We start from the raw sequence: 121,896 nt of genomic DNA, 5'->3' as shown, positions 1-121,896 counted from the left end.
TGAACAAAAATTTTCAAAAAGTGTACTACAGACTATAAGGATGGTGTTGACAAGCCCAGAGGAAAAATGATACTGCTTTAATGCTTTGGGGGGTTTGGAAGACTGCAGAGTATAAACTGTCATGAAGCCAACTTAATATAACTGTTTCTTTTATACTCTAAGGATTCACAAGGGACTTCACTGCTAGCATACAGGAAATAAAGTCTGTTGTGCTAGAACAAGACTTTGTTTCTTACAATTTAGAAAACTACACAAAGTTTCCTTACAGGAAATGTTACAATTCATACAAATTCCCATATTTATTTGTAGACAAAAATTGCTATTCACATAGCAGGAAAACTAGATGAAAACAGATGGCATAGACTTAAGGCCATTATGGGTATTGGTGAACAGACCTATATGATGCCAATAAATACAACTACACAAAAATGTACTTTAATGTAGAGAGATCTTTATTATTGTCTGCTTTTCCAGTAATGGCCGATTTTTTTTTCTAACAGGAATCCTTGAAAATAAATTGTTACATGAATGAATTTCTTCAGTGAGGAGCTTTCAGAGTTTATTTTAGGTGAAGCCTGTCTTCTGTTGTTACACTATTCGACCAAGATAGACCGACTTGGGATATTTTTCCTTTAGAGCAGGCCACTGAACAATGAAGTAATCTGAAAAGTAGTAAAGAATCTTTCCAGACAGGGATAAAGTTTCCACGCGGCAGATGCTTTCTACGTACACAATGACTGCTCTTTTTATTCCTAGAAGCCCAAGAAGAAGAGCAGATATACAGACAGGAACACATGTTCCTGGTCCATTGCACAGTATCTAAAAGAGAAACATTTTATAGAAGTAAACCATGAGTTTTTTTCATATAGTAAAGAATTAAAAATGCACATATTCTAGTAACATTAAATGTTACACACAAAAAAAGAAAAAAGATTACAAAGATATTTTAAACAGAAGAGGCAATTGAATATGTAAAAAAAAAAAAGGGGTGGCAAACCCAAGACATTATTTCAAAGTAGCTGCCAAAAGAGATCATTACTTCATTCTTCAAGGAGAAGAAGAGCTCTGAAATGGTACAGTCTGCCTAAGAAGGAAGCAGAAAGGACTCCTGGGCTCTTGGATTTACAACTAAAACAGCTTCCATTCTCAATCACAGCTTTGTGTTGTATCACTCATGAGATTTATGCACAGATTAAAGCATAATAAGGCCAAAGAAGTTTAATTAGGATTACTAAACCTTGGATTCAGTTATAAACCCCTTGAACTTTGGCTTAAGTCAGCAAAACACTTGAGAGTTCAGCAAAAATGTGCTGACGAATTAGGACTTTCATCAAAACTTACTAGCTGATCTGCATGACCAGAATTCTTTTTATTTTAGTAAACACTAGTATTTACCAAAATGCCTTCCTTAGGTAGGCTTATTTCTATGTATGTGTTGCATACTTGTAGTAGAGGGTCTCAAATTCACATGTAAATGTTAACAGCAAAAGAAAGTGGTCTTTCAAACTTAGACATTGACAAACTGACAAACAGCTTGCCTAAAACTAAAAGCTTTAAAGCAGGGTATGTATCAGGCATACTACTTGAGTATCAAAATTGGTTTCAGGCAAGGAATTTCTTACTAAATTTAACTGCTACCATGTAATCAGCACTTTTCTGCACAGCTGGGGGTTATATGGAAATAGAGTTCTTTTACAAAATCGTGGTCCTGTATCCTATGAACTTACATTTTTGTTCCAAGTTCAACAGCTTGTGAAAAACGTTATATTGGTGGGGAGGAGAAAAAAAAAATAGAGTTTCTGTTTCAGGGCTGTAACAAACATTTCAGAATGTTTCCTTCCCCGCTTCATGGTGAGATCCCACTTATAAACTGGATGACAGCACCTTGCCTCGGTTAAAAGTAGACGCTTTTGATGTTACTGACCTGCTCACGTACACTGTCCTTTGCCTCTAAAATGGACCCAGAAATCTAGTTTGGGGATGTGAAGACCATAAGGTAATACTTTCTTATCAGAATCCACAAAACTTGATATTATATGTAAAGTTATTCTGATTTTACTGTTTATCTTAATTTAATTTATCCAAAACTTGCTGGTATTTTCTGGCAGACCCTTTGAACCAACATACTGTATACTGGTTTTGTCTTGAAATACTTGTATAAGAAAACTGCAAGAGCGTAATTCTTTTGTTAACAACTACGTAGCAAAGAAGTGATTAAGCTGAACACATCCACTTTGCATATGATATTTCTGAAATCAAAGTCATATTCTCCGGTTTCAAACCTCCTGTTGAACTTTCTTTCAAGTGAATCGATGCTGGGGCTTAAAAACCTACTCTACAATCTGATGAGAATGAAAATCCGTTTTTTTATATATTTGGCTTGGCAAGCAAGGATGTAAGCCAACCACACTTGGCCTTTTAGCATTTCAAAGAAACTTCCATACCTGTTAACTAAACCATGCATTTTGCCCTATTTCCTGACAAGCTTGATTAATTTGCACTGATGGTGATCCTGCTATTGGTATATGGTTCCTGATACCTAAATTAAAGCATGTTTGTCTATCTCTGTTTAGTAATAGCATTTGTTACTGTAGTGTAAACATAGGTGTATGAATCAACCTGGAGTGTTTTTCTAAGTTTTCAGGGAAAAAAAAAAAACAGAAACACAATCAACCAGGAAATCTGCTGCAGAACCTGCTGTGTTTCAGACAAACATATAAGAAGCACCAAAACAGTCCAATTATTTACTGCTTTTTCTTGTGAGTTGAATATTCAGTCTGACTACTGCTTTCAGTTTCAAAATTCCACTTTAACTAGATAGATAAAAATGTGTGCTGCTGCTAAATAGAAACTCTATTTTATCCTTTCCTTGAGTAGAGCTACCTGGAGTACAAGTACTGCCTGCCTCGTTTTCACTGCTCTCCAGGATCTTTTTCTGCTTCATTCGAGTCCCATCCCCCTCCCTTGTCCTTTCCTCATTGTCTTCCATTTCAGTGTTTCTCTGCTCTCTGCCCAGCCCTCTGAGAGGTCTCCACCCATCCTCTCCTTCCTCATCTTTGTGCTCTCAGTACTCTCCTCCTTCTGCTACCCTATTCCCAGGCATACTTCCACCTCTCTTCCTTCTGGACTCGCGCTGGCTCTGCATTCTTCTTGCCTCCAGCCCCTGTGAAAGCTCAGCCCAGCTAGCTAAAGCAAGGGAAGAGTTTCACATCGTTTCCTTACCTTCTACAGTCTGACACAAAAAATAACAATCACTGATGAGATTTATGTCGCACAGAAATCCTAACATTCTCCTCATCCCAGAAGCTGAGGACGGTACGACAGGTTTTATAAAAAGCTGAATTAATAATAAACATGATGTTTATCAAGCCACTGTGCCATATACTTCGTTCTACTTCCCTCCTTCATTAAACTTGGCTAAAAGCTCTAGTCTTTTCAGTACTTTGACTGGGTGCAGCACACAGCTAGAATGAATTCCAAGCTAAAGGTACTCACAAAAGATTCTGTAATGAAATAATATTAAATTGGTCTGTTTGTGAATATATACATAGATCTAAAGGCCACACTGAGTTGGTGCTATTACTTTGCTGAGCTACAAGCCAGAAAAGCAATAATCAAAAATAAAATCCTAATAAACCATCTTTACTATATACAGATTTAGATATGACATACTCAATTTATACCTTCTACTAGCTGTTTATAACTTGTGATCTGCTTCTTAGATGCTCTTTGATTCATGGAAAACTCCTTGCATGGGGAAAAAGGATCAGGAAAATTATGGAATAAGCATCTCTAAAAAAAATTATCTGATCATAACTCATGCCCTTTCACACATACCCCTTCAAACAAGAGACAGCAGATGTGACGCCACGGGATCTCTGTATTCAAAATGTCCACTAGATACTCTGGCTATAGATGTTCACATTCTAAAATCCTCTGTTTTAGGAATTCTGCCCTGAAAAAGACTCTGGTACAAACTTGCTGAACCCAACAGACAAATAGATCCCTGTCTGAATTTGGGGTTGTGATCTTTAAGTCAGAACTATTAATCAACCTTTCTGATCATTAAAAATTAACCTTCAGTTAACCTTCAGTACGTGTCTAGAGACATGTCATACCTGGAACTATTAGGGCAATTCCCCTCCAAAAATCTTGTCTGACCAGCCCTACTTACTCACTCCCTCTCCCGCTGTCACTGGGAAGAGACAGCAGTGCTTCCACCATGTGCAATGCAATGCTAGACACTCATCAAGAGATACAAGGGAAACTTCTGAGGAAAGGAGCATGCACGCCCTAAGGACGAGGACCTGTTACAGACCTTTAAGCTAGAAACGCTGCCATTTACTTCTTTCCAGCCAGCAAACTTTTCGTGAAGATGGAAAGGAGCTGAATGATCTGCAACCTTCCCAAAGCTTGTAAGAGAAGATACGCTCTCCTTCTTGGGAATTTCAAAACACTGTGCCAAAGTAACTTTTGGAGAATGATTGATGTCTTCCATCTTGCAAAGATCAAGGCTTTTGTTTTTTCCCCCCCAGCAGAATCTGTTGGGGAATCTTGTGGGAATTATTAGTGCCCCATGCAGCAGACACAGGCATCTATTGGGCAAGAAAGGACTAGGGCCTCTACAAGGTTGATCAGGCTATTTAGGGTAAGTGTTTCCCAATGTCTATTTACTTTAGCTACAAGGCTGCTTGTAGCATATTTGCCTTGCATGAGATATTTTTCTGATGGTTTCTGGTTTATTTGGTTCAGCCTTCCTCAAAGAAGCAGCAGAAAGGGCGAAAAAAAAGTGTCAAAGACAATTTTTGTGTTGTTGCCTTTCTGACCTCTGCTGCAACTGCCCACGGACTTTCTTGGTCACTGGTCCATCTCACTTTGTTGCCAGCAAGCTGTAAGGGATCATTCCAGAAACCAGCACAGCAGGTCTCTTTACACCCTTTGTGTTCAGCTTTAATGCAAAGAAATTCCCAGACAACTCTTAAACTGGCTGCCTGTCTTCACAGCGAGGCCTGTAAGCTCAATCCTACATACTGAAATCCTCTAGCAAGTCAACGGAAGCTGTCTTTTAAACAGTGAACTAATCAATCTGCTTATTGATGGAGGTTTGAAAGTAAAGCATCAGTATAAAACATTTATGCTTAGTGATTCTACAAATCTAATTTCATAATAATCACTTTCCCATAAAACTGGAATAGTTCTTGCCTTTGTGTTTCAGATATTTTCTACAGCCATTGAAAGAAAACAAGCTAAGCCAGCAGTCTGGTACACAGGGAACTCTGGCACGTGGCACCATTGCTGATAAAAACTGCTTTAGAGTTGGTGAATGCAGCACTGTAGCAGAGTGACATTTACCAGCTCAAACACTGAAACCATAGCTCACAGATTCACTGGGACTAAATGTCAAGCCACTGGTTAGAACAAAAAGTGAGAAAAGCAGAAAACTTGTAGATTTTCCTGTAACTATGTAAACATGTATTTGCTGTAAATCTTTAATGAACACGTATTTGAGTACTGATTACATTTCCAAATTACGATAATCAAATGAGGGCAACATCAGTCCCTCTAAACCTAGTCAGAAAGTAAAAAAAAAAAAAAAAAAAAAAAAGTGAGACTTGATTTGCATAAGAAACTGTTAACACCTGCTGTTCGTAATGATTTCCACAGAGATTGGCCTTTACCACCTGGACAAGAGCAGAGCAACTCCTCACAGCCTGGGGCTGGGCAGCTTGTAGCATGGTAATGCTGACTGTGGGGCAACGCACACACCTGAACCCAACACCTTACAGCTCTGCAGCCCTGCAGCTAGCTCCTGGCAGGCACGGGGTCAGGGCATTGCTCGTGCCTCCCTGCTGCCCTGGTAATGCCCCTTCCCCACGGGGCTAAACAGCCAGGGACATGAATAAGGGAGAGGATGGTGGGGGCAGAGAGCTGCTAAAAGAGGTAAAGGAAAACAGGAGGATACAAAATTGGGTTTGACCCAAATGGGGTTAATTGTGTGACCTTTGTTTATCTATGCCAGTAAACAATGTTTAACAATGTTAAAAAAAAAAAAAGCAGCAATTAGGTATTTTCTGCTTCCTAGCCTAAAATGCTTGCTTATAAATTTTATTTTCTTCATATTTTTGCTGGACTGCTAAAACTCAGCTTTTGTTGATAAATACTTCATTTCAATGGCTAATTAACATTTGGGAACAAAAAAGTAACTGTTCAGCTTATGAAAGCCCACAAGATATCTCTGAGGTTTGTCGGGAAGGCCAAGGAAATCTGAATAGCTGTTTCTGATATTTTAAGGAAGGCAAAGGAAAAGGAGAGGGCATTTAAAAATGACAGACCCAAATGTGCTGCTGTTGGTGGCTGGACTTGCATAACAACAACAAAAAAGAAACGCCCTAGCAAGTTATAATGTATGAAACCTTACAAAAAAATAGCTTTAGAAAACTCTACAAAAAAGGGCAGACAAAAAAGCAAGCCTTCCACAAAAGCAGTAAAAGTAACAGTAAACAAACACAATTCAATGACACATAAACAAGAAACTAACAGGGAGCAGAACAGGCTGTCTTGATACAAAGAAACCTCACTCCTGAAACCACAAATCTGACCGTTGAATAACCTGAAGATATTTCAGAAACAAGGGAAATGGAACCGAGAATGGTTACGGTGACAGGGAAACTGAACAGCTAGATTTAGTGAAAGCTCTGCAGAAGTCCTTGGACATGGAGAGGACAATTAAAAGAAAAACCATAATAACATACTCATTTTTATGCATGGGCTGTTTTTGGACTTCTGCTTTTGTTAAGTAGGAGCTAGGGTTTTTAACATTTCAGGAGTTTATTACCTTTTGTGATTTCAGAGTACAATAACGAATTTGTGTGTTTTGTGGGTATTTTGCTGGGGGGGTTATTCCTTTCTGTGGCATGAGAAGTAAGAGAGAATCTGCAATGAATTCATTTGTATTCCACCATGCAAATTACAGCATCTCATGAGCTCATCTCCACTTGCTTGTTTTTAATATTATCTTACTGTATGAAAATTTCACATTAATGCATTGTAAAATGAAGTATCCAGTTGAACAATTTTTTTTTTCACCCACAGAAGTACTGAGTGGCTACAAAGGTAGGTGTAATGGGCTTCTTGGTCTCAGCTGTTACCATGTCTTTTCCCAAGCTTCTCAGGGACCTGATTCAGCTCAGGGGATCCCAAGCAGCACCTGCAGTCTGCGAGAAACACAACTGTGAGCATTACAGCCCTGTAGTTGTGGTACCAGCTCTCTTAATATGGGAGACTCTTCTAATGAAAAATTAAACAAACAAAAAAGTATTGATGAACAAATATCTCAAACTTTAATTGGAAATTTATTTACATTGTGAGCTCATGATCAAGATGCAAGCATGGAGAGCCAAGAAACCCAGGCTGTATTCATGACTCTGCTGTGATGTCAGCATGGGATTTGGGATCTGGTACTTATTTTCTCTCATATCAATATTTTCTACTTTAACACCAGGAAAACAGTAATTTACTGCTCAGAGGGGATGCATCAAGATTCCTGTATACCCTTCTCGGTGAAGATCTCCAGGTATGATGAGTATTGCTTTTATTAGCATGCATTTGCATTGATGGCAAACACAGAAAATTTGTGACTTTTTTCATAGCAACTAAATTTAAAAGGCTTCAAAAGATAAATTGTCGGTGTACATGGAGGTACTGCAGTTGTGACAGAAATCAGGAATTCTAGGGAATACAAGTCCATTTGGTAATCAGGAGAAAAAAAAAACAAACAGAGAACCGCCTTAATATTTTTGGTGTTTTTTGATGTTTAAAATAAGCAGGATCCTTCTCCAACAATTCCCTGTTATTGTTGTTATTGGTGGGGAGGAAGAAGAAAGTCAGGTTGAACAATATAAAGGTCATTAAACTAGCTACTGGCCTATTCCTTTTGAAAAATAAAGATCTTGCCCAGTTCATTTCCCTCTAAAACCTCTGTATAAACAGCTAAAACTTCACACTATTTCTTGCTTGAATATACCTGCATTCTCAGGCCAGGACAAAAAATCTAGATATGTAGTCTGATGTAAATCAGGTAGTTAAGGTAGAATTGAATCATACCTAGATACCCTTTTATCTTCTACTCTCCAAGCCCTGGAATGACCATGAGTACAAAACAATAGTTCCAGTGTTCTATAGCAGGAGCTTGTGTTCACGCTAGTCACCAGTTACAGCTTGTAGAACTGCCATGAAACATTTCTAGTCCACTCCTGGGCATTTTATTGCTACAGTTCCATTGTTATTATCACATAATACCCACAGTGGGTGAGGTGCTCTTCAAAACAAGCAGAGACTTGTGTGGTTCTAAGGCAGATTACCCAACAAGGGTAAATAAGAACAGTGAACGCAAGAGAGATGTGGGAGAGCAATGACTTAAATTAGAAAACTGTGCAGTTGGTTTCCTAATGTGCACTACCTTTTTCTGCTTTCGATAGGAGTATTATTTTCATTAAAGAATAAAAATGTATTAGGAAGCATCATCAAATCCCTCATTTTCCTAGCTCTCACTTTAAAAAAAAAAAAAAAAAGCTGGAGAGAGGGAGACAAAAATCCTACCTGGTGGGTTTTTCTAGAGGTGGAAAACAGTAGTTCCATAAAATACTAGGGACCAGATACAACTGGATTTAATCATAACAGCAATAAGCATTGTCACTTCTGCCTTCTAGACACTTAGTTGCCTGGCCCTGAGTTACTAGCCAACTGTCCTCAGAGGTAAGAGACAAGGCAAGGAGCACCGCTGACGTGCCATGCATCAGTCTCCATGTGCAAAGTAGTAGTAGAGAAACTCCTGGTTTCTGGACCTCAGCAGAGTTCAGGAATGTGGCTACTTGATGCCATCAAGCTATAAACAGCTCAGGTCTGTTTCTGGGTATGCCTAAGGGCTTACATGTTGAAAAGACAGATAACTGGGGTCATGAAAAGTCTCAGGAGTTAGGCAACAGCTTAGGAAGGTAAGTTTGAAAATCTAGATTTGGATGCATACAGAAATGTGCAAGTTTGACTTTTTGGGGGGGTTAAACTAACCTTAGTTACCCTACTTAACTGCCCCTGTAATCAGGCAAAAGGTAGCAGGTCTGTGACTGGAAAGAAAAGGTCTTTGGAGTGATAGTTTCCATCCCCATAAATGATGCTGCAGATACACGGAAGCAGAAGGGGATGTGAGCTCAGCATTCTCCCCAGCCTAGCTACCAAATGTAAAATGAGAATCATAGAACCAATCAGCCAAAAACAATGCTGAAGGACAGGCAAGAAAGCTGTACTAATACTCAAGTCTGTTGGAAGGTTGGTGCTGGTTATTAAAACTTTAACACCCAGGCTGTCAATGAGACCAGCCAAGCATCATTGTCTCTGCCAGACATCTGTGTGAGGAAATAGTGGCATGAGTGAGCCTTGTAAGAAAACTCAGAGATGGATAAAAGGTTGCTTAAAAAAGAACAAGCTCACCATGGCAGATGCAGGCTGGAGAATAAGTTAACTCCCTGTCTGCATTACCATGGAGTACCAATGGCCTGTTCTTTATTGCTGCCACTTCTAAATTTGTGGGAAGTAAAAGAAATTTGACATTGTGTAGATGAAAAAGTTGGTCACAGTGCAATTCAGCAAAGGGCCTGTGCCAAGCACATGGAATGGCAGTTACCAAACCACACCTGCAGCTACAAACACTAGGTGCTGGATGTCTTTCAGCAAGCTGTTATTGCACTTACTGTCACCTTGCCTGAGTGTCAGCCTGACAATGGGCTTGGTCAGAGAGCCACGAGAAATACTATCAAACCTTCTAGAGCCTGTTTAAATGTAAGAGAGCATCTCATCTCCTCATGTCAAAAAGTAATGCTTATTATAATAGCCTGCTTTTACTTGGAAGGAAAGGAGAAATGAAATCCAAAGATTAAATTAAATCATACATACTAACAGTGACTTGAAATGGGCCTTTAATTGCAAATCTCAATGTGTCTTTCATTAGTCAAGCATTCATTTAAGTAGTACTTTAAATAGGCACTTTAGGTTAGCTAAAACTTACATTTTGTAGTATATTAACATTTTTGAGGCTACTACTATACTAACTGTAGTTGCTATAACAAGAATCAGCATCAAATACCTGCCTGAAACTTCTTCACAATGCAAAACCTAGAGGTGTGAGCAGTCTGCGCTGGATGGCAGGGGCCTGGTTCAGCTGTCAGGTTTAGTGAGACTGCTCGCTTGAAACAGGGCTGTATGATGTATGTGGAAGTAGTGTGACCAGGGTGTGCATTAGGCTCATGACAGAGCTAATGAGTTAAGACTGATCAGCCTTTAGTTTAAATTGGACTTAAATCTAAGCTAAGATCTCAGTTAATCTTTACTGCTATTGCGATCCCCCTTCTGAAATGTGGTATCTAGAGGCATGTCTGACTGGTGGTAACAGAAGACACAGCTACCAAGCTAGCTTTAAAGCTGCTAACCTGAATGGCTTGAGATGTTTATCTCTGGTCAGCAGAGGGTAATTCGACATAGTGGCCGCAGGGTAGCTGTGCACAGCACACAAAATACAAGGTAGAGGAGGGGCAAACATGACTCATTTTCATTAACACTAGGAAGTTACAACACAAATTTGGATGTCTTCGCTTTGTTTTCTTTTTAGACTATACAACTTAAATCACTGGTCTTAATCTGATGTTCTCACTCATTGTTTTGACCGTTTTGATCTTAGAAGAACAACGGTTGATCAGACATTGTAAAATCAATTTGATCCAAAAGAACTATAAGCAGGGGAGAAGGATTCAGTAAACAAAAAAAGTGAACCAGCCAGTCTTAATACTGTATTATACAAAGTTCACTTGTTATGAAGTGAATAGAGGAAAAAATGTCACCACCCAGATTTTGTAGTTTTCCACCAAGTTCTAATAAGAATCGTGATATACGGGACAATAGCTTATTATTCATCATAGCAATTTATCAAAGCGCTATGAACTTCAGACATTTTAGGCAGGGTACAAAGAATGGAAAATCTTAGCTAAATGAAATAATGATTTCCTTTCATATAGCTTGCTGTGAATACTTCTGTAACAACTCCAGAAGCTTGCTGTAGTGAATTTAACCAGCCTGGGGACCAGCGCGTGTAATGGGATGTGCAGGCCTCAGATGAGTCATACGAGAATCGGTAGGCTGCTAGGAGCATAATCAGCTGTGCAGATTTCAGGCTTCTATAAAAGTTTGAAAAGGAGAGTCCTATTCAGCTGACAGCTGGTGGGGAGGGAGACAGCACAGCTTGTTGTACTTGCTGTGCAAATGTAAACTTCTTACTGGAGACTTCCCACGGGAAGGAGGCTCTAAAGTGGAAGGACTGCCTTCTTTGCCTGATTTAACCCTGGCTTTTCCAAACAGCAGTGGCCTGAAAATATCTGCTTATCTCAGGCTCTGTAGAGCACTGAAGCAACAGACACTGCTGAGGAGCGTCCCCAAAGTTTAGGATGCACGATGCAGTAATGAATGGAGCTGCGGAGCTTTGAAGGAGAGTCCAGCACTGACCCAATTACACATCCCATCTGTGGCTGAAAATGAGGGCTGGATGCAATCTCTGTACGCTTTTCTATTGTGCGGTGCGTGTGTATCCTTTGTTTTCAGCTTGACTTTGCGGTATGCCAGAATGCCTGGAGTAATTGTGATCCAGCCAAAGGGCTGGATCACCTGAAGACCTGGTTTCAGGGTTGGCAGATTGGCCCAGAGACTACAAAGACAATAGCTCTGTGAGGAGCAAGAAAACTGAAGACTAGGATCCTCTGAACTCGTAGCTACTGCCTCTAAGCACATTATAGAAAGGCTGTAGCATTATGCCTTCTTGGACAACAAATAATATATAAAAGATTCAATAACTTTTCTCTATCTTTGGGAAAATCTCTGTGCAGCTCGTCTATTTTTCTGTATCCGTCTAAGCAGGATTTGCATCTTTCCCTAGATAGCAGATCTTCTAACACTTTATTTTGGGTTTAAGTTTCTTCTCAACTTTTCTCTCAATGAAGGCAATAAAAATCTTTTCTCTGACCAGCTGCCTGTTTTCATGGTAGGATTTTGTAGTCTTTGAGTCTATAAGTGCATATTAAATCTGGCTGCAGCTGATGGTGTTAAGTTTTTTTTTTTTTGTGGGGGAAGGAAGGTGTAGACAGAGTGTGCTGCCACGAGCCTTGCTTTCCTGGAATTTTAGGTCTCTGCATAGGAAGCCCATATAAGGTTGACATATTGTAAAAACTGCCCAGCATAGATGTGCCTGCAAAACATTTTGATACCTATATTTCTATAATTCTGTATTTGGCTATAAGAACACAAGACAATCATCACTTCTGACGTCTTAATTCTGTTACTTGCTTTAATACCTCTAAAGGGATTTAACTTTGCACAGTGCAGATGCTCATAACTCAGAAATGGGCCTCTTGAATATGATCTCAAACTGAACAACTCAACTAACTTTTACATTTCTTAAACTCTCTGGGGGCCCATTTTAAGTGCGGGTCAAGTCCTGCAAGACAGTAAAGGTCTCCTGGAAGTTGTTCAGTTCTTTCTGAACTCACTGTCTTGAAGAAGGGTTACATGAAACTGCTTTCTCATGTAAAGTAAACTAAGAAGCTTTGCCAGAAGATCAGTGTGAGACGAAAAGGGGACACAGTGCTCATGTAAATAAGTACATATAAAGTAACTCCTGTGCTGCTAGGTTTGTTGTTTTTCCCCTTGTAGCTATTTTGGCTGGATAGTTTTGCGAGTTATGCCAGCCTAAGCCTATCTGCTCCAAACTTGCCTTTGTCCACCTAATGGTTTCTGTCTCCCTTTGCACTACTTCTCTTATCCCGCATTCCTTAAAGTGAAACTGCAACAAATCTGCTTTTCTCTAGCTTTTGGGTGTCTGGAAAAGACTTCAAAGGATATAGCTAGTATTCCTTCAAACAACAAGTTTGTGACAAGCCTAAAAGCAAGTGTAAAGATTTGGGGATCACATGTATGTATAAATGACTTAGAAGCAATTCAAATGTGTCTTTCCTTCTTGCAGTTCAACAAAAACAATTGCCTAGGCTGAAACGGTACTCTACTCATAAGCTCTACTGTTCAAAAATACGAAACTCTCAGCATGATGTAATAGTGTGCTTGCTTCTATATTCAGGTGTTGGTTTCCATGCCAAAAGTTATAGATTAATCCTGTAAACTCCAGCATTTGTTCCACCCTTTTGGGGTCTTTAAACTACTAATCATTTATGTTCTGCCAAGAGTAGGGGGAGTTGCAATTCACTGAGAACATTTTCCTCTAAAGGCAATTAAATATTACCAGTTGCTTCACGTACCACACAGAATCTTTTCACTGGCAATGCGGGGCATTTTAATCCCCATACCGCTTTACTTTGATAAGTGCTTTAAAATCTTTACAGCTCTCTGACTTACTGTGTTTTGAAGAATTCCTAAGCTATGAGATACATACATACACAACTAGTAGTATAGTATGCAAGTAGTATGCAAAGCTACTTTGAAGTGGTATAAGATTAGGCATAAAGCCAGAAATATTCCTGCCAGTGGCAGTACCAGCTGATGTTGTGGCCAATGATAGTACCTGGCAAAAAATATTTGGGAACTCCTTCCCCTCAAGCCCTTTTCTAATCATGGATAAGGAATCTTTGGATAGAATTTTGAACTAGAGTTTCCCTTAAACACTGCAAAGGTCTTATAGGCCTTGCTAAAATGTATTCTTAATTTTATGAGGACAAGTGTTTTTCAAAAGCATTAAGCTTTTGACATCTTATCATAGTTTATCAACTCCAACCACATTTCTGGTAATTCTACATGTAAATCCCACCATCACTTTAAATTTCTCTTGTAAACAGAGGAACCATGGAATTAGTAACTTGCTGCTCTTCTCCTAGAATGTATCCTATTGACACTTTTGGTAATATATTAAGCTACACAGTGGGATTTCCAGTCAGTTTCTTTTGCAATATTTAGTTTAAAAATCTATATACATCAAATGAAACCAGTGGTGTAGCAAGGTAATTCCTAAATATCTGATACCTTTCCTGTAAGATATCTGCTTCATGTAAACTACCCATTAATATTTCCCCCCCAAATTAAAATCACTGTAGAAAGAAAAGTATCCCCTCCTCCGTCCCAACTTAATAGGCTTGAAAAAAAGGACTGAAAAGAAACTGTGTTGTTCTGCACATTAAACTGTTCTGAAAACTTCAGCAAGCAAGTAGCTTTTGATCTAACAGGAACTGAAAAGTACTACTGAAGCCCATGAGATCATACAATTCACAGCAGCTTCTCTAAATGTTCAAAATAACACAAATATATTTGAGCCTCTTTGGAATGAGCCATACAGTTCATAACAAGAACTAAAAAAGTCTGTTTACAAACATCCTCTGTGGGTGTATATACATTGTTACTAAATTATGAAAAATAACTTGCAACTGCACAAGTTTATACAGGTATCATTTAAATATTAAAAGTAATAATAATTTGAAATTCTGCTAAAATGTCTTTTAAATCCCAAGTTTGGATATCTGATACCTTAATATGACAACTCTAGCAAGAGGTCAGATTTTACCAAAATTTTTCTTAGAGAATGGTAGGAGTCAAACCAGGGAGTCCAATGCACTACCTTCTGAGTTTTGCATTAACAAAAATCTTTATCGATCAGATATGTCTTACTATTTTGTTTATTTCTATAATCTGACAACCCTGAATGCTTCTGACTTGATAAAATGTGTGGAATGTTTTAAAATGCATGTTGTAATTAGCATGGGATTGCGGTTTTGTGAACAGCTAGAAAAAGCTACTAGAAGTGAGAGGCTCTAGTTGGTCTTTTGGCAGTGATGCTTTTTGTCATCAGATAATTGTTAGCCTGCCATAGACTAAATACATATGTATCTAGCTGAAAATTCCATGTAAGCACAAGAACTGAATTTGTATACATTTCTGCTGGTCTGAACCTGTCTGTTCCAGACTGGTCATACCATTTCTGGAGCAAGACCAGCCAACAAGATAACCAGGCTTTCAGGCATAGTTTGTGCTGTCGCAATCCTGAAGAGATATTATCAAGAACCTGCAAACCTGTTTGTGGTAGCTCTACTGGCATTCACTCCCTAATGTTACCTGAAAACTTTGAGAAAGGACACTAGTTTTGCTGGTCTAATTCCCTTGCGTGAAACCATTCTGTTTCTTGGTGTATTGCTACAATATCTCTTTCAGCTTTTAATATTCAAAAATGTATGTCCTGTGAACTGTAAAACTAAGCACACATATGTGATACAGTCTGCAATGTCTCGATATTCCAAATGCTTCTACAATGAAGATTAGCAAATTCTCAATACTTTAAAATTTACTTTACCTACCAAATCTGGTTTCAGTTTGTAGGTCAAAGGAAAGGAATAAAGTATGGAGTACAGGGTTGTTACCACGGAGGAGGTCCAAGATTGTCTAACCTCGCGGCTTCTGGGAATGCGATCAAGGGTGAACTGTAAGAGAGCATGATAAAGCTGAATTGTTATTTTTTCTAAGAATGTTGTTGTTCCTTCTATAGAGTTATTAGACCTATCTGTGCCAACATTTTTTTTTTTAAATCTAGGTTGGAAATATTTGGGTATGAAATCTTTTCTTAGATGCCTTATTCACTATCATGCTTAGCACTCTTTGGAATGAGGTTAAACGAAATACTAAAACTATATATTTATTTTTTAAATCGTTTCCAATATTACTTTAAAACATTCCTAAATTTAAAAACAACTCAGCTGGAGCAACTTCGTCTGCTGTATGTTAACTTAGTGCCCCTCCTAGTGGTCACCGAGACACATTTCTAGGTTTCATAAACTAGTCCAAACAAGGTGACTCTTCTTTTCATTGCCTGCTTAAATTCGTTGTGGATTTACACTGCAGAAAATGTAACGACATTTCTCAATTAATGTCCAGTGCATGCTATTAAAAATGTAATAGCAAATATCACTCTCCTTTAAGCGAGTACTCGATGAATATTCAGAAGAATATGCAAGACATACTCAAAATGCAAAATATTTGCATTTTAAAACAGGAAGGAACATAAAATAAGTTTAAAAAAATACTATTCATTGTTTTTTACTTAGGCAAAATTAGAGATCATCCAATGTGTGTAAAAGGTATCAAATTAACAAAATATGGATGTTTTCTGTTTGTCTCAGAACACTGTATGCAGCCAACAGTAATCAGGCTTCGTGCACTCTCCCCCGATGTCTTTGACATAGAGGAACCACACCTAAGAATTATTGCTACAGCCGAGGGCAGTCCTGATGCCAGCTCAATTTGTCATTGTTGAGATGAAAAACAAATACATTAAGTATACTGTATTGTCCAGTGATGTTAATATATTGTTTAGATCTGGACAGTGGTCACTAACTTCATGTGGGACACCAGATCACTAACATTCTGGCAGAATTCATATTGGGAGTGAGGGACTCTAAATATCATTATACATATTGAAAATTCCCCATTTACTTCAATTACACCATCTCTGACTAACACAATTTAGCCCTGGTGATTTGTGACTAGGAAAGATGATGTTACCAATAGTTGCACATTAAATACAAACTACGAATCAGTCTTGAATAGCTGTAACTGAGGTCTTTTTTATGTGAAGTGGAAAGAATTAAAACAAACAAAAAAGAACCCTTACAAATGCACAATATTAAGTTAATTTTCTTGACTGAAATTATCTTGTTTCATTGCAATAAGGTTCTTTAACTGTTGTAATACTGGAAGGCATTAACAGATGTTACAAACTGGCTGTTTTATATTTTATTTGAAGGTGTTGAAACTGATTGCATTAGTCTGATAACAAAATATGGAAAAACAAATGTGCCCCCTGCTCCCCATTTAACAGGATTCTGGTTATCACTATTTCTTAAAGCTTTGGAAGAGATCAGGTGATAAAAAGAAATGCTGTAAGTGGAGTTTAGACTCTTTCATAGTATGCCATCCTGTAAGAAATATGTATTGACAAGGTAGTTTCAGGCAGATCAAGTTTTAGTAGAAGTATTCGGATGTTCCCTTCACTGCAAGAATGGTATTAAATAATAAAGTTCTTGCCAAAGAACTGCATGTAATTTTCTCCATCATTTAAAAAAAAAAAATCATCAAAATTTGGCAGGGACCCCAAATAGTATCGAAGTAGAAATTTAGTTGTAGAATTGGAGTAAAGATCAAACTGGTTTTATATATGTTCTATATAAACTATATTCTTCACAATACATGCTTGAAACTTTGCACACTGACGTCTGTATCGTATGTTAGAACTTCAGCCCATGCATCAATTGACTCTTGAATGTTTAGCTGGGGAACAAAATAGAATTCTGTTTGTTTAAAAGCCACTGCCAGGTGTTTTTCCAGTCTCTCATCTAATGGAGTACTGTTAGTGTTCTGGACAAAGGCACCTCCTGAATCTTTTGTTGGAAAACTGCATAATATGTCTGATATCAGAAACAGACAAACTCTTCCCTACCTTCTATGGTCTCATACTGTTGCATTTATTTTTCTTACTGCTGTAGCAGAATCAGAAACCTTTTCATTATTTGAAGACAAATGTTCCAAACTGGCAATTCTATGATGTTGACAGAGTACTGCAATTTTAAAAACCAGTGATGTAGTCCTTACCTATTTAATAGCGTAGTTTTGCAAGCGTGCAGGGAAAAGTTGCATGCATGCATCATGGAAAACTGTCATTGCTGTGAATTGTTATAGTATCCTCAACTGAATATACTGCAGTTTTTCCAAAGAAACTGGTTTTATGTAGTCCTTTTTCATGCTGACAAACAGGACTTCCTAGCATGATAACTTTCATGAAACATAATGGAAAAGAAAGTGGTCAAGTGAGCATTATGTAAAGGCAAGTTAATCTGGCTTGTCCTCTTAGACATGGTGAATGGGGGTACAAGATCCCTTGAAGAATGTGTGTTATTCAGTCAACATATGTAAGTTGTCTTTCTGCCGCTAGACTAAGTCAGCAGGAGCTGAAGCAGGTTCTCTGTGCTGAGCGCAGAAGATAACCTGGCTATCAGCTGTGGGGGCAACCAAGTAGAATTACTGTGGTTACAGGTCGGGAGCCAGAGATAATAAAAGTGATAGGATGACCAGGGGCTTCTCTTAGGAGGCTTTTTGGATTTTATTTTCCGGAAGACTTGGTGGGTAGGTGTGCAGCATTTTGTTTCTTGTAAGCAAGATGTTGCTTTTAGCTTCTTTTCCTTCTGCCTGAATGCTGCAGCTTTTAGATCTGGGCTAAACCACATATCAGAAAGATAAATTGGTTATATTTGTGGTTTTTACATGGTAATTTGCTACAGAAATACATTGATTTTCTCTTAGATCATTATTCTAATCTGTCTTCTGTCCATTCCTTAGTTCTGGTAAAATATACTTCCTTGACAAGAAGAGGAAGGTAATGATTGTGGATTGAAGCTTTCAGAGTTTTCCCCTTCATTTATTCAAAGCTGCAAGAAGCCACTAACGTGATTTTTAAACGGGTATGTACTCTAGCACCCTCAGTGCCAAAACACACATTAGTTGAAAGCATACTCTGAAAGTTGGCAAATATATGCTATAGGCACGTGACCTTCACTTTCCAAAATGTATCTTCTATTTCACTCTGAATATTTTTGCTCAGTGGAAAAAGAATGGCCAAAGTAAAGCGAGCATCTGTTATCCAGACAGCAAACTCAGATGCAGCCAAGTACGTTCCTCTGGCTTTCAGTGCTCAAGGAAAATGTAACTACACGATGCGTTAGCAGTTGGCTGGGGGTAGGAAAGGGAAGTTGCTTAGCAAAACTAAGTGAACTAGTGAAAAATACATCATTTTTTAATACTTGAAATATGTATTTTTTAAGAAATTTAATAACTTAGGGTTGGACATTTTTCAGATAAGTGAATATGGTTCTTGATGCAAATGACTAATTACCAAACAAGATTTCTCTGAATTATGAAATACCTCCTGCCACTTAACTAAACTCATCCTCAGTACACAACAAGAGAAGGGACAGACACACTGAATTGTAAATGAAGTCATCCCCACTCGATTCAGCCATTTGTGGAATGCAAGGAACCTTCACCTTTAGAGTTGAAAGTGGGGTAGACAAACTTAAAAACTTCATTCCTAAGTGAGCTTGTTGCTCACCTTAGCAGCAGTTGCTTTACAAGGAAAGTGTCTATTCTGAAAATCATTAGTACTTAGTCCTAGTTTTCAGTCCTATCAGTGTTGCTGAAAAAACAGAAATACTGTAAGTGCACCATTAGAAATCAATGTCACATAAATAAGTTATTTATGACATGTTGTACAGCTTGCTCAAAAGGAATAAGATTTTTGTAATTGAAACACTAATTTCCATTGTACTTGTTCCATTTTCTAAATAAAAACGTAATCTTTCTACTAATTCCACTGGACATCAGATTGCACTTTACATCAGCAGAAAGTCATACTGCTGGTCTGTTAGTGATACAGTCAACTGGCTCAAAGCAAGAAAACATTTGATAAAAAGATACTCAGGATATTTTCATGATTTTTCATTATTTTTAGGAGTTCAGTGTTTGCTCAGTCTTCAACCAGAAAACTACTGACATTAAGATGCATTAAATACTTTTAAACACTTGTGTAACTAATGCTCAGTTTTAAAAACAAAGTAAAACACAGTCTAGAAACACAAAAGGAATACAATTTCAATCAAGGTTTTCTTAGATAAAACCTTAGATAATAATCCTTTCAAATATACACTTATGTCGCTGAGGGAAATGCCAAAGTAAAAAATAAAATAACACCACCAAAAAAAAAAAAACAAAAAACCCACACCATATTTCTATACAAATATTTTTTTATAGCTACAAGTAACGCTTCTGTGACTAACTAGTTTAGAGAATTAAGAGAGTTTTTTTTCAGCGTGCTTTTCTTAAGCAATAGATAGCCTTCTTTCTACAGTCACTTTTGCTACAATTATGTTCCCCCATTGTTTTAAATGGATTAGCATGGTAACCAGTGGTAAAGACCATTTTAAAAGAAAGTAAGGAAGGTAGGAGTGAAAATTGGAAGCGATAATGGCATTTGCTATTTTTAAGTACTTTGCATTTTCAGGGTCTCTCTAGTACAACATAAATCAATTTCATTTATTTAGCTCACTTTTAGCAACATAAAATCCAGTATGTACAGAATGGCACTTTAGCTGAACTTTAGTGAAAATGATTATCAATAGCTAGAAAATCAAAGGCACATGCTGATCTTAAAAATAACCTTTTAAAGAATCACTTCTAAATTGCCTTGAATTAGAATGTCATGTTGAGATCAATTTATCTTATAAGAGCATATTTAACGAGTTACCTGGGAATTGGAGAACTTTTCAGCCCTTTTTTGTTCAAAAGAACGTATTTTAGCTTCACTCATCTTATCTGAGTCTGCAAAAATATAATGTCTAGGCGAGTATGACTCTGACAAACAACTAAGTAACCTCAGGATTTCTGTTGTGTGCCCTCCTGTAAAAACAAAATAAACTGCTGTTAGTACATGAAATATTATGTAACTTTCCATTTCTTCAGTTGAATTAGTCGCTTTCCCTTTTAAAATTTTTTAGTACTAATAGTATCAGTCACACTCTTCTGAAAGGAGAAGATTCAATTAAAGGATGATTGAGACTGTTTAAGTAACATAATGGCAATTCAGGTCCCACTGAAGCTATATGGATGGAAGTTCTTCAGTTAAATGAGATTGAAACAGGATCATACAGAAGTGAGACATGTGTTTAATGTCCTATACATCACGCAAAAATAATTGGGTAGAATTACGCTGCAGTCCATATTCAGAGACCATACCCAAGTCCAGCTGTCAAAATAAAACTGAATAGGAGCTGCACCTTGGATGTGTAACTCTCACTGACCCGCCCGAGTGTTCAGCCTATGGCCTGGGAGACCAGATTCGGGGACTGCGCCGTCCCAGCTTGTAATGCTGGAAACGAGCAGGCAGCAATTTCACTCTGCAGCTAGGTCAGCGCAAAAGCTGAATGCCACGCACCAGACAGTCCAGCCCCAGCCAAAATGCCTCACCTACTGCCCTCGCGTGGGTGTCGAGCTTTTAACTGCAAGGTCACTTTGTTCGGGGAGCTGAACTGGCAGTAGGCTGAAGAGAAGGGCATGTTGTTCTTTTTTTTTTTTTTGTCAGTTTAGTTTCTAGAACTGGGGGTATATGAATAACGGTGAAGTGGGGAGGGGGAAGATGGTGTGGCTGTGTAGAAGGAAGTCTGCTCACCTGGGGCTGGATCAGCCTAACATCAGGCTGCACCCCGAAGTATGTACACGAGCGTTTATGGGATGTGTTGCTTTGTGCGCTGCTGGAAGTTGCAGACCAGAACAGTGAGCTGGACGTATCCCTGCTGCCTCCTGTTGTCAGCTTTCATCAGCCTCCTCTGAGACCTTTGCTATTGAAGCCAGGTGTCCCGGCCCAGCAAGGATCTGACGCTGCTGGACGAGGCGCAAGAATTTGCCCCCTCCCCACATGATTTTATGCACCAGTTTTCAAACATTTTTGGAGGGATTTTCTCGTAAGCGATGGCTTGTTGAAGCTTTCACAGATTTTAATAAAGTCGTCTGAGCATTCAAAGAAGTCTGTAATAATGGGTCTGAGCGTTGTGTGAATCTTAACCGACTGATGAATTTCTTCACCTGGGAAACCTTTTTATTTATTTTTTTAATATGTGCAAACTAGATTTGACAGGACTGAAGAAAAACAAGCACATTACCAGTCCTGGCCGGAGTAAAATCACCTGACGTTACAAAAACGCCGTCAAACAGCACAAAGACCGGCATTATTTTCTCGCCGGTCAGCGTGTAAGAAGCCCAGGGCTACGGCTCCACCGCGACTACAACTCCCGGCACGCACCGGGACGCCCAGTGAACCCCGCAGTCGCCCTCGCTCCGCGCTGCATGCCGGGAGCTGTAGTTCCCGCCGTCCTCCGCGGGCTCCCCGCCGCGCGACCCGCTGGCGGCGACCCCTACTCACCGGAGCCGGCCACCACCAGCAGGCTGAGGGGAGGCGCCCGCCGCCCACGCCGTCTCCTTGCCAGGAACGCCAAGGGGACGAGCAGGAGGAGGAGGAGGAGCAGGATGGCGGCGGTGCCGCTCAGCAGGGGCAGCGGCGGCTCCATGGCGCGGCCGCGGGCGGCACCTCCCGGCCTACGGCAGCCGGCGCGGCTCAAAGCTCCCCGCTGGGCGGGAGCGCGGGCACCGGCACGGCAGCCCCCACAGCCCCAGGGCAGGCAGACGCCGGCGTGAGGTGAGGGCTTCTGTGCCGCTGGCCCTCCGTGCGGCAGGAGGTGTAGCCCCCGTGATTAAGTTATACGGTACGAAATACCCGCGTGGTTCCGCTGGGTCTTGAGGGAGTTTGCAAACACACGCAGACATGACCCCTATCCAGGTATGTATGCGTACGTGGAATTACCGCTCACATACCGTACAACGATGCATAGGCACAGGAACGTCGGTGTTCTGGAGCCTCTCACGAGCCCTGTTTGTATTTGTTCTAACGCTTTAGCCTTTCGTTCCAATAGGAAATGTGAAGCACCACACCGGCATTCATTCCATCCCTGTCAGCAGCCAGCCGTTGGCGAGGAGGTTGTGATCATGCAGCCGTTGGGACTAATTTCAGATGAGGTGTGCGTTTGCTAAAAGAGAGTAGGACATCAAGAGAGAGTAAGAGAGTAGGAGATCTGGTTGGAGGCCGGTCACTAGTGGTGTCCCCCAGGGCTCGGTACTGGGGCCGGCCCTCTTTAATATCTTTATCGACGATCTGGATGAGGGCGTCCAGTGCACCCTCAGTAAGTTTGCAGATGACACCAAGCTAAGTGCGTGTGTCGATCTGCTCGAGGGCAGGAAGGCTCTGCAGGAGGATCTGGATAGGCTGGAGCGATGGGCTGAGGTCAACTGTATGAAGTTCAACAAGGCCAAGTGCCAGGTCCTGCACCTGGGGCGCAACAACCCCAAGCAGCGCTACAGGCTGGGAGATGAGTGGTTGGAAAGCTGCCTGGCAGAGAAGGACCTGGGAGTATTGGTTGATAGTCGGCTGAATATGAGCCAGCAGTGTGCCCAGGTGGCCAAGAAGGCCAACGGCATCCTGGCCTGTATAAGAAGCAGTGTGGCCAGCAGGTGTAGGGAAGTGATTGTGCCCCTGTACTCGGCTCTGGTGAGGCCGCACCTCGAGTACTGTGTTCAGTTTTGGGCCCCTCGCTACAGGAAGGACATGGACGTGCTCGAGCGAGTCCAGAGAAGGGCGACCAAGCTGGTGAGGGGTCTGGAGAACAAGTCTTACGAGGAGCGGCTGAGGGAGCTGGGCTTGTTCAGCCTGGAGAAGAGGAGGCTCAGGGGCGACCTCATCGCTCTCTACAGTTACCTTAAAGGAGGCTGTAGAGAGGTGGGGGTTGGTCTATTCTCCTACGTGCCTGGTGACAGGACGAGGGGGAATGGGCGAAAGTTGCGACAGGGGAGTTTTAGGTTGGATGTTAGGAAGAACTTCTTTACGGAAAGGGTTATTAAGCATTGGAACGGGCTGCCCAGGGAGGTGGTGGAGTCACCACCCCTGGAGGTCTTTAAAAGACGTTTAGATGTAGAGCTTAGCGATATGGTTTAGTGGAGTACTTAGTGTTAGGTCGGAGGTTGGACTCGATGATCTTGAGGTCTCTTCCAACCTAGAAATCTGTGATACTGTGATACTGTGTGATATCACACTTTATGGTTAGGAAAGAGCAAACTCCAGTGGTGTCTGTTCATCGCTGCCCTTAAGCCACCTGCCAGGGAGGAAGGCTCAGCGATTGGCCTCGCAATGGGGATCGATGAGCTCGAGAACTTCTTCGAGACTTCACAAACACAATAGACCAGATGCCTGCACCTGTCTGTTGTGGTTTCTCTGGTTGTTGTATTTTTTTTTTCTTGTTCATTCTTAGCAAGTTTTTGTATCCCCATCAGCCTTGGAAGCTGAACATTTCTTTCGCATTTTTAATGAAAACTTGTGTCAGCCATGGATTCAAGTAATTCTTGCATAATTTATGAGTAAATTGTATAATTCCTAGCTACCGTTTGCCGTCTTAGGATCTGAAGTAAAGTGAATTTTTCCAATTCATGTCTTGCAGTTCTACACGTTATCCTCTGTCCTTCTTTTTAAAGTCAGTGAGGTATGTAAATTGGCAGTTGTCTGAAGCAGAGACTATTAAAAAGTGTTGCCATAGTAAGGTCTTCCACCCAAGTGAGTAACCTGTTTGTAGACAGCCTCACAAAAAATATCTCACTACTTAATCATTACTGACATTTGGAAGCAACAAGGCTTTAATTAATAGTTACATTGATGATGCACGAATCTCAAAAATTAGTTTTGCTTTCCTCTTAATTAGCTACATAAAACTAATGATTAGGGACAATAGAGATACATGCTCCTAAATTACAGAAGAGGAAGAAAGCACCACAGTCCTTTTTCAGAAAATAAACTACTGTGTTAAAACAAGTTAGTAAGCTCTGTAGGCAATGTAACTACTAATTTTGTCTGCAGTGGTATCCATCCCTCTTAAATGTTCTTCAGTGAAATATGTGTTCCTTGGACTACGAAACTGACAAGCTGACCGTTCAAAGCAAAGGTCCCGACTTTCAAGGCGTCTAGAAAGCTGACCAGTGAGTTTGCCTCATAATCTCCTAGAACAAGTGCTGGAAGTCCTAATCATTGGGAATTTTGCTTGAATAAGGAATATAGCTTCCAAGGAGTATCCACAGCCAATTGCAAGGCTGGAGGGAAGCTTCAGAGTTTGGTGAGGCTGGTTAAAGGAATTTCTTAAAGACTGAAGTGACAATATGCAACCTGCAAACCTGAAGCTTTTCAAGGTGTTTTCATTATTTCTTTTTGTTTTAAAAGTTGAGTAGAGTTAGCCCACAAAGATGTCATGTGCTGCCAGTGAATGTAGAACCTATTTGTTTGAGAGGAAACAGTGCACTTGCCCTGAGTCATTTGACAGAAAGTGATGTCAGTGCAGTAATTACAAGGGCTGTCCCTGGTACCTGTGCTGCTTATGCAGGAAGTACCTTTGAACTGCTTCACTGAAGGAGAAATAAACCACCCTCATTCCGAGCAATTGGTCACTGTTGTTCAAAAGAAAACTTTTAAACTCTTGAATAGGAAAAAAATAGTTTTTTTTTTTTTAATGTAAAATGGTATAGTATTTTTTCCATTTACCATTTGTAAGACAATGCTCTGAAGAAAAAACTGCTGCTGTCCTTTTTATATGTGACTATTCTCTGTGGAAGCAAACTAGTACATCTGGTGCATGTCTCCTTTGAAAGTTACACTGGTGAGTATTAAATTGAATTGAAAACTCGCTATCTAGTTTCATTTTTTTTTCTGTCTTCAGTAGGAAAGGCTGCAAATAGACTGTAAACAAAAGTATTTTTTTCTTGAAAAAAAATGTAGGCAGATTTGACTATCCAATAGTCACTAACTTTCTGATGTTCAATTTTTAAGTGATCTAATTTTAACTGTTAAAAAAGAAACTTGTTCCATGTAACTAAGCTATACCTTATATTCACAATTTCTTAACTGGAACTTTGAATAATTACTTTTTTCTTCTTCTTCTAATTATGAATTCTAGAAGTAGACATAAAGCTATTAATATGAAAGTTTAAAAACCAATAGGAAAATTAAGTACTTGTGCTTTTCAGATAATGTTTTGCTTTTGTTGGCTTTCTAGATGATAAACAATTTTTAAATTCTAGATCCATTTGATGAGGTTTGTTCACGTTTGTCAGTCTAGGATTTTTACTCCAAAATAACTTAAGGTGTAAGTTTACGTAAAGCTATCTATTCTGGATAAAGCCTCCATGCAAGCATTCCCAGAGCTTAATTACAGTACATTACAAATTCTCACATTAGAGACCTTGTTCAAGAGATTCCTGCTATCCCCAAGACACTTACACCCCATACTTTTTGAACTTGTTGTTTTCTTAAGTGAGGTCATTTTGCCTTGTTTGGACTTCCACAAACTGCTGCATCAGCACAACCGTGGGGTGAACTAGCAAAATGATACGAGAAGGGGTGAGGAAAAGGATAGGAACCTCTTAGCCAGTCTTTGCTACTGGAAAAATTGTACTGTGGAACTGTTTGCGATGTTAAAACGCCAGTTATATATTAAATGCATCTAACTATTTTTCTTAGTTTCTGCAAGATCTTTTTATAAGAGAAGTGATTTGGAAAATAAAATGTTACATAAGTAAATGTGATTTCTGCAGAAAACACTTTTTATGTGCTTCCAATTGTTCTTCGAAACATAAAGAGAAGTGATATGTTCTCTGATTAGAGGAAACCTCTAATTAGAAGGCTTCTGACTGGGCTTCTAATGCTTATTCTTTAATAATAGAAATTCAAGTTGCATCTGGAAGACTTCAGAACAATAACATCATCACAGATGTTGTAAAAAGCTCTGCTGTTGGGAGGAAAAGGGCTTTTAAATTAAAGCAGTGGACTAGGCCATTTTGGACCAGCTGGGGACAAGATGGAGCAGGCACCTGATCAGCGTACAAGCTGTTGGCTGATCTCACTTGATGGCAGAATTGGGATATGTCAGAGCCAGTCTGTGGCAAAATTTGTCCTTTTTCGCAGCAGTTACTTTGGATTGCTTTGTTTGGGCTAAGTGCAGTTTTATTTCTTCATGAGTCAGGAACTTACAAAAGATGCTGTCATTGCAATTACAGAAATGCAGTCTTAGAAGCCCTGATTTGTATCTGTAATCAATAACATTTGTAATATTTATGTTAACATTACAGTTAGTGCCGTGTTTCCTAGCATAACGGCACTTCTCATATATATTTAAGATGGGTCTTGTTTGTTTAAACACAAAGATACAACATTTGCAAACACTTGAACAGTGCTTGTCCTAAATAACTGAAAAGCTGGATCCAATTCCCCAAATAATGGGATTTGTTCTCCATTAAGGTTGTATTAATTCTCCCAATTACACTTGCTATTCTTTCCACTTTAATTTTCACTGGTGTGCTTTGGTGTGTAACTCTGCCCTAAGTGACGGAGAGCAAAGTGGTCGTTAGTTTACACCAACCAAAGAAATAAGGTAGCCTTCCCTACAACTGCCTAAAGATTTCTGTCTTTCTGGCCATGATAAATTCTCTGTATATAGTCTGAGGAAGTGGAGGAGGAGGGAAGAGGTTGTTTTCAGAAATCCATCTTGGTCTAAGTGCAGTGTATCAATTTACAATCAGTAGCAATTTGTAGGGAAGACATTTTTCTCTCATAGGCATGAGCTGCACTGAGCAGATGTTGCTTCAGCCTGCTACATCAGAGAGCCAGCCCGCCTTGCTTTGATGACACAATGCTTTGTAACAGTTTGGACGCATTCTGATTGCAATTTTATGAAGCAAGAACGTTTATAGTAGGCAACACCAAAATTACATATTGCTATTTGCTCTAATTACCAGGTAGCATGCTTAGAGAGCAGTCCCTGTAACATAATGTAAACTCATGTTCTCATCTATTCCAAAAGCCAGGAGAAAGAGACTTGTTTCATAACTTAAAAGTAGTGAGCAACCTGGAGGTCACTGGGTGCCTCTGGCTGCTCAGCCTGTAAAAATAAGGCTTTTTAGCTTTGGAGTCTGATATTATCTTCCTGAAAATGTGTTTTCAAATCTGCTTATAATGCAAGATGAAATTTTGCGATGTACTTGGGGGTCAAGTTGTGGTGTTCTGTACATATTTACTGCTTCACTAAGACAGGGATTTCCTGAGCTTTCCCTGGATCTGGAAGGAGACTGTGGAGACATGCAGCATTTGCTTGGCCTTCCCTGATCCCTGCTGCCAGGAGAAAACTGGCCAGGGCAAATGCTCCTTGTGAAGGGAGACAGCCTTGTCTCATCTATCAGCACATTCCTCTTCTTTCAGACTGGAAATCAGGCACTTGGGGTGATGCTGCTGGCATCATGGGTCTTTTTCTAGGTTTCAGTACTCCACCCTTAGCGTTTTTAGGCTTAAGAAAAATGCCTAACCGTTTTTTGCTCTCTCCATCCCCTCCTTATGAGGATACAACATATGTGATATCTTCTCCAGTAAAGATGGGCTCCTGAGTTGAAAGTGAGGACAGTTTTCTGAGCTGTTCAGGTTTCTGAAGATCTAGCATTGAGTTAGTGAAATGCTGGAGTTGATGGTATACTCTGGTTTTGCTCTACGCTGTCCTTCATTTACTTTTCCCTTCCTCCCTTTTTCCTTGTGTCTTTTGCAGTAATATTTTAAAATGTCATTTATTGACTATTGTTTTGGGGATACTGCCAGGTCTGGGGATTTGTCAAAATCCTATTAAAGGCAGCTGAATCTTACAGCTCCTCTAACTCTCAATGGAGATAAATTGAATTGTTTGTAGAGTTTGCAAGGACTGGTCAAGTTATGTCAGTATTTTAATTTGTGTAAATTTGCGCATAACCCTTGCAATACAATATATTAAAAAATTGAAATCTGACATTCCTTCTATTGCTTTTATCTGGTTTGTTACAAATATGTATAATGTGAAATGCAGCAAACTGGTAATAAAAAGGTCTCACAGCTAACAGTCTGGATAGAACACAATGGCTCACCTTCTGCACTACATTTTAAAAGTCCTCAATTGCGTGATCATGTACAATTTAAAGGCAGATACCCCCTCACCTTTTTTTCATCAACTTCAGGTAATGTGCAACACTGTTCTCTCTCTGATAAAACGAACTTTAGGAAAAAATACATGATTTGCATCAGCTGGTGTGAGTTAAATGCATTGTTAAGGTGTCATGAGGAGTTGGTCAGTTCCTGTCGTGAATTAAACGATGATGAGACAATTGCTTAGAGTTAAGTTATGGTATCAAGTATTTTGCTGACTGATGATGAATGTATTAGTGAAAAGAATAAAAATTTATGCATGTGAAAACACGAGATTTCATGGTAGTTTCTGATTTACTAATGCTGGACCAAAGACAAGTAAAAAATAGAGTTTCCAAATAGAGATCTTAAAAGTGATTTCCTGTTTTTTTTTTTTTTTAAATACTTTGAAGACAAGCTATGTTGTCTTTTTGACTGGACCTTTGTATCGGGAGGGCTGGTATGATTGTAGGTACAAGCAGTTCTTAAGCAGGAAATAGTCACACCAAGAGTGCATATATGCGTTGATATATTTATTTGCATCTAACTGAGAAACTGCAAGGAAAGCTGCAATTTCAGTTAGAAGGTTCTGTCCATAGAAAGAAAAAATAGTTTGTTCAAAATGACACGAAAAGTTACTGGCCCTGTACTTGTTACCTTCTCCCTACGTTGTTTATTTTGGTGGTTAAGAATCAGATCATGAGAAGCTTGTATTCCTGCAGCTTCCACAGTGGTTACAAGGGGAAGAAGTACTGTGTTCTTTTCTGGATTGTTTTTTATTGTTATGGGACACGGGAATACTTTGGGACAGGCACAATATAAAAGAAAGGTGAAAAGACTGTCCCATTTTAAGGAGTATTTTTTGTTTAAGATAGATTAATTATGCAAGGTGCAGAGCATTGCCTGCCCTGGAACCTGGTTTCATGTTTTTCCCTAGGATAACCTGACAAATAAGTTTGTTCAGCGCCCAGATGGCCTGTATACGTAAGCATTGGATTTGCTGAATTGTGAAACTTGTGAACTTGCTGCATGGTAAGTCTGGCACATCCAGTGAGTCAGAGATGGCCAGCCCAACACTCCGTGCATGCACGTGGAGCACGGTACGGCCAGAACGTACCTGACTTGTGCATAGCAGAGCACAGCACACGGACCACAGGACTGGGTCTGCGTACGCGCAGCGCTGCTGCCCCAAATACCTTGAATCTGAAGGTTCCTGCTTTCAGTGGGGAAGCTCTTGTTTCTGCTGAGGCATAATTTCCACTTAAAAAGAGGACATCTCCAGAGGAACTCCAGATGTGTAATATCCATAATTCAGCAAATCAAATGAACGAATGCTGAATTTCTTTAAGAAGTTCTTTAAGAAGTTCCAGTAGAATTATTATAGCAAAATGTACATGAACAACAAAATAAATGTGCAGCGCTGGAAAGAGATCAAGCTGTTGTAATTAGTAAATATCCAATTCCAGAAAAATTGCATTTATACAGTGTATTTGTTGCAATTCACAAAGAGACTTTTCAAACTCATTTATAACGTTTGCATGATATATTTTTATGGTGAAAGTTCTACCGTAGCATTTTTTCATATATATTAGATAGACGATTAGGTTTATTTTTGCATTTTTCTGAACTTATTTTTAATTATCTGTGGGTTTTATATTATTTCCCTAATCTTTGTAGACATTTGAGTAAGTCGATCAGAGTGAGTGTTGCATGTCTGTAAAAATATATCTGGCGTTGACTAGTGTTGGTGTGAAAAAGATACCTAAAAAAATTCTCCACTTGATCTGAAAGGCAACCTTTAGTTCTGTGTTTTAGCCCCAATGGATGTAAAAAGAGCTTTTTTTCTCTTTTAAATCTTTCTTACCAGGACTGCTGTTTAGATAATAGGTTTGCAAGTTACAGGACAGAACGTGATCTCCTTCGAACAACTAGAATTGTGTGGAGGCTTGTATGAAATAATGTGCAGATCAAGGCTTTAGAGAGGGGCAAAATCACTAGACCTGCTGATAACAACAGAAACTAAGAATTAAACTCTAGGTAAGAAGTTAGTAATTGGTAAGAGTGCCAATACAAAAATTTTAAATAAATCACAGTATTAACAATTAGCACTTCTAAAAGCAGGGTCTTTATTTTATTGATAATATCTTTTAGCAAGGAAGAATAGTTCATTCTGAGGCTCCTAAGCAGATAAATTATACCACTTTAATATCTACCCCAAAATATGAAATTTAAAAGTTTTAGTATTTAAGAGAGAACAATGTAAAAATCATGTTGTTCTCTGAAAAATATATCGTTGTTGCAAATATTAATGAGTACTGTATTTGGGAACTGTGTGGAAAACGATTTTATTTTCTGACTCAAGATTTTTCAAATGGATTTCAACAGTAATTAGACATACATGATGTGAGCGTGCAGGAGGTTTCATTGTTTCTTTGTGCCACTAATTTTCCTTCCTTGTTTCCTCAAAACTTTCACAGAGCAGCAAAGGAGGGAAAAATCACTAAAAGTGATAGATAAATTTTTGTAAGATCTTGAAAATTGACAGAGACATTCATAGCAAACTATATTGTCTGAGGAAACTACGTAACCTTTTCGAATTAATATATCTGACATTCAAATATCTAAATAAACCATTCTTTCTGCACCATGGTACATTCTGAAAGAGGCATAGTTGAATGCTGTGCAGCTGCTATGGCGTGTGCCAAAGTTTAGACTGATCTAAGCAAGGCTTGGAAGCTGTCTTTAGCATACAGATGAGTGATACACTCCTAAGTGTGCATTCTGTCTTGTTACCTGATGTGCTGCTTCTGAAAATCTGATGCTGACGCGTAAAACAAAAAAAAAACTGGAGTCAATGTACGCTATTTTGTTCACTATTTAAATTATGCTAATTTTTAATTGACAGTCAATAAACAGATATTGCTTTCTGGCCCTTCGCACATTGAATATTTGGGAAATAATTTGGTTTTAGTACAGTTTGGCACCAATTTAATGCTTTTCAGTTGTATGCCTTTACAAAGTACATCTTTCATTTTCTGCTGCTCTGACATTACCAAATTTTAGTCACTACCCAATTCTACAGGGCTCTTGTTGTTAAGAGTCTCAACTGCCACAATACAAAAGGAGATATGTGCATGTGAATAAAAAAGTCTTGTATTATTTCAGGCTTCCTCCTACTGTTTTTGGTGTGCTCCATCTCACACATCAGGGAACCGAGAAGTCATGTTACTCTTGGAGCTGTCTGGTTTAAGCCTTTGGGAATGGAATGCTTTCTAGACCCTCAGTTTGCAGATCCCAAGGATGCACCCAGGTGCAGCATTGTTTATGAAAGAGCAAAGGACACATTTAACAAAGCTGCAGTACTGCCTTTAATACAGCCCTTTGTATGGGCGCATCAGAGGAAAGAAAATGCATGCAGGAGTGTGAGGTGGCCAGTCAAGGAAGCCGGGAAGGATGACTGTGAGGAGGAAAAAAATGTGACATAAAAGGGAAAGGTGCTAAGAAAATAGAGAATAAAGTAGGAAAGGCAAAAAAAAGGCAAAAAAGAGTGACCTGGAAACGGAAAAAAAAAAGTGTTATTCTTGAAAGTTCTGTAGATCACATTCAGCGCATTTGTCTTAATGCAGTTTGATGTTTTGTCATAATGCTGACAAGGTGCATCAGTGTAATGTTTGTAATGCAGAATAATAAACTCACAATGTGCAGTTTTACAGGTCCTCAATAGCTTCTGGATGGTTATAATCAGGACAATAACACCAACAGAGAGGGTAATGCTGCAGGTGAGGTGTAACTAGATGAAAGAGCGTGTGATGAGAGAGAAATGGAGAAGAGAAGACAGAAAAGCTGGAAGAAAACTGAAGAAGGGAGGCTGAGATACGGGAAGAGGTTAGTGACCAGACAGCTTTCCAGAACAAGCCTTTGTTTGATCACTGAGAGTAAGTACTGCTGTCAGAAATGCTGTTTCAAATGGGGAGGTGACAGGAGCTGAGAAAGCTCAACTAACCGATCTGACATGAAAAAAAGGAGGGTGTGTTTGGAGGAAGTAAACTAACACGGGGAAATTAAGATATTTAGTGCACTGTTACCTGAAAATGTGACAAGGTATGATATAGTGACCTGTGCTGAAAAGGTAAGATTCACATTCTATAGCACTCAGTCTGAGTAGGTATAACAAAGTATGTATCAACATACAAAAAGTGGGAAAGTGAGGATTACACTTTTCCTTCAGGCAAACATACAACTCAACAGTTATTAACTGGGAGCATGCAGAGTGTTTAAAAAAAAAACAAAAAAACAAAAAAACATACAAACAAACAAAAAGCATGCAGAAACAGTCATTTTTTTATGCAAATTTTTTTTTGGGGGGAAGGGATTTTTTTTAAAATGCAGTGGGTTTTTTGTTTTTCTTTTTTTCTTTTTCCATTCACTACTTCCTTGCTATTTTTCAGCTATTTTGGCTAACACCAAATTCAGATCCTTTCTTTTCAGTGTCTTTTCAGTCATGGGTTGTCTGAATTAAATGCTGTAATACTAGCTGCCTACACTTCCTGTGATTGGACTCCAGGGGTGGCATGAGCAATTTTCAGACAATGGAGCTGGCTCTTTTCTCACTCACACCAGTGTAACTGTTGGCTTCAGTGGAGTTGCTCTTGATTCACAACATTGTGAAAGGAGAATTGTGCTTTCTCTTTCATACATTCCTTCTTCTCCATGATATTTTTGCCTACATGTATAATTGATTTTCTGGGAATATCTCCTGCTGCTGACAGGTAAACATAGGAACTTTCTAAGGTGGAAATAAATAAGAGCACTTTTTAGGTCACTGATTTCAATCCACTGTTGCTACAGCACAATGTTATATAATTTGTTTCATAAACTGATTAGGTTGTTCTTTAAACATTAAGATTCTATTCTTTATACAGTTGGTAAATTCAGACAGAAAGGTTAGTTATGTTTTAAGTTCAAAGCTGCAACCAAAATATTTTTGACTTCTCTAGAAGTATTTTGCTTTCTCACATATGCCTCACTTTTCAGTACAGCAACCATCATAAAAGTTTGATTCTTGTCAGAGGTAAGTTCAGTTCTGAGAAAGCACAGTTCTGAAATAACAGGCATACTTAGAAAAGGGTGCCATGTAGTTTTCTATTTGTGGTCACCTCTCTCACAGATTTTAGTAGGAGTTACAAGCAGTCATCTGACAAGAAATTTTTACCATGTCTGAAATGCTACCCTGAAAGTCAATTACAGAAGGAGAAGGATATGGAACAGGTGTGTGCAACTTGGCTGAGGATGGGTTACTACAGACTTCAACTTACGTTGGACTGCCTTCTCTTTACCCCCCCATCTTAGCAGACCCACTCCATTTCATCCAGCTTTGTTCCTCGTTTATGGAATATTTGGGCCTACTTGGCATGAAGCTTAAAATTATCAATATAGTCAAGAATTTTCATTGTAATTAAAGTGTAGATGAAAGGCAGAGCGCAGTTTTCTCTTACATAGTGTAAATAAGATGATCCAACTGAAGCCACCAGAATTATGCTGTTATCTGCAAATGTACTGTAGTACCTCCATGTCCCCCCTGTGCTCTCTCAGCATATCTGCCCTTTTATCAACATGTGTGTGTGTGTGTATATATATATATATATATACACACACACATATTTCCCCCGTGTTCCTGTGTCTTTGTTTTACATCTCACCATAGCAACCCTATTGCCCTTCCCTTCTGAAGCTTGTCTCCAGAAGCTGTATTTGTTACTGGGGAACTTCTTGACGGTTCCTATTTATTGGTGGCAACTCTTCTTTACAACGGCTTGAGAATGATGGCTGCACATCACAAGGGAGTGAGGAAAAGGTGCATAAGCTGTGAAAGCTGAACCATGGTTGCTGTATAGCAACCAATTGGCTGTGTTACTACTCTGGTTATTGCTTACCCCACCCTTGGGCTACTGTATTTTCAGTGCAAAGGTTAGGTGCACAAGATACATCAATAAGCCTCATACTTTTAGGACTTACTGTAAATGCTGAAAGTAATTGTATGGTAAGTTCGTAAGTGACTTGGATGCAGGGCTCAATGGTACACTAAGAAGTAAGTTTGTGGATGATGCTGAATTGTGAGGAGCTGTTGACTCCCTTAACGGTAGAGAGGCCTTGCAGAGAAATCTTGCCAAGTTAGAGGACTGGGTAATCACCAGCTGCATGAATTTCAACAAGAAAAAGTGCCAGATTCTGCACCTAGGACAGGGCAACCCTGGCTATATGTACAGAGACTGGAGAACAGCCCTGTGGAAAGGGACCCGGGGGCTCTGTTTGATGGCAGGTTAAATATGAGTAACAGTGTGCCCCGACAGCCAAAAGGGCCAGCCATACCCTGGGGTGCATCAGGCACGGCATTGCCAGCTGGTTGAGGGAAGGGATTGTCCCACTCTGCGCAGTGCTGGCGCGACCTCACCTCAAGTACTGTGTGCAGCCTTGGGTACCGCCAGTATAAAGACGACATAAAACTATTAGGAAGCCTTGAAAGGAGGGCCACAAAGGTGGTAAAGGGTATGGAGGAGATTTATGAGGAGCAGATGAGGTCTCTTGGTTTGTTCATCCCAGAGCAGAGCAGGCTGAGGGGAGGCCTCATGGCGGCCTTCAGCTTCCCTCACGAGGGAAGCAGAGGGGTAGGCGCTGAGCTCTGCTCTCTGGGGACAGCGACAGGACCCGAGGGAACGGCATGGAGCTGGGACGGGAGGGTCAGGCTGGGTGTTACAGAAAGGTTCTTCACTGAGAGGGTGGTCGGGCACTGGGACAGGCTCCCCTGGGAAGTGATCACAGCACTGGGCCTGCCGGAGTCCAAGGAGCGTTGGGACAACACTCTCAGAGGTGTGGTTTGATTTTGGGATGGCCCTGTGTGGAGCCAGGAATTGGACTTGATGATCATTGTGGGTCCGTTCCAACTCAGGATATTCTGTGATTCATGCAGCACCATATAAGAGTATGAGAACACTCTTGATTTCATTGGAATTTCTTTGCCCATGCAACATTGGCATACTGTGTTTGTGCTGAGACCTCTTTGGCTTTGCTGGACGTAAGACATCCAAGTTGAAGCTGCCACACTTATGCAGTAGCATCCAATCTGGTAGGATTACTAGATACAAACAATCCCAGATATATAGGCAGTGCTCAAAATCCTCCTGGAGAACATTTCTGGCTGGAAAAGAGGACAGACAAACAAAGACAACCTGGGCTTAAGGTAGCTGTATTTAAACATGTCCACAGCCTTCTACTACGATGCCTTTGTACCTCCTTAGCCAGTTCTCTTTTATCTGCAAGTTCTCTCCTTATCAAAAAGCTGAGAGAGATCCCACTATATGCACATGGAGAGCAGCTACCAGCCAGAAATTCTCAGCACATCACCATCTCTCAGCTTTCCTTAGCTTTGCTCAACCGAGCACGTGTTGTTGGGCTGTTGAGAGACAGCATTGCCTCTGGTCATCATCTGCTGCGTGCTCAACAACGTGCTTATCAAGGGCCAAGGTGAGAGTAGTGAGGCAGGTCAAACTAGTTTCTTTCACCCACGCAGCATGCTGGGCCAGAGGAATTATTTGGTAAGAAGCGTGCTATGCTGGCCTGATGCAGAGGTTTGGGAAGAATCTGGTTTGTCTTCTGGATGCTTCCTAGCCTTGTAATTGCATAATGGTGATGGGTTATTCTGAAGCTTAGAGCTCTGACAGTTATCCGTTCAGTTTAAGACATTACCACTCTTAACTGCCTGCTTTACCCTGCTGCTAGGTACAACCATGCTTCTAAGGTAGAGGCTCCAGGTCATAAACAGGTGTATTAAAAAATTGCCTACTTAATTGTTGTGCTCTGCTGGAACGATCATGACCTCAGGCAGTTGGGAGAAAGAACATCCTAAAACAAGGTTGCTGAATGTGCCAGAGCTTGTTGGTCAGAGCCTCTGGCTCTGAATTGCGAGCAGAAAGAGTCCTTGCCAGTCCTTGCCGGTGCCTGCCTGTCCCAGTGTACCTGCGGGCCTGAGAACAGCCATTGCAGCCTTCCCTGGCACCACAGGCCCTCTGTCATCCCCAGGGGCTCCTGCTTGTTCACGTGGAAGATGGTTGTTACAGTTGTTATGGCTTGAGAGAGCAAGAAGTACGTATAAAGACATTTTAAATTTGGTGATATTAGACTAAACAAGAAGTGAGGCCTGCTCTTTGGAAGGTGAACTGTTGAAGAAAACACTCTCTTAAAACATTCTAGTTTGTCATCTTGGAAGTGGTTTATGATTCCACCATGCTGTTCTTAGGTTGTAATGACTGTTCTGTTTCGCCAGAAACTGCAGACATACATAAAAGAAAGTAGGTTGAAATCTTTTCGTTATATGAAGAATGAAATGATAGGACATCAGAGTAAAAGATGAGGATTTTATCCCAATTTCATTAAGAAGTTGTGTTTATATTCTATTGCTGTCTTTATCCATCTGTTTGTTTCTGGAATGGAAGAATTTGGGAGCAGGATTAGGATCTCCTGCTTTACTCAGCTGAGTGTGCCTCGTGGTTCAGAAAAGTCAGTCAGCCATATGACACAAGTCCATTGGAAGTCAAACTTCAGTAGTTCTCATCTTTACACAACTATTTATCTGGCAGATGATTTATATGTTTAGCAATGGATTAAGCTGAAGTAGCCTGAAACAATGACAAATGCTGGGGGTGTGCCCTGCCCACCTCCTACAGGTTGCCGTTTCCACAGAGCTCAATGGCTCAATATCCATACCTGCATTCCAGCCGGCGGCGGTAAGGCAGCATCAGTTTCTGCTCGGGATTTAAGCCTTTGCATTCCTGCCGTGGGGGACATCTCGCAAGAGAGATCAGTGTATGCAGTTGGGGGAGATGGTTTCTTGGGCATGTGCAGCTTGTTTCATTGCAAGGTGTATCTGAATACCTTTAATGTTAATTGTTTTAGAGAAGAGAACTTAGACATTCTTGAAGATCAGGCATCCTTAATGGAAAATGGAAGCTGAAGTGGTTTGGGATGCATATGATAGTAGAATTATACAAAAAGAAATGGAATGATGAGCGTTACGCTTCCTAGTTCATAAAATTTGCCATTTCCTGGAAAAAGTTAAATAAGCCCATTGATCGTCACAGTATTTCATTGCGTTAGCAGAATTTTGCTTGGTTTTGTAAATACGTGACAATTCAAAAATGTAAAATGAATTCGCCAGAAACAGCCCGGCGTTTGGTGTCAGCAGTAGCGAGTGTCAGCAGCGGCAGTTCCCCGGGCAGCCCGCTGCCGGAGGAGCTGCGCCCCCCGTGCAGCGGTACGGGGCAGCCCGCTCCCGGCCGGCGTTTCGGGCCGCGGGGCCCCGGAGGCGGGAGCGCCGCGGGGGGTGCAGGCGGCGCGCTGCCCGCAGCAGCCCCCCCGCCACGCCAGCCCTTCTCAGCCGCCCGCATGTGGCAGGATTTGGGGTCCGGAGTCCAGCGCGGTGCACGGGCGGCCCCGGCAGCTGCAGCGGGCGGTGAGTGGGCTCCCGGGGGGGCAGCGGCAGCCCCCGGCCCCGCGGGGCCGCCCGGGGCCCGGCAGCCGGTGGCGGCGGCGGCTCGGCCGCTTTAAGGCCCCGCCTGCCGTAACCCGAGCCCCGCCGCCGCCGGCGGAGCATCCAGCGGGGAGGCACGGCGGGGGCGGCCCCGGCGGCCCCGCTGCCGGGCGCGGAGGGCGGGCCGGCGGCCTCCGGCTCTCCTCTGCCCTCCCCTCCCCTCCCTCGGTCCGGCCCCGGTGCGCGGAGCTGTGCGGCGGCCCCTGCCCGCGGGGCTGCCCCAGGAGCAGGTAACGGGCCGCCCGGGGCTGCCCCCTGCCCCTCCGCGCCCTCCCGGGAGCCGGCTGGTCCGGGGAGCGGCGCCGCAGCGCGGAGCTGCCCGGGCCGGCGGGTGGCCGCCGGCGTCGCTTCGGTGCTCCGGGATCCCGGCGGAGCTCGGGGCGCTGCTATCCTTGCGGAGGAGAGGAGGGGATGGCTTAGGCTGTGGTGGCTGTCATTTGTCTCGGTGTCTCCGTGGGGCTGCCGTGCCGTGCTGGGGAGTCGTCCTGCGCTTGTTCCGGAGCCAAGGCACAGAACGAGTGCGGTGCGACCGACGTGACTGGGGCGGCGGGAGCTGCTGGTGGGGACCGGCAACGTGGCAACACTGGAGCGTTGCAGGTGTTGTGTTATTAGGTTTGCTGTAAAACGAGCCAACAGTTGCTAGTACCAAGCTGATGGATATTATCGTGGCAAGTTTTTTTACGAAGATTGGGTTTAGCTTTCAGTTTTAAGCAGATCAGGAGAACTTAGGGCTGGATGGGATGGGATGTCCTGATATCGCTAGCGGCTTCACCACCTAATACTGGCTGGGAATTGATCACCCTAGTCGTAAAGAAAATAGGGGCTGTGGGCCACGCACCTTGCTCTGCACCTCCATACTATGTCTTGTGGTTATACAATAGCATGTCTTAGGTTTGCGTTGTGAAAGATTGATATCAGCAGGGAAAACGTAAACACCAAATGCCATGGATGGTACAAACGCTTGGTAACTCTTCTGCTCCTTTATACTCTCACTAAGTGCTGACTTCTTTCTATTAGAAGTTCGTAATGGTTTCACACTTGGGTGAATGAATTTTGAGTTGTCGTATGCATATACGTAATTTTAGTGCTCTTATTTATTTATTTATCCTAAAGTAGAAACAGAATCTCAGGAAAACCACAGAATGTTAATACCGGATGAAAAGACTGCGTTTTCAGTGCTTTCTGAATACTATTGAAAAGCTCTGTTATTAGCTTTTTCAAAATTAGTGGGGTCAACAGAGCAATCCGATACTGTGCTAGACACTTGTAACTAATACCTTGCTGAAATTTCTTAGTTTCAAGCATTTGATGATGTTTATTTACATGAAGACTACATTGAAAAGATGCAAGAGTGAAGTTCGGACCACTTGTACTTACTGTCTAGCTGAATGGTTAAGACAGCAATTTTGGGTTAGGAAGGGAAAGTCTGCTGTTAAATAGCTAATGGTGAAGAACCAAGCCTGATACATTACTTTTTTGCTGAACTACAAAGTAGTTACACTAACACCCCCTTCCCCACCTTCCAGTAGCTCAAAAACCGCATCCGCTGACTGAATGGTAATCGATGACTATGCAGTTTGTGGGATAAAGTGTCAGCTCATATATAATCCATGAAGTTCTGTATCTAGACTGGACTTTGCTGGACAGCCATGAGAAGATACTGGGGCAGAAAAACACAGCATAGTTGAAACCCACTTTTGACTTACGTTAGGGATTTTTTCGTCAGAACAAAGAAATCATATGTAATCAGAAGCATATTATGTTACTTTTAAATGATAAAGTTTAGTTCAGCAAAGTGAATGACTTTGCTTATTTAAAAATGAAATCTGGTAAGCAGCAGTTGATTTTGATGTTAAACAGGATATAGCTGAAAACAACTTAGAAATATGAGAAAATGTTTATAGTTGAACTGTTCTTTCATCTCATATAAAACATTGTGTCCTAAAACCTGGTTCTTGAATTGAATTAAAATGCAGCACTCTTAATTTGCCAAAGTAAAATATGAAATTATTCCTGGACTTTGGCACTTTATGTGCATGAACAGTGTGTTGATAAAGCATGTATGAAATCCCCTTCTGAAATCAGTATTGCAAAACTCTTCTTAGTACCTGTCAGACCAACCGTAGGGGCTGGGTGACCACTTTCTTTGCTGCCATGATACCTTCCTCCCTTGCTGGCATCGTGGTTCTTTCTGTACTTGCTACTAAAAGTGCTGAGAGGTGTATGCACATAATACTTCTGAAAGTCAGATCATGTACTTTCCACACAAGTGCTTTTTCTTAAAACAAATTCCATGTACAATCTCCATAGAAGAAAAAGCAACTCTTTTAATTCATTTCTTGCAAGGGATGGTTGGGAGGTGTGGTGTTTTGTTTTTTTTTTGTTGTTTTGTTTTGTTTTGTTTTTTTGGTGTGTAACTCCCTAATCTCCTGTACTGAAATGAGCATCTGCCATGCACTGAAATACTACTTACTTAATAAAATCTTCTGGTGCTAAGGGAACAAAAGAGAACGTGTTTCTTTTGTCCAAGAAATTGTTAGTGTCTTTCAAAGTCAGAGGTACTAGTGTAGTCATGGCAGATGAATAAAATTGGTGGCATGAGAATTGTTAATATTCTGGTCAAAAGGATAAAGTAGGTGTGTTTTGTGTTCACTGCCTTTGATATTTTTCTGAGGAGATTCGGCTTCAACATGCATTTTGGCTTCTTTCACACATGTTGGAAATCAAGCAGACTTACTTTTTCTTTAAGTGGTCCAGGAGAGGACTTTATTACTACAAATTAAAGATGTGACAACAAAGTTCTGGCCCCAGGCGCAGCTTCTGGAATGGGCACCATGCGATGTTTTTCAGTGGGCTTAAATTGGAGGTTATAAAACTTAACTGATTGTTTTATTCCTTCAAATTGAAAAGTTTTTAGAAAATGAGACTTTGAACCCTTGTCTCCAGTACTAAAAACTGCATTGCAGTGTATTTTGTGTCCTCTTGGCCAGTGGAGGCAAATGGAGAAGTATGGGGAGAACTCTATAAACATAATCGAGAGACTGCAGAACTTTCAGGATAGTATTTGAAATATATTTGGATACTTTCAGATGGTATTTGAAATTGAAAGTTTCAGGTAGACTAGCATTAAAACGTACAAAAGGCTGGTATGCTGCTAAACTAGAACAGGTCATCAGATAAACAACTGGAGTGAACCAAACTTCGTTGCAGTGCATTGCAGTGTGTGTACTTTCAAATCTTAATGTGGAGTAAAAGTGCTCTTCACAAACTGAATCTTTGCATCGTGCCCACTTACTGCCTTTTGGTTTGTGTTGCATAGTAGTCCCAGAGCTTGTAGGCAGGTTTTCTTCTGCATTGCTCTAAGCAGGAAGATGCACCCAGAGAGCACATCGAATGCAATCTAACAAGTGTGGGGTCCCTAAGACTGGATTAAAGCTGGGCTGAGGTACACTCCTGAAATCCATATGATATGGGTGTGGGTTTCACTCGAGAGATCTGCTTATGTCTGAGCTGCACTCTGCTCACACAGCTGTAGCTTTTATGGTAGGTGTTGCTCTGAGAATGTTTTAGGTAATTCACTTTTTTTTGAAAAAAGAGAAGGGGGGTATTTTGAGACAATTGAACCTTTTACTTCTAAAACTTTGAAGACAAAAGTGCATTCTTCCTTATTGTTTAGCTCCTATTTATAGATAGTACACATTTGTAAAGTTTTCAGTTTAAATGCAAAACGTTTCCATACACTCACTCACCAAGTACCCCACATGCCTACGCTATTGCACTTATTTTTTTTTAGAAGCTATTATTGTAAATAATGGACTTTTATTTCTTTTTGTCTCTCCCTGAAGCTCAAGTTTCTTTCTATCTGCAATGCAGATATAGTTTTAAAACTCTAATACACATTCCCTTGTTGTATAATGCATGTGAACTGAATGTGGACATAAGTGTACTGTATTATTGTATCAGTTTTTGCTACCACTAATTGTTGTAATAACATCAAATTATGCTAGCCTCTAAGTCTTCATTCTATTTTTAGATGTTTTCTTCAGAAAAAAAATCAAAGGAGTGACAGTAGTTATATTGTTATTTAACTAAAATTATTATTTTAGAGCAAACCATTTGTTTGTGGCTTTCTTCCCCTTTTCTGTTCAACTTAATAGAAATTGACTTTTTATGAGTTTGTGACCTTTGTCAGTCATGGAATATAAAACACTTCTCCACACCATCAAACCAGAGATATATGTCAGAAGTTTGTGACTTCTGGGAAAATACCATGTTGCCTTGCAAAGTACTGGAGGCTTCTGAGAAATGACTTCAAGTATTTACAGACTGTTATTTGTGTTTGGAATTGTTCAGCTATTGATTTAGGCCTCATAAAGTAGCTAAACAATACAGATCTGAAAAATGCATTAGCCCTGATGATAGGAAGCTTTTCAGTGTGCTCAGAAATTGCACAAAGTTTAGCTTTCCGTATAAAGAAAAAAGCTCAAATGCCATGATATGGCAAGGAGAAGCCCTCAGCTGTGAACAAAAGTGTAGTGAGAGCTCCTGTCCCTATAAAGTACAAAAACAAAGCTGCAGTGAGGTTAGTACTTCCTGAAGCCTTCTCAGCTGACCTAGAAATCTCTCTACTATGCTTATGTGATTTCATTGTCGCTTTCAAAATCCTGTTGATAGCCGTCAATCTGTTAAGAGTGAGATGGGTTTTAACTTCGGAGCTTCTTGGGACAGGAGCAGAGGCTACTGAGCCAGCATAGTTCAGGGCAGGGAGGATCCAGTAGCAGAAACTGGGAAGCTCGAGTTGGATGCATACCATACAAAGATAAACAAAAATCCACAACACCACAACTTCTACAGTAAAAAAAAAAAAAAGTTTGGGGATACTTCTATATTTTTAGTGAATAGTATTTCTGTTGGTAAGTTAGCTGTCAGTAACACACTGTGCCTGATTAAAACAGTTAAACGGACAATGGACTGAAATTACCTGATGCTTCTCTTTGCAGGCTGAAGAACAATGGCTTCCTTCAGCAACCTGACTATTGGTATTGCTCTTGCCAGTTTTACCACGTTTCAGCTCCTGTTCCACGTTTTAAGTTCTTGGCTATCAACACAGATAACACCTGGTTTTAACAATCTCAGCCAAAAAAGGAAGATCGAATGGAATTCAAGGTAAAGTGTTCAAAACAAACTACAGCTAATGAACTATCTGCTCTTTTCAACATTTGAACCACTGTGTGTTTATATGTCTAAAACTGCTCATAATGTCATTTAGTTAAATGTGCCCAGTGATCAGCGGGACAGTTCTACACACATGACAAGTTCTGCTGGTAAAATGCTGAGGCCCCTGCTTAGGCACAGAGCATTAACACTTGTATGATAAACGCTTCTTTAGACAGTGATACACAAATGACAAAATAAGTTTAAAAAAGAAAACAGTGACCGCTGACAGATATTAAGCTAATGTGGATTAATTTTAAATGGTTTCTCTCTGATGCTTCTAGTTAGAGAAGTACAGAATTCCTTTTCCCCAAACATAAATGAAAATTAAATGTGTTTCAATTTATTCTGTGATCTAAATGCAAGTTGCTCTCTGTTCTCCCAGAGCTACTACTACAACCTGCTTTGGGTAAGTTAGGGTTCTCAAAGAAATTTGCTGAGTCATCAGTGTAGTATTGCGGTGAGGCAGCGTTATGCTATAGTTACAGGACAGCTACGTGGGTATTTTGGTGGGGAGGGGGACTGCGAGAAGAGGAGGAGGACATTACGAGACACTGGGTAAGTGTTTGGAAAGGAGTTGTGGAAACTTGCTCTAAAACCCTTCCCCATTCCCTTTGTGTTTCTTCAGTCCTGTCACTGGGGTATATCCTGGTGTATTACACTTGTCCTTCAGACAGAGCGCTGGTAGCAGCTTGTTCAGTCCTGTGAATCTTTTCGGGATGGGTGCTTTCCTCACTTTTAAGCCATAGAGGAAGTATAGGGTAGTAATTGCAAACAGGTCGCTGAGGTTGTGTTTGCAATACGCTACTCTGAAAGGTTATACATATATAGTACACAAGCTTCTACAGTTGAAAGGAATTGATATAGTATAACTTCATGCTTGAGTAGCCTATTATAATGTTCATATGTTTTTCAGGTGTTTCTCAATTTCTGAGCTCAAAATTTTGTATTGCACTGCTGTAACTGCATTCAAAATGCATTAGTCTTGTACTCTTCCTCCCCTGTGCCATTCAGAGGCATTATCAGGTAGATACTTTTAAAGTTACTTCCACTGGTCTATGAAGCATTAGTAACTCAAGTAGTCTTGTCCTTCCATTTGGCAAATGTCCACTTGCAGTGCTTTTAGAGGCACCATCTTAATTTCAGTTCGATCTTTGAATAATTGTTTATCTGCTAGAACATCTCTTCTAGGTTGCCAGTTCATGATATCAGTGCAAGCTTAGGTTAATCTCTGTGTTCAAAATCAATAATAAAGGTTGACAAGGAAACTAAACTAAACTTTTATCATGTTGGAGCTGAACCTTTGTCGCAAAGCCACATCAAGTGACCCTTGAATTGCATAATAGGGTTTCTGAGGACATATCCCATGCCTGGTAGCACGATGCTAAGTTGCAGTGCTTTGCATAACAACATACAAATTGTTTCACAGATCACAAGTCTGCTGGAAATAAGCTGTTCTGTAATCTCTGGGCTACTTTGCAGTAAGGTGTTTAACTACTCAAGTTGGTAAAGCACCTTGGGCTGTACCCTTTTTTACTTCTTTCTGCAATTTTGCTTGGAATTTGTAGCAGGATGTAGATGTTAGCACAGAGATGAGTCATGGTCCAGAGCCACACTGAGTTCTGGAGTTAGAAGGCATGAAACGCAGAGCATGGTTCAGCAGCAGCTTGTTGATTTTATACCTGAGGAGGGTCTGAAGTGAAACAACAGCTAATGGTGCTTGTGTTTCTATAAGAGATGGACTGTTAACTCTGCTAACCAAATGCGGTGTTTTGTCAAACTGCTTCATCACTCCAGCGTTTCACTTAAATCAGAAGATGCCCCTAGGGGTATTCTGTGTATTCACAGAATATAGATGGATGCATATGTATTCTGTATATAGCTATGCAGGTGGAGAAAGTTAACTATCTCCTGTTAAAATCAGCTAACCAAAGGTTAGCTTAAGTGATTTAAAAGTAGGTGTTTGCTCTTTTGTCTTACACTGAACTGATGTAGGGAGCGCTCACACAAATGGTTCTGTTGGCAGTCCTGAAGGAAACTGGCACAGAGGATGGTTCTGCATTTTTATCAGCTCAGCTGGGTCTGGAGCAGGGCATCTGTCTGAAATGAGCTGTAGCATTGAAAATATATTGTTAGTTTGGAGGGTTTTTTTGAATTAAGCATTTGAACTGCAGCTCTGGTTTGTGTTTTCCATGCTGTGGATTTGTTCATTCTGCCCTTCCAAGAATTAAGAGCCAATAAGTAACTGAGTATGGGATCTTAAGTATGCAGATTCTCAAACTGAGTTAGAAGTTATAGTTTGACACAGATGTAGTATAACTTTCTTGTTTGTTGAGCATAAATTCCTGTCACCCCTTCTACAATACTTATTTGTATTGCTATTATGCAGTTGTAAAAATATGTATATTCGGTAGTAAAGGAATAAGCATACAACTTACCAGTGTAACTTTTTTTTTCCTTTTCAGTTTAATGAGGAGTTAAAGGATGCAAGCTTTGACAGTAATTTCAAGGAGATGTACTGAGCTTGATAGCTTGACCTAGATTCCATGTTAGAATGGAGTGTTGCACTGTTTCCCTTCTGTCTCTTCTGTGGAGAAACTTCAAAGTGCAAAGTTAAGGAGGAAATCTGCTTTCTTCTTTTTTCTTCCTTCCTTCCTTTCTTTCTCTCTCTTTCTTTCTCTCTCTCTCTCTCTCTCTCTCTCTCTCTCTTTTTTTTTTTTCCTCTTTAAGTGCTGTGTTTGTGTATGGGTTGTAAGCTTATCCAAACTAAGGTTTGAATAAACAGCCACTCCTAAGACAAACTGCAACTGCAAACTAATAAACTATCTGCTAGGGCAAATTTTACTTCTTTCAGCATTTCCTCTCCTAAAGTTCAAAAACCTCGGGTATTTCTTAAATACTAATCTTATATGCCATGCTTTGTTAAAGCAAAGGATATGTTAAACAAGGATACAAAGTTCCTAGCCTTTTTTAATTCTGTGTTGCAAGAGTTGACATTTTAATTATACTATTAATTATCATTAAGGTTCTGATAACATAATTTTCTTTCTTCGGGGGAAAAGAAAAGAAAAAATCCTGTGCTATAATGGTTAGTAAATGTTTTCATCCAGCATGCTACACGTGGATATTCATATTGTATTAATCTCCATTCAGTTTTTGGAACACTTCTGAAAAAGCTGCTGAAAATAGCGTGATACACTCTTTAAGCAAATTGTAAATGCAGACTTCTTTCATGAAAAGTGATAGAATCTTCTAATGCCAGGAGAAGATAATACACCCCCTGGAAACAGACTAAGGGTTATAAACCCTTCTTTCTTTGGAAAGTCTTCTACGGGAATTGAGGTGTTTTTTATATCTTGCGTGGTAGTGTCGAGACTCTGGAGAGTGATTTACGCACATTTAAACTATGAATAACTTCAAAATACATTTATTCAGTACGTACAAAGACAAGACTAGTAACTAACAGCAGCTGTACGTTTGTGTGTACGTATTGCTGTGAATGTGGTGTGAAGGCGTTTCTGATCGCTCAGCCCTAACTCAGAGTTCTCATCTTTCAAAGACCATCCATCATTCAGTAAAAATACTTCTGCGCTTCATTTTTTCTTCCTAGTCACGCTTAGAAAGCGGGAAAGCAGTCTGTAGCTGCACACTTAAGTGCAGCTTATAGCAGTGTTCAACCCCGGGCCAGAGGAACGAGGCTCCTGTGCTGGACCAGCGCCCACCGCATTGTTCTGCCTTCCAAGAATACATTGGGGCTGCACAGGGGCGGCATGGCCCTGGCCCTGTGCCGGCAGGAGCCCTCCTGTGCCCCAGGACAGGCAGTTCTCCAGGCGTGTTGGCCTTCGGTGTTTATCTGCGTTACACCTGCAGCCTGTATGCTCAATGTTGACGTCTTTGGACATGGGTATTTAGTACTAGAGCATGGGGCAGGCAACCCTGACTACTGCAATTCTGTGTAAGAGAAGAGGAGTGTAAAACAGCGCAAGGAAGGCTGCAAGCTGCTGGCTGTAAGAACCTGCAGCTGTTACACATCACATGTGCAGCTATAGCTTGTGGTTACATGAGTTTTCTCTTGGAGGGCCGGAGTCTACTTCAAGTGCTCTGGCAATTCTTTCTGAAACTTTCATTGATAGGACTTTTAATTTAATGCCCCTCTTTCCAAAATGTGGTCTCAGGAGATGTGTGTTGGGCCATCTGTTAACTTAGTGCCAGGACGGAGAAGCCAGCTGCTGTGGCACTCATGGGCCAATCTGAATATAAAATGCAAGGTGCTTTCCTCTAGTTTTTCCAGCAAGTGGTGCAATGCAGTAAGTATTTATTTGAGAACTGGATGTCGTATTGTCTGTAAGGACTCATTAATATATGGGATAATCAGGGGGAAAAAATGTAGATCTCAGTTACTGTACTTTAAGACCCCACTTTCTGTTCAACACATCCCTTCCTTTGTCATCCCCCCCCTTTATTTAATAGATATTTTCTGCTTTTTGACTGTCTTTCCCACCTGACATCAAATGAGTCGTTGGTAGTAGCATAAAGAAGAGATGCAATTGAGCATGACTTTGGATGTATCCTACATGAAGTACAGTAAGGGAAGTTGTGAATGGCAGTATCTCCTTGTGACTGTGATCTCTTTTTCAGGACAGTGTCCACATTCCATGCCTTGGTGGTTGGTGGGTTTTGTCTGTATATTTTGTTGTACGATGACGCTGTTAACGCTGACCATCTCTGGTAAGACATTTTACATATATGTTGCACTTATGCAATAAAATAACGTGACTGAGAATGGAAAACAGTTTTGCTGTTTATTAATTACTGAAATAATTGCTTTATTTTCTGTTAAAATACGCAGTTGTGATGCGTCCGTTTTTGTCTGTACTACATGATAATTCCAAATTACTTGTCAGTGCTAATCCCTTAGTTTATTGTCTTTATTGTTTCTATGCCACTTCACAGAGAGGCAATTGATTTGGAATAGCAAATTGCATTACTAATCCATGAAACTGAGTGTGTAAGTGTAAGCTGACAAGACTGAAACTATGCTGTTTAGTATAATCATTTTAAAGCAAAATTGAAATGCTGTTGATAGTCTTGGAAAAAAAAAGACGCTGGTGGGGCCTACTATATATTTTAAAATATATGTAGAAAGTGATGAGTTAAGATGTTTGTATTTCAACCTCTCAAAAAGCTTCTACCAATATTTGTTTAAGAAAAAGAAGATGAAAATAATGCTATTTTCACAAGGAGTTGGATTGTTTAATAAATTTCTAACATTTTCTCTAGTTATAAAATACTCTATTTTCAGCTTAATCTTTTAGTGATTTCTAGTTATATTGAGTTACATTGTTTTTTTTCTTCATGCTTATTTTTGAGGGGGGGGATATAAGATGCCTCTTGTGTTAGTTAATTATAGATTGCAGTTGGTATTTTGACATCTCACTCTACCCTCTGAAAACTCTTGCCCCCTGGAAGGAAGAGGCCGTATTTTTCCTGAAGAGTGATTACCTACTTTAAGTTTAATTTTATATGTCTGTCAGAGGCTACTGTTTTTAACCTTGTCAAAGGACTGTATTATGAGTCAGTTTAAACTTAGATAAATGTAACATCTGATGCTTGTTCTGCTCTTTTGATATTGTAAACTAATGGAAATGCAGTGTGGACTAGACAGAATTGGATACTTGAAGCTACGAATTCTGATCATATCTCTGCCACTGACTTGTTATGTGGCTTTCATAAATGCAGCACTAATTCATAACACAAATTTAATAACATTGGCCTCTCACGTATGTAGTGAAACAGGATTAAATTGCTGGCTGTCTTGGATTTTTTTCTTTATATACTAGTATCTTTAGAGAAACCAAATACACTGAATATCTTACGAGATCTGTTAACCATGATGAAAAGGAGGCTGTTATAACTTGCTCAGTGTATGTGTTGTGGTAAGCTTTATCAGATACAAGCTTTTATCATGGTTTGTTTGAGTAGGCTTTGTTCTAAGCAGTACAAAAGAAATCATGAATGGCAGAAACGAAAACCACTTTGTGACGATAAAGTCTTCATACTTACTAAATTATGCTGGTATAAATCCAGTAAAAAATCAAATTAAATAGAAAACTAACTTTTTTTTTTCATTTCAAGCTTTTTTTTTTCAAAGTTTGAGAAAAGTTATGTTAGATATTTTTGTATTCTGATCTGAAAGCTTATTGTTTATGGAGTAAACTCTAGTTTTTGAGTAAATGCCCAGGAATCCTTGATGCAGCTCACTTGCACTCATGTAGCCTGAGAACATTACTCAGGTGCTCCAACGTTAGACTGCTGGGAAGGTTTTGATATGGGCACTCTTTCCCTGTAGCTATTGCCACCATCTTTGTGCAGTCGTTGACTGTATGACCATGTCCAGTTATTCTCTGCAGGGCTTATATCTATCTCTACCTATAATGGAAAATCACAGGTTCTGAGTCTCAACCTGTCAGCCCAACTTCAGAGCTCATATGAAGCTTAAATGTATGCTGCTGATGTAGGTCTGGAAAAGGATCAGGACTCCTGCTAAGGCTTTGGGTGCAATGCAGAGAGCACGTGCTATTGCTCAGAGGTAATGCCTGAAACTAGATACTGTAGATCCTAACAAAGGATAATAAAGACTAGAGCATCCATAAATTAGAGAGACTCATTAGCCTTGTGTATGCACACCTTTTTTGATGGTCTAGGACTTCCTGTAACGCTTTGCCTTGTTTTCTGTATGTAACACAGAGTTGGTAACATAGGTGATGTAGAAATTGTTTTTGAGGTGATGGGAATAACATGGTAGAAAATGTGGAGGTGGCAGAGATTAGATAAGGAGAGGGAGACGGTGTAAATAAGTGAATTGAGTTGTAGCTTCACAAAAAGGCAGGTTTTTTCATGCAACTGTCCACTTTAAAATCATTAAACTTTGTGAGGTCTGATGTTCAATTAGCATTTTGTTTTTATCTAGCATGATCGTATTTGCAGAAAAGTTCGAAGAAAGTTGGTCATGTGGACTTTTGTTCATTATATCTGCCTGTGCATGTTCCTGTGTACTCATTTGTCATGCACACCTCCTTAGCAATCGCAAGCGAGAGAGCTCTTCTCTTCTTGTTCAGGTCACTCCCTGCTTGTCATTCCTGGCACTCGCATCAAAACTTGGCTGCAAACATCAAGGCTCATAAGCTCTGTTGCACTTCCCATTCAAACATATCAGGAATCCAGAAAATTTTAGACTAAATTCTGCATTTTCCATTAATTGAGATTAATTGGCAATCTGACATGGACTGACTTTTCTTGAAGGTATTGGAAGGTGACAAATGGGTAGTTCAGCAGTGTACGTTGTTGAGGTGATTTAGCAAGCCTAGAGAGGGCTTGTTGCAAGGTGAGCATTCTCACGGAAAGGCTGAAGGGAGGTGTCTCTTCCAGTTAAGTCTTGTTTACCAGTATCGGGGAACCAATTTCATACGCTCAGACCTTTGTGTCTTCTCTGGATAAGAAAATGAAGGATATTGAGTGCAGGCTCAATCTGGGTGATTGTGCTGAATTGATCTGGGTGTGCATGCAAGTTATGGCTTGGTGTTGCCACTGCTGCAGCTTGGAGTTCTAACAAAGGGCTGGAACTATTCAAACACTGCCTGAAGTTGTGAGAGCACATCTGTCTGTGCTCTGCATCTAGCTGTGACTTTCTGAAGAGTTACATCTGAAGAAGCACTTAGCCCACAGCCTACATGAAACCAGGTTTTGAAGCCTGTGAAAAATGCTCCTGTCTCAGATTGTAGTTAAGAGCACCTGTTGTATGGCCTCTGTTAAGAGCTGGACACAGCTCCAGGCTCTCCTGGTAATGTTTCTCCTCAGCTTATGGCAAAATTCTGTTGTTGTGAGTCCTTCCATTTTCTTGTAAGCTACCCTCTCACTCAAGCAACCAATTAGTTGTAGACACCAAGAGAGACTTGAGATGTGGAGAAGAGATTGTAATACTACTGGAAGTCTCTCCCATTGTTTCATTCCGGTAGGATTAAGAAGTAATAGCTAAGTAATAGCATTTTACTGCTTTCTAGCTGGGCTGGAGTTTGTATTGAAGGTTGATTTAAACACATTTATCTTCCTTTTTTTTTTTTTTTTTCTTAAAAGGTTTGCAACAAAGATTGCTTTCATAGCCTGTCCTGGGCAGCCCACTTTCTATAAATCTGTAGATCTGTCCCTTGAAGCTCAATTCATACGTACACAAAACACATCTAGATTAGATACACAACTTAGTTTAATATATATATGTGTGCATATATGCATATCTTTATGGAGAGAAAAAGAGAATTGCTTACCAAACTCCTCAAAGTAGGAACGCATGGAGGACAATGGAAGAAAGAACAAAAAAGTTATTTACTGTGATGTGAATGCTTCCTCCCCTTGAGCAGTGTTCACAAGTTTGGGTTTGTTGAACATCCTAGAGGAACTGAAGTTGTATGTTTGCTACTAAGAGCTTTGCCTGCTGAACGTTTGGCACCAAAATGGAAGGTACAGGAGGTGGGAAACTACGCCAGAAACATTTCTGCTGGCAGGTTCCTTGGCTTCAAAGAGCAGGCACATAATTCCTTTCATGTCTCTTTATATTCTGTTTATTTCTATAAGCATCCATCCTCTTACAAATGTGAAAAGCATCAGCTGAGCGAGTTATTTTTGTCATCCGCAACAAAGTTTTAATACTGGCAGAAGAACAAAAATGGAGATGTAGAGTGTCAGTTGAAGTGCTAAGAGACACTGCCTGGGCTGTATGCTTTTATTCACTTTGGCTGGAGAAGCCAGCTCAGGGTACTTGCTAGGTTCTAGTCTCCAGCAAGGCTATTGGAGTCTCTACCCCAAGGCCAGGGGTAGTCCCAATTAGGGTAGCTAGTAGATAGATGTCTTATATCTGGGTGAAAAAGGAATCCATTTTTGTGACGAGAATGATCTTTAGCCAAAAGTCATAATGTTTTACTGTTGGGCCAAATATTATGTGACCTGTTGGACGTAATGATGCTTGATATCCATATGTTCTCTGCAAATTAGCTTGTTATAAAGGCTATAACTGCATTTTTGGTGTGTTTACAGGGGTGACCCTTCAATTGTGCAACTGAATATTGCTATTACCACAGGCTACCTCATTTCTGGTAATTATGCAATGTCTGTATAATGCACTTAACCTATATATTTATATTAAGTCACTATGCTGGAGATGTGATATGTATATAGCAATTTTAAAAGCCACAGCAGAAACTGTATTGTAATGGGGTTGTGGGTTGTGGTGAAATCACAGGATCTTGCCTGTGGATGTGCAAGATGGGAATGATGTCTCCCCAAGCCCTAAGGAAGTGCCGTAGTGTGGCTTTGTGATAGTTTGATACATAGCCACCAACTCCAACTAATTTTTTGTACTTCAGCCAGTTCAGAAGGTGTTAAAGTGGTTGCCCTTCACTCGCTCAGAGTGCCTAGAACTTAGAGCACTTTTATTGTATGTTTCTTCTTATGACCTGCAAATACTGGCAGAGGAATTTTAATAACCCTTAATACAAGCTGAGGCAAATGATGTCGTAGGATCTCACCTGCCCACCTTCTAGTCTCATTTTAAGACAAAATTTAATTGTGTATAAAACTTCAAAATTTTAATTATTTCTTAATACTGCATTAACCCTTAGATATGTTAGAGTTCTTAATTGTTTACTGTCAACTAAAATTGTCATGGGAATTTTGTTACAAAATTACTTGGAACTTGAATTGTGTCTGGGGAATACTGACTTACCAAAGTGAAAACTTTGTAACTTGGACTATTTTCAGGGAAAACTGCGTACTTGGATGAAGCCTTTGATCAGAGGCTGGCCTGTACACTTGATTATCTTACACACTAGGTTTCTCACTGTAATGGAATTGATAATCTGGTAATCAGCACACTCTGTTAAAGTGTGGCTTTTTTTTAAGTCTCTGGTTTGTCTGTGAAAGGAACTTCATCTTCTGTGTTTAAATTCATTGGTGTCTATTTCTGAATAATTACACACCAGAGTTTCATTATGAATTAATTAATGCCTTTGAACAGAGACCTGAACCTGGCCACTCATTCTCTTTTACTTCCTTACATAGTTAAATTATTAATAGGAAATGGAACAGCTGTATCAGATAATATAGAGTCCTGCCTGAGGACAGCCAATCTAAAAGAGATCAAGGCATTCACTGGAGTTAAGAAAAGCATAGGGGTAAGGTCTTTGATTTTGAACCTTGATCGCTAGTATTCCATTCAAAGTACCAAGTGTTTGTTTATTTGGAGAAAGTAGAGGCAGAAATTGCTTATTCCAGTTTAGAACAGAAAATCTTCTGAATTATGCCCAGGGCAAGAAAAACTTGGTTGTCAAAGCTTTCTTTACACCATTAGCTCAGGTCCACAATATCACTTCTGCAGTAATTGGAAAAGTCTGATTAAGATGAACATGCTTCTCGTTCCAAGTGTCTCTTGCAAAATATTTTGGTTAATGGTTCCCTGTTTGCTAATACAATTTTTTGATTCACAAGTTCCCCTGCATTTATTGTATGCATTTGTACATTGGCTCTGCCCCTTCCCTCCCCACCCCCCTTATTTTTTTGGGGTCACTTCTTCCAAATTTGTGGATTCATAAGTGTGAAGTCTTGCTATGAGATTTTGGATCCACTTTTTCCTTCCAGAATATTTCAGCTAAAGGTATTGCTCCTGTACTTCCACTGATACAGAAAATAATTCATGGCAACTGTTGGAAGAACATTGTTGCTTAATGCTTTGTCAGAACTTTTACTACGTAAAGGAAAGCCTTTGGGATAAAGGTGTTCTCTTCAGAGATAACTAATTACTGGTACCGTGTATTTGCATTCATACCTCTAAAAACTTAAAGAAACATTATTCTCAGTTAAATGGTAGTATACTAACTTGTTCTTTAACATGATTCCTTTTTTCTTGTAGATTTGTTGCTTATTATTTACTACTGGAGGGCGATTGGTGACAAATTTTTTGTAATACATCACTTGGCGGCTCTGTATGCTTACTATTTTGTACTGGTGAGTACTGTATTTTCTAGCAACATAACAAGCAGATGAGATTGAAGACAATGCTTTTATGAATCTCATTTGCTTAATGTTTAAAAAAGTTCTTCACTGGTTGGTATATTACCTCTGAAAGGCATATTTATATTTTCAATTATCATTACTTTATAAATGGTTTTATCAGTCATTTGGAAGCTCTTCTCAGTTTTTGCTGTGGAGAGACTTAGTGAGGGGCTTTTACATGGTTACGGAAAGGGGTCTCAAATAAAACCACAAATCTGAACATTTATTTAGAAAATCAGAAGAAGATGGTTTCAATGGGTAATGTTCTGCTCGTTTCTGTATTTGTAAGGCCATAGGTCAGTGACCTCTAACTCTGGTCAGCTGGATGTGTTTTTTTCAGTGGGTTTTTCTTTTTATTTAAAAAGAAAAATAAAAAAAAATGTTATTACACACAGTTTTGTCACCCAGACACAAACACTTTACTGTTTTGGTAGGTAGGGTTCTGAAATGTATTCCACTTTGAGTTATTGAACAGCTGACATGTTAATATGTAATATTAGTACACTGACCTGAAAAATGTACTATTATATGAAGTTCATGAGTATCTGATAAAGGGACCATATCCATTGTTTAGTATAGGCTAACTTTAAATTTTGTTATAACTGAGATTTCTCATTAAGTATTTTTTATAAAGATTGCTGTTGACTTTCTGGGACTTCTTTTTTAAACTTGCTTTGTTGGGGAAGCAGTTGATGATTATTAACTCTCTATATCCCTAAATATCTGTGGCGTACATTAATGAGAAGAGGGAAAGAGAAGGGTACTGTTCTAGGCTGAAGACTAACTTAGTTACTCTGCTGCTTTCCTGCTGGCATTTCTCAAAGATGCCTATGTGATTTGGTAGAAATCCCACTGAACTCCAGAGTAAGACTGCTGAATTTCTTCTGAAAAGCTCATTCAATAAATAAAGAAATGCTATAAAATACCATTTATATCACTTACAACACTTCTTTCCCTACCTACTTCACGAATCCTACACTTACAGTATTAGAAATGCGTCAAGACATCAGATTACTGTCAGATTTTCCATGTAGCGGTTTAAAGGGAATGAAGTACACTGACAAGTAAATACTCTGTTTCTAGTTAAAAATAATAAGATCTGCTACTGTTATCGTGGATGAAACTGAATTAGAGCTGAATATTAGAGAAATGAAAATATCACTACCAGGGGTAGTCCCTAATGCAGAAAATTCAGTAGTTGTTTCTGGAGTTAATACTGTAGTGTTAGTATAAACTTTTTTTAAAGTAGTTGTTATTTGTGTGTAACTCTGCCCTTGGATGTCTATGCCTTACTCTCATTCTGTTACTCGTATGTATCTTATTTAGAAAATTGCTCTTGCAGTTAGGACAGATTTTGATTATGAACACAGTTTTTCTGTTTGCTGTGGTGCTAACTTATGTGAAATGCCTGAAATAGTGGGTGGTAACCCCTTCAATGGGGGAAAAAGCAACGATGACATATGCTGTGGGTTGTTCAGTGGTATGGCTGAGGGGTTTTGTTTGTGTTTGTTTTTTAAATGTTTTTATCTTTCTACCTGCCAAGTAGTGCTTACCTAGTCATTATGCAATGAGATACTATTTCCAGCACATAGCCCAACCAAAAGATAAGACAGAAGATTCTGTACTTTGTCACTTGGAGGGAAGTGTTCAGTTGCAACGTGTATCAGTGTAAAAGTACCATGCTGTTATCTGGATACCAGCATAAAAAAAAAAAAAAAGACATGCTCTTCTTCCAACCCAGGGGATATGGCAGGGACTACAACAGAACCGGTGGAATAGGTTTTCCCTGAGATGAGGGGAGAGAAGAATTAAGGGCTTTGTGTGCTCTTTCTGCTGCCAAATGAGAGCCAGCAATTCATCTTCATGTTGGCAAATCTCATTTCTAAAACAATGCAGGGATGTTTTTCTTCCATTTAGTGTTTCTGTTTGGGTTTGTTTAAACATGAGAAATCCAAAATATTTATAATCCTCTTGGGCAGTGCCATTATAGTTATAACCTATGACAACTTGTGCCAGTCTTCTCTAGATAGCCTTCTCTAGATTTCCTTTACCACTTATCTGTAAGTCTTTTAAAGATTTATTTAAAATAAAAAACTACTCTTTAAGATACCTGAAGGACAGTTGCATCTTCTGTAGAAAACTTAATTTTGAAATTTCAAGGAAGTTTGCCCCAGCTATCGAACTTGCTTACTGTCAGTTTTAATAAAGCAGTTGAGACATTTTATCACTGTGTATACTTGGAGGCTTTAATCAAGGTTTATCTGCTAGATTGTTGATTTTTCTGTGTCTGTTTTGTCTTTGCCTAACTAGAGCAAAGGTCTGTTGGCCTATTTTGGAAACTTCCGTCTGCTTGCAGAGTTCTCCACTCCGTTTGTCAATCAGCGGTAAGCAGTTGTGGAATTTTTTACACAGTTCTTAAAATTTTGTTCGGTATGGTTATTTCTCTCACTTAGAAAGATTTTTGTCGTTGAACATCTGCTAAAAGGGAACTTACACAACTAAGGATTACTACCTGGAAGTCCTTTTTGCTATGAAAACTTTTAGCTGCTATAGCTGCAAACAGTATAACTGGTGTATTCGCTCTTGAGTTCCTTTTTAGAGTAGACCATCCTTCATATCAAATGCTAACTTTTCGTGAAACTACAGAATGACAAAAATTCATAAATTCAATATTGTTTATTAGCGTGGGTGTTTATTCAGTTATTATGGTAGAAGCCAGCGATTTCGGTAGGGTTTTTCTTCAATATTGTGGGTCAGGAAAAGAAGAGACATGGCTTCTTTTAAGCTTATTTTAGTGATACAATGAAGAGGAGAGTAAGAAAATGGGGCGGGAGGTGGGAGGGGGGGGAAGATGTCCTTGTAATCTGAAGGGAGTATTATCCTATAGATTTCTATATTGACACTCATGTCCCAGTCAGTGTTCTCCAAACTGTCTTATTAAGATAGATTTCATCTTGGAAGTGTTGAAGTGGTACCTATACAGCTGCTAACCTTTCAGATTAATTAAAAGCAATATGTTATAAAGTGCCTGTGGTGAGACCGTGTCCTTGAAAACCCACATTTACCGCTTTCTGAGAAAAATGGAAGTCTCTGTAGGAGATGATAAAGTCCATTGCACTAAGGGATGTCCTCTCATTAGTGCATGATTTTTTTTTCTTTGAATTTGAAGAGAACCAGATCCGTAAGACAGCAAGTTGTGGATAATGATTTACATTATGTTTTTTGTTTGCATTCTTAGTGTTACCAAAAAAGACCCAATATTAACATATCAAATGATATTCTGATCCCAGAGCTGAAGTATTTTCCTTGTATTTTCTGTCTGTGTTGTTAGGGTTATCTAATTGGAGGTTGTCTCCATGCCAAACATTCAGATCTTTTTATGTTAGTGTCAGCATTTATGTAATTAATTGTGAACTGGGATGGGTAAAATGTTCATGATCACTGTGATTTACTGACTTCTATCTTTTTGAATTTGCTGGGGGGGGAAATCACTAAGCAGATGTCCAGTTACCCTTTTCTCCAACAGTTACCTATATTGGCACATCGCTGTAGATTTTAAAAACCTTTTAAAATATCACTAGTTGCCTATTGGTGCAAATTATAGTAACAAGTAATAAGTTTGTATTTATCATTTTAAAAATAAATTTGCATTATAGTGTAATAACACGGTAGTCGTTGAAATGCATACTGCTTGTGAACTGGTTTACAGTTTGAATCAGAATTTTCTACATGTTATTGCTGTAATGTTCTCAATATCGTGCAGTTCTCAACTAGGGAAAAAAATGCAGCCAAGCAGAAGAATTTCATAAAATCATTCATGTTGGAAGAGACCTCTAAGGTCATCTAGAGACCTCTAAGGTCACCACCTCCTTTAACCTAGTACTGACAAGTCCACCACTAAACCATGCTTCTAAATTTTACACTTAGGCATTTCTTGAAGACCTCCAGGGATGGTGACTCAACCACTTCCCTGGGCAGCCTGTTCTAATGCCACACAACCATTTCATTAAAGAAATTTCTCCTAATATCCAATCTAAACCTCCCCTGGCACAACTTCAGGCCATTTCCCCTCATCTTATCATTAGGTGCATGGGAGAAGAGCCTGATCCCCACCTTGCTACAGGTGCGATTTGCAAACAATAACTTAGAAATACAAGCTAGAAGCAATTAAAAATACACGATTAATTAAATAAATAAAAATCATTTTTGCTGAAATGGCTTTAAGTCTGCCTGGCATCTGTGTGTACGCTTCTTTTGCAGGTGGTTTTTTGAAGTACTGGGATATCCCAAATCTTCAAAGGCCAACATCATCAATGGTGTGCTGATGACAGTTGTATTCTTCATGGTGAGGATTGCCGTCATACCTATGTATTACAGCCGGGTAATTTCTTCATTTGGATCTGAGGGTTTCCAGAGATTAGGGTTTGCAGCCCAGAGCGCCTGGATTATCTCAAGTGTTGTCTTGGATATTATGAACTTGATGTGGATGGTCAAAATTACAAAAGGATGCTACAAAGTTATTTGTCTTGTTGGACAGGAGGAAGCTAAAACTCACAAAAACGGAAAATCTGACTAGAGATCATATGCATAAAATGAAATTTCTGCTATGAAAATAATCTGGGTTCACTGAACCAGTGCACATTTCTGCCATGAAAAGCTCCTGTTAAGGAAACAAGGTATTACCTCTGTACTGATCTTATCTTTCCCTAGCCACACTGCCTGTGCACCCAAGGCCACGCTTTAAGGATCTTACCCAGTGAGGAATGGAAGCAAAAGTTCACAGAAATGAATGCTACATGTGTTCTGAGCACTTAACAAACTACTGACATGAGGAAGGAGCAGACTGGTTACTTGGTTGTTGTCCACCAGTGTGTTTGAAGTGTTTCACTCAGGTTTCTCAGATTAATGTTTTATAAAACTAGTGAATATTGACGTCTCTCTTTTTTTAAAAAACAGAAACGAAATGCCCCAAACTCTTATATGGGGCAATTTTCCTGGCACGTTTCTATGTTTTCTTCCAGGCATAACAATCAAGATTTCATTCTTGAAAACTTTTTAATTTTTGCAAGGAAAACAAAATCTAGCTTTGATTCTGTGAAGTCTTTTACTGCTTTTTGTTCTGCCTTGTATGAATGCAAACCATTTTGGGAAATTTATGAAATAATTTTATGTAAAATGCTGTATTATAAGACTATACAAGATACCGTAACAATGGTTAAAATTCTCTGATTTTTTATGGAAAGGATTCACTTTTGCTGTTTTAGACTACATCTACTAAATCAGTCATGGAAATTATTTCGTAAGTTAATATAGGAAATGTTGTTTGGAAACAGCATAATTCTTACTGGAGTGCTTTTTCCTTTGCTGCTGCTGCCTTTGAGAAACACTGCAACTCTGCTGAGAGTATTTTTAACCATTGACTTTTGGGATGTGAAGTTTAATTGTAAAGAGATAAAATTCTTCTGTATATGTGCCATGTAATGTACAGTATGACTTATATCACAGAAGTGACCCATCTGATGTGATTGCTGATTTTTTTTGTCATGCTTTCCTTGCTAATCACATCTGAGCTGTTGACTAAAAAATATTCTTGAATTAACTGTGCCAAACTTCTTTAAAGCTGTAACATAATTCTGTACAATGATAATTCACATCTGTAGGCACGTTTTTCAGAACTATGTATTTGTCATAGATACTCACTCTGTTCTCCTGCAAACCTAAAGGCTTGGAGGACATTGGAGAAAAATCTTACCATCTAGGAATGCTCCAGAATCTAAATTATAATATTAGTGGATTTTTCAAAAATGATTTAGAACTGTATTTATGTATAGTTTTGTTTTTGTTTTGCTTATTTGAATCATATCTGAACTGTGACTGATTAACTTAGATTTGTTTCCTTTTTTAAAAATTATTATTACTACTTTTGAACATCAGTTTATTTATTATATCATCTGGTAAGGTGTGCCAGAAGTATGCATTTTCACTCAGTACTTTAGTGCACATACCAACTATTGTAGCAGACCGTGTAAGCAACTTATGTTTAAACAAAGATAGAAGGTATTTACCATGCATAGGATATTTTGTTTTCCTTTGCTCCTGTTCCCTTCAACAAAGTTGTGTGAAATAGTTAGCTCTTACCTCTGCAGACCAAGGTGTCAGTGCACCAATGCTATGATGCTTTTGGGTGAGAAGCAGAGTTGTGGTACCCCCCCCCCCCCAGGAATCTGTGGGATGTCGTGCCTTATAACCAAGGCAGCTGTGCTGAGTTTAGTTCCCAGTGACAATGATGTCAGGGAGTATTGTTTGGGGTAGCATAATACTTGCTTTTTTCTGCCTGTGGTTTTTTTTTTCTTTTTTCCCCCACTGGGCATTTTCCCATACTGTTTCCAATACTGTTGTCTTGAGGGAGATGTCAAGGATTGCCAATAACTCTATTTTGGGGGTTCTGTTTTTAATAATACTTCACAAACCTGTCAACAAAAATCTGCTTATGCCTTGGGAAAGCTAGCAATTAATTTATTTAGCTGCCTTTTTTTTTTTTAATGAACTAATGCAAAACCTTATCTGGGTACCAATAAATTTGTAGTCTTTGTGAATTGATTCTGTGACCCATTTTGCTGAAAGAAGCGGACTCCCTTTATGTTCATTTGCAGAACATGGTATCTTTTAAAATAGTGGTTTTGGTGTATCTAATGCAAAACCTAGGATACGTACAAACGTTCTGTTTGTATTACCTTTATGATTTAAAGGCATAAATGGAATACCTTTTCATGTGCTGTTAGAGTCACTAGATCAGGGCATTGTTTTTAATAGTTTGTTCCTTTCTAAAATAAATTTCAAATTAACAAAATTCAAACATCTTGGAGAATATGTTTGAAGGTAGAAGTATCCTTTTTTCATTCTGGAGGTAGGATGAAAAATATTGATAAGGAAGATGAGCTGAAGCAGCTCTTATGATGATAACTCATGAAAACTTTTCAAATTCATCTTTTCTTTGCATTCATCTTTAATATTTCAGTATCTTATTTTTTGTTTTCAGTGTAGAACATTAATTGAAATGGTCAGTTTTCTTCACTTCTAGTTAGATTTGTGTATCATAGGAAAAAGTCAAGCTATAAGAAGATTGTGCTAAAACTAGATTGGGAAACAAACAACAACAACGAAAAAAACAACTGCCCTGCATAATGCACATTGGGCAACAATCCAGAATGGACGGGTAGTGGGATAATTATCTTAGAACATGCAGTGTTTTGGAATGCTGCACACAATTAGTGTAATTAAAACAATATTTTGCAGTACTTTTGGTTTCGATTTTCTATTTCGATATTTTAATGAATTATGGTTATGTTCTGATGCATCTACTGTGTGTCAGAAGGCACCTTTCTAATGGAAAACAATATTAAATACTATTGCTTTTGTTGTGGGGATTGTAGTAAACAGTTTGCAAAATTGTGCTGTAATGAATACATTAGCATAGGGCACTGCTGCCTGCTGTTAAAAGCTTATAATACAGCAAATTAGATGGCCTTGGCACCCATTTTTCAATTGCACTTTCTTAGTTAAAAACTGTTAAAATATTGACAACATTTAATGTTGCAAACTTGTCTCTCTGCTTTTTTATGCAAAAAACTAAGTGCATGATTAGTAGCATTGTAATAAACACTATCTTTAGAATGTAATATTACTTTATTAGTGGCTTAAAACTTCTATTTTAACATTTATGTTGCAAAGCAGACCCTTAGTATGTCACCAGGGGTCTTTGCCATGGGCATATTGAATGGAAGGAATTAATCTTGTAAAATGTTCAAAAATCCTGTTTTTCTTTTCTTTTTTTTTTTTTAATCTTCTTCAGTACCAGGTGACATTAAATGAGCACGGTGACCACGGGAGAGTCTGTTTGTACCAGTAAGGCTACGTGTAGGAATATGTTCCCCCTTTTTATGGCTTTACTTTTCATCAAAAGATGAATAAATACCATTTTCAGAACTACTATAGGGGAATGATAGGTCAGGTTTTGCTTTTATAATTGATTTGTGGAAGCAGAACTTGCAAAGTGGAAATGTACTACAAATACTCATCTTCGTGGTGAGTGTTCCAGTGGATTTCAATGAAGTTGAGAGCCTTACACTACAGGGATGCTTAATGGGTATCTGTACGCATACTTCAGTGATGCGAATTCCATCTCTGAAGCCTACTCTACCTCTATAAATACATGCTATTTTGGGTGAGCTCAATGCTTTCATAACCTAATTGCTTAAAAAACAGAATCTGTTGAATAATGAAAAATATTCTATGAGCAGGAAAAATGAGAGGAGCTGACTTTTATATAAATTCTTAACAATTCCAAATTTTGTATTAAAGTTTATTAAAAATCAAATTAATTGGTGTCTAGAAGAGAATTATTTCCATCTTTACATTAAAAATTATGGCAGAGGATTAGTCATACTGTAAAATTAATGTCAACCTATAAGTGAAAGCTCACACAAGTGAGCAAATGTGTTCAAGCAAGTTTAGAGAGGAGAGGCAGAGGAGACTGAGAACGCACAGTGCAGGAATCCAGATGTCTTCCTGCTGCTGTTGCTGAGACAATGGTAGAACGATAAGTAGCAGAAAGGGTTAGGTGTTTCTATATCTCTGTACACAGAGCAAAATGAAACTTTAAAATTTATTTTTGAGCTGTATAAAATAGCTTATAAATTGTTGATTGCTGTATGAAGAGGACTTCATGGACTCGTGTGTGTATATGTACATACAAGCTTTCTGTGAAAGATCATTTAATAGAGAAGTTTGTTAAATTGTTTTGTAATGCTTCTGCTGAGCCATTCAGAGGAAAATAAAGGGCTGCTTGAAAATTACTCCAGCTTAGGATCTGTTGCACTGTTCACTGCTGGGGAAAGCCATCAATAAAGCATGTAGAAAGGGACTAGAATTGTCAGATGATGAATGCAAATGTAGAAGATTTCAACAAGTGTGTGCAGCCCTCTTTCATATTTTTAATAGCCTCCTGTACAATTTCGCTAACCGGTTACAAGGAACTTCACAAGGCAGAGTTTCTGTAGAGTGTCTCTATACACGGAATGTATCTGACAGCTGGAGAAAAAACAGTACTTCATTGCTGAGATCTGGCACCAGTCAAATGGAAATAACGATCAATATTTACAAACTTTAACATTCATCCAAACCCGGGTGAAATCTGTTGGACAGGTGAAGATCATACGATTTTCTGAAAGCAACTTGTTGAAAGGTCTTTTTATGGGAGAGAGAAAGACAGATGTGCTGCTTGGGATGTTTAGAGCTCTGGGATTAAGCATCAAATAGTACCTTTACATGGTAACACTTGATAAGTTTTCTTATCCATTACAAATCTCTACTAGCTACCTCGTTTGGCATTCTTACTCTATTTATAATAACCAAGCACTTTATAGCTCAGTAAAGAATGGAAGGTAGCTATAAAGAATAACTTGTATTGTTTTGGTATAAGAAATACTTTGTCAAAATTAGTTCTGAGATCAGTTTCATCATGTAGTGTCCTGCACTGAGAGGGCATCTGATGATAACAATGTACGTAAATTTTTAATCTTGTTGTAAAGGAAATGTCTTTAAGGGAGTGATTTATGAAGAGTTCAGCATGCCTTGGTATCAACCATATAATGATTCAGTGTGCTATTTATAACTCCTTAGTCATTGAAAATATAAAAGCAAATAAAGTATTCTGTAGTGTATCTTTATTTTTAATCTAAGCGTGGGATGTCAAAAATTGTACTTGTCTTGTGGACGGGACATGCTTTTATGAGGCTATAAATATTTAAGTGTATGAGGATCTGCACCCAAGTGGAACATGTTGCATGTAAATTGTCTTCTAAGTTGTTAAATTTTGGTATTTAAAAATTTTTGCTAGATTGAAAGCAACATATTAATATTAAACTCTAATACAGAGCATAACATTTTGAATGCAATGCAAAATATATTGTTTTTTTTTTTTGTTGTTATAACACTATTCCAGATTCACAAGAGAAATCCATCATATGGTAGGGGGAAGGAGGACAAGGGCTAATCATGAGCTCTGATATATATTTTATACACTTAATATGCATACATCCAAATATTCTGGGTTGGTTTCTAGCATGCTTGTACCAGACAGTGTTTTCTTTAATATATATGGATACCTATATATGGAGAATAATTTAACGTGTAAGCACAGTAAAACTGATACAAAAACAAATTACAATCTGTTGGGAACAAATGAGTTATCATTTAAGCATGAGTAATGGAGTCTGTACTTCAAAAATGTTTATATAATCTTGTGTCTAAAAAGAAATTTGATAAATATGGTATAGATAATTTATACACAGAGCAAGGATGAAGAGTGAAAATTCTGCTGGACTCATTTCTGGAAAGTCATGACAATCTGGTTTGCAGTAAAGACTAATACTGTCACAAAATATTAGGATCACATTATTAAATTAAAATAGTAATGTGGCCTGATTGTAGTAGCAATCCTTATCGCTGCACAAAAACTTTAAAAATGCAATATAATAATTCTGAAGGTTGATTATAAATGTAATCAGTTGTAGTAAAGTGAATGATTAAATATTATGGGTTTGAATTTACTTTTTACTATAAAAGTTCTGAATTTTGTTTGCATTTCAGTGATATTGTAGAGCACTTTATTTTGTTTGAACAATTTAGGAGCTCGCATGAAGTTAAATCGGCTGTTTTTTTTTCCTTTGATATATGCAATAATGTCAATGAGCAATAAATTGCATGTTGTATGCAAGGTATTGGTACTTCATAATAAACAAAAGAAACAGTTTCTTATTTTGTGATTTTTTTTCTTTCTTACTATGGTAGTAGTTTATGTACCTATAGTAATAAATGGATCATAAAAGGACAATTTACCTTGGGTTCAGTTCAGAAGCAGCTGGCTCGTTAGGGTATCGTGAAACTGTGTGCTGCGTCTTCATTTCTTTAGAAGAATGTGGGGAGTGAGTATGAGCTCTGAGCCAGACTGGCTGGACTTCTGAAGAGTGAAATTCTGTGTAGGACCTCACTGGGGCCAGGAATGTAACTTGAAATTATGCTGCGTATTGAGGAAAAACTTACGTTTGTATCAGGTAGTATAATTGTATTGTACTGTACTGTAGTACCACGTTTCAGGACATAAACCAAACACTTTTCTGCAGGCTGTTGGGATAAAGAGCTACTGTCATCTGTGTATTATAGGTGTGATGCATTGCACAGTCCTTTCCCAAATACTAATACAGGCAATTAAGCTCCTTAATATGGCAGTTCTAGATTTTATATGTGTGCCTATGAACCATTAATTGCATAGTAAAGCTTGGAGCTTCCTCTTAGCATGTTCAGAGGAAGTTGCTGTCTTATATCTTAGCCATTGACTTCCAAACACAAGAATTGCTTGTGTTTCTCTAAGCTTTCTGTTGTATTACGCAGTGGTTAAGTTACTAGAAGAAGATACAAAGCAGTGCAGTGACTTTTACTCTTTTTTCCCCCCTCATATTCTAAGGGGAATTTTGTGCCATTTGTAAATTATATTCTTAGAGTACTAATTTTGCACTGTTAGTGTAGAAAATTACTCATTAACTAGTCGATCTGTCTGGAAGTGACTCAGGCTGGGAATATCTGGAAACCTTATTTGGGGTCAGATGCTATATAGGTCAGATTTCCAACTGTTTTGAGAACAGACAATGGGGGCTTGGTGGGAGGCTTTAGTTTGGCACCGGATGGCTTTTACCACTGAATGGTAGAAAGGAAGGACTGAACGTGGCTGGGAACAAGGAATGCCTTTTTCTGAGACATTCTTAACTTGAAAAATTCAACAAATCTTGCCTGAAGTCTGAGAAACCTCTCCTAAGATACAGAAAGTGTCTTGTGTATCCACTTCTATGTAATGTTTTGGGGCATAGCTGCTCTTCATTTTCTCCCTCGTGTGTTTTTTTTTTTCTTCAGTCTTTTGTGTTCTTGCTGAAAGCTTTCTTTTGTTTTCAGTACTTGTATTGGTGTGATACTTCTGAATTAGTTTATTATTTTATTGTCTTAAATTTCACTGTGGGTATCTAATTTTTTAGATGGTGCACTTCTGTTGTGAGTGTATTCTGGTTTTGCTCTGCTTTTCTGAAGTTGAGTCCACAGTGTAATATACTTAGAGTGTATGCTTCACTGAGGTTGTGATCCTGGTTGAGTGTGATGGTGGAAACTGGGGAGACAGCAACTTACTGATGTCAACAACACACTGTACTTCGAGAGAAGTGGAGAGTCCGTGGAGAAATGTGCTTTATGGTAGAGTCCTCCTGCCACTAACCTGAAATGGTTGGGAGCAAAGATGTCAGTTAGTCTACAAGAGGCTGTTATTCAGCTGCCTTGTGAAGTGCAGCACGGGAAGACCGAAATCTAGTTCAGTGCTGTTTACACAGCTGTTACTGAGAGGTTTCAGCAAATCCAAAACTCAGATAACATCAGAGGTAAAAAATGTTTTTGAAGGCATATAGAAACTCAGTTACAGACATAGTGCCACTTTTCTAACTCCAGGCTCTCACTATGCTGTGCTAGTGAATTCCTATGTGCAGAAAGGCAGACTAGAAACAACTTCCTCTGACAGTAGACTACAAAAGCACAAAAATGAGTGAAAGGACTAGTATCTGACAGAGCTTCATACTCGTGTGGTGCTCGCAGCCTGTGGCAATGACCTATTTAATAAGGAAGATCCTGTTTTGAGAGCTGGTATGTGAACGCTTTCTTAAAAGCACTCAACTTTGAGAAGAATGCATAAAAGCTATTTCTGCGTTAATTCAGGCACTTGGAAGAACTTTCGCGGCCTTAGCAACGGAACGTTAAGCCCTCAGACGTAGAGGGTGCCCTCGGAACCGCCTGTCTCGGGACCGACGGCGGTGTAGGTGCGAGGCACAGCCCGCCTCTTCCCCCGGCTCGCCGCCGGCCGCTGCTCCCGCCGCGGGCGCTGGGGTGGGAGCGGGGCCGCGGAGCGGCGCTGGCAGGGAGCGGCCCCGCTCAGGCGGCGCGGCCCGGCCCGGCCCGCGGGGCCTCGCAGCGGGCGGGCGGCGGCCCTCAGCTGGGCGCAGGCGCGGAGCGGGCCGGCGGCGCCGCGCTGTTGGCGGGCCCGCGCGGGGAGCGCTGCCGCGGGGGCACCGGCAGGGCCGGGCCGGGCTGAGGCAAGGCAGCGGCGGCGCTCGGGGCCGCGCGGCGGCGGGCAGCGGGAGCGAAGGGCGGGCGCAGGCCGCCGTGCGGGGCCGGTCGGCGGCGGGGGCGGGCCTGACCTTGCCCGGGGGCGGGCGCGGCGTGGTACCGGGCACAGGGGTGCGCGGGGGGCACCGGGCTGCAGAGCCGGGTATCGCCCGCGAGGAGACGGAGCCCCCCTCTGCCCTACGGGAGTTACTTCGCTGTGAGCCCTGCTGGAGGCTGCGGGCTTACAGTTAGGCTGTTGCTTAAATCGTTGTGTTTTTTTTTGGACGTTTTGTAAGTAATCTGCGGTGCAGCGATACACCTGTATTTGTACTGTAGTAAGTAATCATTGGGGTTTTGTTCTACAGATGTTTGCTTTTTGTTTTTTTCAGAAAATTGCTCTAGAAAGGCCTGGTGTGCAGAGGCCATGGGTTTGTCTGCATCGTCCCCAGCTGCTGCAGGCCAGCCACCCACTGACCCGCCCAAGCAGCATCAGGCAGCGTCGCCACCTGCGGAGTGCCCTATGCACCAGGAGAAAAAGAGCGGTAATTGTGCCTGAAGCTTAAGTGAAACTAACTCCTTACACTGAACACTGACAAATATTTCTCAGAAAGGAAGATGACTCTACAACAAAAACTTGAGTTTTTCCCCTACCTTGCAAGTAGTTTGCAAGTAACCATTCATAAAAAGAGGTCAGGTGTTCACCAGAAGAGGTGCCTGCTGTAGAACCTGTGGATTGCTCCTGCTTGCCATGCTTCAGAGGGGGCAGACCCACCAGGAAAATGCCCAGGTCACTGTGGATGGTTGCTGGGAGCAGGTGGTTGTCGCTGGAGAACATGCATCTGGGAAAGGGCAGCAGAAGGGTGAGATAAGATAAATGTCAGTATAAGGAGAAATCAGCTGTTTGTTGACAAAATGAACACGCGTTGTGTTAACGTTGCCATGGAAATTCTGGCTACAAACAGCTCAGTGTAGGGACCAGCATGGAGCAGGATATAAGCTTTCAAGGACTGTGTAAGAAGCTTAGATCTTAACATGGTGTTGGGTTTTAAAATAGGAAAAGTTGGGAACTGTAATAGAGGTCAAAAGAAAAACTGAAATACCAGTTTAATATTTACATTAGTATTCAATGAACTGTTTCCCGTGTCCTGTCATGTTAGAGACTTCATTTTGTAGCAAAACATAAACTGTTTTTTTCCTGTCTTTCAGGTTGTCCAATGCACATGAAGACTCCTGAGCATAGGACTGAGAACACAAATAATGTTCCTGCACATCAAGAAAGAGCGTATGAATACGTAGCATGTCCGGTGAAGTCTGGTGCATCTCAAGGGAATGATGACATAGATCCTAGCAATATGGTAACTTTCACTTAGTTCACATGTTTTCTTCAGTCTTGTTTCTCCTGAAATATTATCCCAAAAATGTAAAAAGTGTTGCTGTGAAGATGGAAACTGGCAATTAATGTTATTTTTTCATTTTTAATTTGCTTTTTCTGATTGTATATCCAAATATTCGATAAAAACATGTTAGATCTTATTTAACATTCTCTTCTTCAAAGTTATGTCTGTTTGATAAAAGGTGTTTTTCCAGTTTGTAAGTATTTTATGCCGCATATTTCTATTTGTTAGTTGCATGCATGGTTTTTATATTACATTAGTGGTTTCCAGGTTCTGTGTAATAGTGGTATGCATAAGTTCTGATTTAGGTCTCTCAGAGATTTCCTCTGATTTACAAAAAAGCACTTGTGATTTGAAAGATGTTTAGACAAATGGTGTCCTTTAGTCTTCAGCTGACACAATTGTGCAAAGAGTTCTGCAAAAAAAAGAGAAGTAACTTCAGTGGACTTATAAAGGCTGAACTTCTTGATCTTTGTAGCAGCTGATTAATTATGCTTATTTTTTTCTCAAACACTTAGAAAAACCCACCCTTTTTCTAGTTCATTGTTGTTCCTGTTCAGATGATTCTCCTTGTTTTCTAGATGCCTCCTCCTAATCAGCTGCCATCCCCAGGTCAACCATTTCCATTGTCAACTGTTAGAGAAGAATCTTCCATTCCTAGAGCACATTCTGACAAGAAATGGGTCTATCCTTCAGAGCAAATGTTTTGGAATGCCATGCTAAGAAAAGGGTAAATACACAGAATTACCAGATGAAATCTGTGTGAGCCTGTAATCCTGAGATTTATGAAACAGTATCATTAGTTGTTATTCATTAATAATATTTAAGAGTTTGTGGCAGCGTATTCCAAGCAGCAAACAATTGAATTTCTAAAAATAATCATTTCTATAAACAGCTTTAAAATAAAGGGTGAGCTGGTCTCAAAGACCACACCCTCTTCAGTGATCTGCAAGATGGTAGAGAATGTCAGGCAACTGCCACTGTCAGAAAATGTTCTTAAAAGTCATGCATAGGTTTGGAAAAAACCTTGTATGACTGCCTGCTTTCAAATGCATTTGGTTTCAGGCTAATCCTATAAACTGACAGGAAAAGTTCTATGAATCCATGAACTTTTATTTTGACTATGTAAAATTGCTAAAAAATTGAAAATAAAAATTGACTGGTAGATGTTTTCTGTTTATACAAAACTTCAGTGTAGGCAAGATCTAACGGATCATTGCATTGTTTTTACATTCTGATAACTTTCTGATCCAGAAAAGCTGTTAACTTAATCTATTGACTACAGTTTGTGTATCTCTGTGATGATAACATTGACAACTATGCATTTACACAGAAAATGAAGTTGTTCTCGAGATGCTTAAGCAGATGAGCGAGCAGTTACCGTTCTAGCGCTGTCTTTGCATAAACCCTTAAATCTCTTGATTCAAAAGCCCATCAGATAAAATGAGGAAAGTGGAGGAATTACTCAGTTGTAAATTGTTTTCAAATTCTTATTTTTAGGTGGAGGTGGAAAGATGATGACATAACAAGTGAAGACATGACTAACATCATTAAAATTCACAATCAAAATAATGAGCAAGCTTGGAAGGAGATTTTGAAGTGGGAAGCTCTTCATGCAGTGTACGTACATATGAAATGAAAAGCAAGTCCTTTGGTTTAGCTCATGCTTTTGTACTCTTTGGAAGTAGGATGTCTTTCTAGTTTTTGTGAATATATTCTGGTGCTGATACATTTAAAAAATCACGATCTTGTAGGATCCCCCATTTTTATTGCCGGTTAGGAAGATTATTCAGAAGAGCTTGACTAGAACTAAACAATTATGGTGACAAAACTGATCAGCCTTTTGGTGGTGTGTATATAATGTGGATTTGGAGAAGTAAAGCTTCTTACTGCATATGTTTATTTGGGGACTACTTAGTTTCCCTCTTTGTTATGAAGAACATGAGGAATGTAAATGTTGTTTTATACTGGTCACTTTTAAACTACGTCACTTTCTAGGTCAGTATAGTCCCTGTTCCTAGAAGACACAGACTAATTAAATGTGATGTATGTAGAAATTGTTTTCTGAAATTCTATGACCTTTGTTCCAGAGTGGTTTGGATTATGATTTTTTGTTCTTTAATCATTTTCTATTCTCTAATCCATTAAATTTGTGGATTAGATTTGTGGATAACTACTCTGTTGATGAGTTAGAACAGTTGTGTGGAGCATATCAAAAGTACTTTATCACTAAATGCTGTCAAAAACCGGGGGACTTTTCAAACCTTAAAAAAATAGCTGGCTTAGATCACTAATTAATTTTTTACTGTTGCTATTTCTCCTATTCCATTTTTCTTTTACTAAAATAAATTACTGTTGTGGTTTAAACACTTAAAATAAGACCTTGTTTTTTAAAGGTAAAAACCATTTTCTCTGTTCTAATTGGGTTTGTAGGGAATGCCCGTGTGGACCATCACTGATGCGGTTTGGAGGCAAAGCAAAGGAGTACTCACCAAGAGCCAGAATACGTTCATGGATGGGGTATGTGGGCATGAAAGTAGGACTTCTGGTGAGGTGGGAGAGTAGAGAGACATGTCTGAAAACATAGTGTAGAAGTAAGTTAAAGATGTCATGCAAATAAAATTGCAAGTTATAATTACCAGAAGATTTATGTAGTAGTGGGGGATCTTATACCAGCATCTGGATAAATAAATTCTCTTAAATACAACTTCCACTCCCTTTCCCAGTTTCATACTATCTACCCATTAAACTGTCTGCACTGTCTATTATCTGTCTTCCAGATATGAACTTCCCTTTGACAGACATGATTGGATTGTTGACCGATGTGGAAAAGAAGTGCGATATGTTATTGATTACTATGATGGTGGAGCAGTAGATAAAAACTACCAGTTTACTATCCTGGATGTTCGGCCTGCATTTGATTCTCTCTCAGCTGTATGGGACAGAATGAAGGTAGCTTGGTGGAGGTGGACGTCATAACTACTACACTACTCCTGTTGCGTGTAATCAAAAAGGAAACCACTGTCTTCTTAGACTGCGGATAAGTGGACAGTAGGACTTGAAATAGAAGTTGACTGCAACTGTGATTTTCATCATCACCACTGTTCTTTGGGGGGGATGTGATGGGTGACAGGGGTGTGGGGAAATGCCTTGTTAAGTACACCAGTGGTCTATGATACATATTGAATTAAATAATAAAGTTACAGTAGCAAAAACATGTATCTTAATTTCTTAAGAGTTGAGATTTGTTTGTTTTTTTTTGTCACAGATACTGTGTAAGCTTTCTTTCTTTAATTTCATGCCTCCAGTGCTGCGCCAAATACATTAGGTTTCTGGTTCTTCTGACTGGAGTTTTGAGGATTACTTGAAAAATAGTGAAAACTGGAAATTTCATGAATGGTTTCACATAGTTACACTATTTACATACTCAGATGCTAAAGCATAAAAGATTTGGTCTGTTACAAACTGCATAGTTTATTAACTATAGAAAACCACATAATTGTTTTTACATGAGCACTTTACCTGTTCAAACGCATTTTCTCAGAAAATTTCAGTCAGATCTAGTCTGTTAAAGGAAATACAGTATGAGTATTTTTAAAGGTATGTTAAGTTGAAAACGTGGAGAATATACTCATGCTTTAATTTGCAATTTATCTTGAACAGAAGAACAGGTGATTTAGAGGCAGGAAATTAGTATATCAGTTGCTTTTAAAACAATCTAAAAGGAGATAGGGTTGATCTTTAATGGATATTTATGTGAGTATTTAAAGGGTTTGTTTTCTGATGTAAGAAAATTGTATTATTTTAGTATGCTTAAGTATTTTTGTCTTTATTATGTCTTGTAATTTGTTCAAGACAAGCTGTATTTAAAGAATGTTTCATGTATTGCATCTGGATTTTGCATCTCAATTTCATCAACTACAGAATGGTGGTTTTTATATATATAATACAGAGTCGCACAACGGTGTATGACTGTGTAGTCATGTTTCTGCATGGTGATTATAGTGAGGCATATTACAGATGTGTAGATAATTTGGCTAAAAGAATATCCGAAGTGCCAAGAAATAAGAGTGATTTGAATGCTTTCTAAGACTTATGCATGTTAATGCTGTGGGGCTTAAATGTTTGAGTGATGTTTGTGCTTAATAAGGGAAACTAACATTTTTTTAGTCTTCCAGTGTAATAGCTTTATTCCTCCCTTTCAGCATACCCTACTGTTGAGAATGAGACCTCCCTGCAAAACATTTGGGAATAGAAGGAATAACCAAGTATTATGTTGTAGCTTCTCAAGTCAGAGTTTCTTCATGAAACTTCAAAACTTTTAACTGGGAATCAACTGTACAATAATTTTCTGAAAGTAGCTATTTTTAACTGACAAGAGAGGCCTTTTTTTTTTTTTTTTTTTCCCTCCTGACAGGAAAACACCTTCGTACTTCAGTAAAGTAGCTCTTCCCATTTAGGAAAATTATTCAGGGAAGCCACCATACTTTGTAGTACCAGCAAAGACAAATGGCTCTTACTTCAGAGGCAACTGTCTTGCAAGGTAGAAATAAATCTTAACCAGAAGTCAAAAATACTAAAAAAAATTAACCCTCATTCTTATCCCTTTCCACTTTTTCACATTCCTTTTCCCTCTTTTTCAGTGAACCATATATATATAAATCAAAAATAGTTTGGAGAAAAAAAAAAGTAACCTTCAATCTGAGTAGGCAATATATATACTAGATACGAGGAATGTGTGAGCTTGTATGAAGCATTGTATCTGATAAAAGAGATGTTCCTCTCAGTTCTAACAGAAAAGACTGAGGGCCACAGCTTTTTGATTTTTTTTGATTGTTTGTTTGTTTTATGTATGCATTTGGTAACAATATATATGGAATTCTGATTCTGTATTTCTCACAAATAAATATGGAAAAGGTACAACAATAGAGGGAGTGCTTCAGAAGCTTCAAACTAACCTGTACTGTTGATTTTGGAAGCTTGACATTAAGTGTGTTACAAAGACTGTAATTGCTGCTAAATCTGATAAAAGATATCTCATGCCACTTCATGAGTTTACTATCTTACGTTCCCCATTTCCTAGATTCAAAATTGTTCTGTTCTGTGAATTTGTTCTGTTCTGGAATTCATTCAACTATTAATAAAATGCAGTTCTTTGTCATTCAAACAAAAAGGAGAATCAAATAAATATACTTTTCTTAATGTTGGTATTCGGTATATATTTCTAGCTTTAAGAATTATTAATATAAGCTCTTTTATGTATTACATGTGAATTTTTATAGTTTGTTACAACACATCTTTGAATATGTACTGCTCATACACTTAAGAGAAGACAGAAAAAAAAAAAGTAATTCAAGTAATAGCCAACCAAACCAGCAGATTTCAGAATAAGAGCATATGACAATTATTTTCATCCTCAGTCCATCTAACTTCAGAAGAGAGGAATTCAAGTTGTTTTTTTTTTTTTTTAATAATCATTGGAATATAAATTAAATACTTTCTACAAGACTTTTCTAAGACTTAATGAAATAAACATGCAATTTTTCCCTTTTAGGTTTGGGTTACTTTGCATGATGTTGTCAATTCACTATTTCTAAGATAGGTGTCAGTGTGATTGGAATTCAAATATAAAACTTAGAAAACAGTGATTTAAACTAAATTTTTACCCTTCAGGGGGATGGTTTAACTGTAAAACTATTATCTAGGGTTGCTGAAAGGTAATGTGCATGTGCGTGTGTGCGCGCAAGTAAAAATACATATATCTATATCCCTCTTATGTAAGTTTAGAAAGATATGTAGCATTGATGAAAAAAAATATGAAAAATGATGAAAAAAAAGGTGAAGTATCCTGATCAGGCCCTTTCAGGGCATTTTCGAGCACTGTCAATCGCAGTTAGGCTGAAAGAGAAGTTCAGAACCTGACTACTTTTAAACAAACTTAGCAGGCAACTTCAGCATGCATTTTTACTCTCAGTGAAAGAAAACACATTCTATTTATTACACTGTCTTAACTTTGTTCAAGGTAAATTACAGGCAAAGATCTATATGCAGTGAGTCAAGTAAGCATTGATTCTTTTGGCATTGTCAGTAAGAATCTATGGTCATACTAGATATGTCATTTTGTAAAATCATCCTTTCCTATTTGTGTTAGATGATGTTAGATCACTTTTATGTGCATCTTCAAGAAAAAATGGCTTGTCAAGCTCCTAGAGAAAGAATCTGAAATTCTTTTATGAATGTGACAGTTGCTTCTATTTAGTCTTAATACTTGTGTGCCAAATTGTGCAGAAACTTGTGGGTAGAGTACTAGTCTTGACTCCAAACCTAGATGTGTGGCCTTGAACACATGTGAAAGGACATGTTATATACCCTCCTGAACAGTCCCGCTGATTCTGTTCAGGGCTACTCACAAGACATGACTGCATCTTTGCAGCATGCATACATATGTTTATGACTGGACTCTGAATTAATTCAATTTTCGAAGGATAATATCAAAGTATTGGAAGCATTGGTACTGTTTTTAGGCCTCATTGAAAAATTTAAAATAATACACTGTTTCCTCTGTGACATTGCAGTTTGGACCATAACCTGTATTAGAAAATAGAAACTGTCACATTTGTTTTCAGTGTAGTTAGTAAAAAGAAAATCAAGGACTAAGTCATGATTTTTGTTTTCTAGTGTTTTGCCAATTCTGTGGTAACTACATCACATTTTAGCAGTTTTTCTTACAAGCTGCTGCTCTTGCCTTCAGCTTCTGAAGACCACAACCCCATAAACCTTCTGTATAGAGATAGTTAAAGCTTTAATTGATCATTAGTAGACTTTCAAAATGAGTTTCTATCTGCCAAAAGATTAAGTGTCTTAGGGAATTGACTTGAAGCAGTACGATTAATAGAGGATAAATGCAAGGGCCTTCAAAAAACACTTCTAGACCACAAATCCTTGAAAAATTTCCTTCTAAAATACTTAAAAGGAAAAGCAATATATGTATATATATTTGTCTCTCAAATTGGAGAAGCCTTTTTAAAGATATCAATGAGAATTTATTAACTCTACTTTTCAAAAAGTAAAGAGCAAAATGTCATGAAAATGCTGAGTTTTACTTCAGAAGAAATGATTCAAATTTTGGCAGTTTTATTTGCAAAGTAAATTTTTAGTTACATGAATTTATTTCGAACAAAAAAAAAAACAAACCACAAAACAAAACAAAAACCACCTGCTTTGGGCCAAAAAACAAACAAACAAAAACCTTTCTACTCATCGTAATTGAGAATACTGAGGAACAACATCGCTTCATGTTTTATCACAACTAGAAGGGTTGCTTCTCCTTCTGCCTTCTTTCAACTTTCACCTTTTAGGTCGTTTTGAGTGATTTTTTGCAAGTTTTTATGTTGCTTTTTATTGGCAATTTTTGTACAAGCCACTTTTGGGAAAAGTGGCACCATTGAGATAACACTTACTGATGTTACTAGAGAAATAATGTCTTAGTTTCTTAGGTATCTGAAAAATCAGTGCTATTTAACTTAGTTAAGAACAGTTCTAGATGGTAAAAGTAACGTTGTCTGCATTAGAACTATTGATGTTGGCGTATCAGAAGATAGTAGTGGCAGCTGTCCTATAGCAATACTGAAAGATGGATGTGATTTGTATTGCACTTATAGATGAATTAATACATAAAGAAATTGTAAAGGAGAAATTAAATGTTCCCTTAAAAAGTTTGAGAATTAAATTTTGCGGCTAAATGATTTTCTCTAATCAAAATGTTTACATCACCTAATGTCTCTGAGATAGGTATTAAGTGGTGTTTAAATTAAAATAGTATTTTCTTTACACTCTGTAATAAACATTTTCATGTAGGTAACATTGTTGTAGTGCTTTTTGTTATGACGCTTACTCTAAAACTGTTAAATAGAATCTTCCAAACTGCTAATTTCTAAGCATAAGTTGTAAATGATATATTAGTAGGCTGGGTGAATTAGGGTAATTTGTGATTTCTCTTTTTATCCAAAGGTAAGATTATAGCATATGTTAAGCATATATTATTTTACTCTGTCCTGATAACCAACACAAACTGTTATCATGGAGTATGAAAGATGATGTTAGTCACTTGAGTATTATTCTTGAATTCTTGAAGTTTCATTTGATAGGGCTCTAGAATGCTGTCATATAAAAGAGAAAACCCTCCTAATTAGTTATGTTTCTAATTTAGAAAAATGCCTATGTAATGTGTGTACCTGTGGAGGCAGGTTAGCCCTGAGCTTATTCATACGATGTTCTCACCCATGTAAGCATATTCAGGTAAAAGCTTTGCAAGTTCCTGGACCCAGCACCAAGCCCTGGAGGTATATCAGTTTCCAAAGTATCTGTGTCTTGGAAGCAGCAGCATCTATTCCAGGTGAAACTACTGTCTGTTCTGTAAAGAATCAGCACAAAACTTAGGGGTAAACAGGCAAATTTGACCTTAATGGATGGATTTTTTAATGAGCTTTGCAGAAATGCTGTCTCCCAGCTCTCCCTTCCCCAGCAGTATCATCAGCTTAGCCATCAGACTCATGCCGTGGTTATGGGCTCCTCATTACTGTTTGCTCTGTGACCCTTGAATGGGCAACTGAAGTGATTTTTACTCTTTTTAGTGGGCCTTTAATGCCTTCTAGAATACATACTTTTAGGACTGCATATAGTTGTGGTAGCTGGGACAGGAGGTTGGCTGGCATGGAAATGATGGCAAAAGTATATATAGATGGATGGTCCAAATCAATATTTTTTTTTCAAATGTCTGTCTACTCCTCTGTTATTCACCACTCAGTTTAGGGGAGAACAGGTCTAAATGCACACTTTTATATCTAATCACTTCTGGCTGTCGATGCAACACCTGATTGATTGGGGGGGGGTCATAATTATTGTAATCGGAAAGGAAAAGATACCACTTCCGCAAATAACACTGGGGAGAATAATCTTATTGATCTATGAAAGGTTGCATTCTGTTTGCTTTGTCAGACAAAGTGGAAAATACTGGTATCAGCGGTATTTATGACAGGATCCTGAAGGTATTTTAATATAGGTTAACTCTAAAAAGTGAGATTTTTTTGAACTTTATTTGCCATGTGTTGATGGGAAAGCAGCCATTTAGAGACATGAATATAGCTGATGTTTTTCTATCAAACACGACAATGTTTGAAGAAAAAAAAAGTGAGAAAATAGATCTTGACTTCCAATTTAATAATAATGGAATATGAAGGCCAGATTGTAACTGTAGAAGTTCATTTCAAATTTAAATATTTAGCATTTTCACTAGTCTGCGAATACAAGAAAATTTATTACATTAAGATGGAATTTAGATCTTTGACATGAAGCTGATATTTTCATAGTGTGAAAAATATCAAGCTGACATTATACTGTCTCATTTGATGACTTCCAAATGTCAGAGTGCAGTAACTTATTCATAGGGACCTCAATGTCTTGTGATAGTGTCAATTTAAAAGACATTTACACTGACTTTTTTTATTTAAACATGTAAAATGGAATATGCAAAGTGAATGAGGAGAAGGGGGAAAGACCAGGGGCAAGAAAGTTCTCAATAATAGAATAAGGCACTTTTAAGGCTAATTTCCACGAAGCCTTCTGACAGCTGCATGGACTGCTGCTTCACAGGACTTCTGACAGCTCCAGTCTTACGTCTGTTCACATTATTTCACTTGTTCCCAGCTCAGCACTCTGGTATTTCTTGGTATTTCAACAGAACTTATGCCATTAAAAATAGAATGATATACTTTCCTGAAAAAATAAGCCCCTCCTCATCCCTTGATTTTAAAAGTGATTTGTAATAAATAAACTTCAGCGATGTATGCCCACTGCTGTCTAATCTTTCAGCCTCCTGTTGTATTTCCAGTTGGGGAGTCTTACAATATGGAAAACATTGAATAATATCTCTTTGAGGTGATTAGACCTGTGCATTATAACATTGCCTGTAGAAGACCTCAGTCAAATGACCACTAAAGGTCCATAAAGCCACCACAGTTGACTCCGAGAAGCACAAATTTAACCTTCTTTGAATACAGACACTGCCGATGTGCTCATGTGTACTCGTGCACGCACCTGTGCATGTCAGTATCTATCAATTCGGTTTGGGCTACTATGTGTAGCTGTAGCACAGTTCTGAGGGTATTTCTTGTATCGTGACTGCGTGCTGCGTTGAAGAAATGTGTTGTGGCGGTGAAGGCCAACTCCACGCTGCTGTGTGTGCCTCAGCAGAAAGGATGGGCCGCTGCTTTGCTGCACAGGTTGCGACTTGACCAACACCTCTGTTACAAGCGCTGTGCGTTTATGCAGCATGGCTCTATTTAAGGCATCCAGTATGGGCCAGGAATTGTCATGCCAATTTTTACACCTGGGCACAGTGCTTATAAAACAACACCGTTAAGAATCGCGCTGGCGCGTTTCATGCTCCCAGCAGGTCCCGTTTTACATCGTTCTGGGCTGCGTTTGCAATCAGTTGTAACACGTACTCGGGTACACCCGGGACAGGGCCGAGCGGCCATTTCGTGGCGGCGCTGCCCGCCGGCCGCCCCTTTCTCCTTCCCCTGCCCCCGCCTCGCTCCGCGCACTCCCGCCGCGGCAGCGCCCCGGCCCCCACGCCCTCCGGAGCCCAGGGCACCCGCCCGGCCCCGCTCCCACCGCCCTGAGGGGCAGCTGCAGGCGCAGGCCGGGGCGCGGCGCTGCCCCCTGCCGGCGGCGGGGCCGTCTCTCTGCGGGCAGGCGCGGCCATGTCGGGGCAGGCGCTGGAGGAGCTCTCGGCGCTCGCCGCCATCTACTGCGAGCCGGACGCCTGCGAGGTGCTGGCGGTCTCAGGTGACGGCGGCCGCGCCGGCTGCGGTCCTGCGGCGGTGGCCCTGCTCGGCAGGGGTGGCCCGTGCCCGCCCTCCGGGGCTCCCCCGCTGCCCTCGGCCCCTAGGAGCGGCGGGCGGGCCGCGGCTCTGCTCGGGGCGCTTCTTCCGGCCCGGCCCCGAGAGGAGGCGCTGCGGGGCCGCTGCCCACCCCCGGCGGCAGCGCAGGGACCCGGCTTGCCTGGGGAGCCGGCTGCCGGCGCTGCCTGCCGGTACAGCGCCCCGTCGCTTTGGGTTTGGGCTTTACAGGGGTGCTGCGGGTTTGCCCTAGGTGGGAAGGAGAGAGTGCTTGCTGCCGTCCGCTCCTGGGTGCGGTGGGATGGGAGCGCAGTGCCTGTAGGTTCTGTGACTCCACGTGGTCTGTGCCAGCCTTGGTGGCCATTGTTCAGAGCACAGTTTTTAGAGATGAATTGTAGCAGTCTGTGCTGCTGTAGTGCTGAGGTGCCCCGTCAGCAAGGGACAGTAAATCTCAGTAGATCCGATGTGCACCCACAGTTACTATCGGGAGGTAAGGAAGGCTGTACCAGGCAGGACGTGCAAGCAGTGTATGTCTGCTCAGATCCAGATTTTGCTCAGTTCCTACTAGAGATGTGACATCTGTCCTGTATACTTTTGGTGATTCTGTATAATATGCAGTTTCCCTGGTGTCATGGGCGCTGTTGTAGCATGCTGGCCAGCTCCACAATCTAGCAGTGGCTCCCTGCCGGGTGCACTGCAAAGAGGTTACCTGGAGAAGGCTGGTACAACCCGATTAAATGTCCTGCCTTGAGGTCTTGTCTGCGTATGTACTCAGCCCCAGAGTACTGAGATGGACAAGGAAACACTTTGTTTCTTTTTCTGTGAGAATGGCTGAGCACCGGCAGGGGTTGTCCGGAGCGGTTGTGGCATTTCCCTCCTTGGAGATCTGCCTGTGGCCCCTGGCCCTGCCTGAGCGGGGGCTTGGGCAAGATGCCCTCCAGGGGGCCCTGCCCACCTCAGCCCTTCTGTGAAAACTGCTTTGGCTGCTTTGGTGCGAAATTGTACGTGGCTCTCTTAAGTGACTCACTTTAAATGGGTACTAAGAAATTCATTGAATAAAACCCAAACTTTCACTTTAAAATAGTTGTAGAAGTAGATTCTCAGAAAACAACAGGTAGCTATTTGAAAAGAGAACATGTAGACAGCCTCAGAGGGCTGAAGACATCAGTGTCTGCATGGAGAACAATTAACTGAGGTAATCTAAAAGTATAATTGTTTTGTGTCTAGATCTGTGTGACACACCTCTTGCTCTAGTGTAGGCAGGTAGTTCTGATATTTTTTCAAGTGGTATTTAAGGGTATATTTTTAAAATATGATTGATGAAATGTTTCAACTGAGTTTTATTTTCTTAAGAGTCATAAAGTTCAGAAATATTTTTTTCAGGCATAGTTTGAAAATACAGTATCCAGGCTTAACAGATGTTCATTTAAAAAAAAAAAAAAAAAAGGTAATCATATCTGAGCATTGCATATGCATGCCTGTTTCTCCGAGTATGTTAGAAAAATATATGCACATCCTTCTCTGTCCTTCATATACAGCAAAATGTTTTTGTGTTAATAAGTTACCAGGACATAAAAGGCTTAGAGGCCTTCCTGGGACATGAAGTGATGTGCCATGAGTGCACTATGGGAACAGGTTATATTTATATTGGCCACATTGTTTTCATGATGTGTTAGAATCATGTATATCTGGCTTATTTCCATTGTTTTCTGCTGGAATTGAGAATATCATTTACAGTACTGATTGTTGGTAATTTTCTTACTTTGGGAATTTACTTCTCTTTTAATTTGCTACAAAATCCCTAAGTTAGTATAAAATAAAGTTTTGCTGTATTCGCTAGCTTATGTTTGATTTGTCTCTTCAAACTGTATAAATTGTCATTGACAAACAGTGCACAGAGGTAACTTCCAGTAAGACTGTTATGTTCTGCTGTCCCTAATATATAAAGAATAATTTGCATGTAGATCCACAGGATCAAAAAGGAGGCCACTGGGGATTTATGGTTTTGAGGAATGTAAGAAAATGCTTTTGCAGATCTCTGGGTATGCTAAAAACTTCAGCTTCCCAGAATTTAATAGTGAACTATTCAGAATGTAAAATATGTTTTTATCCAAACCAATGTGTTGATGAATTTAAGTAAACTAATTACAGCGTATCTTTCTTACCTTGCATGTCTATTTAGAAAGATTAGTGTTACAGATAGAAATCCATAATTTACTTGTTAATCTGTTCTCTTCTGGTTTGCTCACCCAGTTTGCTATAAAAATATATTTATATATTCTAAGCTTGTACTTTAATAGGTGCCATTTTCTGAAATTAAAAATAGACCGCATGTGTTGCATAAAATGCCTTTGGGCAGGAGAGGAGGGGGATATCTGTCTGGTTGATATGGAACATAAGAAAAAATCTGAAGTATGCTAGAGCTAAATATACTGATAAGCATGCCGCTATGGGGGAAAATAGGTTAAAATGTATTGAGTTTAGCCTTATTAGCACATTAAATGCCAACAGAATGGTCATACCCAACCCTTTATTTCAGGAATAATCACCATTTTGTTGTGAAGGCAACTCAGACCTTGTAGCGTGTGCAAACAAAGGAAATATTTCTTTAGAGCCTAGTTACGAAGGACGGCGAGCACTCACTCTTTGTTCTGCCAGCAGTCTGCAGCGCTGGCGCAGAACATGGATGCTGCGATGCTTAAATAAACTTTACACATTGTAGCCCCATGAATGTTTTGAACCAGTTCTCCTTTTTAAAAGTAAGTCTGCAGCAGATGTAAATGAGCGTGGCTGGGCTTTTCGCGACAGCTCAGAGTGATACACCTTGGGATGTGAGGCTGCGTGGCTGCCTTTGGATTAGTTCATCATCACCGGGAAAGGTGTGAGATTGTTGCAGCCTTACAAATGCGATCAGGGCAGCAGGAGGCCCTTGCCGAAGGGGCAGATTGGCCTGTCTGGCTGTCCCGCAGTTAATTTGAGTTGGTGAGACCTGTTGTGACAAGTCAGTGAAAAAATCCTAGCAGGATTGTCAGAAAGGTAACTTGGTTTTCTGTCACTGTAATTAAGCTGGCAATAGCGTATTGTTCTTCAGCTCGTCTATAGGCTGTGCATCTCAAAATTTATTGGCAACCTAGTTTAAAACAAGGCGTCTCTTGGGCAGGAATCTGAGGATGTTGATGGTGTTCAGCCAAACACCGCTTGCTTTCAGCCAGCAGCGTGCTGCTGGAAGGAGCGCTCCGTCAGGCATGGTGCTCAGCCTGGGAACTTACTTGGGTCCTGGGAGCTGCAAGGCAGGCTTTTCTTCTTGCGTGTGTGCTTACGTGTACTGAGCCTAGTATAACGGCAGAGGAGCTATAATTGCTGGTGGCCAGCAAGGAACGTTTATCAGGGCTGTTTCAGCTGAAGATGGAGGCTGGAGTGGGAAGGCTTGAGGTCCCCGGCCTAGCTACTGCCCATCAGCAAGTGCTGTGCGTGGTGCCCGCTGCCAGGCCGGTGCTCTGGAGACTTGAATCTCTTCCAGGGCTGGTGTGCTTCTCTGGAATAAACTTGCCTTAAAAGCAGTCTGGAATCTTTAGCAGGGTCTTAGAAGGCTGGAGAGCAGCTTCTGTCAGCAAGGAATGAGTCTTTGACCATTAGTGCCTGGAGGTATGGGCACGAGTGGGCGTAATCTCATTTAATTCGCTGGATTTGCGTCTCCTACTTTCAGCACCAGATCTGACTCCATTTACGTAGTGATGGTCTGTAGTTGTTTGAGGCTTCATTATTGTAATGCTAGAGTTTACTTTTTATATTTGATGGGTTTGCTTATTTTGTGATGGCTCTGACCTAGAGTGTTCTTCATGTGAACCAAGAAGGAATTTTGGAGACAGACCCTTGGCTAAGCAATCTAAAGTAGTTCTGTCTGTCCAGGTCACTTTTAGTTTCTTTCACTTATTTAATACGGTTTAAATATAAAATCATAGAGAGTACTGAGGTTGGCTAGTAGTGTCAGCAATGCTAATCAAACGTAATTTGAATGACTGTCGTGCAAAGGAAGATAAGGTAGGGGGAGAGGAAGGCAAGTCACTTCAAAAGAGCTCCTCGGAAACTCATCTCTGCTCTAATCTGCCTTTCAAATCTGTCTTCTCCTGCCCTCATAGAATGAATCAACCTGACAGTAGCTTTTTTTTTTTTTTTTTTAAATAAGAAATAGGGTGAAGTGTTTGGAATGCATCAAAAGGGTGAAGCAGAGAACATCTGAAGAAGTTCACCTTTTATCTGATACCCTTTTTTTTGTTGTAGAAGAGGGTAGGTCTTTGTCCCCTCTTTTCACGTTATGAAGTTTTGTATTGTTTTTCTGTGAAACATGTTTTAGTCAAGAAGGACTTTATTGCAGGAATTACTGTACATAACTTTCATATTGTGTCTTGGATTATGTGATTTGTCAGGAGAGTGTGGTCTTTTGTCCTTCATGCTACATGCTGTATATATACTTTTCACACTGAAAATGACTGTATTCTGAAATACACCAAGAAGATATTTTCAGTACGTATCCATATATATATACACATTTTATATATGAATATGCATATATGTATATGTGGATGTTTATAGTATTTCATAGAATCATAGAATATCCCAAGTTGTAAGGGACCCATAATTTAAGGTCATTTAAAGACCCATATTTAAGGTCAAATGTACAATAGCAAAGTTTTAATTTTCTCATTCCAAATGTAGATGCAGAGAAGTTGACAGAAAAGAAATAAATATAGTTTCTCTGAAAGTTGTAAGGGACAAAGAATCTATGACGTTTTTTCTTTCTGTGTCTGCTTTCAGTGTTGAACTGCTTTTGAGTGGTTGTATCTTCAAAAATACTCAGTATAAGTCTGTTTGCCTTGTGCTGGTGTTGGTGGTAAAAGCCCTACAGATTTTTCTGGGAGCAAAGTTAGGGCACTGCTGAGTCCATCTATTTTCAGTTGTCCTTGCTACTGCTATTGACCTGTAGAAGCTGGCTTAAGTGTTTCTAGGACGATTCTTTATTACTGGCTTGTTTAGACTTTAAAAGAGCCAAGAGGTGTGAATGCTTTATAGAATGTGTTAAATAACTTTCCCTCTAATATGATATGGAAGTGTTTCATTTCAGGATTCCCTGCAAGTACAGCTTGAGGCATTGTTTGAAACCCATCCCCTGTCGTGTCCCCCTCCCCGCCCGAAAACACAATTTTTAATATAGAATGGCAGTCATTTGAGTTGAACTGATAAAGAAAATAGTTGAAAACCATATATTATTAAGTTCCATTTTAAGCAAACTATTAATGTTTATTTTTTATACTTTCCAGAAACGCATGGAATCACATTTAGAATTCAAATCAACGTGAAAGAACTACTGGATACAGATATACTTTTAAAGCTGTTATTTCATTTGCCAGTTAATTATCCATCAACTCTACCAGAAATTTCTGTTAACTCAGACCAGCTTACAAGGGCCCAGTGTACGGATGTGAAAGATAAATTACTTGAACAAGCAAAGAAACATCTTTCTGAACCCATGGTGCATGAGCTGGTTCTTTGGATACAGGAGAATCTTAAATATGTCATTAAGCAACCAGCAACAGTTTGCAATGAAAAAACTACTTTGTCAAAAGCAGAAAGTACAGGGGATGCTATCTGGATGCTCCTTTTGCATTTAGATCACATGAGAGCAAAGGCAAAATACGTCAAAACTGTGGAAAAATGGGCTTCAGATCTAAGGCTGACTGGAAGACTGATGTTCATGGGCAAGATAATATTGATTCTTCTTCAGGGTGACAGGAGCAACATTAAGGTGCAGGAACAATGAATGTTGACTAGTTCTATCGATTTAGTACTGAAACCTGTGTCTGAATATTTTGTGTGTGTTTTTCTAAGATTAACAATTTAGGAAGCAGATTGATCATTAGGAGAGTAGGAAGGCCCAACAACTTTGTTCTGTATTTAAGAAATAGAAGTTATTATGTGAGAAAGAAACCAGTGAAGCATGTGGCTCGTATTCCTTTGCTTCCCACTGGAATTATACTCCTCTATTCCCTGTGTTTCCTGACTGTAATATGCCTGAATATGTAATATGACTGAATATGTAAGATTCATCCTCCTCTATTTCTGAAACACTCCAGAAAATATTACAGAAAACAGAACAGTTGTAATGAGAAATTAATAATAGACTATTTGTAGCTCATTCCTAACTGTCTCCTTCCTTGACATTTAAGCCACCTGGTGCTCCCTCCTACTGCACATTGGAACTTGTCTGTGCTTACGTTTTCTTGCTGCATTAGGCAGGCCTTTGTGGTGATACTGGAGTAGAATGTTCTTATTTTTCAAACTCAAGTTCTCTGGGTCAGTTAAGAATGGGCTCAACTTCAAGCTGATGAATTGAAACAGGCATGTGCTTTTTGGAATCGGCGCTTTCACAATTTGATTTCTGTGTTCTGAAAAAAAGATCTTTGTTTCATATAGATTTTTGAATTTTACTAAACTTCAGAGATAGTAGGTGACATTTAATATTTTGTTCTTTTTGTCACTTAGGAGTACTTGATTCTTCAGAAAACTTCTAAGGTAGATGTGGACTCAAGTGGAAAGAAATGCAAAGAGAAAATGATTAGTGTACTGTGTGAGACAAAAGTACAATCACAGCATAAAAGGTATAATTTAATACTGTTGTGGACAGAAAAGTAACTGAATAGATAATTACATTCTGACAAATCGAGGCATATTCATGAATTTCTCTTGTACAATGTAGGTTTCAGATGTTTGAAGTCAAAGAATATTCAACACTGGATGAGCTACAAAAGGAATTTGAAACTGCAGGACTTGCGACTCTCTTCTCTGAGTTTGTGCCTCCTCTCTTAAAGTAAAAATAAAACACTGGACTCTGACCAAAGCAGCAGTCGATTGCAGATGCTGCTGGAAAATACAAAGACTAATTTAACAAACAAGATTTTCTGGAAAAAAAATGTCTGAAGCATGTATCCTTTTGCAATAAGGAGAAAGCAACTCATACATTATGAATTGATAATCTTCTGACTTCTATGCATTATAACTTTTTCAAAGGAATGTGGAGTTAATTGTGATATTTGCATGGCAAACATGAGAGATGGGAGGAAGTCATGTTAAAATAAGTCTTTCAATTAAACTGTTTTTCAGTCCCTGTTTTCAGTGTTTTGCTTTTTTATCTTTTGTGATAGTGGTCTTTCATAATGGCCTGCTAGAAAGTATGACTAATTTCACTGTGAAAGCTTATATATTTTTTTAAAAAGCATAGCAAAACAGATTTGAATACGAGAGGACAGCATATACTTAATAACCGTCAGGTGTTCATCTGCTAACTTTTCATTCTCTATTTACTTGAATCTGTAAATACTGGAGTGCTGATTTCAAGAAAAAGTTCATGTGATTTTTGGGATCTAAACAAAAACTGGAAGTGTCTTTCTGAATGTTATTCTAAAATGTATAAAGCAACTCAAGTGGAGAACTTAAATTGATTAAAATGATGTATATCTTCTGAGGTAAAGCCAATTGTATTTTCTTTCGTAGTTTACAGATTTCTTTTTGCACTCCGGTTTTACTGACTGCTTATTTAGATATCTTGACTCAATTAAACTGTTAGAGCAGTATATATAGAGACTTCAGTCTTCTGTCTCTCAAGACTTATGTTTTCTGTCATTTAAAAGCTGGTAGGATATAAGTCCCTGTTGAAACTTACCCACCTGTAGCATTTTTTTGAGGTCAGTAGCCTTGGCCAGCTTACAAATTTTTTTGTCACTAGTCTATGTTTTACTTCAGTACAGTGTTAAAAATTACATACAGCATTTTTACAGATGATTTTGTGCAAGTTCTGTTTGCTTAGGGAGAGTTGACTGCTTATTTCTTATAATTATGAGCGTCCTCTGGTTTCTGTTTTACCTTATGCCATCCTCTAGCAAGGCTAAATAAGTTGTCCAGGAGTAAAAAGTTTGAAGTCATGAGTTTTTCAGTAACTAGCAATGCCATTTAATTGGTTTTAGCATATAGCTATACATGTGCTTTACTGCTCTCTAAAACTCACTCCCAGCAGCCAAATGCCTCACATGTTCTGTGTTTACAGAACAGATCTGATCAATTCAGTGTAAATTATGTTCTCTCCATTGTACCAGGGGAAGACCAGTCCTATTTGGTTAGTTTCCAAAGGGTGGTGTATTATGTACATTATGTAAAAGGTTTTTACTTCCAGTTTCATACTCAGACCATGAGATCATACCTCTTTCTTTGTGTATACTAGAAAACCAACTAAAGAAAACTAGTAAGATTTTTTTGTTTTTATTCTTTGAGATATCAAATACATAAAGGGATGTGGCTAGACTGTTTCAGAATGTAAGTTTTTAGAGTTGGGTAATTTTCCCAATATGGAGTGTGTCAAACACGTATGTTGCATGTTTATTCACTGAGGCTTATTTAATGAGACAGTAGCAAAATCTCTTCTTAATGAGCCTTTCATGTGTAGTACATACAGCATTTCAGGCACAGCAGAAAACAGTGTGGGTTAAAGAGGTTTTACAAATCTGTTCTGTATTATTTTGAAATAGCTCCCTGAGAGAAAGGAAGCACAACTTGTATCACTTTAAGAGTATGTGGAAATGAATTTTTACATTTATAAAGCTGAATAAAACACAAGTATCTTTAAAATATTAAAATAACAAAGATTTTAAATTACAGTTTCCAGAATTCTGTTACTCTGAGTTAAAAAGATCTGTGTTGAAAAATTGTGTACTAGTGGAGTAGAAGGCTGTGATAAGATGCAGAGGCTCTCTCCTTACACTGTGATACATCTGGCGAAGATCGAAACAACAAAAGGCGTAAGCATATACATCAGAAGAAAAACTAGTTGGTACCTCTCTGCGTATCTATATGTTTTAAGGTTTTGCCAGATGGATTATATGTCCTCAGCCAGATCTTTAAAATCCTCTGGTGTTCTGGAAAGAGAACTGCAAGGTACTTTGGCACAACCTATATCAACATCGTGGCTGTATAAGTCTAGCTGGGGCTTTATCTAACTTGCATTTAAATCAGTTGAATATTTTTTCTGTTAATTTTGGGAATCGGATGGAATAGTGTACCTAGTCTTGTGATCTCAAGTTGTCTTTGACTGCAAAAGTAACTGAGGCATACAGTTGTGGTGTAGTCCCAAGCTCTGCAGAGTTAGATAATTAATTATTTAATTAAAGACGTTTGTGTGGATTCTGACTCTGTGTACTTGTTGGCGGGGCGCACTGGGCACGAACCTACAGATAAATTTCAGCCATCTTTCTTACAAGTTCAGGCACACTCTCCAACTTTTTTCTCATTATTGTAAATGCTACTATAATTAGCTGCCTTAGAAAAGCCGTTTGCAGGGTAAGTGGCTGCCAGTCACACTTGGTTATAAACTCATGTATTTTCTTGAATGTTATTACCTGATACCTTCTTGGTTAACTGTTTGGACAGAGCTAGCATTCTGCAACAGGCAGTTTGAAACAAAACAAACAAACAAACAAACAAAAATACAAGTGACAAGGGGTGAGTTGTAGCTCTCTTCTGATCTATGCAGCTCATTTTGGCAAATGGAGTTGTTCTAACGAGCTAGATGATTTCTGTATTTCAGGAGCTATAAAAAGCAGTATACACAATGGAATCATAGTTTCATTATCACAGTTGACTTTGTTACTCACTAACTTTCTTTGAACAAATCAACAAGTCCAGTGCCGGAGAGGCATGCAGTCTTTATGCTTGGTTTGATGTGCTTCAGAAGAATTACAAATCTGATCAGTGTGATACTGTTCAGACAGCAAAGAAGAACATGAAAACTGATGTCAGTCTGATTCTGTCAAAGCAAATGCTTTTGCCTACCCGTCAATCAGTCACTTATTTTGAAGGGTAGGAGATATCTTGTGTTCAGACAAGTAAACAATATTTTTAAAGGTTGTTCTTTTGGAAGGATGTTGCAGCTGTCTGTTAACAGATGGTTTGTTTGCATTTACTGTTAAAAGAGATGGGCAAGCCTGTGAGCCCCTGGGGCACAAAAGTCATCGAAATGCATACTGTAGTGCATGTTCCTCCCTCCAAAGGAAGTGAAGCAGACACAGAAGTACAAAACGCAGGGAAACGAAGCCAAAGCTCCTGAGAATTGTTAGGAGGACATGTATCAGTGTCTAAAAAGTAAGTGGAGTGTATACAGCTATTGGAGTCAGACAAGGAAAAAGAAATCCACAAACAAACAAAACATGGTTTAACAAATAAGAAGCTAGCTTTCTTGTGGATATTATATTATAAACAATTCTTTGAACAACATGTTTAGTAAAGCCTTGTCTCCTGTGGACTTACTTGTGTCTAAACAATAGCACTCGTGAAGCCTTTCTCATTGGCAAGACACTCATGATGGTGCTTTCCCAGGTGGGTTTCCCAGTGTCTGATGTCGGTAGCGATCTCTGCATAAATGATTGAAGTATCAGTTGCTTTTTCTTTGCCTGCTACCTGTTTTCATCAAGGCTGTTGGAACTTTGTTTCGTTCGGGTTATTAACTTCATTTTAGCTGACATGAGTTGAATTGAAAACTTAAAAATCTTGTAGTATAAATATTCCTGCTTCCTTATGGGCAGCACAGCCGTGTAACCATACTTTAGTTTGAAAATCAGGCCCCAATGAAAGCTGTTGCAGTAGGACTAACTACTTGAAGATAACTACATTTGTGCAGTGCATGTAAACTAAGTAACCAAAAGGGCAGCATGAGATCCAGCTAATTTTTACTATTGCATGTAATACATCAGGTTACATACAATACATATAATACCACATATATACGCTAGTACTGCGGCAGAGTAGTGATGTCTGTGGAAACAAGGACATCCGAGTGCTAACAGCTTAAATTACTCAGTTCTACCAGAAGTCAGACTTTCCACAGGCTTTCTAGTCTGGTCTTTTTTAAGAATCATTACTGACAGCCATTTCTCCCTTGTGACCGAGGTCTGGAGATAAAAACCTTTATGTCTTTGTAGAGGGAGGAGTAGGAATAAAACTCTGTATTAATTTCTGTATTAATCATTGATATTAATCATTATTTATAGTATTAATACATGCTATTTATAGTTAAGGGTTTTTATTATCACATCTTGAAAACAAACCCATATGAGCAGCATGTGCTGTGCAGCAGCCTACCATTCAGCAGAACTGCATGACTTCAGTGGAAGTCATGCAAAGTTCCAGATGGGGGAAATACTTTTAATGGGGGGCATCATCAGTATTGGGAATTTGACAGCTTTTTTTTTTTTTTCTTAACCTATCTCATTTAAGATTATGATTCCTTCTTCCTGCCCTGCTCCCCATTTGGTTTTTTTTTCTGTTACAGGGAAGATGGGACACTGTTGAAACTCTTAGGTGAAAATATTTCAAATAATTGATTAAAAAAACTAATCGAAAGTAAGTTTAATTATTTTGTAAATAAGGCTTGTTTTTATGTTTCTGTAGTTTTATCTCATTTTACAATAATATGACTGTCTCTTATTTCTGTGAATGACCCACAAAACACACCACAATTAGAATAAATTATGCACAGAAGAGCTGTAATAAGCATCAAATAAAATATTTTTCACAATGAAATTTCTTTGTTTGCATTGTTTCTTTTAGAAATAGTTTAATAAAACCTGCATATGGATGATTTAAAACTTAGTGTCCCTTGATTTGTTCAGCATATCTGTGAAAATAGAAACATAATAATGTTATAGTTCGTTGAAGTGAGATGATGAAACGTTGCACATACTGTATTTCTGCCAGAGTTTGAAACTGAAATGGCTTATATTATGAAATAGTGCAATTGTTGGGATCAACTTTCATATATCTTACAGCATTATTAAGTATTATTGTCCTGTTTCTTTGTCCATAACACATGCAATGCTGCCTGTGCTCTGTTCTGTTTTTATATTTTGTAGATATACTTAATGTTATGTTATCTTATGCAAGAATTATGGTTCTTTATATCCTTAATTATAGACATAAAGGGAGCTTGAAATGTAAATACGCTAATAGCATTTTGCAGTTATTGTTCCAAGCTATTTTCACATATTGGCTTTTATATCAAGATTAGTTTATGTTTTCTAACCCCACAATGTTAACCTGCAGCAGAGAGAACTCTTCAGTGACAGAAAATATTGCCTAAAAGCCAGATTTTCACATTAATTTGAGGATTTTTTTTTACTCTAAAAATGAATACCTTAATATTTTCAATCAATTATGTATTCAGGTGCTTTAATTTTGTCCTAGTAAGGTAACAGCCATTACACTTTTGATTTTCTTTGCATTCTTTAAGCCATTGAATGCAAGTAATCAGTTTGTATCCTGCATTAGAAAATGGCTGATCATGGAGTTGTGGTAAGCATTTTATCAGTATTTCCCATTATATATATATTATTCATTATATATACACATTATCTATCACACCTTGAATGCAAAGAGCCATTTTAGGATGAAACTTGATACAATAGATCTCTGCATGAGAACGGTGGCTTCTTATCATCAACTTCTTTGTTTCTGAGGATAAGAAAGGAGGACTGATTTATAAGGGAAATAGTGAAATGATCACAATTTCCTTGAGCGGAATTTAACAGCCTGACTCACTGTATTGTCACAGACCTGGGTAACTGCTGCCTGGAGGTGGTATGTCCTATAGGCCTTTATGGGGGCCACTCCTGGCAACATCTGAGTCCTCCACTATGCTGCTGTCGGAGGTTTCTTGAACTTTGTGTGGAAAATTGAGGGAACTAATTTTAGTTATACAGAAAACACAGACTGGTTGACCACTGCCTAATCTGAGCTTTATATCAGGAGAGCAGTGTGGTACTCCTATTGTGCTAGTGGTGCAGCAGATCATGGCCTACACCCATGCTAGTCACAACGCTGCAGTGCAAAGTCAAGGCCGTGATTTTAAGACTGACGGTGCTAAAATCATTGTACCTTTAACGTTCTTGGGATGCACTTAAAAAAAAAAATCAAAATAATTTTGTTGGTCTCTGCTTGATCACTAAACTGTAGGAGGAGGAGGATACATTTTTATGGGAGCCTGTGCTATGAGTACCTTTCAGTCACAATAATATAAAAAGCAGTTCTTTTTTAAAGTAAACTGAGTTAGTTGTGAGAACACTGCCCTTGTGAGATGCTGAACAGAAGCTGAGCTGTACGGATAGAGCTGTGCCAGAGGCTGATTTTTGTTTGGTAGAAGTGGAGGTGTTAGAAAGGAACAGACGGCAATAAAAGCGCTGGTGATGTGGCTCTCAGAGAATTTTTGGATTGATTGCTCCCTGGAAAGAGGTTTGGGAATATAAGGAAAGACATTGCAACTGTATCTAAGCTTCAAGTGGAAGTGCCTGAAATAAATGTGTAGCTTCATTGTCATTTTCTCTTTTTAGCAGAAACGACGTGTACAACTGAGAACAAATAATGGAAGGCTTCATGGGTATAGAGATGACTAACCTAGCTCAAGAGCTGTAGGCTGTGCAAAGGAATTGGAGCAATTCTTAGAAATTTTCCTCAAGTGACTGAGGGATGATAGAGGCTTTGTTGAGGCAACAACCTGAAAAAGTCTTACAAGACTGGCAAATCAGGCTTTCTGGTTGGTTGGAAAGATTTCAGAGGTGACCAGCAGCTTTCAGGAGCAGATTCCCTGCAAAGCATGGGCGTTCTGGGAAGAAAAGACTAAGAGGGTTGGCAAATCACTTCCAGAAAATAATTACCTGCTTGTGTGTGGGATCAGAGAACATAGGTAAGTGTTTAATTTTTATGAGACTTTTTCTTCATTGATATTATAGAAACCTGGAGTGGGGATGTTGGATTGTTCTTGCTCAAGCAGTGTGTAATGTTTCAGGAGGCTTGGGTGTTTCAGTTCCACATCAATTGCAATGGCAGTCTTGGATGAAAACAGGGTGGTCACTGGTGTTACAAGGTTTAGCTGCTGCAAACATATTATGGGTCAAGAATTTTCTGTGGGAGTAAGAGCCACCCTCTTAGTTAGGCACAGCACATCTAATAAGAGCAAAAATGGGAGGGAAAAAAAAGATTCCACTGGAATGGCCACAAGAGTTCTAGAAAATGGTGTTTCTGAGGTATCAGTATAGTAAAGAAAGATTTGAAGGTTGCATTTGCATTTACAAGAAGACAAGTGCTAGAAACTCAGCTGGGTGCGAACATGTCAATCCAAATTTCTAGGCTGCGTGGTACCTGGGGAGTGAGGAGCTTGGCACAGACTGGGCATCTGCCTGGCAGCTGTGCACCACATTTCTCTCTTTCTCTCTTTCTTTTCTTGTTAAGGCAGCTGCAGAGAGGAAGTTGGGAGCTGCTTGCTATCAACTCTGTCATTTGCTTCCTGTGCTGGCAATTATTAAGATGATACAGGTTTTATTCAGACCAATTGTGAGGGATCAGATGAATGCTTTTCAAAGCAAAGAAAGCAACACTGATAACAGTGATAAAACCTTGAGAAAAGCTGTTCATCTACATATTGGTGATGTGAAAAAAATTACCATAGCAAGAAAAGTCATAAAGCAGAGCAGGTATGGAGATCAGTTCCCAGCCAGTCTAGACTGTCATCTCTCTGAGCTCCTGGCCAAAGCTGATGCCATCACTGGGCAGTGAGGATGGGTGCCTGTGGCTGGCACTGCTTCCCCGTGTCCTGTCCTCTGCAGCCTTGCAGGGGGACTCGTGTCACCTATGTCTGCCGAGGAGCTCTTTGTAAGGTGGCTGGTGACAGCTCAAGGCAGAGGCAAAGCTTGGAAGTACCTGCAGTGTGCTGATGTTTTTAAGATCTCAGCTTTTAAACAGCAGTGGAAGTTAGGTTACTTGATGTGTAACAGGGTTTGTAATACCCACAGGAGCACTGATACTGGCCCAGGAATATTTATTTAACAGCCCAAATATATTGGGGAAGCCAACTTAACAAGAACCATGTCATCAGCTCCAAACCGAGAGTCACTGCAAAAGGCGAACCTACTCAGTGATGCAGAAGGCTGCTTTGCAAGTTGGACACTGGGAGTTTTCTCAGTCATGGAGACAATGACAAATCTAACAACTGGGATTTTTGCATAGCTATTAGTAACAGCTTTGTAAAAAAGGGAAATAAATTTCTTACTCATGTAGTTTACAGAATTCTCCTATAAATTCATTGCTGAACTCAAACAAGTTGTGGATAATTGTTTAGTGGCAAAAAAGTTTTCTTGCCCTCAGGCGGAAAGTGAGATTTAAAGTCCTAAGAGGAAACTAGCAGTTATGTTTCTTGTGGATCTGAAGTAGGAATGTGTTACAGCTCACAGAAAATTTCTTGCTAACAGCAAATCATTAAAAGTGGAACAACAAATGTTACAAAATTTCAGCTGCCGTGCTATAAACTACCACAGAGTATGCGAGTGTACCTAATTCCTGTTGCTCAGAATTTTGCAGGGACTTTTTAGGAGTAGTAACAAGGGGGTCTCATGTTTTTTCTGGATAGAAATGAGGATTGCTTTTTTCTTGAGCCAGCAGCAAGAGATTACATGTATGCCACTTAATTGCCACTTCATCATTTTCTAACAGCAAAACAAAACAAAAAGGTTTAGGATGGACTCTTGGAAGCACATCATGAGGGTGTAACACATTTTTTAACAAATCTGTAGGTCTTAATCATAAATTAAAACAAAAAAAAAAGAAAAAAAAAGTCGTTTCTGAAGGATTGCGATTCTTTATCCTGAAGGGAAGGTTCGTTATTTCTTGTGTAACAGAGTTGGCTTTTTGCTGTCCAGTTGCAAGGAGAAGAGGAACCAGAGGCCTGGGAAAAGATTACTTTCATGGCAAAACATAGCTTGTGGCAATCTGAAGTGACAACTCTTAGGTTGTGCAAGGCTGTATTTGAAAGACTACTGCAAGGGTGACGTGGTTTTTTTTTTTTTTTTCCTTTTTTTTTGGGCCTATTAAAGCTAGGGGGATGCTGGGAACATGCTAAACCTTTGAACAAGAGCTAGTATGTGAACAAATAATCTGCAGTAAAGCTCAGGTTGTCGCTCAAGGTCGAACATGATGTGAGTCGTTCCAAAATGCAGTAATTTACCTTTGGGTACAAAGTAAAAAGGGTGAGCTTTCCACTGCAAAACTGAAACCTGTGGCTCCTCAGAAATAGGAAGCTTTATCAGTACTGGAAAATTGTTGCACAGTGTGGTAAAACCCAGAAATGTGTGTTGTAGCAGTGGTTAGCAGACCCAGCTGTAGCATTTTCATGACTGGCAGCCTTTTGTGTCTGTTCTTTATGTGATACATTTTGTTTTGTGATCCCTTTGGTATCGCATGTAGACAGGAGGGCAATTAGAAAGGCTTGCGCGGTGATTGCCTTGTGGCAGCAAAATCCTGTGGTGAAGTATCTTTTCCCTGGAGAACAATAGCTGGCAGTGGTGAAAGAAGTCCATGGCACCTTCTGCCTGGAGAGTTTCCGAAGAAGAGGGAGGAGATTTGGACATAGACTGAAGGATGGAGAAGCCTTGTGATCTGAACTGAAGTCAGGGGGAAAAAAATGTGGTTAGCTCCTGAGAGTGAGAACAGCCTACGACGGCCTGTTGGGATGTAAAGGAGCCTGAACTCTGCTGGGACTGAACCCCAGCTGCTCCACAGATGCTGTCTGAAGGAGCACCAGACAGACATGGTTTCAGTCTGGCTGCCCCAGGGATGGAGAAAGCTGCTCTGGCAGCCAAGGCTGGAAGAGATGGGGTACTGATATGCTTTCCATCCGTACAGAGGGGGCACGAGCTGTCCCCAGCAGTGGCTGTCCCTGGCCACCGAACAGGAACAGGGGTTAGGTGTGCATCAGAGCTGTCTTTAGGCTACATGAAAACTGATTTTGGCAGTGTCTCTGGGAACACCTGACCAACACCCATATAAGTGGGTCACCCACAGGTGACCTTACCCCATTAACTGTCCTGCTTGTTGCAGGGGTTGTTTCTGAATGAGGGCAGTTCCAGCACTGACACTAAGGGCCACCTTGCTGCTGTAAGGGCGGGAAGGCCTTCTGAGCTCCATGCTACGCAACACAACCCTTTTGCATTTTTACTCTGAAATAGCTGTTTCCCTAGTATAAGAAAATGATCAAACATTAGGAGTGAACTACACAGCCAAATACAAACGGTATGGGATACCGACTGTCAATATGTGAGAAGCCATATGCTGTCACTTATATAAATGGAACAATAATTGTTTGCTCCCCTTCAGAACGCAGTTTGTGCAGTCTGTGTAAAGGCAAATTATTTAGTGCAGTGCAAGGAAAATTCTTTTTTTTTTTTTTCCTATCTAAAAGCAATTTAATATTATCTGATGAAACTATTAGAAGATACTGAGCCCAATGTGAATCTCTTCGGTGGAATACATGTGGAGGAGTGGCTTATCTCACAAAAGCCTGCCTCCATTTTAGAGGTAATGGGTTTTTTATTTTTATTTTTATTTTTTTGCTTTCTTAATAATAGAGGAAGAGAGAGGGGCAGATCTGCTGGAATACTCTCCTTATCGTCTTTCCAGCCTATGCTCTTATGAAGAGGAGTAGCTGAGAGTTGAAAGGGGAAAAATCCTGACTATTGTGCTTTCCCTGAGATAAGGGATATTTTAGAGTCCCTTGTCTCATGCATGAAACCTGGTAAAAGGGAGTTATATTAAAATATGGAAGTGTTTTGGGGAAAAACAGATCTTAGCCTCAGGAGTCCTCTTTTGACTCTTGGTTTGTCTGTGCGCTTTATGTGTCTTTGAAAATGGATGCTGAAAGGGGGACTATGAGCCACACAGGCTCACATTGCTGCAGTGACCTGAAGAGGTGAAAGCACAAGTGAAATGGTCTATTTTAAATGTTTAAAGAATTAATAATTGCTGAAAAGTGCAGGTTACTAGAAGAACAAGCATCTTATGTGCTGTGTTACAGACAGATCCAGCACTCACGGGAGACATTTGTGACAACAGTCTTTCAGTCGGTGACATTTATGTACATGATAAAGAGACAAGACCTCTTTATGTAAAATTTACAATGAGCTTTCTAATGTCATCAGTTTTTTTAGGCTTAAAAAATTCCTTGTCTAATAAAGTTAACTCCTTGCACGCAGTGATCAGCTTTCGGGGTTGAGGAGGGAAGCCCACAGGTGCGTGCAGGGCAGGGTGCTGCTGCGGCAGGGTGCTGCTGCCCTAGCTCCAGGCAGCTGCTGCCCCAGGGCAGGTGGGAGCCGAAGTGGCGTTTGCAATGACTGCTGCTGTTGGACCGAGCATGGAAGAGACAGAAATGTATGCCATTGCCTGCTGGTTTTATGCAAATGCACCTAGGAGCTGGGAAGGAAGGGGTACTTCTCAGTGGTACAGGGCTCAGCGAAGAGTCATGTAGTAGAGAAGAAATAGAGTACAATGAGGGAGAAGGAATAAGACCTTTGACTAGAAACTGATGCTAAAAACAGTGTGAGGAAGCCAAGCAGAGGGTGCCAGACAGTGCAAGGTGTAAAAGCAGAGCATAGGCACCACCGTGTCCCTCCTGCTCCAGGGCAGCAGCCCCCCGGGCTGGCCAGTCCCCATGGCTGTGTGGTGCCAGGGGCTGCTGCACTTAACCGAGTGGGCACAGAGCTGAAGTGTGAGCGTGCGGTTTGTCGGTGTGTCTTGTGTTTCCAGCCAGTCATCTTCTGTGCAGGGAGCATTCCTCAGTGCTGCACATGCCCTTATCCTGGCCTCCGCTGTGAGTGATGTCGGGTTGCCTGAGCTTGCCACTTGGTCTCCCAACCTCTATAAACCCAGCTGTGGCCACTGACAGCTTGGATCCCTCCTGTGAGCAGGTGGCTTCTACCTGATGGAGATCAAGAGGAAATGGTGTGTACTGACTCTAATTCAGCCGGGAATTTCCACTTGTGGGGAGCACCCTCATGAGAGATTTGTGGCATCAGTCACCCACAATACTTTTGGGCTTTCAGATTTACAATGTAGGAGTTGATAAGAACTTTTAGTAGAAGGCCATAAATATTGTGTCACTTGAAAGCAGCAAGTTTATTATTATTATTATTTTTTTTGGCACTGGAAGCCTTTTAATAAACTAAATCCAGCAATAACTAGAGGTGACAAATCTGAATTAAATCTAGAATCTAGTAAGAGAAACTATATACTAGTGTTTTTGTTGTGTAATGAATGGGCAAGACTTTGGATTCAGCCATCATCTTACATTCTTTACTTCAAAAATAAATACTTGGTTTTAGGATACTGTAAGTGGCACCTGTGTGGGTGTTTGAAGGACAAATCCTGGAATGCTGTCTTTATAGGATGCATGTTTTTATCCCACATTCTGCATGGAGAAGATGGCATGTACAGGGAGGCTGCATTTTGCCCCATTTACCCCATGTAACCCTGCAGCGGTAAGCACAGGAGAAGCTTTGTGGTGGGCAGTTATTCTCCCCCTGCTCTCCCAAAACATTGTCTTCTCACTGAGCTTACAACGTCCCTGATTTAATCGAGAATAAACTGCATGTTGCTAAGAAGTGCACCATCCCATTCAGATACTGTCTTAGATCTGGCAGGCTGCAGCGCATCAGAGTATTTTGATAAGCATCGTGTCTCCTTGGAAACTACTACTTAGCCGTAACTTGACGCTCCGTTTGGAGTGTTATGATTAATTTAAGTCTTGCTTCTGCCAAGACACATGGTATGGGCCACCTCCCACAGAAATGAGTAGTCTTGTCGAGTTTATCAGGACAGCTCGCTTGTTCGAAAATGTCCCTGTGGGGTTTAGGAGTTCTTTGCCAGATCTCTTCAGGCTGTATTTTAAGCTCATTGGTTATAAATCTCATCTGTTATCTTTAGGTGTACTTTAGGAATCCGTTGTCTAATTTGATATTTTAAAAACATTTCTACAAAGTGTACCTCTACAGTTATGAATAAATATAAAGCTCCTTCTGAGGCCATTAAATAGTATTTTAATTAGGCTGGCAAAATTGCGTTTGGCTTGTCTTTAAAGTCTTTAGCATCTTATTTCTATTAACAAAATGGTAATCAACGTTAAATTCTAAAATGTAACCAAAGTAGGTCATATTTTTAACTGGAGATAGATAATGAATGTGCCCTATGTAAAGATTTGGATTAAATCTTTTGAGATGCTGAGGATAGTATTTTAATTAAAGTAATCCTTATTTGCATCTAACAAACACTATTGCTACTTAGGAATTTAAGACCTTAGTGATGCGTATTAGTGCATTACCTCAACGTGTCTAACAGAGATTTAATACTCATATTTGAAGTAGCAATGTCATAAATTAAGAGCATTTGCATAATAAATTTAAAGCATGCTATTTGCAGAGTTTATGTAATTAAGGAACACATACAACATGAAATTTGGAAAATTTTGTAATGCTAGGAAAGTGTACTTTTTTGTTCAATTAGTCCTCATAATATCTTATGATATGCATATCTTTATAATACATACAATAAATATTTTACGGTATCTTACAAAATAAAAACTGCTTGTACTATAGAAGAGTCCAGCTATTACCACAGCTATTACGTCTGTGTACTAAGTTTCTCCCCTAACCCCCAAGTGTTTCAGGACATTTGGCAAAAAGACCGGGAGCAGGAGTCACTGTACTAGGCCTTCATGTCTTTGGAGAAGTGGGACTGTGCAGTCCATCTCACTGAGCTCTAGAGAGAGGTTTCCAAATCATGTTGTAAGAACTTGATGGAAGAGTTACTAAATTGCATCATCAGATGTCGCAAGTCCTATGTCTGAAGTAGAGACTGGGTCTTGGGATACCGGCAAAAGGACTGTGCTTGATGTGGTACTTCATAGCCTAGTGACATGGACGTGTACACAAGGTGGTGCTCAGAGGATTTTAATGAGAATTACCTTAGAAATGTAAGTCATTTTCATGTATTAAATAACATAACCAGAGACTCTTAAATTAAATAAATTCTACACATACTTTGCCCCTAAAGACCTCATCTTTCCTTTGGTTTCTAGGTTGCCTTGCCCAATTTTTGAGCCCACAGGAGTGACAACTGCAAAGAGAAGATGACAGACACCTTCCTGCCCACCGCTTTGCTCTCACTGTGTGCTGTGGCTCAGATGTGCTGTGACACCAGAGCTAGCTGGAGTTTGAATAAGAGTTTTTGTAGAACCCTTCACTGAGTTGTGAGAAATGCTAAGTTTTGAACTTGGCAAAAGCTTAGCCTGAGAAATACCATTCAGGGGCCACTGGGATCCTGCCTGCCTTAGCACTTGTTCCCCGAGAGCAGCTGACAAGATGCTGCTAGACCGAGTATAAGGAACGGGCAATGTCTGCAGGGAGGCCCTTCCCTGGTCTGCCTCCTTTTGGTGTGCACTTGCACTGTCTTCTCCTGAGGACACCGCATACATCACTTGGGTGACGTACAGGGACTTTCTGGTTGGGCTAGCTGAACGTCATCAGCAGTGCCCCACAGGGAGGGAAGGATCTGACTTCCTCCATGAAAAGCACTCACAGTAACTGCCGGTGTTACTCTTGTTGTACTAGATCTTCTTTCCATTTCACATAGTGGGATGTACAGAAGACACTCATAGTAGCTTTGGGTGTGCTTTGTTGGGTTCCTGCATGAGTAGGGATTTCCATATCTCTTTTAATTCTGCTCTTCCCCTTGGGAAAACTGTACCAACACTTAAACTTTAGTTTTTGTTTGCATGATTTAACCCTGCTGCTCTACTAGGAACAGTGCTGCACAATTCTTTTCTCTTGGATATTTATGACCATCAGAAGCAGTATCTTTCTTGCTCACAAACAAAAAGCGAATCAATGGAAAGATCATAAAGACTTTCTTTATTTGCTTCTTCCCAGAATAACCCCCAAACCATAAAACAACAGTGTCCTATAAATTATCATAAAAGAATGCTTCTATTAAGAGTTATATGTAAAATAAAATTTAATATTTTATTTATGTCAAAGTGACTGAATACAACGTTCTCGTAAGTAGATGATGATGAGAGTAGTCACAGATGAATCTCTCTTTAGGGATGAATGACATTGCTATACTATCTCAGTTTGATATCCCATTTGGTGAAATAAAAAGGGAAACCAGGCAAAAGAGGACTATGTAACACAACAGGCCAGTCTTACTCAGGCTGTTTACTAATTCTTTATTACAAATGTCCTTTACATTGGTAATTGATATATAAAATTTATACTTATTTACACTGTTTACATTTGGTAGCATTAGTTGTCAAATTACAATCTTTCCTATATTTGTTATACTGTGGATGCTGGCTGCAGCAATTCTGCCTTTCTGTTTATTTTAACATACCTTGGATTGATGCTGAAAATTACATGTTATTTTTTCTTCCTTCATAAACCTGTGTCGCAGACGTAGAAAGACCTCAACTATTGAGATCAAAGGTCGGTAAACTTTGCTAGATAGCATGGCATAGAGTTCGGCTGTGATGAATGGGGCTAGGACTTGAAATAGGACTAGCAAGTCTAAGAGCATGAGTCACTGTACTGGGTCTTCGTGTCTGCAGAAAATTTGTGTCAACTGCTGGCTGAAAGCATTGACAATTTTCCATTAGTAATGAATTACAGTAGTAATTTCATTAATTTCTTCACCTCAGTCAGGATGTGTTAGTGTAAGTTGCTTAACCAAGCATCAGAGGAGCCATTGCAGTTAACCTTTAGTCCTTTGCTGTGTAACCAGGACCAGTTAAGAAGTAAATTAGCGTAACATCCCTTTAAAAAAAATTACTTTAGATAAGCAACGGACATAATTTTTGCCTGTTTTTAATTTAATAGCAGGTTTATGGTTTTATGCAAAACCATTCACATTACATCTGACCCTCTGGGAGCTGGGTTTTTTCGTCTGTGTAATTTGGTGTCTTTAATAATCTGCTGTCTGTTAAATCCAACACAGGCTTGATTAATGAATTGTGATGAACCAATGCATTAATTTGCAGGTTCAGTCTAATACCCTAAAAGGCTACATCAGTGCTTCTATAGTTATTAATGCTAATAAACTTGAGAGAAAAAGCAAAGTGAGGAGGGGTAAGGGAAGGTAATATGTGACAAATCTTGTCTTTATTCAAGCATTTGTCTGCAGCTACTTTTCTTTCAAGAGGACTGCAAAAGCCCTTTGCAACACAAAATATCAAATCAAGAACTGCTTAGTAGTGTTTAAAAATATTATAAAATTTCTGAAGCTATGTCTGTTCCATAGTCAAATCTTTTATTGACTACTTAAAGTCTTTATTCAGTAGCTTTTCATGCTGTATTTTTAAACACTGTGTAACAGTTTTGAACTCATTTGTTGTTAAATCCATAGCTGAAACACAATCATGAAAATAAATTTCTCTAAAAAGTCACAGCAGAACCCTGCTAGATCATAGGTACATATGCACAAAGGTAGGCATATACATGAGAATGGTGGGTACTTGACATTGATAAATAAACTTTACTATGATAAGCAACTCATTCCTAAGACTATGTCAAGGCTTTTGAGATGATCCTTTTTGAATTAGAAACTTGAAATAAATCTATGAGCAAAATTGTATATATAATACACATATTTCAAAACCTTAATGTGTCTATTGCATGTAAGGATTCAAAAGAGTAGAGTGTATTTTGCAAAGTGGGTTTCAAAAGGTCTGGTACATTGAGGAAAAGGAACTGTAATTGATTTATTTATTTTTTATTGAGAAAGTAGGGTTTAGAACTAGGATAGTAATATGGTATAAAGATTTTAGGTTGGTGTAAAAATGTATGAAATTTTGTCTTTGATGTTGAGCCTTTAGATCTTGAAAACATCTTAAAACAGCATAGAAGTTCAAAGAAAGGGTTTTGTGTCTTCTCTCCTTGGGTATTAGCTCACAATACTGGAGCTTTGGCTTCTTCAAATTACAATTCCAGCCTTGCCTTGTTCTGATAAATATAATCTAAGAATTATTATTTTAGACATCGATGTATCCATCTTTCTGTCTATTAAAATATAGCATGACGTTTAAAGCCCATTTTAGCAATCATGCCTCGGGCATTTTCTTTCTAGTGGGGCGCAGGAATTTTCACTTGTCCTTGAGATAAATGACACTGGTATGGAATTGGCATCTCTAAGTCTTGCTTCAGCATCTATGGAACCAAAGTATCACTAGAAATCTTGGAACGATACAGAGAAATTGACACTGTTTAGGCTGAGCCAAATCATTTCTCCCTATTGCTGTTGCTTCTTACACTTCCTTACTGTTAGGGAGAGAATAATCTCTGCTACATCTCAGCTATTTTAATAGGATTCAGAACACATGATCACATTAGATACTGTACCTGAGGCAATCTGTGTTTAGACTGGTGATAATTACATGCAAAAGTCATTCAACAATGAGGCAATTAATGCTGATGAACTTTAATAAAGTCAGCTGTCAGCAATAGATATTGCTGGCAAGTTTCCTAATCCTATATTTATAATGCTTTGAAATTCCCTTATGTTCTACTCTATAATACATTTCTGTTTAATAGGATAAAAAAACAAGTAGTTTGCCACCAGAAAATATTGCCAGCAACATATTTATATATGACACAAATATGAACAAAGAGGTCAGAAGTCATTCTAGTTATCAGATTTACTCCAGTGATTGGTGTTTACCAAAGAAGATGATAGACAGAACAAGACAAATCCTCTAACTCTCTCAGCAGAGGAGAGAAAAAGCATTAGATAAGGAAAGCAGGGCTTATACTTTGTTTCATTGTTGATTAACAAGCATTAAATTATGCTTAATGTCAGATGCAGACAGGTCATTGTAATGTGATGTCAGTGTAAATTAGAGGATCAAGAGAGTTAGTGTCTGGGATTTACCAAATTCCTGAATCTGCACACTTTGCTACAGATACATACTTTTGTGAATTTCTTAATTATCCTTTTTTTTTTTTTTTTTGGATTTCTTAATTATCCTAATTGGTTTTATAGCCAGATTTCCTTGCATTATAAATGCAGAAAAATACGTTATAAAGCCATTATTCTTTAGAATAGAAAATGGATGTTGACTCCCAAGGTTCTTTGACTTTCCATAGGCAACTATGAAGTCTCAGCATTTGGCAAGGGGTGACGTGATGGGGAGAAATAAAGTGTCCTCCTTTTTTAAACTTTGTTGAACATTACAAAGGCTGTGCAGATCTGTGGATATTTCCTTTTGATCAATTGCTGTCACTCTGTGGACTGCAACTTAGGAACCACTGCTCTAACGCAAGGAATCTGAAAAATACAAAACAAACTAATACAGGACATAAAGCGATAGCTCAGGAAAGAGTAAATATAATTCTGTGAAATGATATATAAACACTGTTCAATGTGGGAATAGTTTTAAAGTGGCAGAAATAACATTTGTCTTATTGCTAATCAAGAATAATACATATAAATTATGTATCTTTATAGAGGTGTTACATGTTAGGTTTAGGGCAGAAGCTTGCCCTGGATCCCCTGGAAGAGCTGTGCCAGCAGGAGCACCAAACACTGTCAGTGTGGAGAAGGACTCCTCTCGTCAGATGCTTTTCCTTTTATTTAAGAATGCAATGAGAAGCACCAGTGAAGTATTTTTCTGCTGTGTGTGTTTTCTTATTGAATACAAAGGCTTTATCTTTAAGGCCAGAGATGTCCAGAGGGAATATCCCAGTAAGTTTATATTTTCTTCTTTTCCCTGTTGGCCGTGATTAGATCCCTTGCCTGGGTGCACTGGTTGTCTAAGCCTACATGACTTCTGATGATCTTCTTTTACCTATCTGTGGCAAAAGCAATGCTGGCAGTCTTGCAAGGTGGTGAGTAGCCACTAAATGCATGTTCAGTAGCTGAAACTACATGGTATTTTCTTTTTAAGCTGTTGGACTATGTTAATCACTAAAAACCATGCATAACCCAGGAAAATCTGGTTATGTTTGTTGCAATCGTGTTGTGGTAAATGTTAAGGTTACAAATTATAGTTCATGTGTACAAAGCTTTGGTTTCAGGTAGAAAAACTCAGGTATTCAGAATGAGGTTAAGTTTCTAGGGTGAAGTTGGAGATGAATCACAGCTGGATTTTGGCTTTTGGCTTTAACGTCTACTAATCTTTTTCTAGCAGCTGACAGAAAGATCATATTGAACTAGATAAGCTGTACAAAATTCCTGCTGTTTTAACCTGAAATCATATGATAGAAAGGTTGAGAGTTGGAAATGAAAAATGTAATGGAAAATGTTCCTCATGAAGTGTTGGAGGCAACCTGCAGCAGAAGCCCAGCAGGACACGGGCGAGAGTCAGGCCAGGCTCACCTGGAGCTCTCTGACTGTGGAAAAAAACTGTTTTGGCCTGTCTGGGTTTGGCTGCTTGTGTCCTTTAGAACTGAAAAGGGAGGGAAGAAGGGAAATGGAAATAGAAACTGGGGAGATGGGGCCCTGGACATGGCAAGACAGAGAGCTGACAGCAGTGGGGACTCAGGAAAGCATCAGTGATGGGGTTAGAAAGGCTGCAGAAGACAAAGGTCTGTGTGGGAGAAGGCTGTTCCTGTGCTGAGGAAAGCAGGGACAGCCCGTAGGCCAGCAGTGTGGGCTCAGATCTGTGCTATGATTTCAAGTGGCAGTCCCTCACCAAAGGGGAAGGGCTGTCAGGCAATCTGCACAGGCCTGCTCCGCACAGTCAGAGCCATTCTACTCCCCAGGAAAGAAGGAAATTAATAGTGTGAGAGAAAAATGCACGTGTGTGGTGGGCTCACCTATTTCCCTGTCTTTACTGAAGCAGGTGATTGAAATGAGGTATGTCTTTCATTTGCTAGTGAGATCTGTAAAGTATTTAAACATCTGGTACATAGTGTAATAACTCCTTAAATTGCTGAGACACTCATGGTATAAGGCAATGCTGCAATCTATGTAAACAGGCTTGTCACTAAAGTCAAATGTAGGACATTCTTGTGGTTTTCTTACTTTTCTACTCTTTCCTGTGAGAAATAGTATACTACTTAAGATTGGTGATTGGGGGTATTTATTCTGCATTTTAAGCAGGTTCTTACATTGACATTCTTTTCTATGTTACATCAGTACAGGAGAAAAAGCTTTGAAAAAGATGGAGGGTATCAACTATCCAAATTAGTACATTAAGTTCTGGATGGGTGGATGACTTGATGGATACAAACCTGGTTGGGTGATGGGTCTCGGAGGGTTGTGCTTGATGGGTTGCACTCTGCCTGTCACATGTGAGAAGCAGGGGTCTGTCCTAGGACCTGGCCTGTTTGACATCCCTATCAGTGGATGGACCTGGTGGAGTGCAGCCTTATCAAGTTAACAGGTGTCACCAATCTAGGGGAGGGATGCCAATTGATGTGCTTGAGGGCCGGGCTGCCCTTCAGAGAGATGTAGCCAGGATAGAGAAGGGGGCTGCCAGAGACCTCATGAAATTCGGTAAGGACAAATGCCAAGCCCTGTCCTGAGGAAGGGGGAATCCCTGGGGTTCTCCTGGACTGGCTGTAAGAGGCTCTGTGAAAAAGTGTCTAGGGTCTGGCAAACAACATGTTGAATGTCAGACAGCAGTGTGCCCCAGCAGTAGCTAAGGTATCATTAATGATGTCCTTAGGTGGAGTGAGTTCAGTGGAGGGCCACCCAGATGATCAGGGGCTGGACAGATTGGGCTCCTATGGTTCCTTCCAACCTGAATTATCCAAGGAGCTTATGAAGTGGGGGGGGGGGGGGGGGGGGAGAAAAGTTGATCAAACCGTATTGCTAAAAAATTCAGAGATGGATACCCTCCCTAATGCTGAGACTAACATTTAGCTTTCAGATTTTCTATGAATTCCCTAGACCGGGAAGTTGTTTGTCCAGTGCAATGTTTTTAGATTATATTTAACCATTTGTATTTGTTCTGGTGGGCTAATTCCTCAAAATAACAGTGGGATTTTTTAGGAGGTTTTACTTGGGAGAACCCAGTCCTACTTGCTTCTAGTACTGGAGAGATTTGTAACTTCAGATGGGGATTTCAAAGGTTAGTCCCTTTCTCATTGTTTGTTTTCTAGGGTTTATGTATATATATATTGTTTTTAAATGAAAGATTGATTTGGCCCATTTATTTTTGAAAAATTGTTTATCTAAGCTGGGATTTATCTTAAACACGATGCAGCTGCACTGAAATATTGGACTTCCAAGAATACTCTGTGAAATGCCAGGGCATGCTTTTTGTATGGGAAGAAACAAACAAAACTGAGAAGATGGCTGTAAAATTCAGTTGCAGGTGCCATCTGAGCTCCATGAATGAGCAAAAGCAAGTCTTTTCTGAGGTGTGGGACTGAGTTGTGTGTTGTGCTGGAGTTTGTGATTTGGGCTGATGTGTTTGCCTCGTGTTTCTAGCCAGTAAAGCAGCTCACACAGCTGGTTACCATGTCCCTGATGTCCTGACCCAGGGATGTGTCTAATTAGCAACTGCATCTGTCTCTGCCTGCAGAGAGGAGGCAGGTTGGGAGAGGACAGTGTTGGCTCCCCCTCGTCAGGAGGCTGCTGCAGGACGGTAGGCCCAGGGGGCCACAACAGCTGCTCTGAGGTGGCCCAAGCTACCGTGTGAGGCGGGGGCCCCAGCAGGGACCAGAGCCCCGTGCTTTGGGATTATGAGGATATAGGAGGGTGTGTGTGGAGACACCAGGTGCTGGGGCTTAGCAGCAGCCACCCCCCCCCCCACTGATGCTTGGCAGTGCCATGCCTGTGAAGACTGTCCCCACACCTTGGAATGTTTTTGTTCAAATAAAGTGACATCTGGTAGGAACTTCCAGAGGAGCTTTTCATCCCTATTCTAGGGGTTTACTTGATTTTGCTCTCTCTCTAAATCATAATCAAACTGACTTTTGTAACCAGATAGTGTGCCGTGGCTGCCATTGTCCTGAGGGTGGGACAAGCACCTCAGGCTGGCGGAGTGCAGCAGGCCTGGCAGGGGCCCAGGCCGTGGCACAGCAGTGGCTGCTGTCCCACTGGGCGATGGGTGCAGGAGTCAGGCTGCCTGGGCCCCACAGTGGCTTTGCCCTTTTGTCCCTGTGATTCTCTGGAGCCTGGCAAGCTGCTGCTCTGTTGGTGTCTTTGTAAGGCGAGGGGGTCATTGCCTATGAAATGCCCTGCTGCACCCCAAAAAGGCGTCTGTGCCATGTGACCAGGATTCAAGGAAGTTTTTAGTAGGATTTCCATTCATGTGTACCACAGTCATGTTAAAACGTTTTATTTGGATGAACCGACGTTTTTGAGCATGACCGGTTTATTATTTTCTCTTAGAATGCCCGGAGTGGAAGAAGAATGGGGTAGGCATAGTAGGGGAGTGAAGCCCCAGCACGGGCAGCGGGCGTGGAGGCACGCCGCTAACACCAAGAACCTGACGGGGCCGTTGCCGCCGGGTTGCCCGCCAGCCGAAAGCAGGGACTCAGACAAAACCTTCCCCGGGCTCCGCTAGGGGCTGCTCGTGGACCGTGCCGGGCCCTGCCCGGGCCGGGCGGCGGCAGCAGCTCCCCGCGCAGAGCCCGGGGCCGGGCTGCGCCGGGCCACGTTGCCGGGCTCCTCCTGCGGGGCTCCGCTGCTCCGCCACCAGCGAGTGTCATGCGGGCGTAATTACACTCCCTCCCCTTCACCCCGGGGTATTTTATTTATTTATTTATTTATTATTTTCTCAAATACGTTAATACGATAGTTTAAACTTGCAGTCCAAACCTGCTTGCTTATTGGAAGGGCTTGACTGTAACTCAGCCATAATCTAATATTAACGTGTTTACAGGGGATAACTCAGGTGTCTCCCCTTCTTAAGGCAGTGTTGGTGAGGTTTTTATTGTGAATGTACATTAAAGAAAGTGTTGTGATTCCTGCTTCCCTTCTTGTCCTCCAAGATTGGTGGCTTCTTTTTGCTTGTTTCCTGTAAAATATGGACTTGAAGAGTTATTTCGACCATGAAAATTCTAAAATGCCCTAAAAATACCTTTAGCAATGCAACCGTTCAAATTGTTGATCCATGACAGACAGTAGGCTTTGATTCAGACATGTGAGATATGTCATTGAGTGATGCCATCTTTGTTTTCACAAGGTTAATATCCCACTGCTGATAGTTAATGAGTTGACACCAGAGAGATAGAGAAGATCAGAAAAAGCAAAAGGCATGGCTATACAGATTTTAGTGTAATATTATAAAGAAAATCGGGTGTCACGCAAAAATGCCACTTAGTATTTCATGAAGGTGAAGTCATAATAATTACAATGTTTTGATAAAATGTTTCACCGACATATTTGTTGTCACTGTAGGTTTCTTCTGTTTCTCCTCAGGTCTTTCTTTTCCACAAACTTTTACAATAGTTGCAGTGGGAAGAGCACAATCCAAGATCTTTTTTTTTTTTTTTTGAGGGGAAAATGAATTAGTTTACTTGTCCTGGTTTTGTTTTAATTCTGAGTAGGCTTAAGGAATGTTAGTAACCGGGCTGGAAGCATGTTGGTAACTGTGCAATAATTGTGCACTCTGTTGTCAAAAAGCCTTAACAAACCCTTAAGTGAGTCTAATTAAAACAGGCTTTGATAATAGCAATAATAAAGGATTACTTTAATTTATACTGTAATGAAAGGATCTTGCCATTAAATAATACAGGAAACAGTGGAACTACTTTTTTCAGAGCAGACAGAAATTGCATGCTGTGTTTTTATGATCTTAGTGAAGTCCAAGTGATTACCTTCCATGCAAATAGCAAGAACTTCAGAAATGAAGTAGTTCCTCCTTCTTGTGAGGAAGAAAAGGTGGTGGTCCAATTATCCTTATTTGTTTCTAGTGTTTCTTGTGTAAACCTTGCACATGTGCACCAAAACCAACCATTTTAATGCAGATTGTGCCTGACAGGTTTTGTGTTGTCTGAACACCAAGCTTTGGGCTGGAAACATTACAGATTTTAAATAGTTTTTTTTCTTTTTTTTCCCCTTGGAATTTCTTTTGCTGCACTTTGTTTCTTGGCATCTTGTACATTAAGTCAGGATTGTTTCAGAGACGTGAAATGACAGCTTCTTTTTCAGAGCATGATGCTAGATACCAATAGGATTGCCCTTCTCAAGTAAACAGGTTGCCAGCCTGTGAAGGATCGCGTGGTACGATAGACATGTCAGCAGGACATATGGCTTTAAACTGCAGGTTAATCACTAGGGAGCCTCATGTCAGTTCTCCACTTTTCTGCTGCAGATTCTATTTTTATTTTTATAATTTACTGAATTTTGTATTTCTTTTCATGGGACACTGGATAAGGTTTGAGTTGTATATTTTTGAGGGGGGAAACTGGAAAAAAAAACCACCCTAAGCAACGTACCCATTTTATTTCATAAGGTAAATTAGAGCCTTGAAGTCAAGTTTCATTTCATTTTCTGATCTTCTAGTGTTCCAATGAATGAACATATGAAGTGACTGGAATATGACATTCACACATTGTAATAATCTGTTTAAATGATAGCTGGTAGAAGGGCTAAAAAACTATATGTTTAAATATTGAGAAACAAGAATAATAAAGAATCAGCAACCTCAGAACAGAATGTAACAGGCTGCTACTTCTGGGCCTTATGTTGCTTCTGTGTATTATAAAGAAAACACCAATAATAATAATAATGAAGGATAAGCAACTGAACTGTGGATTCAGGGTTCACTTTTCAGTTCTACCTAACTCTTCGTAACTTTACAATGAAAGATTCAGAAATTGAAGCCAATTACCATAATATGTGGTGGTTTGGTGGGAGCATGTTCTACATCAGACAGTTAAAAGGTTTTATTGCTATTAGGAGCTTGTTAATGCCCTTGATAATGTCTCTAGTTGCTTTGTAATGTCTCTTGTTGAAGTATAGAATTCTTTTATCTTCTTATTACATTATGCAGAAACTTGAATTGAAACGATATTTGCAGGAACATTTAAAGTAGTGCATCAATCAGTTTCAAAGAAGAGAAAATGTTCTCAGAATAGCTTATAAAAAGATAACTGTCAGTTTTATTTTGGATGAACAAAGAAACCAACGTAAAAAGCACTTTATTGTAAAAGCACACTGTGCAATTCAATAAATATTCCATATAAATATAAAGGAAAAGAAAGTTCATAATTATCTGATGACTTGAATGTAATTTAAGTAATACTTTCAGAATATAGCAAGCAGTGAAGCACCTTCATTCCTGTGTATTCCTTCTCCCAGATCAAGTCCTCAGTAGGAGATAACTTAAATCATCTTGTTAATGATTTGAATGGATAAGGTATGGTTATAATTTAACATTATCTTCCAGAAATGTAAAAATCTTCACAAACCACCTCGCTGCATTAGGAAAACAGCAGCAGCAGTCTCTCTCACTTTTTTTTTTTCCCCACCCAAACACATTTTCTTGTTATTTATTTTCATTCTAGCCTTTCTTACCTGCTTTAGCACAAGGTTATTTGAGTATTTATACATTTGGATTATAAACCTTCTATATGACTTGGTTATAAAAGACTTTCACGTGGTGTTATTATCCAGGAAAACAGTTGCAAATAGTATGCTCCCTGAACCTGTAGTATCTTGCTAGACCACACAAAATATGGCATGTTTCAAATTCTGTCTTGTAGCCTGTAAACCAGAAGCAGCTCTCCCCCTGCTATATTTTCTAAAAAAAGGAAAAAGGAGGGGAAAAAAAAAAAAAGAAAATGCTGAAGATGACATACAGAGTTGTAAATACTCTGCTCGTACAGCAAACACTTTCCAGAGAAATTTGTGTTTTCTCCTTTGGATCTTTAGTCTTCTCAGAATCCACTGTGCACCCCTGCACTTCAACACAGCATAAGATTTCTAGTGTAATAATTCAGTGGTTATTTCTGGAGGGTTTAGTAAAGCAAAGAAGTAATTGATTGTAAATACACTGATTAATTTTTTTAGTAACTACATTTTGTGCACCTATGATTTGTAACTTCTTTTTATTACTATTATGAAAGGGTATACAGCTTATACCTGCATTATTAAAGTGTTTATTTTTCATTTCTAAAACTTTGTAAAGAGCATTTATTTTTATTTACTTATCATTATCACTTTGTTCATGCTCTGTTCTCACTTCACAGCTTCAAACTAGGAACATTTTAAAACTTGCAGGTGTCCTTAAAAATTACACACTATTGAGAAAGCTTATGGCTTTTAAGCATTTACACTAGTGGTTCCAGTGAAACCTGCTGTAATTGATCGATCAGTTGCACATTCACAGCTTGTTTAAGCTGAAATTCTATTTCCATGATACATTTTTCTGCAAAGGACTTTCTGCAAAATCCCTTCTGGAGCTGGTTTCCTTTATTCCCGTGGGACGTGCTGCAGTGCCAGAGGAAGGAGCACCGCGCCTGTCCCTGCACGATCCCCACCTCTTCCCTTTCGCTCCCTGATGCTGCCTTCCAAGCCTTTCTTGGCCTGGCTGTCATTACAGCACCCCAAAAAGAGCGTGTGTTTAATAACACTTCCAACAACTTCTGGAAAGGAGCCTCCGAGTTATTGGACCTGTGAGAAGGCAATAATCGACAACGAACAAGTTGGTGGGCTGTACACATCTGTGTACTCTGCCTTGGAAAATAAAGGCTGTTGCCATGGCAACTGCCACAAGCTGGGCCCGTACATTAGTTATGGTGAGACTGGGGCGTTGAGTGCAGGCCCCGGCCCCGCCTGTGTGCTGGGCCTGCGCTGTGCCCAGGGGCCAGGCCTGACCGCTGGCGCTGTGCGGCCGCAGCGGCCTTGTCTCACCTGGGGAGCAAATAAAAAAAAGTGTGAGAGTACCCCCGTAAACGAGCAGCCCAGCTGTAAAACAAACTGTGCAGAAATTGCAACCGAGCTGATGATGATCTTGGGATCTTCTTACCAGAAGGTGCTGTTCTTCCAGACTGTAATCGCTTTCCTTGTTTAGGAAAGTGTGTTTATTTGTCCCAGATTTACTTATCTTTTTTTTCACCTTAGTTATTAATGAGCAGGTCACGTTGGCCTGAGAGGCGATGCTGGTGGGGGAGCATGAGGAGCGATAGGAGGAACTGCAGGGCTCTTTCCAGGCGCACACACCAAAAACCCTACTACAGGAATAGAAGAATACATTAAAATCACACCGTACAAGCAGCTTATACTTTAGCGTGACCCTTTCAAACACGCAGGCTGCTGTGATGCATGCTGTGAGCAGCTCTTGTTTGGCAGGGGTGGCGGTGGGGCTGGCTGGGTGCTGCCCCGGAGCTGGGCTTTGGGATGCTGTGCTGCAAGCAGGAGTGTGGAGCAGCCCTCTCGGGAGGTGCAGGAGGGGCGAATGCATCAGTACGTGGGAAGCTGGTGGCCAGGGGTTTCTAATCCACTGTGGTTTGAACAGAAGAGACCTGCAGCTGCAGCTTGTAAGGAATTATACAAACACAGAGCGGCATAAAATTGTTGCTGGCTGAGCTTGAATGTGTCTTGTAATACGTAAGGCTTTAAATAACTCTGAAAATAAGAAAGGAGCAGGAATTTGACTTTCCTAGTTAGCAACATTCTCAGATATATGCTGGGAGGAGTAGAGGAACTTATGTGTGGATATGGTAAATGCAATAACAAAATCATAGAATGGTTTGGGTTGGAAGGGACCTTAAAGACGATCTAATTCCTTCCCCCCCTGCCTTGGGCAGGGATGCCTCCCACTAGATAGATATTGCATGCTGCAAAGAGGGAGCTGATCAATAGGAGGAAACGCCGTGGCTTGGGTGCCTATCCTGTGAGCCATGCAGAACGTGAAAATGGAGGGCCATTTCTTCTTTTATTATAACAAGAAAAATGTTACGTGTATAGCAGTAGCACCTGCAACACCAAGCTGAGAAAAATAGAGACATGAGAGTGTCTTACCCAAATACCAACTGTTAAATCAAAATGGAGGGAAGTCTTAGGAAGGGAAACAGACTGAGGGGTCCTGTACTGTTTATGCTGGCTGCTGGCAATTCTCCTGCAGGTGTGACCTGGCCTCAACTACAAACCCTCCAGCACAGGTGCTGAGCGTTGCACCACTGTGACAGAACTGGGCTCACTTAAATTGCAGGAGAGGAGAAGTGACGTTTTAGCAGAAGAATTGAGTGGGAAGAGACAAATCTTGCTGTAAAGAAAGTGGAGAGTGTATGAGTTAAAATAGATGAAATGCCCATGTAGCTTCAATAGCTCCACAGGAGTTTTAGGATTACAAATGGCAGCAAAATTTGTGCCATTCTGCATAATTGTATTCTCTACAAAGAAAGTTTCCTACATCTTTTAGCAAGGATATTACTTTCCTTAGAATGAAAATAATTTCCAAACGACATCTTTTTGTGCCAAAGATTAAAAAGGTCTAACAAGGAGTTCTAAAAAATAATGAAGTGTTTACATTGAATCCGTTAGTTTTACAGGTAGGATAATGCCACAAAAATAAGAGAAAAGTTTGGTTGGTGAAGGGAAGGCGAAACATCTTGGTTCCTGACTTGTCACTACATTCATCCTCTCTCTTAGCTCCCACTATTTTCACTGGCAATATACAGAGCTATATTTGTCTTTACTGAGGTTCAGTTCTGTTAAAAAAAGTCTAGTTTTATCTCTCTCCTAATGTTTGATTTCAAGCCTTGCTTAAGGTGGATCTCTGACAGATGAGGACAAACTTGGAATGTCTTGGTTTGGCAACGGTTCAATCCCTGGTAATTTTATTAATTTAAATTTAGTCGCAGTTGACACACTCAGGAAACGCTGTCTCTTTTGCCCCATTGCAGCCTAGAAACTCTCAGTGATCGCTTGGTTGTCATAGCTGGCGAGCACGAACCCTGCGTGCTGAGCTTACAGTTCTGCCTGCCATCTATGGACATTCCTAATTACTTTGGAGGCACTCCATTTTGTAGTGCATGCATAATTAGTTAGTTATTTACATTTTATTTTAGCATCTTTTCTAGCCAGTACACTAATGAAATCCCGTCGTGACATCAGACCCTTCCTGTTGAAGTGGGCCTTCCCTTTGGGGATCCACCACCCTTTTAAATTAATGAGCCGCTTTACAGAAACTGCTTCATAATCTTATGTGGAGTCTGCAAGGAAATTTATAAATTGCCTGACTTTTCTTAGGGTCTGATCCAAAATATGTTAAAATTAAAGGAAAATCCCCTATTAGTATTGCGTGCTTTGGGTCAGGTCTTGTGTGAATTTTTGATTTCACATATTTACACTAACTCAGTAAGGGAGAAGGGCCCTTAAACCTTCACACACACACAAGCAGAAGTCTATGTGGGAAAGAAGCTGATTAGCACTGGAGGCTCAAGGTATAGGATGGAGTGTAGATAAGAGTTAGTAATAATCTATTAATAACAAACTTGGTTTTAATGTGGAGACTGAGAAGAATATAGGAAATAAAATTGTACAGGTTAGTCTCCTACAGACTTGGGCTTCTTTTAGGGATTATTTTGGTAAAACTTGAAAATTGTGAACCCTAACTTTTTTTATTACAGACTGTGGTAGCATTAGCAAAACTTTAAGCAACGTTTTCTCTCTATGCTCACATCCAGCACATCCTGGATTTTTTAAGTGTAATTGAACCCCAAAAAAATAGAAGAAAGAGAGAGAGAGAGAATGAGAGAGAGGAAAGGTGTTGCTTAGCAACAGCCTCATTCAAATGATCTGAAATTGGTATACTTGCTGGAATTTGGGAGGCATCTTGGAGCTTGCCAGGTACACAGGCAAAGGAGGAAAGGGAGTGAGTGTCCAAAATGGAGAAGTAAAGCTCTGCTGCGGTCTGTTTAAGCACGTGTACTTGATCTGACTATGTTTGAAATTTAGGTGCAGGTGCATTTGTTAAGCACATTTGGTCTTCCTTGTATGCTGATCATCATTTCAGTAAAGGGAGACTTGTTTTGTGGCAGGTAAATGCGGATAACTTCTTTGTAATATTTGTAAATGTGTTTATTTTCCTTCAATTTTAGATATGCCAATCTTCTCCCTCTGCAGCATGGTTTACTTGACAAGCACTCTTGTCCTGAAGACAGTGCTTTCCCTTTGGTGGTACTGAGAGGCCTGCAGGGTGATGTGTTTGCAGCACTTAGCTCTGCTGTATGTTTCCTTGCCTGAACTCCCCTTTCCGATTCTAACTTTGTGCAGAAAATACCTCAAAGCCTGGATACAGGTCTGCCTCTGTGGAGGAGTATGTGGAAGGAATAGAGGAGGGCTTGACAGTGATTACCCTGAAATAAAATTCTGTGTGTGCCATTTTCTCCTTCTCCTAGGAGAGGCAGCCCTTGTGCTGGAGACCTGGGAAAGCATCCTTGCTGCTGTGTAGGGCATCTATAAGGCACAACAGAGGACTGTCTTGTGGGGTCTGGCCGCAAGCTCCAGTCCTAGATTTTTTTTTTCTTCCATGCAATTCTATCAATGCTTTGTGCACTGTCAGATTGACCACCTCATTTTTGGGCTGTTGTCTGGTAATTTTTTTGTGACTTGGATTATTTTATTTTTGCCTTTTGAAGGTCCCTCCCTGGCTTTCCATGGTGTATTAGGAAGGAGAGAGAAGTGACTCAGTAATTTCTCTCTACGTGCTCTTGATTTGCCATTCCACATCTGGGGAGGGATTTCCAGCTTTCAATATCTGTAGGTCAGGCAGGATGGGGAGAACATCTGGGATTGGGACTCCTGATACCTGGAGTTCAGGGGAAGCACCCATGAGGGTGTGCATTATCCTGGTGTCATAGGCTAATTAATCATCTTCTAGTTTCCCCAGTATTACCAGGGGTTTCTTTTATATCACTGTAAACAGCATTTTTAAGACTGGTTGTCCTCCTGTCTGGAATTCAGTAGGTAGATTTCTGTGTGCAGCAAGACCAGAACACTTTGCCTCTTTGTGGCAGCATAGCCTTAAGTATAGACACTTATATGGTACAAGGGAGAAACTGCAGGAGTCTGAATGAAACATCATGTCTATTTTCAAATGGACCGTTGCCTTACTCCTGCCATTCTTATTGCTTTTTGGGAACAGCTGCCTCTCCCAGCTAATGCACACAGCTCCAAGTAAGAAGACAGGCAGGGGAAAAATTAGTAATTTTTTCCCTTGCAAGTCACAAAGAGCTCTGAGAGAGGAAAACTGACCAGGGCTCCCAGATGCTAAGAATGAAACTAGTTAAAATTCTGCAGCTCACGCTCCTCGCAGGGGGAGAATCACATTCCTGTGTGGTTTGACTTGCCAATTCACTTGTAGAAACAATTATAACATGCAAATATTTATGAATCACTGTATATGTTGTAATCTTATTTTCAAAACAAACATTGCTTTGTACTGTGGCTCCTAAGTGTTGTGAGTCAAGAGACTTTCTATCCTTTATCCCATTTCAAGCAACAATCTGCAGGGAATAGATGCTGTTGCTCAGACGGAGGGGTTGTGCAGTGGCTACTAGAGCACCGTGAGCTTCTGGCCAGTTGTCCCCCTTCAACAAGTCCTTTTAAAAATATTCACATTGGAGTTAAAATTGTATTTTTTTGTTATTTAATTGCTATTTAGCCAAATGTCATAGCCAAGTAGATGGTAATATTCACATTGAATTTGGCTTGTAAGCCCTAGTCTGCACTGGCTGCTCTCAAGCTTCACAAGGCCCGAGCTTTCCTGCTCGTCACCACTTGTCCTGCTTTTCCCCTGCAGCTGCGTATAGAAGGTGAGGCGTGAGAAAAGCAAGGCATCTCTGCATCACTTTGCCAACAGAGCCCAAGACAGAATTATTTGAGGAGGCATGGAGGACGGGAAGAAGATGGTGGAGGTTTAGGAGCTGCAGTGAGTGCCCAGTGCAGGGCCACACCGTGCTGGGGGCGGAGGGGTAGTGCTATGCGTTCTTGCTGGTTTTAGGGAAGGATGAATGTGTGATCGGGTGCAAGATGAGGTGTACATAGAAGTTACCCTCCTGATCTGCAGGCATGACCTGGGAGCTGACTTGCCCCCTGTATCCTCCTGTCTAGCGTGTCCTTGACTGGGGACTTTGCCAGGGCCCTGCCCATCGCCTTGCGGAGCCTTTGGCTGCCCCAGTGCCTAGTTAATTATACATAAAAAATGAAGCAGCTCCAAAAGAGGGACTGGGAGACCTGGGGCACATTACCCTGGACAAGGTGACTGGAATCTGCATTTCCAGCTGAAGACCAAAGATCCAGCTTGGTGGCACTGAGCAGAGGAGTGTCCCTGTTCTTGGTCATATTGGAAAATCTTGTGAGGAAAAACCTGCTGGACTGATTTTGAGAGCAAGCACCTTGTGACTGCTCTGTTGGGAACTGACAGGAAATAAAGCTGCTGCCATAAAGTTATACGATGAATATTACTTTGCAAGATGGATTCCAGTGCCTTGTCTTGATTATATTTCTCCCTATAAGAGAAAAGACTGGGGCTTTCTAAAAGGGTAACCTGGCTGCAAGAAGCTGCTTTATTTCTGCAGCAGCTGGTAATGTGCCTGTATAGAAATACTAATGGCTCGTGCGAAGCCTGAGTATTTCAGGAGCTGGGTTTGTTATGAAGATTAAGACCAGGCCTGATAGACAGGTACAATGTCCTTTATCAAACTACAGCATAATAATAAGAGAGAGTAAATCAAAGTATATGGAAGAATTGGATTCTTTCATTGTGGGAAATATTTTACACATTAATCATCAACTTCTGTTTGCTGGATAGGTGTAAACATGACAGAGGTGGTTATTTCCTTCCAAATTATGTTACACAGTGATTTAAAAAAGATAATCCATCCCTGTCTGGAAAGCCACTGAAGTAGGTGCTGGCCATTTGTGAAGGGAGCTGAAGATTATTATGCATTTATTAATTTGTCTGTGTTTATAATTAAGCTCATTGCATAGAGTTTGAATAAATCAGGGAATAAATGCATTATTGTAATGTAGTTATATAATTAGCATGTGCCTCTAATATTGATATGTTATGTGTGTCTCTGTATTAGGTCTAAAGCTGCATGACACAGTGTATTTATTAAAATCTAGCATTTGGATATTCCTATAATGGCAGATCTTTCCTCAACTGCTTGTGAGCCTGGGGGTATGCAACATCTGTTTGTCATTGTACTCTGAAGAAATACTGATAAAAGTGAAAATGCTGCTAAGAAATGTGGACCTGCAGTAATGTGGGAAGCTACAATTTCAGGGGCTAATACATTTCTGAATCTCATAAACTGACTTATTCTTTTGCTTATTTTTCAAAGAGCTCCTCTATAAAGTAGCAAAGAACATATAGTCTCTGCACAGTAAGGTAGAGATAACACAAAAAGCACAAAAAAAAAAGAAAAAAATAATGAAATATTATGTAGTTAAGACAGAAGAAAATAACCTGAAGATCTGAAGAAAAAGGAAAGAATATTGTTTGATAATATGCCTACTCAGCTTGTACCCTATACTTTGCAATATTCTCAACAAATGCTGTTTGCTTAATTATAAAATCATAGGAATGAAAGGCAGGGAAGTCTGGTAATGTCTTTGGCATAACAGACTTAGATCTCTTCGCTCTGACTGTAATCCTGAGGGTATTTTGTTCAGCTGGAGTGCTTGAAGAGAGTAACAGAGACAGAAAACTTGCCGCTTCCTTCAAAAGCTCAGAAAACGTGTGGCGTGGGATGGGTGGAGGAGAGCTGAGCCATTCCCCGAATGTGGCAATTACTGCCTTAAATCAGTACGCAAATCATGTGTGACTCAAAGTTTTCTGTCACGTGCTGCCTGCTGTTGCAGAAGGCTCTGCGCACCTGCATACAAAGAGCTTTTTGGGCTGCTGACCCTGTCGGGTGCTGCGTGCCCTTATCTCACGTTGGTGCCCATCACTTGGCGTCTTGTAGCATTGCACCTCGCGTTGGTTAGCATTTTGTGGGGGGGAGCTGTGGCAGACAGTCAGGCTTTGTAGGCTGGTTTTGGTGCTCTCATATATTTCCCCAAGCAGTCAGCCTGCTTAAGGAATAAACAAAATTTTGAATTACAAAATCCACCCATTATGAATAAAGATGACAAGGAGAAATAAATTGTTGAAAGTTGAAGCTTTTCAAACCTACTTTTTTATTTTTTATTTTTTGTTTTTATTTTTTTTTTCCTTTTGGTCTGTGTGGAAAGTGATACATACTACTACTTGTTTTTGGAAAAAATGGTCAAAATCTGCTTGACAAAAGAATTTTTTTTTTTTTTTTACTGAAAGATTGGGAAATTGACCACAAAGACATTATTTTAATGGAATATATTTCTAACAATTTAGCAGTTGGGAAAAAAAAAAAAAGAAACAAACAAAACAACTAAACAGTAAATCTGTTGCTGTTTTGGGCAGTTTTGTAGCAAATAAGTAAATAGAAGAAAGCAACTACCTTCCCACATTGCAATCATCAGCGTATTTCTTGGAGTATAGAAAACTCAATAGGTAGAAGTTTGGTTATGAGTTACTGGAGGGAATAATCCACGTGCAAAACTGAACTAGTATGTGCCTTCTGGAACATGATGGCTGTTACTGCTCACTGAGAATGTGCGGTATTGTCAAATGCTGTAGTATCCCTTTGCTTTTTCAGGTCTGATGACTTCACAGGTGGGGCTACAAAGACAGACTCAAATATGGTCGGTTATGTAATACCGAAAATAGAACAATCGCCTTGACATAGTCCAAAATCTTTTTCTTCAGCAATCATGTACTTTTTTTTTTCTTTTTTTTTTTTTTCCTTAAGCCAGACTACTGAATGATGAGAGCTGGGTTTGTGCTTCATCATTGTCTCTCACAGGAGCAGGGAAGCACAATGCGTTTTATTTCATGTTATTAGCTGGGCTATTGCTGGGCTGCTTTGTGATTGCAGGTCTTTTCCTCTTGCTTCATCGTTTTCTGTCATAATGGAAAAAGCACAGT

At 39.7% G+C, this 121,896-nt stretch overlaps 4 protein-coding genes across 16 annotated transcripts; 3 read left to right on the top strand and 1 right to left on the bottom strand.

Annotated features, from left to right (window-relative positions):
- Positions 1 to 431: 431 nt before the first annotated feature.
- Positions 432 to 22,193, bottom strand: ALG14 (ALG14 UDP-N-acetylglucosaminyltransferase subunit; the record flags this gene model as incomplete). Its single annotated transcript, XM_080602962.1, has 4 exons — positions 432 to 819; positions 15,387 to 15,509; positions 20,378 to 20,529; positions 22,049 to 22,193. 4 exons carry the CDS (start codon positions 22,191 to 22,193, stop codon positions 589 to 591), a joined length of 651 nt encoding a protein of 216 aa, XP_080459088.1. The 3' UTR covers positions 432 to 588.
- Positions 22,194 to 22,206: 13 nt separating this feature from the next.
- Positions 22,207 to 65,404, top strand: LOC308199176 (TLC domain-containing protein 4-B-like). 8 transcript variants are annotated; one of them, XM_080602947.1, is made up of 8 exons: positions 22,335 to 22,462; positions 29,628 to 32,575; positions 43,273 to 43,438; positions 48,125 to 48,214; positions 52,574 to 52,632; positions 54,444 to 54,538; positions 56,897 to 56,970; positions 58,847 to 65,404. In XM_080602947.1, exons 3-8 carry the CDS (start codon positions 43,284 to 43,286, stop codon positions 59,160 to 59,162), a joined length of 789 nt encoding a protein of 262 aa, XP_080459073.1. In that variant the 5' UTR covers positions 22,335 to 22,462; positions 29,628 to 32,575; positions 43,273 to 43,283; the 3' UTR covers positions 59,163 to 65,404. The 8 variants fall into 8 exon arrangements, with proteins under 8 accessions (XP_080459078.1, XP_080459071.1, XP_080459073.1 ...); XM_080602949.1 differs by lacking the exon at positions 22,335 to 22,462 and adding an exon at positions 23,552 to 25,373; XM_080602952.1 differs by lacking the exons at positions 22,335 to 22,462; positions 29,628 to 32,575 and adding an exon at positions 22,207 to 22,321.
- Positions 65,405 to 67,616: 2,212 nt separating this feature from the next.
- Positions 67,617 to 74,379, top strand: HCCS (holocytochrome c synthase). Of its 3 annotated transcripts, none has more exons than XM_080602941.1 (7): positions 67,617 to 67,770; positions 68,173 to 68,325; positions 68,990 to 69,138; positions 69,759 to 69,907; positions 70,678 to 70,797; positions 71,611 to 71,697; positions 71,958 to 74,379. In XM_080602941.1, the coding sequence occupies exons 2-7, from the start codon at positions 68,208 to 68,210 to the stop codon at positions 72,154 to 72,156; spliced, it is 822 nt and encodes a 273-aa protein (XP_080459067.1). In that variant the 5' UTR covers positions 67,617 to 67,770; positions 68,173 to 68,207; the 3' UTR covers positions 72,157 to 74,379. The 3 variants fall into 3 exon arrangements, with proteins under 3 accessions (XP_080459067.1, XP_080459068.1, XP_080459069.1); XM_080602942.1 differs by lacking the exon at positions 67,617 to 67,770 and adding an exon at positions 67,898 to 68,074; XM_080602943.1 differs by lacking the exon at positions 67,617 to 67,770 and having other exon boundaries at positions 68,173 to 68,643.
- Positions 74,380 to 79,165: 4,786 nt separating this feature from the next.
- Positions 79,166 to 89,303, top strand: RWDD3 (RWD domain containing 3). 4 transcript variants are annotated; one of them, XM_080602781.1, is made up of 5 exons: positions 79,166 to 80,009; positions 84,265 to 84,365; positions 85,397 to 85,881; positions 86,619 to 86,734; positions 86,833 to 89,303. In XM_080602781.1, exons 1-5 carry the CDS (start codon positions 79,549 to 79,551, stop codon positions 86,945 to 86,947), a joined length of 1,278 nt encoding a protein of 425 aa, XP_080458907.1. In that variant the 5' UTR covers positions 79,166 to 79,548; the 3' UTR covers positions 86,948 to 89,303. The 4 variants fall into 4 exon arrangements, with proteins under 4 accessions (XP_080458907.1, XP_080458908.1, XP_080458910.1 ...); XM_080602782.1 differs by having other exon boundaries at positions 79,167 to 80,009; positions 84,271 to 84,365; XM_080602784.1 differs by lacking the exon at positions 84,265 to 84,365 and having other exon boundaries at positions 79,866 to 80,025.
- The last annotated feature ends 32,593 nt before the right edge of the window (positions 89,304 to 121,896 follow it).

The sequence above is a fragment of the Anser brachyrhynchus genome (assembly GCF_964034855.1).
Source record: "Anser brachyrhynchus genome assembly, chromosome: 8".
NCBI lineage: Eukaryota > Metazoa > Chordata > Aves > Anseriformes > Anatidae > Anser > Anser brachyrhynchus.
The sequence above is the reverse complement of the archived record's forward strand: the minus strand, read 5'-3'. Positions and strand labels throughout refer to the sequence as shown.

Coding starts and splice junctions, on each gene's coding strand:
- LOC308199176 (XM_080602952.1), top strand. CDS start 43,284: ATGGCTTCCTTCAGCAACCTGACTATTGGTATTGCTCTTGCCAGTTTT. Junction 52,633..54,443: donor CACAGGCTACCTCATTTCTG/GTAATTATGCAA, acceptor TTTTTCTTGTAG/ATTTGTTGCTTATTATTTAC. Junction 56,971..58,846: donor ACTCCGTTTGTCAATCAGCG/GTAAGCAGTTGT, acceptor CTTCTTTTGCAG/GTGGTTTTTTGAAGTACTGG.
- HCCS (XM_080602941.1), top strand. CDS start 68,208: ATGGGTTTGTCTGCATCGTCCCCAGCTGCTGCAGGCCAGCCACCCACT. Junction 69,908..70,677: donor AATGCCATGCTAAGAAAAGG/GTAAATACACAG, acceptor TCTTATTTTTAG/GTGGAGGTGGAAAGATGATG. Junction 70,798..71,610: donor TGGGAAGCTCTTCATGCAGT/GTACGTACATAT, acceptor TTGGGTTTGTAG/GGAATGCCCGTGTGGACCAT.
- RWDD3 (XM_080602781.1), top strand. CDS start 79,549: ATGCCAATTTTTACACCTGGGCACAGTGCTTATAAAACAACACCGTTA. Junction 84,366..85,396: donor TTTTTTTGTTGTAGAAGAGG/GTAGGTCTTTGT, acceptor TATACTTTCCAG/AAACGCATGGAATCACATTT. Junction 86,735..86,832: donor GTACAATCACAGCATAAAAG/GTATAATTTAAT, acceptor TGTACAATGTAG/GTTTCAGATGTTTGAAGTCA.